The 144179-nt window shown below is 41.2% G+C and overlaps 2 protein-coding genes and 1 non-coding gene across 3 annotated transcripts; 2 read left to right on the forward strand and 1 right to left on the reverse strand.

Annotated features, from left to right (window-relative positions):
- Positions 1–54667: 54667 nt before the first annotated feature.
- On the reverse strand, positions 54668–55588 carry LOC131223705 (serine/arginine-rich SC35-like splicing factor SCL28). The gene is made up of 3 exons (XM_058219208.1): positions 55497–55588; positions 54967–55026; positions 54668–54923 (listed from the first exon to the last, which is right to left on the reverse strand). Exons 1-3 carry the CDS (start codon positions 55586–55588, stop codon positions 54668–54670), a joined length of 408 nt encoding a protein of 135 aa, XP_058075191.1.
- A 5041-nt stretch (positions 55589–60629) lies between these two features.
- Positions 60630–102114, forward strand: LOC131223778 (uncharacterized). Its single transcript, XM_058219313.1, has 27 exons — positions 60630–61973; positions 66233–66343; positions 66977–67188; positions 67294–67507; positions 68061–68298; positions 69127–69277; positions 69374–69679; positions 77700–77969; positions 78090–78174; positions 78324–78671; positions 78780–78871; positions 79020–79103; positions 79156–79317; positions 79375–79515; positions 79694–79833; positions 85711–85764; positions 86027–86078; positions 91209–91305; positions 91390–91755; positions 92092–92258; positions 94288–95605; positions 98479–98589; positions 99223–99434; positions 99540–99753; positions 100308–100545; positions 101374–101524; positions 101621–102114. Exons 1-27 carry the CDS (start codon positions 60665–60667, stop codon positions 101927–101929), a joined length of 7152 nt encoding a protein of 2383 aa, XP_058075296.1. The 5' UTR covers positions 60630–60664; the 3' UTR covers positions 101930–102114.
- Positions 102115–143081: 40967 nt separating this feature from the next.
- On the forward strand, positions 143082–143188 carry LOC131223141 (small nucleolar RNA R71). Its single transcript, XR_009160307.1, has one exon. It is a non-coding gene; the product is annotated as a small nucleolar RNA R71 (small nucleolar RNA).
- The last annotated feature ends 991 nt before the right edge of the window (positions 143189–144179 follow it).

A 144179-nucleotide genomic window follows, 5' to 3' on the forward strand; every position in this document is an offset into this window, starting at 1 on the left:
GCAACTAATGAACAAAAACCCACAACCAGAACAATTACAGAAGAAGAATCAAGAACCAGTTGGGAAGACAAGCTCAAGTCCGTATTCTGTTGTCGCAGATCATAAGCAGCAAAAAAACAGATCTCAGCTGGAATGGAAGGTTGAGAAAACTCAAATGGAGAGGAATGATGGCCGAGCAAGTCAGCAATGGATAATGTAATCATATGGAATGCACAAGGTGTAGGTAACAACCCTACAATCATGACCTTAAGAAGACTAATCAAGCGAAACAAGCCTCCTATCATTGCTATTCTGGAACTAATGCTCTCAGATGGGAAACGTGTGAAGATTGGTCTCAAGTTAGGCTTTCACTCCTCTACAATGAATGCTACACAAGGAGGTAAAATTTGGCTTTTCTTTGCTACTTCTATTTCCATTACCTTTATTGCAGCATCAAATCAAATGCTATCAGTAACAATAGGTATCCGGGGTAATACAGATTTAATTATAGCATCCTTTGTCTACGCAAAATGCTCGAGACCTTTGCATAGGGCACTTTAGGACCAACTTAATTAGCATGTTGGCAACAGGTCTCTCCATTCCATGGCTAGTGGCAGGGGACTTCAACTCGGTTCTTTCTACAATGGAGAGAAGAGGCCCTGGAGATTTCGACTACCACAGCTCCACAAAGCTGAAGCTCTCAACAAGGCAGGCATCTTCGACGCAGGCTACTCAGGGAGCAATTTCACATGGTCCAACAATAGGAGTGGTCCAGCCAGAGTGTGGGCCAGGTTAGATAGGATCTGCTGCAACATATTATGGCTTTCTTCATACCATTTGTTTCAAGTTCAACACTTGGCCAGAATCAACTTAGACCACGCCCCCTTGCTCCTATCCTTTCCTCCCCCTCTAAGGCCCTTCCCTAGGCCTTTCAGATTCCAAAGAATGTCGTTGCTTCATGAGTCCTTCCAGCAGCAGGTTAAAGAGGCCTGGGTATCAAACATTGTGGGAGAGCCGGTGTAGATGCTGCAAAGTAAGCTCATGAATGTCAAGAGGGCATTACACAGTTAGAACAAAAATGTGTTTTGTAATGTCTCTCAAAACCTCTAAAAAGGAGAACAAGACCTCATCATAGCAGAATCTGTAGTGCAAGCTTCGAACAACCAAGCTGCCCATTAGGATATAAAATTGGCTAATCTTCATCTTGCCAAGTGCAAGCTAATCGAGGAGATATTTTGGAAACAAAAGGCCAGAAATCATTGGCTAAGAGAGGGTGACAGAAATATAAAGTTCTTCCATTGTTTAGCGACAGATAGAGTCAGGCGATCGTTGATTAAGAAGATTAGACTGGATGGCAGATCGGTAGTTACTGATCATGATTCCATTAAAGGGGTTGTTATCGATTTCTTCTCTACTCTTATGAAGGAATCCCCTGCCTCCATTCCTGCAAACCTGCTGAATGTCATCCTGCCAATGATAACTGACGAGGACAATGAAGAATTAATGCGAGAACCCTCAATGGAGGAGGTGTTAGAGGCTGTCAAGGGCAAACCACCGGATGGGGCGCCAGGCCTAGATGGGTTTTCAGGAGCATTTTTTGACATAGTTGGCCAGGATATACTCCTAGTTGTCCACTCTTATATATATATGGGAATTCCCTGCCCACGACATTCAACTACCCTCAATTGTCTCATCCCAAAATCCCAAGCACTAGAAAAATTTTCAGACCTCCACCCAATAATCTTATGCAATTGTATATATAAGATCTTTTTGAAAACTAATAGCGAATAAGCTGAGCAAAGTCCTTCCACGAATTATAAGGGCTAGAGTAGGAAGCATTCGTTCAGGGGAGAAGTATAGTGGAAAATTGTGCACTTGCCCAGGAAATATTTAGAGACATTGATAGAAAGGTTAGAGGAAGCAACATCTTCATTAAACTTGATATGAAAAAAGCATATGACAGATTAGACCGAGGCTTCCTCAAGGTAGTTCTTGGCAGTTTGGTTTTGTGGGTTGCTGGATTGATATGTTAGAAAAATGCTGGAGTAATTCCTGGTTTTCTATTTTGGTTAATGGTGAATCGTGTGGGTTTTTCCGCTCCGCTAGAGGTCTCCGTCAGGGGGACCCATCTCGCCAGCGCTCTTCATTCTGGCAGTGGAGGTCCTGAGTAGAGGCTACAAACAGTTGATCAGTATTGGGGAGTGCCTCCCATTTAGAACTCGTTCTAACTGCCCCACGGACAACCACCAGCTTTACGCTGATGACAGAGTCTTACTAGCCAATGGAGGTCGTGCTAAGTTGAATCGGATTAAATCTTTTCTCAACCAATACCAATCTGCCTCAAGCCAGAAATTCAATCCATACAAGAGTTTCTTCATTCTTTCCTCCTACCAATCCGACGCTAGAGCCAGGGCTGTTCAGAGGATACTTGGCTTTAATCGTAGTGAATCCACCTTCATATATCTAGACATCCCCATCTTCAAGGGTAGATCGAAGTGAGCTCATTTTCAATCGATGCTAGACAAGATTAACAATTGCATAACGGGTTGGAAAGCTAAAATCCTTTCACAAGCAGGTCACATCATACTCATCAAGAACGTTATGAGTAGAGCATTCCGGTCCATACCATGGCAGCAATAGATATTCCATGCACTTTGCTCGGGGAAATGGAAAGGGTGTTTACTGATTTTTTTTGGTCTGGGAGAATGGCCGCAAACGCTGTCATTGGGTTAACTGGAAACATCTTTCATTCCTAACCTTGGAAGGTGGGTTGGGCTTCAAAAACTTGGGCAGTGTCATGCAGGCTTTTAGGATGAAAATGGCATGGGTGGTCAAAAGTAGGGGGAAGGATAGTTAATGCGCGAGCTTCATGAGGGGTAAATATGCTGAGGACCTAAGCTCGATGGACATCAGGTCTCGTGGGCCTCACCCATATGGAAACACATCTGTAAAGCTTTTTCAGCTATTGAGGCAGGCTCTCGCTAGTTGATTGGGAATGGGCACTGCAGCTTTTGGGAAGATGATTGGACCGGTCTAGGGTCTCTTGCTGGCTGGAAGCTTCAGTCAGCACCCCCACATCAGCAACATGCCCAACTGAGAGATTTCCTGGGGCCAAAGGGTTGGAGAAACGAGGTGTTAGTCAGGAGTCTCCTGCCACAAGTTGTGATGGACCATGTAGCTGACGAGGGATCCTGCATCTCTGAGGTGGGAGATAAGCAGGTCTGGGTGTCCTGCAACAAGAAGACTACGCATTGAAATGTTCGTCCACCAGAGGGTCATCCCGCTTCCATCTAAAACCGCATGGTTTCCATCTTTGTTGAGATTGAAATGTCCGGAGGAGTCCATGAGCGGGTTATCTCGGTTGGCGACCCAGACAATGGTTGGTGTTAGTGTCTGGAACTTGTTGTACGATATCCCAACATACCAATTAGCAGAATTCCCCATATGGAAGAATCCCAGCGTGAAATCTCCACCATCCGATGATGTTAGGGTTTGCCAGGTCATGATCGATTCCCCTAGAGATAGGGTATTTGTTGCATGGGAAGATAGCACACAAAAGTGGGATATGAGTAAAAGGAAAGAGATACAGGCAACCATACAGGAATCAAACGATCCATTGATGTCCCTGATGGTTTCCATGGCCACTATTTTTCTGTGTAAAAGCACAAAGAGGAGAAATTTCTCAAATATATTCTTTTCTTGGCTTTAGAGTCAACTTTTTTTTTTTTTTTTTTGAATTAGTGGACAAAAATACCCATACTTTGAAACCAGGTGCCAGTACGAACCCGTGTTTCTTCTTCTTCCTTTGTTGTTTTCATGAGACTTTTTTTTTTTTTTTTTTTTTTTTTTTTTTCTTTTCTTCTTTAAAATATCTTCTAGGAATCCACCACCTCTTCCAAATCATTTTTCGACCTACGTTCGCCATCAAATTCTCAAGTATATGGGCACCATTAACAACTTCCAGGGCCCTAAAAAAGTGTCATTTTTGCTCCAATGACCACAATTCTTAAAATAGAAGCCACTTATACATGAAAAATATTTTGAATATTTTTTTGTATATAAACTAACATTTTCTTATAGATGAAAGTCACTTTTGGTTGTGCATAGAGATGAATGGCCATGGTTGTTGTCGTCGGAAGAACTAATTGTTGGAAGAGATTTGATGTAGTGAATGATGGTTGTTGCTGTCATGTGGAAGACAATGTAGGATATAGAATTTGGATTTGTAATGTATTACCTTGGTTGAAGTGACTGTCATGTGTTAACTAGCTGGTCATGTATTAAGGATTTGAGTATGGGTTCTCATTTATTAAGAGTTTCCGTTGTCATGTGTTAAGGCTCTAGGTTATCATGTGTTAAGAGTTTGGGTCGCGGTTGTCATGTATTAAGAGTTTAAGTTATCATGTGTTAAAGGCTTGGGTCATGATTTTCACGTGTCAAAGGTCTAGGTTGTCATGTGGGCCCTTCATACAGGTTTACATGACCTTAAGAATAAGTTAGATGGAAAATAGACATCACGATGGGCCCTAAGAAGTTTTCGATGATACGAGTTCAATCCCCATTATTTCCTGTTGTGTGATCCATTTAAGCCTTCGTTCAGTCTCCTTTTGGGGCTCATGCTCTAAATTATTTTGTCAATATATATATATATATATATATAGAGAGAGAGAGAGAGAGAGAGAGAGAGAGAGAGAGAGAGAGAGAGAGAGAGGCAACATCTCATGCATTCAAACAACATCTCAAATATTTAAGATCACGCATAGAAGCATCGATATATATATATATGACAAACCTCTATAAATGCAAATAAAAACTTCTCATATCATTGGAACTATGCATGCATGAATGTGAAACACCGTTCAAAACCTCTAAAACCTTAACAAACACATTTAATAAACAAAAAGTGTGAAAAAAAAATAAAATCATATGAAACATATCCATAAGTGTAGGTAAAAAACATTAAATACCATTAAAACCATGTATATGAAATCCTAAGGCTAGAACAACACCTGTACTTAGTAAGAAGCTTCTCGAGGAATATATTTAAAAGGTTGGCTTTTCGGTACAATTGGGTATACACATGGCCATTTTGATCAAAATCCACTGCACAGATGAGTACCGAGTAATCACATGAGTTTCATACACATTTCACACGCACCACACTTTCTGCTGACGGAAAAGTCACCCGAACTTGTCAACAGTTCAGACGGGCCTTGGAAAATGGATGGTCTGGAACGACTGGACAGTGGTCAACATTCAATGCACACGCGATAAAATCTTATAGATAATCCAAAAGGCTGGTCAGTGCTTTTATTTATTTACGTTTCATTTTATTTATTAATTTTAACTTTCCCCTTGAATGTGGTCCATTTCACGCTAATAAGGAGGTTCTCATCATGGATCTGTGCTATTCTGGCTATGTTACTCTGCCAGCATAGGGTCCATTGGATAGCCGGTGGGGATCTCTGTCCTTGTGATCACATACGGATACGAAGGTTGCAGTACAATTCAGAGATTCTTACTACAAATTCCGATTTTATCAAATGCGAGAAACTCTCAGGCAGTGCTTTTGCGGAGGAAAAATTACATTCCAGCGCTTTTTTTTTGAGAAATCTACGACTGTGGACCCCACCTTTTATCCATTGGATATTCTTGAAACAATACAAACTTAACATACTCACTTAGACCTCCTCGTACGGACGACAAATTACGGGACGAAAATACCCCTGCTTTTCACAGAAACGGATTGGCTACTCCGCCTGCCAACCGCCAATGGTGGTTCGTTGTGGTCTGTGGGCCCCACCATGATTTATGTTTTTCATCCATGCCGTTCATATAATTTTCCGGATCATTTTATGGTATGAGACAAAAAATGAAGTATATCCAAATCTTAAGTGTACCACATTACAGGAAACCGTGTTGAATGAGCATCAACCATTAGAAATCCTCCCCGTCTAAGTTGGGGCCCATTGTGATGTTTGTGAGAAATCCTCCCTGTCTAAGTTCATTCATAGGGTCACAAAGACCTGGATGAAGATGAAAAACAAATTTCATAATGATCCAAAACTTCATTAACCCCTTAAAGGGTTTCAATGGTAGACGTTCGATTCCCCATTTCATTTTACAGTGTGGTCCACTTGATAGTTAGATCTATCTTTTTTTTTTCCTCAAGCCTTAATATGAGCTCACCAAATAGATGGACGGTTTGGATATAACACAAACATCATGATGGGACCCACGAAAACAACTTAACAAAAAAAAAAAAAAATTTGACACCGCGGCTGTCAGGTAGATTTTTTTTTCTTTTTTTTTTTTTTTTTTTTAAAATTTTAACATAGAGAACTTTTTCTCTCCTACATATATCTCTAATACATAATTATGTAAATATGTATATATAAGTATATAAAAATATTTTTTTATCTTTTAGTTTATTTCTTTGTCTATTTATTAAACAAGTATATCTCTTAAATTAAAATATTTTTTTCTCTTTTTTTTTTTTAAAACCTGCACACACACACCCCCATGCACTCACACTAGTGGAATTTCACCACGTATGGATACTCTAACACATGACCGGGTGTTGAAACTCCTAAGAGTCTACCACCCGAGTAAGAGTAAGAATCTTAAACTAGCGGGGGAAGCATGAAAATTAGTGGGGCAAGCATGTAAATGAGTGGGGCAAGCATGATAATCAGCGAGGCAAATATAAAAATGTGCGGGGGAAACTAGAAAATCAGCGGGGCAAACTGAAATATGAGCGGGGCAAATTAAAAAAACAGCGGGGTAAATTGAAATATGAGTGGGGCAAACTAGAAAAACAGCGGGGGAACATGAAAATCAACGGGGCAAACATGAAAGCAGCGGGGCAAACTAGAAAATCAACGAAGATAACATGAAAAGTAGCGGGGCAAACTGAAATATGAGCGGGGCAAACTAGAAAAACAACGGGGCAAACTAGAAAATCAGCGGGGAAAACATGAAAAGCAGCGGGGCAAACTAAAAATCAGCAGGGGAAACATGAAAAGCAGCGGGGCAAACTAGAAAAACAGCGGGGCAAACTGAAATATGAGCAGGGCAAACTAGAAAAACAGCGGGGCAAACTAAAATATGAGCGGGGCAAAGTAGAAAAACAGCGGGGCAAACTAAAATAGGCCTACACTCATGCTCTATATAACCCACTATGCAGTATGTGTGAAACCACCTCCCTTTATCAGGTCAAAACACTTATTTTCACCATCAGCTATAGGGTCCCACTGACCCTAATTCACTAGCTTCTTTTTCTTTTTCTTTTTTCGTTATAATTCCTACGGCATTTTGTGGGTCCCATTATAAGGTACGTGTTATATCCAAACCGTCCATCTATTTGACGAGCTCGTATTAAGGCTTAAGACGAAAAATAAGATAGATCTAGCTATCACCTAGATCCATAACTCAACTGGCAGACTAAGTGGAAATACCTCGTTTCAACGCTTGAGGTCTTGGTATCGATCCTAAGAGCGGGACATGCATGAAAAAGAGCGGGGCAAACATGAAAATGAGCAAGGTAAGCATGAAATATGAGTGGGGCAAGTTAGAAAAATAGCAGGGCAAACTGAAGTATGAGCGAGGCAAACTAGAAAAGTAACGGGGGAAACGTGAAAAACAGCGGAGAAAACTAGAAAAACAGTGGAGCAAACTAGAAAAACAACGGGGAAAACATGAAAAACAGCGGGGTAAACTAGAAAAACAGAGGGGGAAACATGAAAAACAGCGGGGCAAACTAGAAAAACAGCGGGGGAAACATGAAAAACAGCGGGAGAAATATGAAAAATAGCGGGGCAAACTAGAAAAACAGCGGGGGAAACATGAAAAACAGCGGAAAAAATATGAAAAACAGTGGGGGAAATATGAAAAACAACGGGGAAAACATGAAAAACAGCGGAGCTCATGTTTCCAACTCCTAATAAAAACAAATCTTAGAAACTAGCATTATCAATAATAATAGTCGAACTCTATCGTCTCTTTTCAAAATAATAACATCATTCTTAATAAATTCTTCTCCTAAAACCTAGGACTACAACTACCTACTTTATTGCTAATTAAGTTCTCAAAAAATTAAATTCTAAGCCTTATTTTTATGACTTGCCTAAGGCCCCCAAAAATGTTGAGCTGCACTTGTTTAGACCTGCATCACTTTCGTGTTCATACTCTAAAATGAGCTGGTAAAATGGACAGCCACCTAGCATGGATAAAACACATCTATCATAATGGGCCTATAGAGTTTTTCATGTTTCCCCCGCTGTTTTTCATGTTTCCCTTACTGTTTTTCTAGCTTCTCCTGCTGTTTTTCATATTTCCCCCGCTGTTTTTCTTATTTTTCATGTTTTTCATATTTTTTCCACTGTTTTTCATGTTTCCCCCGCTGTTTTTCTTGTTCTCCCTGCTGTTTTTTATGTTTCTCCCACTGTTTTTTTAGTTTGCCCCGCTGTTTTTCATGTTTCCCCCGTTATTTTTCTAGTTTGCCCCACTGTTTTTCTAGTTTCCCCCGCTGTTTTTCATGTTTCCCCCACTGTTTTTCATGTTTGCCCCGCTGTTTTTCATGTTTCCCCCGCTACTTTTCTAGTTTGCCCCACTGTTTTTTTACTTTACCTCACTCATACTTCAGTTTGCCCTGCTGTTTTTCTAGCTTGCCCCACTCATTTTTCAGTTTGCGCCGCTGTTTTTCACAGAAATACCCCTCCTTTTCACAGAAACGGATTGGGTACTCCTCCTGCCACCCGCCAATGGCGGATCGTCGCTGGTCTGTGAGCCCCATCATGATGTATGATTTTCATCCATGCCGTCCATATATTTTTCCAGATCATTTTATGGTATGATACCAAAAATGAGGTATATCCAAATCTCAACTATACCACATTACAGGAAACAGTGTTGAATGAGCGTCAACCAATAGAAACTCAGGTGGGGCCAACTGTGATGTTTGTGAGAAATCCTCCTCATCTAAGTTCATTCATAAGGTCGCAAAGACCTGACGAAGAGGGAAAACAAATTTCATAATGATACAAAACTTCTGTAACCCCTAAAAGGGTTTCAATGGTAGATGTTCAATTCCCCATTGCATTGGGTTGGGCTTGGGTAGGATATATCGGGTCTGATCTCAAGCTTGGGCTATACAAACACCAACCCAATAAAACTTAGGTTGGGCTTGGGTTGATGTCTCAGGTTATCCAACCTAACCCGAACTCGATCAATATATTAGTTACTTATAAATTATAATTGAGTGTGGATAAGCATGAGATTCAGCAGGGCAAACATGATAACCCATTTAATGGTTGATGCTCAATCTCATGTTCGCCCCATTTAATGGTTGATGCTCATTCAACACTGGCTTATTTGTAATACATCATGTTCATCGGATTATGTAATGTCCATCCGTTTTCATCGCAATATGTATACACCAAAGCCCCATATGTGGAAGGGAACCTAGACATTGAGGGAGGACACCTAGACATTCAGTGGGACAAACATGAAATTGAACGGGGCAAACTAGAAGATCAGCGGGGGAGACTAGAAGATCAGCGGGGCAAACTAGAAGATCAGCGGGGGAGACTAGAAGATCAGCGGGGCAAACTAGAAGATCAGCGGGGGAGACTAGAAGATCAGCGGGGCAAACTAGAAGATCAGCGGGGGAGACTAGAAGATCAGCGGGGCAAACTAAAAGATTAGCGGGGGAGACTAGAAGATCAGTGGGGGAGACTAGAAGATCAGCGGGGGAGACTAGAAGATCAGCGGGGCAAACTAGAAGATCAGTGGGGGAGACTAGAAGATCAACGGGGCAAACTAGAAGATCAGCGAGGGAGACTAGAAGATCATTGTGGCAAACTAAAAGATCAGCAGGGCAAACTTAACAAATAATTTCGTAGCTTGAGCCGAAAAATCTAAACATATCCAATGTTCAAATGGACCACACCACATGAAATTTTGAGTTGAACTTCTAATGTTGATTATTTCTTAGGGGCCACAGAAGTTTTGGTTCAAGCTTACAATTGTGTTTTCTGTTAAACCATATATGTATGATCTTGTGGTAGAAATCATTATGCCCACTGTTTCCCACGGTATGATCCACTTGAACTTTTGATATGCTTCAATTTGGGGGCTAGACCCCTCAAAATAAATGAAAAATCGGATGGACTGTGGATATATTACATACATTCATTGTGGGCCCAACTGAGTTTACATAGTACATTCATTATGCCCATTGTTGGGCCCACTATAGTTTCAATGGTGGAAATCATTATGCCCACTATTTCCCGTGGTATGATCCACTTGATCTTTTGATATGCTTCAATCTGGGGCTAAACCGCTAAAATTAGATGGAAAAATGGATGGACGGTTATAAATAATTCTAAATATAGAAAAAGGGCCGTTGATTTTTTGGTTTGCCCCGCTTCTTTTCATGTTTCCCCCGCTGATTTTCATGTTTTCCTCGCTGATGTTCTAGTTTGCCCCGCTCATATTTCAGTTTACCTCACTGTTTTTCTAGTTTGCCCCGCTGCTTTTCATGTTTCTCCCGCTGATTTTCTAGTTTACCCCGCTGCTTTTCATGTTTCCCCCGCTGATTTTCATGTTTCCCCCGCTAATTTTCTAGTTTGCCCCGCTGCTTTTCTAGTTTGCCCCGCTGCTTTTTATGTTTCCTCCGCTAATTTTCTAGTTTGCCCCGCTGCTTTTCATGTTTACCCCGCTGATTTTCTAGTTTGCCCCGCTGATTTTCTAATTTGCCTCGCTGATTTTCTAGTTTGCCCCACTGATTTTATAGTTTCCTCCGCTCAATTTCATATTTGCCCCTCTGAATTTCTAGTTTGCCCCCCGTAATTTCATGTACGACTGAAAGTTGGGCGGGTTCAACGCGACTGACCTGTGACCGACCCGACATTGGGTTAGGCTCGGGCAGGATATATCAGGTCCGATCTCAAGCTTGGGCTATACAAACACCAACCCGATAAAACTTAGGTTGGGTTTGGGTTGAGGTCTTAGGTTGTCTGACCCAACTCGAACCCAATCAATATATTAGTTACTTATAAATTATAATTGAGTGTGGATTGTATGTGTAGAAGGTACACTAGTGATGTCGGGTCCCATTTGTCCACGTCATTTTCAAGGACTTAAGCTAACAAGATATGTCGAATTTCTCTCTCCCAAATAGACATGTATACACTCGGCCAACCTAATCAACCTGTCAAGCCCTCTTGAGTTGGGTTTGGGTTGAGAATTCCCAACCCAAGATTGGGTTGGGTTAGGTCAAGATTTAGGTATAGGAACCTTGGGTTGAGTTAGGGTTGAGCACCAACCCGAACCAACCGGCCCGACTTTCAGCCCTAATTTCATGTTTGCCCTGCTCAATTTCATGTTTTACCCGCTAAACTTTCAGTTTTCCCCACTCAATTTCAAGTTTTCTTCGCTCAATTTCATGTTTGCCTCGCTGAATTTCCAGTTTGACCGCGAAATGATTGAAATTGACCACGAACTAAATGAAATGGATTTTCGACCATCGACCCAATGGAATTTTGGAAAATAATTGGGTTGATTGGCTTAATTAGCTTCTCCTACCCCAAAATCATATGTGGTATGTTAAGTAAATCATTCTAGTTTAGGAAATATGCTTATTAAATAAATAGACAAAGAAATGAATTGAAAGATAGAAAAATATTTTTATATACTTATATATACATATTTACTTAATTATGTATTAGAGAAAAATGTAAGGAAGAAAAATTTCTCCATGTTATAAAAAAAAAAAAAAAAAAAAAAAAAAAAAAAAAAAGGTCAGATTGCCGCGGCACTGCCGCCGAACCTGCCGCCAAACCGGCGGTAGTGCCGCAGCCCTCTGTGGCTTCTTTTTTTTTTTTTGCATGTTATTTTTGTAGGTCCCATCATGAGGCCTGTGTTATATCTAAACCGTCTATCTATTTGGCAAGCTTATATTAAAGCTTGAGATGAAAAATAAGATAGATCTAACCATCAAGTGGACCACACTGTAAAAGGCAGTGGAGAATTGAACGTCTACCATTGAAACCCTTTTAGGGGTTACAGAATTTTGGATCATTACGAAATTTGCTTTTCCTCTTCATCCAGGCCTTTGTCACCTTGTGAATAGGTTGGATGGAAAACAAATGTCATGGTGGGCCCTACGAATTTTTTAACGGTGAAAATCAATTTTCCCACTGCTGTTTGTGGCGAGGTCTTTGTGGTGAGGTCCAGTTGATATTTGGATGCGATTTTATTTTTTTTGGGATAATGCTCCGAAATGATCTCGAAATATGGATGAACGTCGTGGATATAATAAATACATAGCTGTGGGGCCATGTAACTTTGATCTATTTTGAGCCGTTCCTACAACTCTCGGTTGGAGAAGCATCAGCGCTCGTCTTCGAAAGGAAGATGGGGGTATTTTCGTCCCGATATTCCGACTCCGTACGAGGAGGTCCAACTGCGTATTCTAAGTTTGTATTGCTTCAGAAAAACCGCTGGATAAAAGGTGGGGTCCACAGTCGTTAATTTCTCTTTTTTTTTTTTTATACCACCTGTGGCGAAGGAAATCGGATTGCGTATGCTTTTATCGTACTGAGTAGACTCTGTTGGGCCCACCCTGAAGTCATGTGGTTTATCCACGCCGTCCATCTGCTCTTTTATCTCATTTAACCTGTTGAGCCAAAAACTGAAACATATCCAAAGTTCAAGTGTGCCATACCACAGGAAACAGTGGGAATAATGATTTCCACCGTTGAAACCTTCCTAGGGCTCACAGTGACGTTTATTTGTCATCCAACCCTGTTCATAAGATCACAAGGACATGTATGAAAGGAAAAAAAACAAATATCAGATTGATCCAAAATGTCTGTCCACCCAAAGAAATTTTCAACGTAGATGTTCAAATCACACTGTTCCCTGTGGTGTGGTCCACTTAAGATTTGTTTGCGCTTGATTTTTGTTCAACTTATTAACATTAAATTATAAAATATATGGACGGAGTGGATAGAATAAATACATCATGTTAGGCCCTACATAGTTTACTCACTACCCTTACCGTACTGAGTTACTCGGTACGCAATCCGCTTCCGCGTTGAAGGCACAAGGAAATTCAGAGTCATCACCGATGATAAGAGTGCCGTTCGTTCATTTCTCAACGGAAATTACTCCAGCCTACAAAAGACGCCGAATTTCTCTACCAAATAGATTGCCTGTGTACAACACAATTTTTATTCATGTGGAGCTTTTTTGAGTCCCACCTTCTGATTTTTGTGTTGGATCCACACTGTCCATAAAATTTTTAAAGTATTTCTAGAGAAGTAGCCCAAAAATGAGGTACATCCAAAGCTCAATTGGAGCACACCACATAAAGCAGTTGAGATTGAATAATTACTGTTGAAGCCTTCCTAGGACCAACCCTAAGGTTTATTTTTCATCTAACCTGTTCATAAGGTCACACGTACCCGTATGAAAGTAAAACACAAATATCAGCTTGATTAGAGCCTTAGGTTACACATAAAGTTTTCAACGGTAATCTTAATTCTTATTATTTCATGTGGTTTGAGTGATTTCCAAACCCCTTGGGTGAGTAATTTCTCAATTCTTTGGGTGAGTGAGTTCCCAAGCTATTTCATTTCTTATTATCCTTTAACTTATGCACTCTTGATCCAAATGGTAGCAGCAAAGCTTTTCTTTATTATTATTATTATATATATATATTTTAATTAAATTGCATTTCTTTAGGTTCTACGTCAACTACTCCTGCGTCACATCTATAACAACTTGTTCCAATGAACGCCACGTGATGAGCGGAGAAAAATGACTTTCTGCCCTGGGCATGCTCAAAGGAACGCCAATTTCCTGGAACACCTATTACACTAGTGTTCCCGTGACCCAAATCTGATGTCCATGTGCAGTCACTCTGTCCAGCAATTTACCAGCTCATGTTAGGATGAGAGAAGCTAAAAAGAGGCTGATCCAAGACCCAAGAGTACGGAAGGGGGACAAACCACGAGAAATAGTTGGGATTGAACGCTCACAGATTTTGGATCCGGCTGGTGATTGCATTGTCCTTTCACCCGAGTAGAAATTACCTCTTGAATGGGTTAGATGACATATAAAAGTCACCTTCAAAAAGCGTTCAATACTAGATTTGCCTCATTTTCGGGCTCTAATCCAAACGCGCGAGCCTGGTGAAATGGAGTAGATTAGTATAGACATTATGGTGGGCTCCACAGTACTTTGGGCTACAGGAATTCGCATCCTTTGATCTCCGTGTGTATATACATGTTGGGTATAGTCTGGCTTTTGCGGATGGGGGCGGATTGTACTACCCCGACTGTCCCTGGCTAGGAAGGGACATCTGTATGAGGGGCCACCATAAAGTATTGATTTTATATATCTACACCATCCATCCATTTTGCGGTATCATTTAAGTATACAATCACAAAATTGAGGCAGTTTCAAGACTCAAGTGGACCACATAATGGGGATTAAACACCTATTATTGAAAACCTTTTAAGGGCCACAGAAGTTTCGAAACAGATTAATATTTATATTTTCCATTCACCCAGGTCTATGTGACCTTATAAACAGGTTGGATGGTAATTAACCATCATTGGGTCCTAGGAAGGTTTCAACAATGGAATGATTATCACCTTTGCTTCATGTTGTGTGGTCTACTTGAGCTATGGATCGGCCTAGTTTTAGGGCTTGTACCTAAAATGATTTAAAAATAAATAAAAAATTGAACGGTGTGGATAAAAACCATACATCACGGTGGCTCCATAGAGCCCCTATTTGTTCCCAATTAGTGATAGGTGGGGTAGTATCCAATCCGTATCCTAGGCAGAAAGAGTGCCCTGTCCTGCTACTTGCCATATGGAGTCAGGGCATCTTTTACAGGCATGTCCTAAAATGATAGGAAAAATGGATGAACGGTGTAGATAAACCCATACGTCTCATTCTGGCCCCTCAAATCGCATGTCCGTTCCTTGCCAGGGATGGCCGGGTTCGTACACAATCTGCGTCCGGTGTGGGGAAAAGGGCTGATGTCCTTGTGCTGGTCAACTAGTGTTGGCATCTTTTAAAGTCAAGGTGTTGCTGTGGAAACAGTGCGCGCGTGAATTTTTTGTTCGTCGTATGGGTGGGGTATTACCCAGTCCGTGTTCCACGCGGAAAGAGTGTCTGGTCTGCGTGTGGGCGCGGATTAGGTACTTTCCCTGCCCGTGCATAGCTCGGGGCAGGCTATATATTTATATATGTACTCATTAGTTGGTGGAGAGTGGTTACTTCATAAGGGGAAGGCAGAGGACATGTAAATAAATGGAGGCATTCTTTTTTTTTTTTAACCCAGATTTCTTGCCAAAGCCTTTCACTTAGGAACTCAGGTGGGACCCATTGTGATGTTTGTGAGAAATCCTTCCCGTCCATCAGCTTTGTGATTTCATTTAGGATATGATGCTAAAAATGAACCATATCCAATGCTCGAGTGGATCGAAAACGTGATAATTGAACGTATATAGTTGAAATATTCATGGGGCCATGGGAGTTTTGAATCATGCTAATATTTTTGTTTTCAATTCATCCAGTCGTAATTACGTTATTAACGGTATAAATAACATATAAACATCACTGTCAAACCCAGAGAGGTTTCAATGGTAGGAATTTTCCTAACCATCTTTTACTTTATTACGGCCCACTTGAGCATTGGATACAGTTCATTTTTTACATCATGTCCTAAAATGAAATAAAAAAACGGATGAACGGGAATGATTTCTCAAAAACATCATAGTGGGCTCCACCTAAGTTCCCAGTGTAGGAACTTCCTGTGAAAGGCTTTCGCAGGAAATTGCCGTCCTTTTTTCCCAAACGTGGATTGGATAATGACAGGTTGAATAGCGAGACTCACCACCAAAGTGACGTGACCTAGTTCTATGGGCCCCACAATGATGTATGTTTTGTATCCACACTGTCCATCGATTTGGAGAGATTATATTAGGGCATGATCCAAGCAATGAGTTAGATCCAAATCTCGAGTGGACCTCACCATAGAAAACAATGGGGAGAGTGACACCCTAAACATTTTACGAGGTGAGACTAGAGGTTTAAGTGATCAGGTGGATTAATTGGCTTCATACGGTTGCTTAATCGAATTTGTGCAGTTCTTTACTGGTATAACTTACGTATAGGCTCACCACGAGCGTCAAGGGTCAGTAAGTGATAACGTGGGCTAGTTCTAAAAATAAAATAAAATTAAGCATTGTTGACAATCAAAAATAACAAAAATCCAGGATGTTACACCCGACTTGATTCGGTTTTAAAATAAGCCTGACCTGAACTCGACCTGACTCGGTACCAAGTTCGACATGCCTAACCCAATCCGAGTCCGGGTCTGTCCTAGACTAATCTGGACTGAATTTGACCCGATTACAAGTACCAATTCCAGTCGAGTCTTAAAATAATATGAGAAAATGGATGGATGGAGTAGATATACAATGCATAGATCAAGGTGGGCTCACGATGAGGATTATACAAACATCACTCATCTTAGGTCGTAGATAATTTTCCTCGCTAATCAAGTAGATTTTGTAAATATATTTTTTTAATCTTATAAAGTTGTCGTGAGATGACATGACCTTATTAAATTTTAGAAGAAAGAAATTGGAGGCGGATTAGCTACTGACACGTTGAGTAGCTAGACTCGCTACTGAAGTGATGCCACCAAGTTCTGTGGGGCCCACCATGATGTATGTGTTGTATCCACACTGTACATCCATTTGGAGAGATCATTTTAGGGCATGATCAAAAGAATGAAGTAGATCCAAAGTTGGAGTGAACCCCACCATAGAAAATAGTGAGGAGAGTGACGTCTAGAGCTAGGCATCGGATCGAGTCGAATCGGATTTAGCCCAACTCGACCAGGTCCGAGTTCTGTGTGGCATGACTCGAACTTGGTCAGATCAGGGACCGAGTCTGGGTCATCTGACCCAATCTGATCTGTTGTAACGTTAGACTTACTTGAACCGAGTGCGACTCGGTCAAAAAAACTGAGTCGGATCTGATTGGCTACTGTTCGGATTAAGTTCTTTAAAAATAAAAAAAAATCACTGTTAAAATTTTTGTAGAGCTCACCATAATGTTTTTTTTTCTATCCAATCTATCAATAACGTAACAACTACATGGATGTAGAGGAAAAACAACTTTCATATTGATCCGAAACTTCCGTGACCCTTAAAAAAGTTTCAACGATAGATGTTCAACCCCCACTGCTTTTGAAGTGTAGTCCATTTGATCTTTAGATCTATCTTATTTTTCGGCTCAAGCCTTAATACGAGCCTGCCAAATGGATGGACGGTTTGGATATAACACATACCTCATGATGGGACCCACATAATTTGCTAACGTCAATATGCAAATATACACTGCTGGTGCACGGTACACCTGCCAAACTTCAGGACGTCTCGTCACGTCAACGGGTACGCAGATTTCATGTAAAAGCCTTCCACAGGAAGTTACCACACTTAAAGTTAGGTGGGGCACACTGTGATGTTTGCGAGAAATCCACACCTTCCATCGGTTTTATGAGATCATTTCAGGACTTGAGACCAAAACTGAATAGGATCCAGGACTCAAGTGGGCCATAATAAAGGAAAATGTGTAGGGAAATTCCTGCTGTTGAAACGTTCCTGGCGTCTATGGTGATGTTTCATGCCATCTTTACCGTTTATAACGTTATTCCTATTGGTTGAAATGAAAACACAAATACTAGCATGATTCAAAGCTTTTGTGGCCACACAAATATTTCAACTGTAGACGTTCATTCCTCACATTTTTGACCCACCTGAGTATTGAATCCAGATCAGTTTTTGACTTGTGTCCTAGAATGAGCTCAGAAAACGGATGGATGGAGTGGATTTCTCAAAAAAATCACTGTAGGCCCCTCCTAAGTTATAGGAACTCACTGTGAAAGGCTTTCGCACGACACGAGAGCTTTACACCCGCTACATAGTGGAAACGAATTGGCTACTCCCCCTGCCACCAACCAATGGCTAGTGGTCGGTGATCTGTGGGCCCCACCATGATATATGTATTTCATCAATTCCGTTCATCTATTTTTATAGATTATTTTATGGTATTACAAAAAAAAACGAGATATATCCCAATCTCAAGTGGACCACATTATAGGAAACAGTGTTTAATGAACGTCAACCATTAAAAACTTTTTGCAGCACATAAAAGTATTGGATCAAGCTGATCTTTGTTTTTTCCCTTCATCTGGATCTTTATGACCTAATCAACAGATTGGATGTCAAATAAATAGTATAGTGGGCCTTAGTAGGATTTAAATGATGGATATCCAATCACTATTGTTTTCCTGTGGTGTGGTCCACCTGAGATTTATATCCTTCTCATTTTTGGGATAAAGCCCTAAAATCATATTTAAAAATAGATGAACGGAATGGATGAAATACATACATCATGGTGGGGCCCACAGATCACCGATTACCAGCCACAGGGCTAGTGTTAGGTGGAGTAGCCAATCCGTTCCCCTACATGGCTTCTCGAAGAAGCTTTATAAATGCCCGTCTGTAGCTAGCCTGTAGCTAGTTGGCTGCTCTAGTACATGTTGTGCGAAGATAGCACGGACGCTCCTCAAGCTCTGAGCTGTGAGAACGGTTCAAAGGAGATCAAAGTTACATGGGCCCCACAGTGATGTATTTATTATATCTAACCCCGTTCATCTATTTTTAGAGACCATTTTAGATCATTATCCAAAAAAATAAATCATATCTAAAGATCATCTGGACCACAACATAAATATTGGAGAAGATAATGATTTTCACCGTTAAAAAATTTATAGGGCCCACCATAACGCTTATTTTACATCCAATCTATTCATAAGGTCACGAGTACCTGATTGAAAAGGAAAAATAAATTTGATAAGATCACACATACCTGAATGAAGAGGAAAAACAAATTTGATATTGATCCAAAACTTCTGTGACCCTGAAAAGGGTTTCAATGGTAAACATTTAATCCCTCACTGCTTTCCGTAGTGTGGTCCACTTAATAGTTAAATCTATCTAATTTTTTGTCTCAAGCCTTAATACAATATTGCTAAATGGATGGACGGTTTATATATAACACATACCTCGTGATAAGACCCACGGAACTTGTTAACATTACACCAGCCAATCTGCTTCCTTGGGTATGCCTGTCAAGACGATGATAAAGCTGCAGCTTTATGCCGATGCCTGCTACGGCTATCTCTCTTTCTCTCTTTCGCATACAACAATATACTATTTTTCAATGTATAGCTAGCCTTCTATTTGCCTTCTTCTTCAAGAGACAGGGAGAGAGATTCTTCTTCAACAGACAAGGAGAGACACATATAAATAGAGAGACAAATATAGAGAGATAGAGAGAGATAGAGAGATAGAGTTGGGCGGGATTTTTTGGCACCGAATGTAAAGACAATGCGGTAAAAGTAAAAAACACACACACACACACACACACACACACACACACACACGGGGGGTCCAGATCGGGTCGGTCCGAATCGGATCTAATTGGATCAGGTTCCGAATTGGGTCGGTTCGGAATAGGGCCTATCCGAATTCGATCCGAAAATAGTTTGGATCTGGATTACACTACCCGATCCTAACTGATCCTGACCATCAGTTCTGTTCGAATCAGGTCGGATCGGATTTGATGGGGCCGGATCCACCGGTTCGGGTACGAAATGCCCAGCTCTAGTGACGTCCACCGTTAAAGCCTTTTTAAGGTCCACCGTGATTTTTATTTGAGATCTAACCTGTTCATAAGTTAACACAGATATTAAAGAAGTGGAAACAAAAATATCAGCTTGATCTTAAACTTTTGTGGCCCTTAGAAGTTTTTAATGGTGAGCATACTCTCTTCATTGTTTTCTGTGGTGGGGTCCACTCGAGTTTTGGATCTGATTCATTCTTTGGCTCATGCCCTAAAATGATCTCTCCAAATGGATGGACGGTGTGGATACAAAACATACATCATGGTGGGACCGACATAACTACGTGACCTCACTTTAGTAGAAGCGCTACTCAACCTGTGCACTAAATCCCCATATGAAAACTTAAATAAAAATCAATGTGGAACTTAAGTTAACATAGACATTCGAGAAGGGAAAACACAAATATCAGCTAGATTGAAAACTTTTATGACCTCAGAAGTTTTTAATGGTGGGCGTGACTCTCTCCACTTTTTTTTGTGGTGGGGTCCACTCGAGTTTCGGATTTAATTCATTTTATGGCTCATGCCCTAAAATGATCTCTCCAAATGGATGATAGGTGTGGATACAAAACATACATCATGGTGGGACCTACCTAAGTAGGTGACATTACTTTAGTAGTGAATCTCGCTACTCAACCCGTGCGCTGATTCCCCAATGGAACGAAGCTGATTGCACAGTGAGTAACTCACTACGTTAGCGTACTGAGTAAACTCTGTGGGGTCCATCATAATTTATGTATTTTATCCGCTCCGTCCATCAATTTTACTAGATAATTTTCAGGTTTGAGACTAAAAATGAAACATATATAATGTTCAAATGGACCACACCATAGGAAAGAGTTGAATTGAACATTTACCGTTGAAAATTTCTCGGTCGCTACAAAAGTTTTGGATCAAACTTATATTTGTGTTTTCTCTTCATCCATGCCTGCATGATCTTATGCACAGTTTGGATGACAAATAAACATCACTATAGGGCCTAGGAAGGTTTCAACGGTGGAAATCATTATCCCCACTGTTTATAGTGGTATGATCTACTTGATATTTGGACATACTTCAATTTTGGGCCCAAACCCTTAAATTAGATGGAAAAATGGATGGACGGCCTGGATAGACCACATACATACAAGATGGGCCCAATTGAGTTTACTCATCACCGTATGAGCAAGTGCGCACCGATCGGTATGCAAATATGCAATCCGATTTCCGAACGAAACCGTCTAACGGCGTTAGACCTTTCCTGATATGTAAATTTGTTTAATATATTAAAAAAGCCGGTGATGAGGCATTTGCAGTGACGTGGACCAATAATGATATTGGATTCAGCCGCTCGGTGTTTCCTGGCACTCGTCATGTCTTGTTGCTACTAGCATGGAGTCTAGGAATCCTTTAGTCAAGGATTAGCTGCGACTTTTCTTTTCTTAAATATAGTTTTGTTATTATTTGAACGGAAGTCTTCTTTAGATTTTTCGATAACTTTCCACGATACTGGCCTTCCACTCCATTATTTTAGATAACCTTTTGTTTTAAGTGGGGGTAGAATTCCACACCATCCATTGGGTAAAGTACCCCTTGTTTGCTTTTGATCTCAATAATCAGGCTGATTCAATACTTCTGTGGGGGCACTCTGAGAAAATTATACCTAAAACTGTTAAATTCATGTAACAGGGTCTACCAAGAAGAAGAAAAAAAAAACTACCTAAAACAGTTAAATTCATGTGACGCGCTATGGTGTACAGAGTAAACTCTGTGGGGGCCATCATAAGGTATGTGATTTGTCTACACGCCCATCCATTTTATCAATTCAGTTTAGGACATGAGCCCAAATTGAAACGTGTCCAAAGATCAAGTGGACCACACCACAGGAAACAAACTGGGGATAATGACGTTCACCATTGAAACCTTTCTAAGGCCCACATAGATGTTTATTTGCCATCCCTCCTATTCATAAGGTTGCACATGTTGAAATATGGTGCCTTTAATCTATTCTAAAATATGGGCCATCAATTGATCAATCAGATTGATCGATTGATAAAAAATTCTCAGATTTTCTACTTTGCTTATTGGACACTTTTGAGCATGTTTGATCGATCAAACATGAAGGTTCGATCGACAATCGGTCCAAGCTTAGATACCGTGCGCGTGATTTATTTTCTCTATATATATATATATATATATATATATATATATATATATATATATATATATATATATATATATATATATATAGGCGTAATACGAGATTATGGTAGAATGAGCAAGATTGTTTATAGGGTTTGAAAGGGAAGAAACTAGGATTCTCGCATTTGTAAGTTGATCTAATCTCATGTACTTTTATTTCATTATGGATTGGCTATCGCTTTGTGCCATGTTTTTTTCTCGCAAGGGGTTTTTTCACTTAAAATCATGTATTCTCTTTGTTGCTTTGTTTGTTCGCTTGTGTGATTCTACTTGGGGTTTACTTCTGCAGCTCTCAACAATTGGTATCAGAGATATATGTTAGGATTCGAGTTTGAATATGAGATATGCTGATGAAGTGATCTAACATGAAGTATGAGACAGAGACTGAGAAGCTCACCGGGAAAAATGACTTTGAACTATGGAAGGTGAAGACGAGGGGCCTTCTAGTTCAACAAGGATTGCAATAGGCACTACTTGGTATAGCGAAGCATCCTGTGACTATGAATGATGAAGAGTGTGAAGAACTTAATCAAATGGCGATTACCTCGATTCAATTATATTTGGTGGATGATATTCTTTATAATGTCCTTGATCGGAAGATCACCGCAGGGCTTTAGATGAAGTTAAAAAGCTTATACATAATGAAATCTCTCAGTAGTCGTATTTATCTAAAGAGACAATTTTATAATTTGAATATTTGTAATCATATTTATCTAATAAACACATTAGAATATTCAATTAATTTTAACGAGTGTGTAGGTGAAGATCAACGAAGAAGACCAAGCTTTAATTCCGTTGAATTCTCTTCTTGTGTCTTACGAGAGTCTCGTATGCATTATGAGCCACTATAGTTGTAAGACTTGTGTCCTAATCTGTACTGTTTCGTACGCTTCCGCGGTCCTCTGATCGAATTCCAGCAACCCTCGACCTGTATCTAACGTTTGCGCGCGAACCTAAGCCGAGTCCTGCATACTGAAGTCAACTCGACCCAAAATTTGCACCTTCGCGACCACGCCATCACCGCGATTCTAATGTCGTGACTCGCGCACCGAACCAATACTCAGGCCAGGAGATGTGGGTCCGCGTTCATTCTGAAGAAACGTCGTGCGTTGTGAATTTTGAGGAAATCTGTACAATATGTCCCGTTAATTAATTAATCACTCAAGTCAAGTGCACCCCATACCCTAAGTACAACACCCATCCCTCCTTTTTCCATAAGTCAACTCGCTCTCTCCCTTACCTATTCTTCTTTTACAAAATTTCAAACCAAACCTTTCCCATCCATCTTCTTTCCTTAAAACTACCATTCCACCCATCCCTTTCATCCATTAATTCTCTTTTTTTCTCTCATTTTATCTCTACTCTCCAACTCCATAAGCAACATCCCACGTCTAAACTCCCCAAGTTTCCAAGAGCAACTCAAGTGTAGCCCACCCTCTCATCTCTCATCCCCATCATCAAAACTCCATCAACCACCATCAAAAGTGAAGGTAATGAGCATAGGAGTCCAAGGGATCAAGGAAGAGTGCAATAGGTGGGTGATCCACCGTTAAATTTCTTTTTTTGGGACCACATGTGGTGGGACCCGTTTGAAGCATACATTGTAAGAAATGGAGGGCCCATCGTGGCAGGGTCCCTCCTCTCTCTCTCTCTCTCTCTCTCTCTCTCTCCCTCTCTATCCATTTTGATGAAGTGGGCCCCACTAATTTATGTTCTATCCGCACCTTCCATCATGGACGGTGGGACTCCACTGTGGAGTGCTCACCCAGATCCATAGCTTAACTGGCAGACCGAGTGGAGATACCTCGTTTCAGCACTTGAGGTCTTGGTGATGATCCCTAGCAAGGGCGGCTAGCATGGAGTGTGTGTACTAACGTCACCAAGCTGGTGAATGTGGCCCCACCACATGATGCATGTGTTGCATCAAACCGTCCATATATGTGAGGCCCACCATCAGCCGTCCGTCCAGCGTCCAGAGACGCTGGACGTGAATTGGAAACAAAAAAAATATATTAAAAGAAATATATATTAGCTTGATTCCAAACTTTTGGGTGGGCTGCTCATGCGGGCCCCACCTTGATGCATGTATATAATCCACGCCATCTATCCTATTTCTCAGCTCGTTTTAGGCATTGAGCTGAAGAATGGAGCTAATCTGAGTATCTGGTGGGCCATAACATAGAGAATAGTGGATTTCATCGTTGAAATCCACCTTGATGTTTCTACCCTCCAAAATATATTGCATATTGGGCTCGTTTGATCCTTAATGAGCCATGGGACCCAACCAGTGGGTTAGATCCCCCTAATGCGGGCCCCACTTGGGAAAAACCACAAAGAAAACAATTTTAAAAATAAAATAAAAATACAAACATTGCATACAGCAGGGCTGCTGTCGCTGACACCAAGGGACGCAGCAGCGTCCTGTTGTTGCATGGACGCTGGAGGCAAGGACCCACGGTCCCAGCTGTGGGCCCCACTGTGATGTGTGTAGAACATCTACACTATGCATTTTGTGGGTCCTCCTTCTAGCTGTGGGCTGCTACAAAAATCAGCCATACCTGAAACTCAGGTGGCCCAGACTACAAGAAACAGTGAGGATTGCACGTCTGCCATTGAAACCCTTTTGGGTTAAAAGTTTTGAATCAATATGAAATTTGTTTTTCCTCTTCATTCAGGTCCCTGTGACCTTATTAACAGATTGGATGGTAAGTAAACATTATGGTGGGCCCACATGGGACCCACTGATGTATGTAATCCACACCTTCCATTAGTGTGGACCCCACCATGAGGTATGTACTTTACCCATGCCATCCATCCCTATGGGACCCACCATGATGCACGTGTTGCACCCAAACCGTCCAACCACTTTGAAAGATAATTTTAAGGCTTGATACAAAAATAAGACTAATCTAACTATCAAGTGGACCACACTGCCTTAACAGTGGGGATTGAACGTCTAGCACTAGAGCCTTTTGGGTCACAGAAGTTTTGGACCAATATGAAATTTGTCTTTCCACCTATTCAGGTCTTTATGACCGTATGAATAGTCTGCATAGAAAAGAAAATGTTATGGTGGCCCCTATGGAAATTTCTAAATAGTGAAAATTACTATCTCCACTGCTATTTGTGGTGCGGTCCAAATGATATTTTGATCATTATCACTGCTGTTATTGTGGTATGGTCCAGATGATCTTTGGATATGATTCATTTTATTTATTTATTTATTCATTTATATAATTTCTATTGATGGATGATTGGCGCGGCCCATTCGATCGGCCAATTGATTCGGCCCATTCGACTAGGCCCATTTAACTCGGTCCATTCGACTTGGCCCAGTTGATTTAACCCATTGTCTCAGCCCATGTGATTAGGCCCATCTCGATGTATTTGTGGCTCGTTGTTGAGGCCCACCTTGACATATATAAGGCCCATTTGAGGAGGCCCATCTTAATATAGTTATGGCCCATCCGTTGAGTCCCAATTTGATATATATGAGGCCCATGTCATACGGCCCATTAGGTGCATTTGATGTCATAGGTTGAGGCCCAATAGGATATACGCGAGGTCCATTGCAATGTGTGATTCTACCATGGTTTATGTAATGATGTTTATGGCGGGCTATGCCTTGGGAACAATGATGGTTTGACGTCCACATTGTAAGGATGATGTTGGTTAAATGTTCGCATTGTCACTCTCCCTGAGGCCCATTGATAGATCCATACTTGTAGTGTGTAGGCCATCTAGGCTCACCTTCATTATGAACAGAGCCCATCACCATATAACATGTTTAATATAGATCCATGATTCATGATCATATACATCATATGTATGCCTGATATGAGGAGTGATTGATCATAGTATATGCCTTCGGACAGATTGTTTATGGGCTCCCTGATAGGCGGAGTTGCCCTACATGAGCGTGCGGTATGCGCAGGATTGTTGCATGTCTGGTAGAGTGATTCATGCACTTGCATGTGTGTGATTATGATTATTGTATGCCCTAGCGACATCAGGGCCATAGCCTCCACAGACACATCGTGAATGGCTGAATTGGATACTGAAAATACTGTTTCTAGCATCAGGGCGCCATAGATGTCCCTGTGTGAAAATTTCTAAACCCGATGATACTAGAGGATGATTCCAATGTTGAGACCAAGTGGATATATGAGTGCACGAGGGCCGAATACCAGGAGGCTGCGTCTCCCACTATATCGTAGTTGGTTGAAAAGGGGTGTACTAAACCCCAGTGATTATCCAGAATGAGAACTGTACTAGCCTTACTCGCCCGAGGGTAGGGGCATTACTAGGCTGAATTTGACCAGCTCATGAATGGGTCCGCTATCGACGTGCCAATAGGTATTAGCAGACTATTGGCTAAGCGGATAGTGAGGTTTCTTGCACTCACTTGGATTGTGCAGCTGGGAGAGGGGCTGTGCCATTTAGAGTGTACTAAACCCAAGTGATTATCAAGAATGAGAACTGTACTGACATTTGATGAGTTGTATATGGATTTGGATGTAGACTAGTATGATTGAGTTGCATCATGCATCGTATGGTCTTGATATGGCCGATAGCATTCATATCTTACACTGCATAGCCTTGGTACGGCTACTTGCATTCATGTACTCATTAGCATGATTCTGCATTACTCTGACCTTGCATTTTGAGCACGCTCATATTGCACATACACTTACACCATCCTCTAAGCTTTCTATAAGCTTATGCACGATTGATGTATGTAGGTGATGCCAGGACGCAGCCATGGCCTCGTCGCAGTTGGAGTGTGCAACCAAGCTTCTGGAGTTTTTTTTACTTTCATTATATTATGTTTCCCTTTCATACGTATTGTACTCAAAGTTTTTTATCATAGTGGATTTTGTGATGGTGTTTTTGTGGTTATTGTTCGTGGGTTATACTTATGCTTATGCTCATTACGAATCAAATCGTGTTTGAAATCCTCCTTATAGGATCCCAAGATCGAAACCTGGTGTATGAGTGTCGGGAGCTGAAAATGGGGTACTATGGAAGCTGTCAGTACCAAATTCGGTAATCGAGAATTTTGTGAGCCCGGTTTCCGAGTTTGGGGCGTAACAATAGGGAGACCATTGACATTGAAAATGTTATCTTAATCATTCATTCAAAGTAGTTGAGAAAAAAAGATGATGGCAGGGGTTCCTTTATGAATGCGTTGGTTGATAGGGGAAGAGCTTTTGCATGAGAGAAGAAAAATTCGTGATCTAGTCCAAATCGAAGGGTAAAGGGAAGAAGAAGTGCTGTAATTATGGAAGGTTGGGGCATATGAAGAAGGATGGTCGAAATCCTAAAACTCAGAAAGTAGAGAAGTCAAAGGATTCGTTGATGGAGGCCAATACAGCAAACTCTAGTGAGCAGTCAGGCAGTTGTGACATATTCACAGTATCCAAATTTGGATATCTCAGTAATGCATGTATTTTATATTCAAAGGCTTCATACCGCATGACTTCTCATCAGAGTCGGTTCACTAGTTACAATGAGTATGATGGTGGTAAGGAATTTATAGCAATGACTTTGCCTATAAGGTGGTTGGTATTAGATCAGTGTGCTTTAAGATGTTTGATTGGATGAAGCGTATCCTGACGGGTCGATGTGAGACACATTCCTGATCGAAAGAAGAATCTGTATCTCTGGGGCTCTTGAGGCACTTGGGTGCATGTTCACCAAGTTTGATCGTGTCCTGAAAGTTTCAAAAGGGGCACTCATTTTTATAAAAGTATAGTGGAGCAGTAATATTTACTAGTCGATCAAGGGAGCTACAACATCTATAGTAGAGTCCACATCAACAGGATTGTTGCATGTCCGTCTAGCTAGGCCATATGAGTGAGCACGATATGAGTATACTTTCTGATCATTATTTGATTCGTGCATTTAAAAATATTGATTTTAAAATATGTGAGCATTCTATATATAATAAATAATCATAGTTTTCTTTTAAGTCTAGAAAACATGTAAGTAAATGTGTACTTAATTATGTGCATTCGGATGTTTGGGAGTCGTCGCTCATGGTTTCTAAAAGAGGATCGTCATTCTTTATCACATTCATTAATAATTTTTAAAGAAAGGTGTGTGTTTATTTTCTGAAAAATAAATATGATGTTTATGCCACTTTCAAGATATATGGACAACGATGGTAGAAAAATAGTAGGAACGGAGTTGAAAGTATTGAGGATAGATAACGGTGAAAAATTTACTTTTAGGTAATTTAATCAGTTTTACAAAGATGTAGGGATTGTGAGACACAATATAGTTAGGTATACACCAAAGCATAATAGCGTTGGAGAATGAATGAATTAAACTCTCTTGGAGAGAGGGTGAAGCATGTTCAATAATGTTGTATTGGGTAAGGAACTATGAACTAAGGTGATCAATACATCTTGTTACTTAGTGAATCAGTCTCTATCTACGACCATAAATTGTAAAATTTCAGAAAAGGTGTAAACTAGTCATGATGTAGACTTCTCAGGGCCGTGAGTGCTTGGTTCTGATGCTTACTCTCATGTATTATCAGTTGAGAGATACAAGATAGATCAAATGGCGAGGAAGATATAGGGACTATAGGATATAAATTATTTTAAAGACTAATTATCAAGAAAATTATCAGAAATAAAATTATAAAGCTCTAAAAATCCACTTATATCTTATAACATGTTGAGTTACTCAATGTCTAGAAGAGCTGGGCATTTCTTGTATCACATGCAAAAAGTGACAAGTTGTGTATCCGACAAGACTCCCTATTGAAGCGATGTCACTGGATTCTATGGGACCCACCATGATGTATGTGTTGTATCCACACCGTCCATCAATTTTTAGAAATCATTTTAGGCCATGAGACAAAGAATGAGTTAGATCTAGATTTGGAGTGGACCCCACCACAGAAAACAGTGGCAAGAGTGACTTTACCGTTGAAACCAACGTAAGGTCCACTATGATGTTTATTTGAAATCTAACATGTTCACAAGTTAAGACAGACACGAAAGAAGGGAAAACAAAAACTTTAGTTTGATCGAAAACTTTCGTGGGCCTTAGAAAATTTTAATGGTGGACATCACTCTCTCAACTGTTTTCTATAGTGGGGTCCATTTGAGCCTTGGATCTGACTCATTCCTTGGCTCCTGTATTGAAGGTCTTTAAAGTCCTTTATCTTAAAATTTTGAGAGAGATTTTTCAAAATTTTCACATATCCTACAACACCACCTATGATGATCAAATTATCTATGTCAACAATACAAAGTTTCGTTTATATATTTCTTCACAAAAGTGCATGTATTAGTAAAAGGGAAAATAAAATCACTTGAAGAAAGTACTCTCTAACCTTTGTAACCAAGCTTTAGATGCTTATTTTGGATTATGGAGTGCCTTTTTTGGTTTGCATGCATGCATCAGCTTCATATGATTATAAAATTTCATAGGTTGATCAATATATATGATGAAACCCTACTCTCTCATAACAATGTAAGAATAACAGCACTCTAGATATGCATATCTTTTGTCTTTCTTGTATGTAGTTACATGTCGAATTTCTTCGTTCTTTGATTCATTACACTCAATTCAGGTATGGTTTGCACCAATTTAAGAGACTGTACATTAGACATTCAATATATAAGACTGGAGTGAGACTGATTAGGCATTTAAATGTGTTGCAGGATGTTGTTTGAATTGCTTGTCCTAACAGGTGCACAAGTTGAGATGGATTGGACTTCTATCTTGAGTAAACGCCATGATTTCAAGTAGTTATTATTGTAATGGAAAGTTAAAAAATTAAAAGACAGAGATAATGAATTCATGAATGAAATGTTCTTTATCATTAGGGCTGCTTTCGCCGGGTTTGATGTAGAAATTGTCGCCACCTTCACAAAAGGATAAATAACATCAGTGGCCACATATTGCAACCTGGATTTAAACAAGGTTCGAGGTACCGTCGACAATACTAATAGAATCCTCCAGGTCAGATTGTTGATTGGACTTGATTTTATTTAAATGATCTTAATAATCCATTTTATTTAAATGAGTAGACCCGGATGTGTGTCGGAGCTATCCGGATGTTGAGTGAGGGTTCCTGGAAGGTGAGAATCGCTGTTATGACCATGATGAAGCTGTCCATTTTCTATGGACAGCATTGGAGTGGCCTGGCCATTTGGACAGGCCGTGTTTATATCTGTATTTGCTCGAAATTGATGGAGCAGACCCGGATGTGCGTCGTTGCTATACGGATGTTGAGCGGGGGTCCCTGAAAGGTGGGAACCGCTGTTATGACCATGATGAAGCTGTTCATTTCCCATGGACAGCATTGGAGTGGCCTGGCCATTGGGACAGGCTGTATTTATGTATTAGCTTGAATTTGTTGGAGCAAATCCGGATGTGCGTCGGAGCTATCCGGATGTTGAGCAGGGGTCCCTGAAAGGTGGGAACTGCTGTTATGACCATGATGAAGCTGTCCATTTTCTATGGACAGCATTGGAGTGGCCTGACCATTTGGACAGGCCGTGTTTATATCTATATTTGCTCGAAATTGATGGAGCAGACCCGAATGTTCGTCAGAGCTATCTGGATGTTGAACGGGGGTCCCTAGAAGGTGGGAATCGTTGTTATGTCCATGATGAAGTTGTCCATTTTCTATGGACAATATTTGAGTGACCTGGCCATTGGGATAGACCGTATTTATATCTGTATTTGTAGGGAATCACACCCTTAACCTACAACCTAAACCTATTCTCAAATCCTGAAACCCATAACTACAACCTAAACCTTAACCTAAACCTATAACCTATAACCTAAAATCTAACCTACAACCTAACCTAAACCTATACTTATAACCAAAACCTATTCTCAAATCTCAAAACCTATAACCTAAACCTAAACCTAAAACCTATAACATGAACCTATAACCTAAACTCAATTCCCTAAACCTTAACCTATAACCTAACCTAAATCTATACTTATAACCTAAACCTATTCTCAAATCCCAAAACCTATAACTATAACTTAAACCTTAACCAAAAACCTATAACCTATAATCGAAACCTATAACCTAAACTCAATTTCCTAAACCTTAACCTACACCCTAACCTAAACCAATACTTATAACCTAAACCTATTCTCAAATCCCAAAACCTATGACCTATACCCTAAACCTAAACCTAAAACTCAAACGTAAACCCGATCTCGAACCCGAACCCGATTTCCTAAACTTAAACCTTAACGTATTCTCAAATCCCTAAACCTAAACCTACATCTAATCCTAATCTCAACTCCCCAACCTAAACCTAAACATAAACTTGAAAACCCAAACATAAACCCGATCCCGAACCCGAACCCGAACCCGATTTCCTAAACCTAAACTTATAACCTTAACTTAAACCGATTCTCAAATCCCAAAACCTATAACCTAAACCTAAACCTATAACCTAAACCTAAACCTAAAACTTAACCTATAACTTAAACCTTAACCTATAACTTTAACTTATAACCTAAACCCATAACTTAAACTCAATTTCCTAAACCTTAACCTATAACCTAACTTAAACCTAAACCTATAACCCGAACCTGATTTCCTAAACTTAAACCTTCATGTATTCTTAAATCTCTAAACCTAAACTTACACCTAATCCTAATCTCAACTCCCTAACCTAAACCTAAACCTAAATTTGAAAACCCAAACCTAAACCCGATCCCGAACCCGAACCCGATTTCCTAAACCTAAACTTATAACCTAAACCTAAACCTATTCTCAAATCCCAAAACCTATAGCCTAAACCTAAACCTAAACCTAAACCTAAACCTAAACCCTAACCTATAACTTAAACCTATAACCTAAACTCAATTTCCTAAACCTTAACCTATAACCTAACCTAAACCTAAACATATAACCCAAACCCGATTTCCTAAACCTAAACCTTAACGTATTCTCAAATCCCTAAACCTAAACCTAAGCTTACACCTAATCTTAATCTCAACTCTCTAACCTAAACATAAACCTAAACTTGAAAACCTAAACCTAAACCCGATCCTGAACCCGAACCCGATTTCCTAAACCTAAACTTATAACCTTAACTTAAACCTATTCTCAAATCTCAAAACCTATAACCTAAACCTAAACCTAAACCTTAACCTATAACTTAAACCTATAACATAAACTCAATTCCCTAAACCTTAACCTATTTTTTTTTTTTTTAAAGTAACGAGAGAATCTATTAAAAACAAAGAAAGGAAAAAAAAAAAAACAAACAAAGGACAGCTGTTGAGATAGCAGAAGCAGGAATTAGAAGCCTAGCAAGAGAAAATTAAAGTCCCTATGGTAAGATACATTGGCTGCCCATTCGTTGATAAGACTTTTAACCTAAACCTTAACCTATAACCTAACTTAAACCTAAACCTATAACCTACACTTATAATAAACCTAAACCTATAACCTTAACCTAAACCTAAACCTAGTCTTATAACCTAAACCTATTCTCAAATCCCAAAACCTATAACCTAAACCTAAACCTTAACCTAAACCTAAACCTATAACCTAAACCTATAACCTAACACTTATAACCTAAAACCTAAACATAAACCTACACTTATAACCTATAACCTAAACCTATAGCCTAAACCTAAACCTAAAACCCAAACGTAAACCCGATCTCGAACCCGAACCTGATTTCCTAAACCTAAACTTTAACGTATTCTCAAATCCCTAAACCTAAACTTAAACCTACACCTAATCCTAATCTCAACTCCCTAACCTAAACCTAATCCTAAACTTGAAAATCCAAAGCTAAACCCGATCCCGAACCCGAACCCGATTTCCTAAACCTAAACTTACAACCTTAACCTAAACCTATTCTCAAATCTTAAAACCTATAACCTAAACCTAAACCTTAACCTAAACCTAAACCTTAACCTATAACCTAAACTTATAACCTAAACTTATAACCTAAACTCAATTCCCTAAACTGTAACCTATAACCTAACCTAAACCTAAACCTATAACCTACACTTATAACCTAAACCTTAACCTATAACCTAACACTTATAATCTAAAACCTAAACCTAAACCTACACTTATAACCTATAACCTAAACCTATAGCCTAAATCTAAACCTAAAACCCAAATGTAAACCCGATCTCAAACCTGAACCCGATTTCCTAAACCTAAACCTTAACATATTCTCAAATCCCTAAACCTAAATGTACACCAAATCCTAATCTCAACTCCCTAACATAAACCTAAACCTAAACTTGAAAACTCAAACATAAACCCGATCTCGAACCTGAACCCGAACCCGATTTGCTAAACCTAAACTTATAACCTTAACCTAGACCTATTCTCAAATCCCAAAACCTATAACCTCAACCCAAACCTATAACCTTAACCTAAACCTAAAACTTAACCTATAACCTAAACCTTAACCTATAACCTTAACTTATAACCTAAACCTATAACTTAAACTCAATTTCCTAAACCTTAACCTATAACCTAACCCAAACCTATAACCCAAACCCGATTTCCTAAACCTAAATCTTAACATATTCTCAAATCCCTAAACTTAAACCTACACCTAATCCTAATCTCAACTCCCTAACCTAAACTTGAAAACCCAAACCTAAACCCGAACCCAATTTCCTAAACCTAAACTTATATAACCTTAACCTAAACCTATTCTCAAATCTCAAAACCTATAACCTAAACCTAAACCTATATAACCTTAACCTAAACCTAAAACTTAACCTATAACCTAAACCTTAACTTATAATGTAAACTCAATTTCCTAAACCTTAACCTATAATCTAACCTAAACCTAAACTTATAACCCGAACCCGATTTCCTAAACCTAAACCTTAACATATTCTCAAATCTCTAAACCTAAACCTACACCTAATCCAAATCTCAACCCCTAACCTAAACCTAAACCTAAACTTGAAAACCCAAACCTAAACCCAATCCCGAACCCGAACCCGATTTCCTTAACTTAAACTTATAGGTTATAGGTTAAGTTTAGGTTAAGGTTTAGGTTTTAGGTTTAAGTTATAGGTTTTAGGTTTTAGGTTTTAGGTTTAGGTTAAGGTTTAGGTTTAGGGTATTTTTGTTTATGATGTTAAGCTTATATATATTTATGCGTGAATGAATGTGATGTGGATAAGATTGTTTGTGTTTGGATGGATTTACTAGTTTAGGTTTAGATGGATGTGAATGTGAATATGATGAAATATATTATATAACAGGTGTATATCAGGATGAATATGATGAAATATATTGTAACAGGTGTATATCAGGAATTTTGTGCGGAATTTTGTGCTGGATTTTTTTTTTTAAAAAAGAGACTTTTACCTACGAAAACTTTCGTAGGTAAACATTTTGTAAATATTTTTAGCGACGAAAACTTTCATCGCTAAAAGTTTAATATTTATTTTTTAGCAACAAAAATGTTTGTCGCTAAAAGTTTTGTAATTATTTACAGCGACGAAAACTATCATCGTTAAAAGTTTAACATTTATTTTTTAGCAACGAAAATATTCGTCGCTAAAATTTTTGTAATTATTTTTAGCGACGAAAATTTTTATTGCTAAAAGTTTAACATTTATTTTTTAGCGACGAAAATATTCGTCGCTAAAAGTTTTGTAAAAGTTTTTTAGCGACGAAACAATTTGTTGCTAAAAGTAACTTTTAGCGACGAAAATTTTCGTCGCTAAAAAACTTGCCTTTGCTACGATTGACATTTTTCATCGATAAAAACCTATTGCCACGGTCTTTTGGTGACGAATTTAGCGACAAAAATTTTCGTCGCTAAAACTTTTTAGGTACGAAAATTTGGCTTTTAGAGACAAAAATTTTCGTCGCTAAAGGTGGGATTTCTTGTAGTGTCTCCATCTCTAATTGGTTGAGTCAGGGTTATGGTGTCTGTTGCGAGGGCGCATCTTAGTATTAGTAACAAGAAAATGCAATGCATGAAGAAGACGAAGCTTTTCGTTCTTCCCATTAGCCTGCATTCAACCCATAATCTTTTCTTCTATGATAAAAGAGGGTGGTGTTTTGCTAGCTTTATCCAAAAAAGGAAGCGGATTGCGTCCTACCCCACCCAGTAAAAATGACCCCAGTACCCTATTATATCATTGCGAGCCACTTGCTGGACTTGAGGGATTCTATATTGACCGCCATACTACCAGGCTTGGTGATGGAAAAGTTATGTGGGATGTATGTGTTTTATCCATGCCATCCATCCATTTTCTCATTTTAGGGAACGAGACTAAACAATTTCGCAGATCAAAATCTTAATTGGACTACATTGGGTTTGGATTAAGTTTATATTTGTGTTTTACTTTCATCCGAATCAACAAGTTGGATGGGCTGATGTAGGGAAGAGCATGAAAAGATAATGAGCAAGATCACGGTCTACTTTAAGTGTGCAAGCCTTAAATCTATAAAGGTGTAATGACCCTTGAATTCACAAGAAATAAAGAAAAATTTGAAATAATTTTATTAATATCTCTAAAATGAAATTACAATACTTTAAATGATAAAACGCAAATCCTACTTAAGGGTTCTAATTCGACTAAGCCAAAACTTTTCCGAAACATATAGTAAAATTTACAAAAAATATAAAGTACTAATTTAATTTTGCCTAATGATTCTTGCAATGATAAGAAGTAAATCCTAATAAGATATCATATACTGAAATATTAACATGAAAGAGAAATGTACAACATAAAACTTACTAAAAATATTAAGTTTCTTTTTCATAAAACTATGATTTTCAATAGAAAGGGATCGTTTTCTCACAAAATGAAATGACACCAACCACTTATAGGAGTCAATTGGTTCTAGATGGCCTGTTCCAAACAAAATTCATTGGTTGTGAATCCCTTAATTAATGTAGAGTAGGTCGTAAATACTTTTATGGCAAATATGGACTAGAGAATGCCCGATCAGAAGTGGAAGCATTCCAGACTGTCAAAACCTTAAATTAGTTGTATATCGCAAACCTGGATGAGTTTTTCAACTTATTATATATGATTTTGAGGTAAGAGAGCCTACTTCAACCAACCAACTTGCTATGTTGGGTTGCCCATGCTAGATTTGTGAGATTCCATTGGATCGATTGTCAAAAGTCTCACTTAGTTTCATTTTTAATATAAATAGTAAATTTTAGTTCGAGTATAACTTTTGATCCTTTGAGTTGTAGAAGTCGTGCCGAACATGAAAAGACCTTAAAAAAGTTGGGAGAATAATGTGGTCAGGCCAAATTGGACACATTTTTTTAATTATAAAAAACCATTAAGTCTAGTAGGAATAGATGTCATATATAAATAGTAACTCACGTTTTTAGGGTGTTTGAGTTGGAGTCTAAATCTAAAACTCTTTCTTAGTTTTGAGTTCCTTGTTTAAAGAGTTGTAATTTATTTATTTTTTATCATTAACCAATTTATTTCAAATTTATTAGGAATTATTTATGCTTTTATCCCTCATGGATTCGAGGAAGCTCTATGAGGAGTCCAGAGAGCTCTGTGGATTTGGAGTAGTTATCCCTTGAGGAAGACGGTGATCGACCTTATTATGTCCCTCACTACACTAAGTTGTATCAGAGCGATGACTTGTCTTGGCTGATGGCAACTAACGATGGAATGAACCAAAATCCTATGCATGGTGATACAAGGATTCGTTATCTATCGGAACAAATGGAAGATTTTCACTCGAAGAGTCAATTAATTATGCAAGGGCTGCAGACAACCCTCGATCGTATTACGGATGTACTAATTCCATCTTAAGCCCAAAACAACGCTCGACCGCTCGTGATCGTTGTATAGTATGTTCACCACCCCAAGTATAGGGTTGCGATGTTGTAATAATCTCGGTAAGACTGAGGTTGAATCCACAAGGACTGAACCTTATACGTAATCTAAAAGTAACTAGAACTAGAACTAGAAGAAGATGTAATCTAAATTAGAAAATTTTGAGAGAATAATGGTAAATCACTTTAACTAAAACTTGTAAAATTCAAAGGTGGGAAACTAGGGTGCCAAGGATCCACTTGTAGAGATCAGGGAGATCTATGTTTAATTTACGACCACAATTAGGTTTAGAGTCTCATCTTCATCCAGTTGGAGGATATAACATTAGAAATCAAATTTGAACTTCCTTTGATCTATTTTTAAGAGATGAGAAGAATGCGAATTAGACTTAATTCCATCACAAAACCATGCCCATGAGATAAAGCAAACAATAGAATTTAACCAATCCACAACCAATCTGAGAGATGTATGAACGTTAGGAAGGATTCCATCATCCAACAATGTCCAAGGGGCGATGGTGAACAACAGACCTTTCTAACTTCATAATCATAATAATGAAAAGAACATGCTCAAAGTTATCGTAGATCCATTGTAATTTAAGTCACAACAGACTATTAAAAACTGAAAACATTCCTTATAATCAAACTAGAGTTAAAGATAGTTCAACTAACATAAATCAAAGCATAAAAATCAACCCATCACACTACAAGTTTCACCTCTTAGCCCTAGCTAAGAGGTTTATCTTATCACAGACATGATTAAGCTAAAGATCTCTTAAAAACATAAAGGAAAGAAGAAACTAAAGAAGAAAAGGGAAGAACTCTTTGGCTAGCCCACGTTCTTTCTCTCTCCTTTGCTCCCATGTCCCAGTCTCCACGTCCTCCCTCTCCTTTTATAGAGCATGAAGGCGGTGGAGTGGAGAAGTAGGTGAGAAAGCCCTACATAATGCAATTCGCATCATGTGCAGTGAAACGCATAAACAGCCACGTTCGACGGCTGTTGGAGAGCCCTGCGACCAAAATAAGTGAGATCTGCCTCCCTGGTGATGTTCTTCCCCACCTTGGGCTTCATATGGACGGTCCAAATCATGGAATCGGATCTTACCGTGATCGTGCAATGGCCCACGGAGGAAGTTACGTCCAGACATGTGAAAAAGGAAAGTTCTTGCGCTAAGATGCTCGGTGGGCCCATATTGATGTTTTAGGAGAGATCCACCCTATTAATTGGATTACTGGCACGATTTCAGTCGGAAATGAGTGGTTTTAGTAGAGTTTTGGTGCGGCCCACTGTATCAACTCACCTTGCTGTTCATCCTATGTTTTCCATTTATCTACGTGTATATACATGCATGGGGCCAAAATGCCACCATGTCCTGGGTCCTAGCTACCCTCTGGATGTAATGAACGGTCCTGATCGTCAAAATGAATGATGGGTAGTGCCCACTCAGATCAACTGGTGTACGAACGTCCACCCGCTGGCGTATTTTGATTTTATTGAAGAAGAGAGTCGGTCAGCGTGTGCTAACCGACCTTGTGCATTTCGGTGCACGGCCTGTATACATATGTTGTGCACATGCACACCCTCAGGGTGGGGTCTGCAGTGATTCTTGTGGGAAATCTACTCCGTCCATTCGTTTTTTCACCCCATTTAAGGGGTTGATACCAAAATTGAAGTATATAAAAATATCAGGTAGGCCCCAAATTATAGATTTGGTAGCTGATCTATCCGTTGGGATACATTCACAAGGATCCAATAGCTGAAATTTGATGTGTACGGTTAATTTATGGTCCTTAGGCCAGATATAAATTTTTGAGCCAAACGGATGGTGGAAACCCTATGATCTTGCATTTTGGACGATTTTCAGGCCTCTTTAGCATGAATTGCTTGATTTTCTCAGATCTCTGGCATGTAAAGTCTTCGATCTCAGTCTCCCGGGGTCCGTCCGTTGCCTTGGTGACTTTTGAGTGTTAAACTCATGCTTTTAGTATCCTTTTTCAGTCCAGGTTCCTAAATTCACCTTGCAACACAAACATGATTAAAATAGGTCGTTAAGCATTATCATGTTCGTAAAATCGAGTAATAACTTGGGTCTAATATGCAATATTTGACCCTCAAAATAGTACAACTATTTGTATAGACGCAATGTTCTCTCTCACAACATTATAACGGATTTCATCCGTTAGGCACAACTGGATTAAAATATTGGCCTTCTTATCTAACTTGTTCCATTCTTCTTCTTTCATAGATTCTGATCACTTTTCAAAGAGTGCATCTTCTAATCCTTGCTTAACTAGGATGACATTCATCTTTACTTTCTATAGTTAAAAGTTAATTTTACCGGAACATTTTTCTTTTTAAAGAAGTAGGCTCTTGCCACAATTTCATTAATCACAAAATTTACAGCCCTTCGGGTGGATCCCAACAAAAAGAGACGGGCCACACCTATCATGTATCTTCTAACTAAACTAATTACACCTGTTTTTTGGACAAACGGGCGGCCCCAAACAAAAGAGCGGGAGGGCGCCTATCAAAATGAGCTACCCAAATGGGTAAGGAAGGAACCAACAATCAACCTAAAGGTGGGAAGAAAAAGTCCTAAGGCAGCCCAAACCGATTCTCTCCAGGAAGATCATCCCCCTCACTTCGGGAGGGAGGTCGATCATGTGGTTGTAGAAATAGAAGGATTGGCTTTTGCTCCCTTTACAGGCCAAGCTGCCCGCTGGGTCATTTCCTTCCCTCTTAATGAGCTTGAAGGAGAACGTTCCTCTTCTCACTAGGTTCAGGATCCCAGATACCAATGGTCTCCAACTCCAAGCAATGCTCGACTTCCCCAACACGAGATCCACCATCACTTTAGAATCCGATTCAACCTCAACCTTACTCAGCCCCTTCTCTAGGCACATAGTAATGCCATCATGAATCACACGGAGCTTTGCTCGATTGTTTGAGCTGGCGCTATATCCAATCGAGAAGGCGAAGATAAGGTTACCATTTTCATTTCTACATGCCCCTTCCCTCTCGATGGGCCCAGATTCCCTCTAGCCGAGCCATCCACATTTACTTTAACCTAACCTGTAGCCGGCCTGGCCCATATGATAATTTCAGTCAGGTTTGTATGGCAGGACGATCGCGCGTTACTTAGCCCATCCCTGGGAAGAGTGGGAGAAGGCCATCTGAGCGGCGAAGTGTCAGACAGGATATTGGCACTGGCCTGAACACACGCTAAGACAACCTCGGCATTCATGGGTCTGTCTTCAAACCTAGTTGCATTCCTAGATTTCCAGGTTTCCCACAGAATCAGCATGGAGGAGATTGCGGATTGAAGGAGCCACGCTAGGGGCAGAGGCTCTACGCCATTGCAAAAGCTTGCCTTCGATTGACTGATGCTGCATACAGGGGATGCCAAAGAGGGAGCTGAAGATGCGATCTGCTTCCCAATGTTCTTTCTAATACCACTTTTCGGGGCTTGGGGAAACACAAAGCAGAATCAAGCAAAGTAATCACAATCACACAAACAAACTAATGAGTAGAGAATCTGAATTTTATTTGACAAAAATCACAACACAAAATGAGGATCGAGTAATGCACTATGAAAGCAAAATTACAACCCTCAAATCTCCTTTGAAACCCGAGCTATGCTCTTGAACCCTTTAGAACACCTTAGAAAGCCTCAATCCTCTCTAATCCCTTGCCTTAATCTCGATTACACGCGATATATATACTACCCAATCGAAATATGATACAAATCCCGCACTTACGCAACGTTGCACGTGCACTCAATGGGACTTTCGATGGCATCGACAAACATTAAGGGCCTATTTGATTTTCTAATTACAGAGGTAATTCAAGGTAACTGGGTAATAATTATTTACCTCTCGATGGCATCGACAAACATTAAGGGCCTGTTTGATTTTCTAATTATAGAGGTAATTCAAGGTAAATGGGTAATAATTATTTACCTCTATGTTTCCGGTTTGGATTTCCAAGGTGATTTGATCGCCACCTTTCATTTATAGCACTCCTCACGTCACCAAAGGAGAAAAAAGTTAAATTGTGGGGCCTACATTGATGTTTGTGTATTATCCACACCGTCCATCCCTTTAGCCAACTCATTTTAGGGCATGAGCCAAAAAAAGAGGTAGATCCAAAGATCAAGTGGACCACACTACTGGAAACAATGGGAATTGAACTCCTACCATTGAAAGCTTCTTGAAGACCCTAGAAGTTTTAGATCAAACTGATATTTTTGTTTCCACTTTATCCGTGACTGTGTGACCTTATTAACGGGTTGGATGACAAATAAACATCACTGTAGGCCCTAGGGAGAAAATAACTTTCAACCATTGACGTTTTAATGATCACTGTTTCCTAAGGTGTGGTCCACTTGAGCTTTTTATTTTCCTCATTTTTGGGCTCATGCCTTAAAATGTATTTTTTAAAAGGATGGATGGTGTGGATAACTCATATATATCATGGTGGGGCCCACATATTTAAATCAGTAATAACAACATTTGTATGGACCGATTTTCGAAACGTAATTCCTGGCGACTTTCAAACAGGTGTAGTAAGTAATAATCAGGTAATTCCATGTATTTACCAGGGAAATTAAAAAATCAAACAGCCCCTAAAGCTCCATCAATGACATCGAAGATCCTTCAATGCCATCGAGTAGCAACTTTCAAATTGTCTAGCAATCAAAAAAGATTTTTCTAAATTTTTTTTCTAAATTTTCTCGATTGAATCGAGCGGACTATCGATGGCATCGACATCATCCATATATTCTCGATGAAATTGAGAAGTCTATCGATGGCATTGACAGACTATATTATAGTCAATTTTAAAACATTAGACAATAGTCTCACCATTGAATTGTCTGCATTACATGGCCTTGTTGGGGCCCACTTAACCAAGTCACATGAATCTTGCTCATAAAAAGAATCTTTCTCGTCTCTACCATGTCAAAAGTTGTATCTAATTTAACTTAGATAATCCTCTCCTTTATTGGTCAATTTAGACAAAAGTACTAGATATTTTATGGTCGTCTACCAAAATGGGGCAAGAGTCATTTGGCCACACTGAAAACACATACGCAACATCTTGGGTCTTGTGGAAACACATAGAGTAGAATCAAACAGTGTAATTGCAATTGCACAAACAAACCCAATGAGAAGACAATCTCAATTTACATAGAATGACCATTACAGGAAAAAATCACGGCACAAGGTGATAAGTAATGCACTATAAAAGAAAAATTATAAGAGATAGTAAATCTTACTGATTGGAACAACCCTCTAATCTCCTTTGAAACCCTAGCTATGCATGCACTTGAACCATTTAAAACACCTTATAATGCACCAATTCTCTCTAATCCCTTACCATAATCATGATTACACCTGGTATATATACTACCAAATTAAAATAGGAAACAAATCTTGCACTTATGTAACTTTGTGTGTACATTGAACGGGACCTTTGATGACATTGATAGACATTGAAGCCCGTGATATCAAAAATCCTTCAATGCCATTGAATAGAAACTTCCAAGCAGTCAATCAAATAAGATTTTATTTATTATTTATTATTTATTTTTTAAATTTTCTCGATTGGATCGAACAAACTGTTGCTATCATCAACATCATCCACGTATCCATCCTGGATGGGGCTGAGTGGACAGACCCTCTTACGGTCAGATTTAAGACATTATACAACAGTCACACCATTGGACCGTCTGCAGCACATGGCCTTGAAGGGGCCCACTTAACCAAGTCACGTGAATCTCGGTCTTAACAAGATTCTTTCTCGGCTCTACCACGTCAAAAAGCAAAAACATCATGTATCTAACTTGGAAAATGCTCCCCTTTATTGGTCAAGTCATGCAAAAGTTAAAGTAGTGGATATTTTATGGCGGCAAGAGTCATTGGCCGACACTGAAAACACGTAGGCAGCGTCTTAGGGTCTACAAGCCCCGCATGCACATGAAACAAACCCCATGGCCGCTACATGCAAACCTAGTACGTGTTTGGTCCCATAAGTGTGAGGAACCCGCAACAAAGTCAGGCCACTCTATTCATTGTGTGGGCCGCATGTAACATAGATGTGGACTGTTGATAACATTTTGTGGACTGCCTGCTATTTTCATTCATTTGTGAACACCTGATGAATCTACAAGTTTAATTTTTGGGGCAGTTCATTTACATGGTAGGGCTGGCTTGAGTCTTTGAACAGCCTTATTTTTGGGCTCTCAGCCTATGAAGCTGATTGATGGAGTGGATTCACACTGAAATTATGGTGGACCCAAAAAGCTTGGGGTTTCATGAACTCGTCTCCCGTTAAAGTGTACCAGTTTGATGAATCACTTTGATTTCACACATGTATGCCATATTGGCTTGTGTGGCTTACGCTGAAAGAAGTTGAAGGTAATATGGGCTCCACCTACTTGAGCGTGGAGCCCACCATGACGTATGTATCATATATCGATGCCCTCCATCTGATTTATCGGCTCATTTTAGGGAACGAGCCCAAAAATAATGCAGATTCAAATCTCAGGTAGACCACACCACATGCAACAAGGGTGAGTGAACGTTCACAATTAAATACTTCTTAAGGGCCACAAAAGCTTTGGATCAAGCCGATATTTTTGTGACATCCACCATTAAAAACTTCACGGAGGCAACGAAAGGTTTGGATCAAGCTAATATTTTTGTTTTCCCTTCATCCATGTCTACACGACCTTATCTACGGGTTGGAGGGCAAATGAACATTAAGGTACCCTGCGAAGTTTTCAATGGTAGGCTCTTAATCACCACTCTTTCCTGTGGTGTGGTCCATCTGCGATTAGGATATGCTTAATTTATTACCACTTTCTTTAATATGAAAGGGTAAAATAGATGAACGGCATGGATATAAAAACTACGTCATGCTTGGCCCTAAGGTCACAGATCCACCAGGTCAGTGGTTCCATTCCACCGAATCCGCGTTTGGAAAAGGTGTGGATTGCCGACGCCTTTAAAAGTCAAGGTCTTCGGCGACCTTTGCTTTTCTTAATTGTGGGCTTTTATTTTTATTTTAAACGGGTATCTTTTTTAGCTTTTGGGATAATTTGTCCGACAATACGGGCCCTATGGTTCTTTATACTGCGTGTTTTAGCTATCTTTTTATTTTGAAGGTCGAACAACCTGCAAATGCTTGCTTACCTCGCGCCAGGTACCTTCCCGAATTACTCTCTCTGCTGGAGGAAATTAGTAGACGTGCACGAAATCCATGCAGCCTATTGGGTAAAGCACTCCTTGTTTCCCTTGATCCCAATAATACGACAGATTCAACACTTCTGAAGGCTACTCAGATTTTTAAAAAAAAAAAAACACTTAAAACTGTTAAAGTCTATTGGGTAAAGCACCCCTTGTTTTATGTATTTGATAAATTTATTTCCACTCTCTCTCTCTCTCTCTTTGTTTGTTTATCAAAGAAGATTAAGATTTTTTTTATTAGTTAAGTTTTTTTATTTATTTGTCACTTTTTTTTTAAAGGAAATATGTTAGGAGCCGTGGAAGCAAATCCAAATTTGATTTAAATAAACGAAAGATAATTACAACAAAGCATGCAAAAAAAATATGAAGAGTTGAAGACGGCAACTAAATGTAATGATATTTATTACAAATACTTATACACAACAAGGGTATTCTTTACAACACTCACAAACTATCACTCTTGAATGACAACTCTCACACACAAGGACAAACTCTTTTAAAGTCTTAATACTTGGACACCTTGTTTTCACTCTTGAACTCACTCTTTGTTGTTTATGTTGTTTACATAATGAGAAACTTTCTATATTTATAGAGGACTATGGAAGATTCTAGAATCAGTAGAGTTCTAGAAACTTTCAAATATCATATAAGGTTCTATTATATTTCGGAACATTCTAAGAGAATCCGGAAGGTTTTAGCATTGTCCGGAACATTCCGGAAGAGTCAATAAAACTCTATTAAACTCTAAAAGTTTCCGGAAGATTCTAAAAAATTCTAAAATTTTTGAGAAATGTCTGGAATATTCCAGAAGACTCCGGAATATTCAAGAGAGGTGATGATAACATTTAACACTCCCCCTCAGCACCAACTCTCACAATTCTGCCTTGGTCATCATGCCAAGTTGTTTTCTGAATTTGGTGAACTTAACATTACCAAGTCCTTTTGTGAGTATGTCTGCAACTTGATCGTCAGTCTTCACATGACTCATCTCTATTTCTCTTTGAAGTATCTTCTCTCTTACAAAGTGATAGTGTACCTCTACATGCTTGGTCTTGGCATGAAACACTGGATTTTCAGCCAAGCAGATTACTGATTGATTGTCGTAGCGCAATATCATTGGATAATCATCTGGTTGATGAAGATCCCTCATTAACTGTATAAGTCATGTGCTTTCTTGTGCTGCCATTGCCATTGCTCTGTATTCAGCCTCCGTGGTTGATAAAGATACTGTAGGTTGTCTCTTGCTATACCAAGAGATTGCTCTTGAGCCAAGGTTGAATACGTATCTAGTAGTTGATCGTCGTGTGTCATGATCACCACCATAGTCAGCATCGTAGTACCCAACTATCTTGCATGCTCCACCTTTCTTGTGTAATAAACCAAGGTCTATCGTACCCTTCACATACCTCAGTATTTGACATACTGCTTCAAGATGTGGCTTCTTTGGTGTTTGCATGAACCGGCTAACCACACCAATTGCGTAAGCTATATCTGGTCGCGATAATGTAAGGTAGATTAGACTATCAACTATTTGTCGGTACATAGTTGCATCTTCCAAGTCTTTTCCTCCTTCCGAACATAGCCGGCGTTAGCCTCCATAGGTGTGGCAATTGGCTTGCATTTGAGCATCCCATATTTCTTTAATAGGTCTTTGGCATACTTCTGCTGACAGAGGAATATGCCTTCGTTGCTTCGATCAATCTCCAGTCCAAGAAAATGCTTCAGTTCTCCAAGTTCTTTCATTTGGAATCGCGCGGACAAGTTCTCTCTTGTCCTTTCAATCTCACCGTCATCATCTCCAGTGATGATCAAGTCATCTATGTACACTAGCACTATTGCTAGTTTACCTTCCTAAAATTTTACAAAGAGATTGGAGTCCACAGGTGCCATCGAGAACCCGCTTTGTACTAAGAATTCCTCTATCTTGCCGTACCATGCCTTCAGTGCTTGTTTAAGCCCATACAAGGCCTTCTTTAGTTTACAGACATAATCCTGATGCCTTTTACTCTGGAAACCACTTGGCTGCTCCATGTAGATATCTCGATCAATTTCTCCATGTAGAAAGGCATTCTTCACATCTATCTGCCATAGCTTCCAAGATTTGCTCGCTGCAAGTGCTAGTAGTACTCGCATCATTGTAATTTTTGCTACAAGGCTAAAAGTCTCATCATAGTCCAACCCATATTTTTGTGAGAATGCTTTAGCCACTAGTCGAGCTTTGTACCTTTCTCTTGATCCATCGGGGCGAGTCTTGAATTTGTACACCCATGTAAATGATACTGGCTTCACATCCTTCGGTTTTGGAACTAGTTCCTAAGTCTGATTTTGGTTCAATGCCTTAATCTCTTCTTCCATCGTCTTCTGCCATTTTATGTCTCGAGATGCTTCTTCAAATGTCGTTGGCTCTTTCACGGTCTCTTCTTCGGCTAAGGCAGCATCCACGTATCTCGAGTTAGGCTTTCTCTGTCTAGTCGTCCTCCTAATTGGTGGGTTGTCTACCGCAACATCCTGTTGACTTGGGCGAAGCTCTTCTGGATTACTTTAATGTACTCTAGTTTGCCATGGACTCATTGATTTATCTGGTGTTTTAGACAGATTAGGCACTTGCTCACCATCTCGTCCTGTAGGCGTCAACTCCTTAGTTGAAATAAGAGATTCTTCTCCTTCCCTTGTCTCATCTTCTCATGCAGTTCATCTTCTAAGTCTTGAGAGTTTGACAGCTCGTCCTTTAGTGGCAACCACCATGATGAAGCTTCATCAAAGACAACATTCCTCGATGTGTAGCACCCTGAATCAATGATCCAATCATCACTGTAGTTGATAGCTCATTGATTGGAAACTACGACAAAGGCTATTTCACTAATCTTTGTCACTATTAAGAAAACAGCTACTTCGTCAGTGACTGTGTTAGATTACTTGAGTGGTTCATCAAAATCTATCTCATTCTCTGAACAATCTCCTTTGATGGATTCAGACACTGCTATGGATGCCTAAAAGTCCCAGTCATCTTCACTATCTTCTTGGTGATTTCTGGAAGTCACCAAGTTACTTTTGGCTGATTTTTTCTTGAGCTAACAATTTTTTGCACAGTAACCTTTCTTGCCGCAATTGAAACACTTTATATCATACCTTCGAGATACGGATGATTGTCGTTCATTTTTGTATTGTTGTCGGATTGAACTCCCCCTGTCCAAGGACTTCTTCCTTGCGCTTCTCTCTTCTTGGACTTTTCAAAGTTTTGTTGACTTTGTTCGCCCTTTTTGTTTTGCTGTCAATGTCTGCCTTTTTTATTATTGCAGTAGAGTGCTTCATTTTCCTTGTTTATCGATGCTCTAGCCATTTGTTTGCATAAACTTTCTTGATTGGCCAACAAATTCTCCAACTCTATGAGACTAGGTTGAGTAGGCCAACCTCGTATTGTCGTGATAAAAGCATTATACTCGGGGTTCAACCCATGTATAATGATCCTCCTCATTCTTTGCTCATGAATATTTGTTTTAGGATCTAATTCTGAAATTTAGCGTACACATTGTAGATCCGAGATACAATAGGTGGTTGCCGCCATTTAGAGGCATTGGAAATAAATTAAGGAGATGTGATCATCAAGTGGACTGCACATGTACATTGAATGCGGATCGGTTGGTCAGTTTTCTTCATCCCTCACATCACCTAATGATCAATTAGCATGATTGTTAGACCCACATTATTGTTGAATTAATGTACTTGAAGAGAGATACATGTATGTGTTCCAATACATGTACATGTACTTAATGAGATACATGTATTAATTTGTTCCAATACAATTACCTTTTGGAATACATGTATTTGTTGCAATACATGCATGCATTCATGCTTAGAATTTTGTGAAAAGGTTCATGTCTCTTTGTTGAAGAGTCACATGTCCCTTAGTTTTTTTTATACATCTATTAAATAGCTTTTATTTTTTAAATGTATCCAAAAGCCTATAAATATGTGTATGGATTTCATTTTCAAGTATGAAGAAAGCAATACAACAAAAATTAGTATTCTCCTATTCCCTTCTAAGTTATTTTTTCTAAGTAAAAAGGCTACAATATCCTATAATTATGAGTGGCTTCGATGTTGCACACGTGTGCCAAGTTGCCACCTGCGAAAATGCCAGTGCACTTCGCAGTCCTCATTTTCTGATTGTTTTTGTAATTCTAAACATATAGAGAAAGATCAAATAGAATATTTTAAATGATTTCTACTATCATTATTTGATTTTGAAGGCTGATATTATATAATGGAGTATAACATTTATTAAGTGAACATTTTTTTTTTTGGAAAAAGGTCGAAGCCATGGAAATTCATTAATCAGTTGAATTTATAGACATTCAGGAGGGCCCCACAAAAAGGAAAGGTAGCCACACCTATCGTATACCTCAATAATGAAGAGAAAACAGGACTGAAGGGGAACACAGCAAAAAAACAGCAAGGAGAAGAGGGGAATTGCACAAGAGAAAAACAGAAAAAAAAATAAAAAAAATCAGCGTCTCTATCAGTGGCATCTAAGGGCTCCAATTCCTGCATTATCTAACACTAACGCCCCTTTGACTGGCTTCGGAAGCTTAGCGCGATGGAAGAAAAATCTGTCTGGACACCCTTCACTGGCAATTCTAGCTAGAGCATCAGCCATTGCATTCCCCTCTCTGAAGGTATGGTTGATCACCAGGTTAAGGTCCTGGGATTTATCTCTAATCTTCCCCAAAGTATACCAGATATTCCATAGATTAGAGGAGCCAGTCTCCCTCAGATCATCAGCAATGACTTTAGAGTCAGTTTCGAGGATAATATTCGAAAGGCCTAGGTTGGAGCAGATATTGAGGCCATCCAGCATGGCCCTAGCTTCGGCCTTAGTGTTTGAAGAGATCTCATAATAAGTGTGAAAGACAAAGACGAGTTGGCCAAGGTGGTCTCGGCAAACACCACCTCCACCACTCTCACCTAGGTTGCCTCTCGAGGACCCGTTGGTGTTTAGTTTCAGCCAAAGATCAGGGCTTTGTCCATCTAATTATGGAGGGCATAAAGACAGGGGAGTTGGGGTGGGAAGGGAGCCTTAATAGTTGAATGGTAAGGTGCTCAGCCATGAAATTGCTATCCATAGCTTGAATGAGGGTCCCAATCTCACGCAGCCAATGAGAAACTTTGTAGATGATGGTAGAGGCAGACATTTTTCGACCCTCGAAGCGGGCTACATTACGATCAATCCACAACTCCCAAATTATGAAAAAGGGGAGGAAACTGGTTAGCATCTTGATTCTGGACCTCTCGCTAGCCAAAGTAGACCACTGCTCTATCCGCTGGAGAATGGGGGCGTTGAGGAGGACTGGAACGTCAAAGAGGGCACTGAAATGGGCCCACACCAGAGAAGCAATGCTGCCTAGGCTGAGAAGATGGTCCAGTGTCTCCTCAGCATGGTGATGGTGCAGTGTCGACGGCCTGGATTGATGTCCCCTGTTCTGATGTAGACGGGCAGGTCCCAGTGAGTCCTAAAAGGGCGAGGCAGCGTCGATCGAGGGGAAGCAGCATTCACAACGAGAAATGAAAGGGATCCCATATTTCTAGATCGCAGCGTCAATAGGGACAGTTGCGTGAGCAGTTTTCCAGTAGAAAATTGCAAGATTAGCAAGGAGAAAACGGTTCCATAGCCATCTAGACCATGTAGTCTTTGGGAATTGCTGCCTAATGACGTTCCAGGAGGATTTCAGGGTGAAGGATCCCTTCGAGATTAAATCCCAAATGAATCTATCTTCTCTGTTGGAAAGGCCAACTTCAGTAGCTGAGATGGTATGCATGGCTGAGGGAGAAATGATATCCTGAATATCAGTAAGATTCCATCTACCGCCTAAGGGGTTAAAGTCACTAACCTCGGTCCCTTGCAAATGGGGAGGAATGGCACTTACAATGACACCTGCCAAAATTCCTTTGCCCAACCAATTCTGATTCCAGAAGTTGATATTTCCTTCACCAATCAGCCACCGTGAGTGTTGGAAGGCAAAAGGCAACGCATGAAGAAACTCCTTCCAGCTAGGGGATGTGACTGAGCCAAACCTCCCTTGATTTGAAATAAGTTTTGAAAAATATTTGGTTGTCATGAAATGAGCCCATAGAGACTTTTCTTTGAGCAGATTCCATCCCATTTTGATTCTGAAGACCTACATGACATCTTCAAAGCTTCTAATTCTTAAGCCTCCTTCTTGGAGAGGCGAGCATATTTTGGCCCATTTGACCCAATGCCTTTTATTTCCCTTCTCAGAGCTTCCCTAAAAGAAATTTGCAAACACCTTTTCCAAGGATTTGCAGACAAGCTTTGGAATGTTGATGGCAGATAGCAAATGGATGGGAATGCTGGATAGTACATGCTTAATGAGGACCTGTTTCGCAGCTGGATTGAGGAGATTAGTCTTCCAGCCATCAATCTTGCTTGTAATCGTGTGCACGATCGGCTGCAGAAGCGGGCTAGAAATTCTGCCTTTAGTGAGTGGAATCCCCAAATACACCATGGGAAGGAAGGTTTGGCAGAAGCCTGTGAGAGTGCTGAGTCTCTGAGCTTTGTTCCTGGACGTTTTCGTGGGTAGGAGGAATGAAGTTTTGGAAGCATTCACCCGTTGACCTGAGGCATTCTCGTATTGGAGAATTAAATGGAGGAGGATCAGCACATTAGAGAGCCTGCCATTCAAGAAAAGAATCGCATCATCGGCATAAAAAAGATGGAAAATAGAGAGGCAGTTTTTGGGGAGCTTGAAAGGCTGGCATCGGCCCGAAGAGAAGAGATTGGAAATGGCCCGGCTGAATATATCAATTGCTAGAATGAATATGGCTAGGGATAACAGATCTCCCTGGCGAAGACCTCTACCAGCTCGAAAGAAACCATAGCTCCTATCATTGATGAGAACAGAGAACCAAACATCTCTCCAACATCTTTGAAGTTGGGCTGTCCACTGGGGACTGAACCCAAATCTATCCAAAACTTGCATTATGAAATGCCATTCCAGGCGATCATACGCCTTTTCCATGTCGAGTTTTATAATCATGTTACCTCCAAAAGCTTTCCTATCAATCTCGTGAACCATTTCCCGTGCTATTGATATGTTGTCCATAATGGATCTGTCCTTAACAAAGGCACGAGATCAAAACAGGGAGGATGAGAGCGATCCTAGCTGCCGTAATCTTGGAAAAAATCTTAATAAATAGTTGCAAAGACTGATAGGCCTGAAATCTGTAATGTATTTGAGGTTTCTTTTTTTTTTTTTTTTTGGGAATGAGACAAATCTGTGTGCATTGAAACACCCTAGGAATGTGGTCACCAAGAAGAAAATCTTTTGCTACGTCAAAGAGATCCGGGCCAATCACATCTTAACAAGAAGTGTAAAAAGCACCTTCAAACCCATCCGACCCAGGAGCACTGTCCATCGAAATGGAGGTGGCTACTTCCTTAACTTCTTCCAGTGTGAGGGGCCTCATGAGGCTCAAGTTCATTTGGGGGGTCACCAGCTTCGAGATGCAATTTAGAATGTCGCTGTTAGAATCGCTTCATCCTGAAGAGAACAAGTGTTGGAAGTATCGAACAACTTCTTCACCAATATCGTCATTTGTTTCAAGCATCTCCCTAGAAGGTTTCTTCATATTTTAATTGTCAGACGTCTCCGCTTATCCAAGACTGAATTGTGGAAAAAACGGGTGATCCTGTCTCCCTCTGATAGCCAAGCAATCCGGGATTTTTTTCTTCCAATAGATCTCCTCCTGAAGATAAACACGTTTCAGGTTATCCTGGGCTTGCTGTAAAGAGGAGGAATCCTCATTCATCATGGAGTTGAGAAAGCATAGCTCAGCTCTAGTAAATTCATTCTCATCCTCTTACACATTTCTGAAAACGTTGCCAAACACTTCATGGTTCCATTTTCTTAATGTATTCTTCAAAATCTTCATTTTGATGGAGAACTTAAATATAGGAGAGGCTGTGATCTCAGATTCTCAGCTTCTGGCAACCACATTCTTGAAATCATCACGAGTCGTCCACATTCGTTGAAAGCGAAAAGGGCGAGGGAAATTAGTAACTACTCCTTAGAAAGTGAGAAGAAGTGGCGAGAGATCAGAATGGGTCCTCGGTAAATGGTGGACCTGAAAACCCAGGAGGAAAGACTTCCAATCAAAATCGATAAACATGCAGTCCAACCTAGCCCATCTGCGACTTCTGCCAGCTCTATTGTTGCTCCAAGTAAATGGTGGGCCCGAAAAACCTGTGTCAATTAGGCCTGAATCATTGATTGCATCCTGGAATTCGCGCATAACTCCCGTCATCTATGGTGTGCCACCAATATGATCATTCGGACTGATCGTGGTTTTAAAGTCACCACTGACTAGCCATGGGTTTGATGTCAATTCTGAAAATATCTCTCAGCTCATCCCAGAGCTACTTCCTGCTCTCTCTGTTACAACTAGCATAAACTGCAGTGACAGTGATGGATTGGGGAAAGTGATCTGAGAGGGCAGTGAATGTTATGGTTTGAGGGCTTACCCGGATGATTTGAAATTGGGTACTTGGTCCGAGGTCAAGATCCAAATCTTATTATCCCCCATATTCTGAGCGATTTGGGAGGAGAAACCCAGTCTGGAGGCCACTAAAGCACGCTGAGATTCTCTGATCATCGGTTCCTGTAACAGAAGAATTGCCACTTTGTGTTTCTTAACCAGCCTTTTCAGAAAACGGGTAGTAGGAGCATTACCTACCCCACGCACATTCCATGAAAGGATGCTACACATCAGAAACACAGCCTCTATTCTTAGCCCAACGCACCTTTCAGTCTTGAACTCTTCCTGTAGATGATGCTTAGCTTGGACAAGTTTTTCTTTTTCTTTTTGTTCTCCCTCCTAATTCTCACCTCTTGATTAGAATCAATGCTGGAGTCAGAAATGGGTGCCTTGAATATCCACCCATAATTTTAGCCCCTTAAAAGATTTAGGAGCTGATTGATTTCCTGGCTCATATACTTCATTGCACGTTGGTTCATTTCTAACTTCTTCTTGGACAAATGTTGTATCCTTCTGGGCCTGCAGTTCCTCACTGACTGTCCTGATTGGAGGGGGGGATCAGACCCTGCAGACCCTCACTAGCTATCCTGGCTAGGGGAGCATATAGGGTGGAGTTATTTCGATCAACAGTTTGAGTTAGAGTGGGGCAAGGAGGGTTAAAAAATAGTCTTTCTAGGCTGTCCTTGAATAGATCTTTAACACCAGAAAGCCACCTGTCCCATGCTTCTAGAGTTTCATGGGGAGGTTGAATCCATGGGGTGGAGTGTTGTGGCTGACTAGGTTGGGACAAGATGGGCCGGCTGGCAGGGGAGGAGTGCAGATTCTCATTTGAAGGTCTGTTATTAAAAAATCGGCCTTCCTAAATTGGGCTAGCGGTTAGATAACATTGCTGTCAATTGTCTGATTACTCATCCTGGGGATTTCTAGACGAGGAAGGACATCCAAAATCTGGTGGTTGAGGGTTGGGGAGGGATGTGGTTGGGGATGTCACCGTCGTTGGTGGCTTGGAGGGTTGGCATAAATCTGTCTCTCATTTGTAGCTTATATAAACTTTGAGGCCTTTTGTTGAACAGGTTGAGATGTATCCCTTAGTCGATGATCGTCGGGCCTGGCCCAAATCTGTCTCTCATCAGTAGCTTGTATAGTCTCCGAGGCCTTCTGTCGAATGGGTTGAGCTGTATCCGTTAGTCAATGATCTTCAAGATCTACTGCCTCCATCAGCCCTGGCTGGTCATCAGTATTGCCTTGGATTTACTGGGATTCATCATCAGGTGACCTGTGGTGTGATGGCCCAAAGGCTCGGGCTACCCATTCTCTTGTTCCTTCATTGGTTGGGTGAGCAGTACACTGGGTTTGAGAATGCAAAAACTCCCGATTCGAATGACAATAACAATAAAAAAAGACAGAATCTGGTATGATCTTCCTTATATAAGGAGTTTGGAGACCGTGAAAGGTTGATCATTCCGGTGTGGTATAATTTTAGCTCGGGCAAACCAGCGATTTGTTTCGTCTAGAGAACCCCTGTCCAGCTCAATGACGGTCCCCATCTGTTAAGTAACCTGCTCGATAGTATGTTCACTCCAGGCGTGTAAGGGAATACCCCCAATCAGAATCTAGATTCCCCTGCCCGGTATCAGCATCGTTGGGCCCCATATTATGGTATTTTTGAAATTCATTTTCTAGTGGAGGAGGCGGTACTTGGAGAAAGCTAAAACTCCTTCTCTTGATTTGAAGCTGATAGCATAGCCATATTCAAAAATCTTTTGGATATGAGGGTGGGAAGATTTGAATGGGGAAGATTTCAGAATGTCTGTCAAGCTGTTAGAAGCATCTATCGGACTGTGAACCTCTCTCACGATGGCATTGGCCATGTCTGCCCTACCCTTGTCAGATATCCATTTGGGAACAATAATGGAGGAATAGGTAGTTGGAAGATTGGGAGGGTGTAGAACGTCCGCATAGGACATGTGGTTGTGGTCATTGGATGTGGCTTGGACAAGGACCCTACCTGCGGTGTTGGATGAAAGAGATGGATTGTCAGGCGGAGGGTCATAAGCAGTCTTAGGCCTAGGATTTTGGATGCTAATGGGGGGGGGGGGTTGGGGTTTGGGGGCCGCTCTCTACGATGCATCGTTAACAACCATTCGGCGCCTACCAATGAAGCGGTCGTTGAGCATTTCCTTCGCCTTCTGAGCATCCTCCTTGTTTCGAAATCTAACAAAAGCATATCCCTTCTTTCTTCCAGACCGAACGAAGGTCGGGATGTAAATGTCATTGATATCCCCAAACTGACTGAACCTTTTGTTGAGATCGTCCTCCTTGATGTCAAAAGCAAGATTGCCCACGAAGAGGCTCCATTCGCTTCCTTTAGATCGCCTAGGAGGAATCGTTCGCCATTCGTTTCATTTTGATAGCGTACCTGTACCTGAATCTCCTCTCGTGGCGTGATTCATGACCTACATTCGAATCCCCCTCCCCTCTGGGGAGAGACAAAGAATCAAGCACTGCAGAGCAGGTGACGAGTGCTGCAGAGAGAGAGAGAGAGAGAGAGAGAGAGAGAGAGAGAGAGAGAGAGAGAGAGAGTTATTAGGTGAAAATATAAGTTGGAATTAATCAAATGATTCTCCAATCGGTGCTTAGGCTATTCATCTAGTAGTTCCCATCATGGGTGGGCCATGAAACATTCCCAAGAATGGTGATCTTGACCGTCAATGCAAAGAATGGCGAGAAACAACAGTTCACATTTCAATACCTGTAAGGTTCTTTGACGGATAGGATTTTTTACCTGTATCAAATTCACCGTGGGGATAGTCGACCAACCCACTCTTAACTATAGGAAAGCTAGTGATCAAACCGTCTCTGTTAGCCAATCCTTTTGTCATTTGAACTTTCCAGCATGTTTGGTCCCACTGGGACCACTCGAAGAGGCAATAGGACCATCACAGCCACCTTTCTTCTGTGAGATCCTGTAGATGGGCCACGAAGACTGCCCGTATTCCACTATAAATATCAGCGGCCAATATTTCTTGTTCAGGGTGCATTTCAGATTATGGCCCCACTAGCCTTTCGAGAGGGGAAACAGATTGGTTGCTCCCCCCGCCATCGGCCAATGGCTGGTGGTTGGTGCTCTATGGGCCCCACCATGATGTATGTGTTTCATCCATGCCGTCCATTTATTTTTTTAGATCATTTTATGGTATGAGACTAAAAGTTAGGTATATCCCAATCTCAAGTGGACCACATTACAGGAAACATGGTTAAATGAACGTAGATCATTAAAAACTTTTTGGGGGCCATAAAACTTTTGGATTTAGCTGATATTTCTTTTTTCTCGAGAATGCGAAAATGAGGTCCCAAGCTTCCCTCTGCAAACTCCTCTGCCTTTTGAGATCCCCAGGTTTCCCCTAACTGATCCATCCATGTTCAATTTTACTAAACCCTGCCTGGTTTTATCCGCTTAACAGCAGTGAACTCTTCTTTTAGAAGGGTAGGGAGCGTTACCCCCAACTCCCTAAGGGACAGTCATCGAAGGACTTTTAGGCAAGGCCAACCCCTTGCTAAGCCATGCATGCCATCCACCACTTGGTACTCGCACTAGGTGCCCTAGGCAGCACCTGTTTGCCATCAAATTTGATGGCATTTCTGGTCTTCCAGATTTCCCACAGGATTATACATGGGCCAGCCCACTCAATACAACATTGCTAATCTTCGGAAGAGGAGAGAGCCACCACCGGCTCAGCCTCTCGTGGAGTTGCTTGTTCGCTGCGAGGGATACCCTGAAAATTGCACGGAAGTGACTCCAACCCTTCACCACTAGGCTCTCGTTGATGAATAAACGATTCAACAACTCCGTGGTTGGTTGCTGATCCAAACCTTTGCCACAACAAATGCACTTCAATGATAGGTGGACTCCTCTCACCCTGTTACCCCCCACCGTAACATTTACTTTCCATCCAAATCTGTTCATAAGGTCACACGGACCCGAATGAAGAGAAAAAACAAATATAATATTGATCCAAAATCTCTGTAACCCCAAAAGGGTTTTAATAGCAGGGGTTCAATCCCCTATTACTTTTTTACAATGTGGTCCAATTGATTTTTAGATCTGTCTTATTTTCAAGATGAAGCCTTATGATGAGCTCACCAAGTAAACAGACGATTTAAATATAATTTGGATATAATTCACACCTCATGATGGGACCTATAGAATTTGGTGACTACAACACACCAACCGCATTAGTGGTGTGTGGTCACCAGCCAACCCGCTTCCGGGGGCAAGGGAAGTCGGTGGAATACGGATTGGCTACTCCCCCTGCCATCGGCCAATGGCGGGTGGTCAGTGCTCTGTGGGACCCATCATGATGTATGTGTTTCATCCATGCCATCAATATATTTTTCTAGATCATTTTATGGTATGAGATAAAAAATGAGTTATATCCCAGTCTCAAGTGGACCACATTATGGGAAACAGTGTTGAATGAATGCCGACCATTAAAAACTTTTTGGGGGCCATAAAAGTTTTGGATTAAGCTGATCTTTGTTTGTTCCCTTCATCTGGGTCTGTATGACCTAACCAACAGATTTGATGTCAAATAAACATTACAGTGGACCTTAAGAGGATTTTAATGGTGGACATCCAATCACTATTATTTTCCTATGGTGTGGTCCACTTGAGATTTATATCCCTCTCATTTTTGGGATCAAGCCCTAAAATTATCTTAAAAAATGGATGAACGAAATGGATGAAACACATACGTCATGGTTGGGCCCACAGAGCACAGACCACTAGCCGCTGGGCTGGTGGCAGGGGGAGTAGCCAATCTGTTTCCAAGCCGGTGGGTATATACAACACAGATTGGCTAGTGTACGACACACCACTGACCTTGCTGGTGTGGGTACGTTTCATGCACGAGCGCTGAGAGCTCCGCGTTGTAGTAACAGTTCAAAGGAGATTAAATTACATGGTCCCCACAGTAATGTATTTATTATATCCATATGGTTCATATGCTTGGTGAGAAAATTTTAGAGTATGATCCAAAAAATGAGTCATATCCAAAGCACAAGTGAACCACATCACAAATCACAATGGCAATAATGATTCTCATCATTAAAACATTATTAGGGCTATCATAACATTTATTTTCCATCCAATCCGTTCATAAGGTCACACAGATATGAATGAAGAGGGAAAATAAATATCATATTACTCCAAAACTTTTGTGATCCCGAGAGGGTTGCAACCGTCCCACGTTGCTTTTTGTAATCGGGTTCACTTGATCGTTGGATTTGTCTTATTTTTCGTTTCAAGCCTTATGACATACAATCTCTAAAAATGGATGAATGGTTTAGATATTACACACATATATGTCATGATGGGAACTCAGAACTTGACAACTCAACAAACCAGCCAGGTCAGTGGTGTGTGGTACACTAGCCAATTCGCTTCCTTAACACATACATCAAGGTGGGCCCCACAGCTAGAGCAACACCCACTAAAGTGTTACGCGAGTAACACCTGATCCGCTCCCAATATTAACAAGGCTGTGTGGGGCCTATTGTGATGTTTTGATGGGAAGAGAGTGACTAGTTTAGCAGGCACCAGCTATATAGCTGGTGTATTGACGTCAACAAGTTTTATGGGTCCCATCATGAGATATGTATTATGTCTAAACCGTCCATTCATTTTGGCGAGCCTGTCTTAAGGCTTGAGATGAAAAGCAAGACAGATCTAAAGATCAATTGGACCACGCTGCAAAAAGCAATGAGGGATTGAATGTCTACCACTGCGACCCTTTTGGGGTCACACAAGTTTCGGAATAATATGAAATTTTTTTTTCCTCTTTGTCTATGTATTTGTGACCTTATTAACAAATTGGATGGAAAATAAACGTTACAGCGGGCTTACAAATTTTTTAACGGTGAAAATTATTATTAACATATTGAAAGTCATCATTCACGCTGCTACTTTTGGTGTGGTCCATTTGAGCTTTGGATGTGAATCATTTATTGTCTAATGCTCTATAATGACCTGAAAAAAATGGATAAAGGTGCGGATATAATAAATACATATTGTGGTGTTACGTGATCTTCTTTGAACCGTTTGTACAACTCGAAGCTCGAGGAGCGTCGGCGCTCCCCTTGGCACCTCAGGTATCTACGCATATATAGCTGATGTGTGGTATACCAGCCAATCCGATTCCGTTAAGATCACATCCAATCCGTATCCATCAGTGATGAGAAACCCCTTGTGTTCTCTCTGAATATCAGCCCAATCCAAAACAATAATCGCCACATCATGTAAAATCACTTCTAAAACCTCTAAAATTACTTGGTGTGGTCCACCTTAATTTTAGGGCCTGTTTGTTTTTTCAAAGAAATGGAAAATACTGGAAATGGTAATTATTACGATTTTAATGTGTTTGAAAATTCATAGGGCTTTGTGCATGTGAAATTGGTTTAAAAGATATAATTTTATTTTTTGAACTGCAAAGTAATGCATATGATATATCCATTCCGTCGGTCTATTTTATTACAATATTTTAGAGTATTAGACGAAAAATGAAGTGGATCAAACACTCAAGTGGCCCACACCAAAAGAAACAATAGCCTTACAAAGTTTTTAACGGTAAGTATTCGATAACTTTTTTTGTATGACGTGGTCCCACTGAGTATTGGATATGCCTCAATTTTTTACTCATCCTATGAATTCAACTAGAATAATGGATGAACGGTGTAGATAAGAGAAATACATCACAGTGGGACCCACAGATATTTTATAATATTTTCGATTTTCGTGTAAAAAGTAAGTGGCCAAATCAGGAAAGTTGTAAATGCACGGGGAAGTAATTATTACTTTTCTACACGGCATTTACCATACCACCGAAAAGTCAAACACGCTGGATTTTTGGGCGTCCGTTCGGCCTGATTAGATGGCTTGTCCAAAACAAGTAAAGTGCTGTACACAATCTAGAAAGTTCTAATAGCGCAGCAGCTCCCAACCGTTCGGTTTTGTGACCCGAGTGTGTTTTTTGGATCGTCCAATTTGGCACAGGTTGAGGGGAACACCTTATGATCGGGTTGGCCTTAGTCCGTATCTCACGGTGGGCCCACGCATTCTGAAAAAAGCATTCTCCATCATTAATATAGAGGAATCGGCCTCGAAGTCAATTCCTTGCCGCGGGGTCAATACCTGAAAATAATAATAATAAATAAATAAATAAAATAAGTGTAAGTACGCGGCAAACTCATGGTCAGCCCCACGTTCACTATTGACCATTATTCTGGGCGCGGATTAGACACTGACAAGGTCAAGAGACAAATCACTCCCGAGGTGACGTCACCAAGCTATGTGGACCCTACCATGATGCGTGTGTTGTATCCATACCGTCCATCCATTTGGAGAGATCATTTTATGTTATGAGAAAAATAACGACATAGATCTAAAGTTAAAGTGGACCCCACCATAGAAAAAAGTGGGGACAGTGACATCCACCGTTCAAAACTTCCTAGGGGCCACAGAAGTTTCCGATGAAGCTTATATTTTTGTTTTCACGTCATCTATCTCTATGTTTACTTATGAATAAGTTGGATCTAAAAAAAAAACCATGGTAGGCCCTATAAATGTTTCAACGGTGGGTGTGACTATCCCACGGTTTTCTGTAGTGGGTCCACTTGAACCTTAGATCTATCTCTTTCTTTTTCTCATGCCATAAAATGATCTCTACAAATGGTTGGACGGTATGGATACAACACACGCATCATGGTGGGGTCCACAGAGCTTGGTGACGTCACTTCAGTAGCGATTTGGTTACTGACCTTGTCAGTATCTAATCCGCGCCCCATTTTTCTCTTGTAGCCGCCCAGTGCGACCCCCCAATTTGACGGAGAGGATTCTAAGATATACGTGACGTCTGTCTGTTGAATCTTTGATGGTTGTGGATGGCTTGGATGAAAAAAGCTACATGAACAGTTGAGATTTGTTGACGAAATGTTTCCAAGTACGGCAGCGGTCTTTCATGGAAACTACTCGCTAACACATGAAGAAATGATAAATAACAGATATAACGCCATAAGCGTACACTCCAAACAACATAATCTGTGCAAGAATTTCGATCGTTATGAGTAGTAAAACAGGAAAAATGAGGTTTCTTGTTTCTTCTCTCTTTATCTTTCTCTTCTCCTTATTTCTCTCCCCATCTTGCACTTCACTTGACTTCCTATCCCCAAACCAATCTCTCAAAGATGGCCAAACGCTAGTTTCGGAAGGTGGAAACTTTGAATTAGGGTTCTTCAGCCCAGGCACCTCAAAAAACCGTTACGTTGGGATATGGTACACAAATGTTCAGAGCCCAACGGTCGTATGGGTGGCTAATAGAGAAAACCCACTCACTGATTCTTCTGGCATCCTATCGATTGGTGGCGATGGAAATCTTGTGATTCTTGATGGAAGCAGAAACACTCTATGGTCATCAAGCATTTCTACTACCTCGAAGAATTTGACTGCAATGCTCTTAGGTTCAAGTAACCTCATTTTGACTGAAGGAGCTTCAGCTAATGGCCGACGAAGAACCTTATGGCAAAGCTTTGATCATCCTACGGACACCTTTATGGCAAAGATGAAGGTTGGTGTTTATCTAGAGACGGGCAAGCAACGGTCCATAACATCATGGAAGAGTGAAGACGATCCGGCCCCGGGGAAGTTTTCTTTCGGCCTTGAACGGCAGAAAGTACCACAACTTTTTCTCTACAATGGGTCTCGTCGAATTTGGAGAAGTGGGCAATGGAATGGACGGATGTTCGTGGGGTTACCTCACATGACTTCTGACTACCTGAAAGGATTCGCCCTTGAAACTGATACAGATGAAGGAATGATGTACTTAACTTATGATTTCCCATCTCTCATTGCAAGGTATGTGGTAGATTGGTCAGGAATGTTGAGGGAACTGATATTAAGAGAAGATACAAAGGACTGGTTCCTTAACTGGTGGCAATCCAATAATCAGTGCGATGTTTATGGAATGTGTGGGTCCTTCGGAAGCTGCAATCCCTCAAATTTGCCAATTTGTGCATGTTTGAGAGGATTCCAACCCAAGTCAGCTGAAGAATGGGGGAAAGGGAACTGGTCAGGTGGGTGCGTGAGGAGAACTCAATTACAATGTGAGAAACCTGGAAATATTAGTATGATGGATGGGGAGGGAGAGGGGTTTCTAAAGATGGAAATGGTGAAATTGCCAGATTTTGCCGATTGGTTGGACGTTCCTGATGCCGAAGGATGTGAAGCTGAGTGTTTGAAGAACTGCTCCTGTGTCGCCTATGCACATGTTAGCGAGATTGGATGCATGATATGGGCCGATGGTATGATTGATATACAGGAATTTTCTTCAGGAGGGGAGGAGCTTTACATTCGTCTTGACAACTCTGAACTTGGTGAGCCTGTTTTCTTGCTTCTCTGCATCTTCACAAGTAAAATTAATTTTATTTTATTTTATTTTCATTTTAAAGAACTCATCATCAGAACGTTTTAGATTGAAATGCTAACAGCTGAAGTCTGTCATGAGAATTTAGGTTATGTTTGATAGATAAGAACCCATGTTTTAATTTTCCAGAATTGAACAAGTTCATCATCTACTTTCAATATCTTATTGAACAAAAATGGTAGGAAGAAAGGACTTATGACCTATATATGGCCTTGCTAAATCATGGCTGTTGATAGAGTGGACAGGAGAAATAGAATTCATGCGATTGAACAGAATTAGTTGCTACTATGGTTCAATGGTGATACTGTTCCTTTGATCTACCAATTATCTAATTAATAGCTGGTAAGTATCATTAATATTCCATACCAGTTTTTTAAATCTTCAAATGAATGATTTAAACATGCGTTTGATCCTAAAGTGGTTGCAAAATTGATCATTCCAACCATTCACAATTAATAATAATTAAAAAAAATAAAATGACAATGATCTTATGGCCTTATAAAAGGTTAAAGGAAGTGTCCCACTTAACCCCACTTTTCCAATTTCAATCATCCAAACCTTTTATTATGAACTTCCTTTGATTGGAAGAACGCAGATGATCCGGCACCAGGGAAGTTCTCTGTAGGCCTTGAACAGCAGAAAATACCACAAGTTTTTCTCTACAATGGGTCTCATCCAATTTGGAGAAGTGGGCAATGGAATGGGCAGATGTTCGTGGGGATACCCAACATGAATTCTGTATACCTTAACGGATTTTCCCTTGAACCTGATAGGGATATTGAAGGAGTAATGTACTTAAGTTTTGATTCCCCGTCTACCATTCTAAGGTATGTGGTAGATCGGTCAGGAATATTCAAGGAAGTGGTGTTAAGAGAAGATAGGAAGGACTGGTTAGATGGTTGGTCGCAATCCGTTAGTCAGTGTGATGTTTATGGAATGTGTGGGTTTTTCGGAAGCTGCAATCCCTCAAATTCGCCGATTTGTGAATGTTTGAGAGGGTTCCGACCCAAGTCGGCTGAAGAATGGGGCAAGGGGAACTGGTCAGGTGGGTGCGTGAGGAAAACTCAATTACAATGTGAGAGAGATGGAAATAGTAGTATGATGGTCGGGGAAGGAGACGGGTTTTTAAAGATGGGAAGGATGAAATTGCCAGATTTTGCCCATTGGTTGGACGTTCATGATGCCAAAGGATGCGAAGCTGAGTGTTTGAAGAACTGCTCCTGTGTTGCCTATGCATACGTTAGCGGGATTGCTTGCATGATATAGGTCGACAGTTTGATTGATATACAGGAATTTTCTTCCAAAGGGGAGGAGCTTTGCATTCGTCTTGCCAATTCTGAACTTGGTGAGTCTGTTTTCCTACTTCTTTACATTTTCCCAAGTAAAATCGATTATTTATTTATTAATTTTAATTTTAATTTTTTAAATCATCAGCAGAATAACAACTGAAGTCTATCATGATTGTTTAAGTTATATATGATAGATAAGAATCCATGTTTTACAACGATTCCTGCAATTTTCTAGAGTTGAACAATTCGACCAACTGCTTCTGGTGGGAAGAAAAGACTTGATGACCCATGGACTAACTAAAGTCATGGACCTTGATAGAGCAAAATTACGAAAAGGATTCATGTAATTGACCCCAATTAATTGCTCTTTGATGATGTGATGATGATGATTGAATAAAAATGGTGATACAATTCCTTCCATTCACCAATTATTCCAATGGTTGGGAAGTATCATCATCATTTCATAAGAGCTTTTAATTCTTCAATTGAATTATTTAAGTACCTATTGATCATTCCAACCGCTGACAATTGATAAAAAACGATGGTGATATTATGGCGTTTGGTAAAGTTAAAGTGCCCCAATTAACCTTGCTTTTCAATTTCAATCATCTGAGCCTTTTACTATGATCTTTCTTCGAACAAACGCCAAGTAAAGACAAGAAAAGCTTACTATTGATATGTCCACATGCATAACAGTTTCTTTATTTCTTATTTTTATTTTTAACTATTAATCTTCAAGCGTCTTTCATATTTCACGTGTGTTTATTTTGTCAATATTTCACGCTCCACAAACACTACATGTGCCTTTATCCATTTTAAGTTCCTCAGATATGTTACATGCCATACTCCCTTTTACTCCATGTTCTGACAGCATAACTTAAATAACGTATCCAAACAGCATACATCGGAACACATCTTCGTGGAACAAAATTTCTCTTATATCATAAATTTTCTTAGGTGTAGATGGCGACTTGTTTCAATACCCCCAGGTATACGGCACATGTTTTGGAGACCCGTTCCTACAAGACTTTTCTTTTGTTTCAATACCCCCAGGTAGACAGCACATGTTTTGCCAAACAAGTAAAACATCGACATTATGTAGGGCTCGTCGTGCTGTATATGTAAATCCACTCCATCCATCAGGTGAGAACCCTTATCTGAGCCATATATACAAAATCATCAGCCCTACAGAAAATTCCAATGACACCTACCAACGAGAACAATGTAAATCTCAGTGTGGCCCCCAAAAAAAAGTGGAAAGAGGACCACGCCCTCTATCGTGGATTTTGGAGACCCGTTCCTGCAAGACTTTTCTTTTGTTTCAATACCCCAGGTAGACAGCACATGTTTTGCCTAACGAGTAAAACACCGACACTATGTAGGGCTCATCATGTTGTGTATGTAAATCCACTCCATCCATCAGATGAGAACCCTTTTTTGAACTACAAATCATCAGCACTATAGAAAATTCCAACGACACCCAACAATGTAAAACTGCTCATAAAACCTCTAAGATCATGCAGTGTGCCCACCTGAACTTGGATCAGTCTAAGTTTTGAATCTTCTCTTCATCATGCTGAGTTACACCTGATTATCAGGTTTGATAAATTTTACACACCATGATGGCCCCACACACAAACCTATGGTTGGAGTCCCATCCTCGTTGCTCCTGTGGTGTAGCCCACACTAGTTGTGGATCTGGATGATTTTACCCTCTTGTATCTAGAATGAAGTATGGAATCTGATGGACGGAGTGGATGTTATATATACAATACAGTGGGTCCCGCGGAGATTTGGTCAACAAGTTTGGAGAGAGCAGAAGGCTCTGCAGACCATCCAGAACGCTCCCCATCTTTCAAAACTCACCCCAAACGACCCCACACTCAAGCAAACAAAAGAAAAGACAACCAAAAGATCCCACCGTCAAACAAAGACTTTTCCAATTTGATACGCCTTCCTCGAAGAAGGCCAATGTGCCATACACCTTGCTCACCCACAGAGGGTTGATCGTACGCATCCACAAGCTGCATACGTGGCATGTAAATAATATAATTCAAACTATACAGACCGTAGATTCTAGTCTAGGTTCCATATGACCCATAATTTACACTGATTGATGGTTCTGATTGTCTATTTCCTAGCCATGACTTTGATGGTTAAAAATAAAATTCTCAATATGGTTTAAACTCATTGCACGGATGTCCATTGATCAGCTAGTTAGAATTGTGAATTAAATCTTATTTTGGGATAAGACCCAAGAACAGTGGGATCCTTGATTTGGACGGTCTTGATTGATTACATATTTGCTCGATGTACAATGGTTCTATACACATGTTTGAACCTCCATACTCTTGCTTTGAATTTAGAGACATGCCAAAAATCAGACTGATCGTGTTTCCTTTTGAATTTAGTGGTTTAGTTGTGACTTTACATTGTCCACGTGGTGTGGCCCACCTGAGCTTTGCAAACTTTTACAGTTGTTATAATTATCACCTCTTATAGAGTCATCCCTTGCAACGACCATATAAAAAATTTACAATTTTGGGGAAGATCCGGTCACACCCAAGTTTACAGGTGGCAGTGTTTGCTGATCTGAACCATTGTTTCATTACCAGGCTTTACAATTGGGCCATTGATAAAAGATCATTATGATCAGACAATTCTAGCCATCCAAAATGTTATGCAAGATCACCGATCTGATTTGACTAATTATTCCATAAAGTTTTAGATGGTTAGGATTAATTTCGTACCTGGTAGACTGGATCTCATGCATGAACTGATTGGGCCTCTCATTGAGTATTTTATACCCATCTTAGTTTCTTATTAAATCAGAGGGACCCCCTTATCCATTCTTCTTACATTTTTAACCATTTGAAGAAAATAATTTTATATGAGATTTCTTTTAATTCTCCGAATGCAGGTGACAAAGAAAAACTTCCACGGTCAATCATCATTGTAATAACAATTATAGGGATTGCAGTTTTGCTTGGCTCCGCTTACCTTCTTTGGATGTGGACGGTTAAAAACAGAGGTACATATTCCTAAAAAAGTGTGCTAGGCCCACGTTCACGTATAAGGTATTCCATCAAGAGGCCATCACATGCATGCTCAGCTCAGCACAGGGGTGCAAGATCCCAGTCATCTATCAGGTGGGTTTGACCTGTTAGATGCTCTGGACCAAAATCATGTTGGTCCACTCATAATAGCCGCTGAAATATTACAAACAGACAAATGGCCTGAGCCAGAATTTTTGGCCTAAAAAAAGGAGTGGTAGAGATCATTTACACGTGTTGGTTCCCTAACGAAAACTTCACAACTCTCACTCGAACTTCCACCAAGCGTATTGGTCCGAAACTAAGTTCCTTTCTTTGGAAATATATATGTGAAAGTTTGAAGCTGAAAGACTTGGAAGTTTCTTTTCGTATTCCAGCCACCAATACCAAAACCAAGTAAACAATGGATGATGGTTGGAGGATTCAAAGCTAACGGCTTGCATCTAGTACCCATATGCCATGCTGGCACGTGTGTTGGCATGTATTGTGGGATGCTTTATATATGTGTGTGGGATATCGATTAGAAAATCTCTAAGCTTATTATTTCTTCATTTAAGAACATTTCCCTGTAATTATTATTTATTATGATTTATTGTCCACTCCAAAACCAGAGAAGAAAAAGAACTTCTGGAGACGCTCTACTATAAAGAATGATGTCGAAGAACCAAAAGATCTTTCAGTTGCAAATGTGCATAGAGATGGAGGGAATCATGGAAAAGGTTTTGAATTACCATTATTCCACTTTGCTGGAATTAGAATTGCTACAGATAACTTCAGTGATGAAAATAAGATTGGGAAGGGGGGTTTTGGCCCTGTATACAAGGTACTGTTTTATAAGGATGGCCATTTCTATTGTACAATATGGACTTAAAATAAGGTCATTCCTTTCTTTCCCAAGTGTTTTTTCAGCATCTGGTGCTTGTTTCAGGGCAAGTTGCTGGGTGGAGAACAAGTAGTAGCTGTTAAAAGACTTTCCGAAAGGTCTAATCAAGGCGTAGAAGAGTTCAAGAATGAGATTTTATTGATATCAAAACTTCAGCACAGGAATCTTGTTAGGCTGTTGGGGTATTGCGTTGAAGGAGATGAAAAAATACTCATATATGAGTACATGCTAAACAAAAGCTTGGATGCCTTTCTCTTCGGTTCGTTCATGCTTTAACTCAATTATCTTTGCTACGCTATTGAGAATTTATTTAGGGAAAGGGGAATGCATTTGAAGAATAGGTATTACACAGTGCAATATTTACCTATCTTTTTTTTCTTTTTTTTTACCAAAACAGACCTCAATTGAATAAGTAATAAAATGTGACAACCAAGAAGCATATCAATATTTACCTATCTGACACAACAGTGGCACACCTCTAAATAATGAGCATGCCATAATCTCTCTCCTGTCTGATGATCCCAGCCATCTGATTAAAATTGCTAATTAGATCAGGTCCTGAATATAACAAACCTAATGGTTAAGTTCATTTGATGAGGAAGCTACTGTGGTTATCTTCATTTCACCATGGGCTCACCATGGGCCAAATCAGACGTCCTATTTGTTGCACAAACTAAAGCTTGGTTGGATTGTCTATACTTCACGTTCTATAAATTACATTTAAAGCATGGTATCATATTCAATTGGTGAAAGTCATTTGCATTCCAAATATAGAATTGAGTCCATAAGCATGTTTATCTCTCTATCTTCAGATCCAAGCAAACAGCCACAGCTTGATTGGGCGAAACGCTTTAAAATCATTGAAGGGATTGCTCGAGGGCTTCTTTATCTTCACCGAGATTCTAGATTAAGGGTTATTCACAGGGATCTCAAGGCTAGTAACATTCTATTGGATGGAGAAATGAACCCTAAAATTTCAGACTTCGGCATGGCGAAGATTTTTGGAGGCAATCAAAATCTTGCAAATACTAATAGGGTGGTTGGTACCTAGTAAGTGCAGCTGTTTCACTAAAATAACTGTTTCATTTCTGTTGTAGTCAGTAGTTGGAAATACATTTCTCTGCAAATCATTTCACCCTTCTGTTTTGATTTTTGTTTTAACTATGTTAGAAAATTGGTTCTGCTTTGATTGGGGCCTCAAACATTCCCACATTGGATAATGGCAAGATCCAGGCCATTCATCGAGGTCTTGCCAGCCATAAACATGGACAGGCCAGAATTTTTATTTTTATTTTTATTTTTTTAAAGATCAGTCCAGTCTATTTATCTAGTCGGTCAGCACTTGTGTATGAGAAAATGGAAAGCTGAAGAAAACAACTGATCAGTAGTTGATATTCAATGTAGACTAATGGCCCACATGACTAGCGGACCAGCATGATTTTTGTGTGAGGGCACGTTGTGCTGAGCCCTAACTGATGAATGTCACAGATCAGACATTCTGGTACAATGTTGGGATGTTTTCTGTGGAGAAAGCCCGTTAATCATTTTTGTCAAGACCTCCTTTCCATTTCTTATCTTGTTTTTGAAAAAGAAGTTCACAACTAACCATTCAATCAGTAGTGATTAGTTCTAAAATCCTCAGTAAAGTTAGTAAATATATACGATTTTCATACAGCTGTATCGATCCTAATACCCTCCCTCAAACTCAAGGTGCTATATGAAAGAGTAGCTTGAGTTTGAAATGCAACGGGAAAGAAAGAGGTAATAAAAGAAACACATGGAACCACCCAATCTATGCCTTCAATTAGTCATTTGATTGGTTTCAATTATTGTAAACTTCATTCTTCTAAGTACAATATGCAAAATGGTGAAATGCAGCGGGTACATGGCCCCAGAATATGCAATGGAAGGGCGATTTTCAGAGAAATCCGATGTCTTTAGCTTTGGTGTCTTGCTTTTAGAGATTGTGAGTGGTAAAAAGAACAACAGCTTTTATTATCATGAGCACTTTCTAAACCTTCTGGGATATGTAAGTGAATCTAAACACTCTTTTCCTTTCTTTCTTTTGAATGGTGATAGTCAATCTATCTTCATTGGAAATTGGTTGACCATGATGTTGTTCTAGGCATGGAGATTGTGGAAAGAAGACAAGATTCTGGAGCTGATGGATCCATCGATGGGTGATCCATGTTCAATGTCCGAAGTGTTACGTTGCATCCATGTGGGGCTCCTATGTGTGCAAGAATGCGAAACGGACCGTCCATCCATGTCTTCTGTAGTTCTCATGCTGGGTCAGTCAACATCTCTTCCAACACCGAACCAACCTGCATTTAGTCTAGGGAGAAGTCATGTAGAATCACACTTATCTCCGGTCAGCAATGGAATATTCTCGGTGAATCAAGTTACCATGACGATGATCGTTGATGGAAGGTAGAGATGAAAGCTGCAATCGCTTCCAGGTTTCCTGATGCACTCACATGAATGAGACATTCTCGGCGCTCACTTTTCGGATGTGGAAACTGGAATAAATGTGCATGATCCAATATATCATCAGGGGGTGGCTCTGCCAACAATAGTAATCTTTATAGTACATGCTGAATGTCTTGGATGGGTGGGCTCGTAAGATCTGATAGGTTTTTTTAATTTATTTATTTAAATAAAATAAAAAATAAAAAAAATTAAAAAACAAGAAATTAATTATTCGTTAGAGTCGAGTGTACGGTAGCAGTAAAATTTTGGCTGGAGGAATATTTTTATGCTCACTGTAATATTTGTGTATCATCCAAACCATGAATCCATTGAGACACGCCTAAAATCATGCTGATTCAAAACTCACAAGGCCCACACCATATGAGTCGATGGGAGAGCATGCCTAGCATTGAGAATTCTTGTCCAAATCTTACCGATGGCCCATAACCTCTGATTGATCTGATCTGCTAAACAAGTCATTAAGTCCATCGGACTCTACTAGCCTGAATATATATATATATATATATATATATATATATATATATATATATATATATATATATATATATATATAAACAGGACATTTTTTATTTTTTATTTTTGAATTCCAAAAGGTCGCACAAGGCTGTACTAGTGCTAGAACTATTTCCAGCAGGGCCAGCAACAAAAAAGAGGGGCGGCCCGCCTATCCTGTATGTGAAAGGAAAGCAAAGACCCTGAGATGATTAGACCTCACGAAGGTAGCCTAGACCTACTCTGCCCAGCAACATATGCCCCTTGATGATGGAAAGAAGGGATTCCGTAGATGGGAAGATCGGCCCCAATCGGGATTCGATCACTACCCAATCGGGCTAGCCCGTCCGCAACCGCGCTGGCTTCCCTTGGAGTATGAGAGATTCGTACTTCCATGGTGTGTCTAAGAGCATCTATCCTCTTCCTCCCATACCACAAGGAGCAGGACCCATGGGTCTTATTGGCGAGGGCCGCCACAGCCGAATTAGAGTCGCTGGTAATCTCCACTCTCGAGATCCCAAATTACGCACACTAAGCCATGCCGTCCAGAATCACCCTAAATTCCACCCTTATGTTTGAACTGCAACCATACCCAAAGGCAAATGCAAATAGGAATTCCCTATTACAGTCTCTTCCCACTCCTCCCCCTCCAGAAGGACGCGGGTTTCCTCTCGTAGAGCCATCTACGTTCACCTTGACCCAGCCCCGCTGGGGCCTAGACCACCATAAGATGAACTAATAATCTACCTAAATGTCACCCATTTGATCCATATATAGTTTGGATGACAACTGGATGTTAAACGCTTAAATCGTGTGGGGAGACCCTAATGAACAATCGGGTATTCTCTCATATTCTTTTTGGGTTTTTTCTCTCAAGCATGGTGGGTTATGCTAGATGCTTTTTGCTTTTTATTTTATTTTCTCTTCTTGAGATAGAAGGAAGAATTACTGGCTTTTGTTTTTTGTTATTCTTCTTAGCTTTATTGTGAGCGTTGAACCCTCTCTCTCTTTTTTTTTTTTTTTTTTTTTTTTTTCAGCAAAAGAAGTCTACTTATATATTCATTCAGGGCCAAAATTCACAAAGCTTCGGGTCTTCCTTTGAAAAAAAAGCCCAACGAAGACCTATCGTAAAGGCCGTACAAAAGAAAGAAAAGGAAAGAAAGGGGAGGGAACCAGGGAGGGGCACGCATTAAGACTTCCTCTCTCTAATCGCTCCGAGCCCCACCTTGTCAAGGAAAAGGACGCCCTGCACATGCCGAGGAAGATCAGCAGTGCAAGAGAAAAAAGATGTGGATTGGGACACACTTCCCACTCGAGCAAGGCCGTCCGCCGAGCTATTGCCCTCCCTATAAACGTGTTTGAAAATTAACGAGGCGAGCCCACGGAGCCTGTTAGTAATGGTTTTCCAACCTTTCCATGTCCACACAATCTTGGCCCCTTCATTGAAAACCTTAATCACCATATCCGAATTCGATTCCACTATAATTTGGGAGAAACCTTTCTCCAAGCACAAAAGGATTCCATCATGAACTGCCCTGAACTCGGCACCAATGTTTGTCATAATTCCATAACCTGAAGCAAAACCAAAGAGAAAATCTCCCTTGTCATTTCTACAGACACCTCCTCCCCCAGCCGGGCCCGAGTTTCCTCTAGAAGAACCGTCCACATTGATTTTGACCCAACAAGTGGGTGGTTTTTGCCAATGGATGACTATAGGCGCCGAATGGTTCTGACCAGAAAAGCGGACCGACTGAAGGCAATCCACAGGTAGGGGATGCTGGGCGAGCCTGAGATTAGCAACTCCCTCCCTGATGGTAGATAGCCACCAAAGGACTTTAGCAATGATCAAATGATGATTCATCAGCCTGTCATCGAAAAAGGCCCCATTCCTAGATTTCCATAACTCCCACAGAATGAACGCGGGGGTGAGAAGGTGACACTGCCCCTGGTATTCCCTGCTGGCACAGGCGCTTCTCCATTGGCCTATCCTGGATTCCACTAACATAAAGCCTGCATGATGGAGATCCCCGCCTGTAGACCAAAGAAGTTCCAAACCGTTTTAGCAATTTGGCCGTGTAGTAGGAGATGAGCAGAAGACTGTACGTTTGGGCTCTACTCGACTCTGTCTCTGCAACATAAACATTTAGAAGCCAGGGAAACACCTCTAGCTTGGACTGATAGCTGAAGAGGAAGCGCCTTATGAAGAAGTCTCCAAAGGAAAAGAGAGATTTTAGGCGGAAGCTGATCGTGCCATAACCATTTCGCCCATTCATTTGAGGGGCCATGAAGTCTGCCGATGTTCCAAGCGGTCTTGACTGAGAAGGAACCTGAAGAGGTGAAAGGCCACAGTGGATAACCTCTCTTGAAAACCTTCCACTTGTGAGATTCTGCTCAAAGGCCTTGACATAACTGGGCTGAATAGTATTCATTTCAATCTCACATATGAAGTGGCCACATAAGTCTTTGAATGTTATGATAGAAATCATTATGGTTCATAATCCTTTTGATTGTGGCTTATGACTTGAACAGGGAACGGTGTATGACAATGATCTTTTGATTTTTTATCAATGCACACTCGACATTCTTAAGATCGTCTATTATTTACTCTATTTTTCAGATATGGTCATTAATGGAGCAATCAATAGCATCCTATACTCTTGGAATTCAAGTTTAATCACCCCTTATGCATCCAACTTTTATGGATAGGCATGAGCTAGTGCATTCCTAACTCTCTTAGCGGTTTTATACACCTTGTGCATGGGCATAAGCTCCTCATGTATGGTCATTATCAAGACATGCATTAAGAGTTGTGCTCAATTATAGGGGCAAGACCCCTTCCTTAAAATTAAAAAATAAAATAAATTAAAATAAATTTTTTAAAAAAAGACATTAAGAGTTGTGCCACTTATCATGATGCTTTATCACAGCCCTATACTAAGTTGTCATTCTTAGCTAATAGTAATTCCTCTTGGTCCTTATCTAGAGTGTATAAAATGCCATCTTTTTTTTTTTTGGAAAGCTGCATTTCATTTCAAAAGGAAAGCATATACAAGATCTTTACGCTTTCAGGCTTCCCCAGGAAAAAGGACCTAGGGAGGCCTATCAAAGAGGCAGAGTTATATATATATATATATAAGGAAGATTGCACAACAACTATACAGAAATGGAGCCAGATGAGATAACCGCAGGCTTGGTGCTAGAAGCCATCATCCGATGCAAGCCTAATAGCTTATAGGCCCACCTTGTTTAGGAAGAGCCGACCGCAAACAAGGGATGGAAGCTTCGAGGAGTTTCGAAATAGGGAGCAATGTTGAGATTCGCTGCCTAGACGGGCCATCCCATCCGCCGGAGTGTTGCCTTCCCTGAAGATGTGGACAAATTCCACCTGCCCTCTAAGCTTGAACCTCTTGATTCTGGCAAGCTAGGACTCCCATTTCCAGCAGAATGAGCATTCTCGTTCAAGAACAAAACCACCAACCGAGACTCGGATTCCACCACCACTTTCGAATAGCCCAAATTGAAACTAATCATATAAAATGCTGTCTTTATCTAAAAGATATCTCATGACACAAAATACTCTTCATAGTTGTTGTAATAAAATATTTGACCCTTAAGTTGTTCAATGATTAATGTTCTCATAATCATTTTTGCATTACAAAAATTATCACTTCTTAGTTATGACACAAGGTATTAGTACTAATCATCATCATTTTTGCATATTATGAATATCTTAAATGTGTTAGATAAGATGATTCTATGATAATTTATTTGTGTAATCTATGCAACCCTTTCTCATTGATCCATGCATTATTTAGTGATTGATATGAGTTCTTACTAATGTTTGGCACAACCTTAATTATAGAGAATAACTAGAATTAACCATCTAGTGTTCAAATGATAACATAAGCATTAATCTAAGTACAATAATAACAACACATAATTGTCTAGCGAAGAATCAATGAAAAAGTAATGCTAATCAAACATGTCAAACCAAACATGGCAATTGATCATCACTATCGATGATGGCTCCAATCATCATTGATGTTTAGTGTTGATAATGGATCTGATCATTAATGTTGATCATCAGTGTTGATCATAGATCCAATCACTTATGGATCAGCAATCAATAGTGATTAAATGGTTATCAATAGGGATATTCACATATATGCAGGCACATGCATTTTATTTCAATTAAAGGATGCGTAAGATCACACATTTTGATCATCTACTCTAAAAATGTGTTGCCTACCTCATATAATCATATTATAAGATGTGATCACAAAAGATCCATAAACATGCAAATTATTGAATTCAAAATTTTATTATTATATGTCTTTTATTTTAATACATATATTGATCATTTCATTTTAGGGCATGGAAAAAAATAACATATCCAAATCTCAAGTGGACCACATCACAAGAAACCGCAGTGATTGACCATTATAAACTTCTTGTGGGCCACAAAAGTTTTAGATCTGTATGTTTTTTTTTTCCCTACACCCAAGTCTACATGACCTTATCAACAGGTTGGATGACAAATAAACATTACGTAGGCCCTATAGAATTTTTAATGGTGGGTATTCAATCACCACAAGTGGGCAGCAACAATCTCCCCTGACCACTTCTTTGAATGCTATCCCTCAGCACTCGCCTCAGGTGACAGCGTCCCTTGTGCCGAGTCCAAGGGCCCAGCCCCCTCCCAATGCAAATATTGCATATCAGACCCATTTATTGCATGGATTTACAAGCATGGCACCGTTTAATAGCCTAATTTAATTGAATTTGTGATGCGGGGCGTCTTATGAGCTTTGACTGGGAAAGGACACTAAAAGCATGGATTTACCGATCCGATGACACTAAAGCATGGGACGGACGACCAAGAGCGACGAAATTATACACCAGGGTCCGCGGAAATCGAGGAATCGAAGCTCAAGTGGCACGAAAAGTGTCCAGAATGCAAGATTATAGGGTTCCCACCATCCGATCAGTTCGAAACTTCATACGTGGCCCGAGGACCATAAATGAACCGTACACGTAAAATTTCAGCTCCTGGATCACCGTGAAAGTGGCCCAACGGACAGATCAGCCCATAAATTTCTGATCCGGGGCCCACCTGATCTCTGGATACACCTCATATTCAGTATCAATGCCTTAAATCGTGTGAAAAACCAGATGGACGGAGTAGATTTCTCACAAACATCTCTGTGGGACCCATATAGTAGTGCACGTACATGTTGTGCAGGTGCACCGGGCGCGCACCAAAAATCCAAACCTCGGTCAGCAAGCGCTGACCGAGCTCTCCTTCTCCGATTCAAATTCCTCCCTGCGGAAGGAAGAAAATCTTGCGCTCTTTCCTGTGGGCCCCACCCATTGGCCAAATAAAGAATCCAAGCCATTCATCGAGTCCATAACGGCCTGCTCACTAAGTCCTAGGCGACAGAATTTGACGATACAATGGATACTGATCTCTAGCTGCTCCAAAAGAGCGACGGACGGCTGAATGAAATCGTCCCTGGACCGCACCGATTTTTATCCAAAAACAGTGCATCCTACCTGTTTTTTGGAGCTGATATGAATGGACGGTGTGGATTTCCAAAAACGAAAGCCATGTGGGCCCCACCATCAGCCAGCGTAAGTACGTAACGTACTCTGGAAGGAAAGCAAAGAAGAAGAGTAGGGGAAGACTCCGATCTAGCTGTTGTGCGTAAACGGCGTCTCCGCAGCCAAGTCGTCCGCGGACTCCGGCCTTCCTGCACACCCTCCTGCTCTATATAAGGGAAGAAGAGGATTCGGAGAGGGGGATGGGAGAGTTTTGGAAGGCTTGAACGGGGCATCTGGGGTTGGAAGAAAAAAAAAAAGAAAAGAAAAAGCTTAGTTTTTGGAAAGGGAGGCAGCGTTTGAAGGAAGAGGAGTCCCGGCTGCTGATGCACGTTTTGAGCATTAGTTTTTGGAAACTCTGGCAACGTGAGGAGAGAAAGGAAGGAAGGTGCTGGAGTGCACGGCTGGGAAGAGCTTTGGGTTTTGTTTTCTTGAGGAAAGGAGCTGAAGGTGGAGTGCAGGGTGATCGGTTTTTGGGTTGTAGACAGAGAGCAGAGGATGGCTTGGCTGGAACATGATGCTGGAACGGGAGAGAGTGAAGAAAGAATAAGTGTTTTCTTCTTTTCTTTTCTTTTCCATTTTATTTTTATTTTGTTGTTTAATCATCCCATCAATGTGTTGCTAATCCTCTTAGCTAGGGCTAAGAGGTGAAGCTGTAGCGAGATGGGAAACACTATTTCTGCTTTCCATTTAAATTTATGAAGAACTTGGTTTTGAGTTGATTATTAAAAGAATATTTTCTCAATCTTTTATTGTGATTAAAATTACAATGGGTTTGCTGGCTTTGAATATCTCTTTTTCTCTCTTGATGTTTATGACGTCGGGAAGCCTTAATCACCATCGTCTCCTGGGCATGGTTGGATGATAGTACTCTTCCTAACTTTCATGTACTTTTGATTGGTTGGTAATTAGTTTAATCCTGTTGTTTGCTTTGTCTCTTGGGCATGGTTAGATGATGGAATCCATTCTAATTCATATACCTTTCATCTCTTGAAACCCAGATCAAGTAGTTCAGTTTGAATTCCATAATCCTTGATGCAGGCATAAGATCTCCTTGATCTCTACAAGTGGATCCTCTGAATCCCTAGTTTCCTTCCTTTGAATTCCTTAGAGTTTTACATTAATCTCTCACCATTATTCATCAAATTCTATTTGGTTTAGGTCACATCTTAGTCTAGTTCTATTTCTAGTACAGATATCAGTTCCTGTGGATTCGACCTCGGTCTTACCGAGTTTATTACTACATCACAACCCTATACTTGGGAGTGAACACCAATGCCTCGACCCCGCCTTTCAAAGGTGCTACTGGTAGAAGAAGCAAGCACCAGATGAAGAAGGTTTCCAGCTTGCAAGAAGAAGAGTGCTCATTTGGAACGCCTGTGGTGTAGGCAATTCGACCACTATCAAAACTTTGAAGCGACTGATTAGAAATTTCAAGCCTTGCTTGGTGGCGATTCTTGAACCCATGTTAAGTGACGCGAGAAGGGTGGCTATCGGCTTGAAGATTGGATTTCATTCCTCCTTCTTGAATGACGAAGCGGGGGGGAAAATATGGGTATTTTACCATGCCAACTTAAATGCTATGGTCATCTCTTCCTCTAACCAAATGCTCTCTCTTAGTATGTGTTTTCAAAACTCCAGCAGTCCTATCCATCTTTCCATTGTCTACGCCCGCTGCAGTTTTGTTCTCAGGAGATCTCTTTGGCAGGAGATGGAATCTATGAGTAATCTCCTCCCAGGGTCATGGGCGATAGGGGACGACTTCAATGCAGTTTTGGAATCGGACGATAGATCAGCAAGATAGTCGCAAGGCAATAATAGCAGGGCAGAATTTGCAGATGCAGTGCAGAATTCTAGTCTTATTGATGCAGGCTTTACTGGCAATCGGTTCACCTGGAGTAACAACAGATCTGAGCTCGCCCGCGTGTGGGCATGGTTGGACAGGGTTCTCATTAATGAGCAATGGAGCTCCTCCTTCCCGTCCTTCCAAGTCCAACATCTCCCTCGCTGCAACTCGGACCACTCCCCTCTTCTTCTATCTTGTCCTATCCTCGACCATCCTAAGGTTAGACCTTTTCGATTCCTCAGAATGTGAACTTTACATGATACTTTCAGGCAGGTTATCAGTAAAGTGTGGGAAGGTACTTGCTCAGATCAGCCTTTATTGAATGTCCAACTCAAGTTGAAGAAAGTCAAGAAGCTGCTTAAGGTGTGGAATAAGGAAGTTTGTGGCAATATTTTCACTAGGGTGAAAATTGCAGAAGAAGACCTTCAAACCATTGAGCATAGACTACAGGAAAACCCATGCGATCTCCTCTTTTGGGAAAGTGCAGCGGCTAGGAGAAGGTTGGCAATCCTGGAATAGATGGATGAGGTCTTTTGGAAGCAGAAAGCCAGGAATTCCTGGCTTCAAGAAGGAGATCGTAACACAAGATTCTTTCATGCCTCCACAACTCAGAAGTTAAGGTGCACTGTAATTTCTTCCATCAAACTAGCTGATGGATCAGTTACTTCCAACCTCAGTGATATCCGATCAGCGGCCGTCGATTTCTTTGAGCAGCTTTTTCGTGAAGAACCCACCTCCCTAGCCCCTGACCTGCTTTCAGCCATCCCTTCCCTCATTTTGCAACACGATAATGAATCCTTCTTGTCCCTCCCTTCCAAGGAAGAAGTTCATGCAGCAATCTTATCCATTCCTCAAGACGGTGCCCCGGGCCCTGATGGGTTCACTGCTGCATTTTTCTCTGCTTGCTGGGAGATTGTCGGAAATGACATTCATACCACTGCCCACTCCTTCTTTCTTGGGGACCCTCTTCCTAGGGCTTTCACCTCAACACTCATCTGTCTAATCCCCAAATGCCCCTTAACCTCCTCTTTTGTTGATTTCCATCCCATCAGTTTGTGTAACATCATTTAGAAGATTTTTTCTAAAATTCTGGCCGCCAAATTAGGGGCTTTTCTTTCCAAGCTGATCTCTGCTGAACAAGCGGCATTCGTCAAAGGTCGAGCTATTACTGAGAACATTGTGTTGGCCAATGAAGCTGTGAGTGAACTTGGCAGGAAAGTTAGAGGGAACAATTTAATAGTTAAATTGGATTTGGAGAAAGCTTACGACTGAGTTAACTGGAAGTTCCTCACTCAAGTGCTGTCCAAATTTGGATTCAATGATTCTTCATTCCGTTTGATGGAAGCTTGTTGGAAAAATTGCTGGTTCTCTGTTCTTATTAACAGCGAGGCGACGAGTTTCTTCCAATCTTCTAGAGGTATCCGCCAAGGTGATCCGCTGTCCCTGGCCTGTTTATTTTAGCGTCCGAGGTTTTCTTTCAGAGCTTTAATACCCTCGTAGCTAGAGGCTGGGTCCCACCATTCAAGCTTCACTGCGGAAGCCCGCTGATTTCCCATTTGCTGTTCGTGAATGACACCTTGCTTTTCCTCAACGGCAGTCGCTCATCCCTCCTCTCCATCAAGCATTTCCTTCAAGTCTTCCAGGTAGCTTCTGGCTAGAAAATTAACCTGAACAAGAGCTGTTTCCTATGTGATGACAAGATGCCAGCTGGGAGAGTGAGATCTATCCAACGCCTCTTGGGTATCTCAAAAGCCAACTCCGGGATCCCATATCTGGGAGTACCTCTCTCCAAAGGTAGATTGAAGCAAGTAAATTACTTCTCTGGTGGAAGAAGGAGGCCTGTGAGTCAGAAAATTAAAGGAAGTAATGACTGCCCTGTGTCTTAGGTTGGCCTGGTCAGCGAAACATGCTTCCTTAGCCGAGCCCTAAGTCCATTTTATTCACAGCAAGTACGTTAATGATCTTATCCCGTCGGAGGAAGGTTGTTGTTGCAACAATGTCTCCCCTCTCTGGAAGAAGATCAGGATCCTTTTCCCTGTCATAGACGAGAATGCACAGTGGGAAGTTGGGGACAGCGAGCTGAATCTTTGGGAGGTTAATTGGACTGGACAGGGACCTCTCCACCGTCTGGCCACCGATCCCATTCCTGCTGATCTACTGTAATGCCCCGATTTCCAAAACTCGAGTACGAGGCTCATTTTCAGAAATTCGTGAGTTTATAAATCAGAGAAACAGCGGAATATAAACTCAGAGTGCGATAGCCAAAATAAGCATGTATATTCATGAGAGCTCAAAATTTGACCCGCTCAGCTGGGGGACTTAATTACAAAATTTCATAAGTCCAAAATACCAACTACTGAAGTTAAAGTATCAAACTACTGATTAACACCAAAATACGCCGCTGCGCCCTGAGGCGGCTCGTCATCATAGAGTTCTCCCTCGTGTTCCATGGTGGCATCATCAAGGCCGACACTGACGCCCTCTATATCCGTCCCTGCATGTTCTGTACGGTTGGATAGTTGATGGATGAGTGGCCAGCTCAGTGTGAATTCCCCTCAAGATTACACATCTCTGCCTTAACAAACATAGTTAAAGGAAAAACAAGTAGTAATCTAAAACAGGCAATATGCAGTCTTATTAGATGGATGCATGAATGCACATCGGCCTGGGAATGCACATCCAGCCGGACTTGGGCTCGTCACCCATGCAAATCATCGACCTGGGAAAATCATCTAGTCGGATAGGGGTCGATAATCGATGGTCTGGGAGCTAGCGAAACGATACCCCATCAACTCTGGGGTAAGTGCTACAACATCCAGAATTAGTCATTCGTCATCGCCAGTATGCTATGAATGCATGATTAGCCAGCCGTTATTAATCCAATTACAATCAGCCAATTTAAGCAACTCATTGGTTACTACGGGGGGCTCAACACCTAGTGTAGGCCGACAGCTCGAGTATAGTGTCCCATTACCACCATCTCTGACTCATGAGGTCCTCCACCTTGGGATGTTCCAATAGGGTACCTTGACCAAAATGACACCAGTTCAAGGTCTCTATTTCCCCCACACATTTTGTCTAAGTGCATCCCAAGTGTGGCTTGCATACAATCATGGAATCTTTCACGTGTAGCATTATGAGATTATGTACAGAGGCAATCAAAATAACATGTGACAACATATGACTTCGAATAAAACGTGAAAGGAGGCATCAGAATTTCAAATAATGATTTCCGACAATGTATCAACAAGACAGGCGAATAGTAATCATTTTCATGGGTTAGGTAACATGTGAGAAAGTATCACAATAGTGGTAATCTACTGTAAACTATGTTTAACTAATTTAGAAATGGAAAGCCCAAGAGAAAAGTCATCACCTGTATGGTAGTGTTCTCGAACTCGCCCTGAGTCTTCTTGAGGTCCGGGGTCACTCAAAGATTCTCCTAAAAATTATAGCTTACATTTGTCAAGAATTTCTATGGCTTTGTACTAAAGTTCAAAGGAATGTAACACAAGGCCCTTTAGGCTTGTGTTAGGCCCACTATGCATTTATTTAGTCAAGGTGGTCCAATAGTGCTTCAAGCTCATCCTTACCAGTGGTTTGGACAGTCCTACCATATGGACCTCACATGCATCAGGTGGCCCCTATGAATGGGATGCACTCACCCACATCCTTAGCTATTCTTAAGGGCTCACCATTAGTGTTTACCTAAGGGATTAATTTTTGGCCTAAAAAGGTTATCTGGGCATATCAATAGGCCATGATTTCTACTGTTGGAATTTCCGCAGGGCCGATCCCGGGGTTTTCTTTTCTATCAAGCTACTCATAGGGTCACCAGGCCCCGCTTTAAGAGGTCAGACAAATGCCCAGCTACTCCAGAACCCTGGTGCTCAAAAGGGTTTCAATAGAGGGTGTTTAACTCGCCACTGTATATGGCAGTGTGGCCCACTAGGTAGGGGGGGTCCATCTTATTTTCTCCTCAGCCTTTAGGACAAATCCACTGGATGTGTGGATGGCTTGGATAAGACACCACCATAAGGGTGGGGCTGAAAGTAGATGGTTTGGGTGCAATCCCCAGATCAGGCCCATGGCAGGTGGACGGAGTGGAGAAATAATGCATTAAGGTGGCTATGTCCAGATCTTGGACGGTCTGGATACAACACATGCACTTAGTGGGTTTCACAAGCTCGGTTCAAAGGGATGGTGCAGATGTGATTGCCCACCACATGTGTCTAATATGTATATAAATACTATATCAACACCACCTGCTCCCGATATATATTTAAATATTATATATCACATGTATCTGACATATATTTAAATATTATATATCATACGCATCTGATATATATATATATATAATATATATATATATATATATATATATATATATATATATATATATATATATATATATAATATCAACGCGGGTCCCACATGCTGACTACTGGGTACAGCATGGCACGTGGGGCCCATCCCATTATTTATAGTGTTATATACATATGTGTGTATATAGGCTACGTTATACTTATTATTATATTATTATATGTATAGCTATTTTCCTTTTCAATGCATGTGTCAAACGTTCATCACTGGATGCCCATAGATGGACGGCCTGGAATGAACGGCCAGGATGAAATATGGAGGTCTGGATGGACGGACAGAACTCGGCATGGCCCTCCACTTGCCAACGGCCCACCCACAAATTTGGTGAGGCGCAGTTAAAATTTGGTAAGGCTCAGCGCAGTGCAGCCCACCTGGTTTTCTCATCATTTTGGTGAGGCCCACCTGCATTTGTGCTGGGCTCATGGTGGCGTGGTGTGGCCCACAATGATTTATATGGTGTGGTCCACTGCACAGACCGTGCAGATGAAATACTCATATCATGGTGGGGCCCACGTACGTGGCCTACTGTTAGGACGAGCTCGTCGCATGGATAGACGGCTAGAATAGAACATGCTCATTAGTGGTGGATTCCTCACGTGCTGAGGCCTACATAGGATATATACATATATATGTTACATACGTAGTTTATATGCTGGTGGGTCCCACGTGGATGTAGGGCCCATATAATATTTTATTATGCTTACACGTACTGGAGAGTACTCCAGTTATTACACAATAGGTGGGTCCACACGTGTGGGACCCACAGGCTACATGCATAGCTTTATCTTATAATATAAGATCATTTATTATTATAAAATTCATATCCATGCATATATATATATATATATATATATAATTTTTTCTTTTTTGTTTTTGCATGCAGTGGTGTTCAGGGCCGTTGAAATGGATGGACGATCTGAACCCAAAATGGGTGGACGGCGTTAATGAAACAGATGATCTCAGTGGGTCCCACGGATTACATGTATGCACAATATAATATTAAGTATATCCATACAGATATCTACATATTAAAAACGTCCAGGCCGTAGTCCAGGCCTGACGTCCTTTGCTGGACGGCCTGGATGTGCCACGTCATCAAAGTGGGGCCATATACACAGCCCACCAACTGTAGTAAGGTGGGTCCACCTGCTGATGCAGGCGGCCCACCTGCACTTGTGCAGGGCCCAAAACTCGGGCATTCCATCAGTTTTGGGTGAGGCCCACCTGCATTCGTGTAGGGCTCACTTGCATTTGGTGAAGCCCACATGCCTTTCACCCCTGGTTTTCAACTTGCACAGTGCCCTACTCCTGACGTGAAAATGGCCACTTCTTCAGCCGTTTTGGAGACCATTTTCGGCCCTATTTTTCAGTCCAAACACAGCTCATTTCTGTGTTCAGCGAGGGCACGGTGGCTGCCATTTCTTTCAGCCAAGGAATAGTCCGATCAGGGTCGTTTTTATGCTGAAAAACGGCCGTTTTCTCAGCCCGTTTTTTTTGAGTCGTGCCGCAGCTCAACAGCGCCTGTTTGTAAGCTATCCCAGAACCAAGTTTCAGTCCCTTAAACAGGTTATCCCCACGCCATTGTTTGGCTCCAAACAAGGCCTGCACTCAGGGCCGTTTCGGTCTTAAAATGGTGTCCGAACACATGGCATATTTATCTTCAAAACAGAGGCTATTTTTGGCTCCATGAACGGTCCCTGCTGATGGGTGTTTTTCAGCCAAGGTGAGGTGTGATGGGGTTTAGTTTTGGTTTTAATTTTAGAAAGAACAAGAATGGAAAAGGAGGTCTCACCTTCCACAGTTGGTTTCAACCCGAACCTGGGGCTGACACGCACACAACCACCTCCTTCTTTCTCTCTTTTCATTCTCCCTCCCACTTAGGTGGTGTTTCTATGGTCCCACACTGACTCGGTTCGGTCCGGAATTCCCTGATATAGAGATGGTGATGCATTGCCTACTTGCGGTGATGGTTTGAATCTGGAGGTGGCTTTTGGCAGGGATCCAAATCTTGCCTTCGATGACTGCCTCAGTAATCTGATTGTCAAATCCTAGTCTGGCAGTGACCACTGCGCGACTAGACTCCCTGATCATCGACTACTGAAGAAGAAGTAGCTTGATGTTATGTTTGCGAATCAAACGTTTCAAGAAACGAATGGATGGCGCGTTGCCCACCCCTCTCACATTCCACGAAAGAAGGCTAATCATCAGTTACCTAGCCTTTGCGCCCAGCCCGAGTCTTCAAACTCCTCAGCCTCTGACTTTTGTGTTTGTAACATTTGATTTTCGATGTGGTCTTTCGCTTTGGCTTGGAGATGGGGGAATTTAGATCTTCTCGCTGAAGGCTATCACTAAAGACAAGTATCTGAATCAAGTTGCGATAACTTCCCCTGTAGGTCCACCCATAAACTGATAGCCTCTTTGGCATGGCTCTTTCCTGGAGGATCCATAGGAGGTTGCTGTGTAGCAGCTGAATTCAGAATATCAGGTTGTTGTTGGTGGCTGTCCTGTACTATGTTCAGCTTAGAGCCCCTCATTGTACCAACTTGACTTGGGGTAGGTAATCCTACTGAGTAGAATGTATGAGTGTCGCATATGGTTCCTGAATTAGGGATCGTAGTCTCCATAGAGTAATCGTGGAGTCTAATGGAGTTTGCTCTGGTTATTTCACGGGTAGCAGAAATTTCCTGGAACATATCCTTAATGCCGGATAGCCAACCTTCCCAAGCCACCATCATGTCAGGCGTCGACAATTTCCACTGTAAGGGGGGTGGTACACTCGGTGCACTGATTTGGCTGATTGGAGATCCGGTTTGGAGCGTGTTCTTTACTCAGATGTGGGATCAACTTATCAGTTGGGAGGGGCTGTTGTTGCTCACCGCTAACTGTGGTTCCAGCTACATCGCTACTGACGGTTTGTTGCTGATTGCAGGTGAACCGACTATCCATGGGAGGCATATGATCAGGGAGTTGGAGACTGGCAGGCGCTTGGAGATCCAAGGTTGCAATTAGTTGGATATATCCTAAGCTGATATTAGCGTCTAAAGAAGGATGTGGAATCTGTATGAAAGACTGGTCTAGATGGGCTGCTTCACAATTCCCAGAGTGGTGGTGGGAGTTCGCTATCAACACTTCCAGTGGGGCATTTTGTCGAACAGGGAGGGAGCAGATGTTGGGATTGGCTTGTAAGGCATGTATAGGTTCAGAGTTTCACTCCCCTGTTGCGTGTTCCGTAGTCCCAGAGTTGTGTTGGTTGGCAAAGGATCTAACTACCCATTGTTTCGTCGTTTCCTTAATTTGCGGTCGAAATCGGGGTAGCTCCCTGGGCGTATAACTCGCCAGAAGGATAGGCAGCTTCCAAATAGGCGTAGACAGGGAATGGTTTACCGTCAATAAGCAGGTTTATAGTGCTGAAGAGATCGACTGTCAGGGTGAGGGATGATCTTGGCTCGGGCGAACCAGCGGTTATGGCCTTCCATCTACTTGTGATCCAAAGCTACGACCGATCCTAAGCGATCTGCAATGCTGCCTACTGTGTGCTCGTTCCATGCATGGATGGGAATGCCTTCAATCCGTATCCAGAGGCCTCTTCCTGGTGAGGTCAATGTGGGACTCCAGGCTCTGACATCGTGGAATCCCATTTTCTGGTGCAGAGTTCTGTTCCTTGAGAAGGAAATGACTTCTTCCCTGGAGCTGAAATTAAGAAGGTAAGATGAAATGGAGATTCGATAAATTTCTACCTGGCAGAGACGGAAGGTAGAGGAGGTTAGATGTTCCTTAATGGTTGGTGTAATGTCCGCTGCCCCGATGGCCTTGCCGATAATGACATTGGATAGGGAGGCCCTCCCCTGATCTGAGATCCATTTTGGTACGATGACAGAGTGGTGGGGCATGGGAGGGCTTGACAGTCACATAACGTCTTTAAAGGAAGCTTGGTTGGTTGGCAGTTGTTGTTGCTGTGCTATCCAGGTCGGAGGGCATTGGTTCTCAGATGAGGGTTTTTGGGGCTGAGGGCGAGCAGGTGCATTTCCCTGGAGATGGGATGTTCCCCTTTGATGGAGTCCCGTGGTGTTAGATATAGGATGAGTGGACAGAGGTCTTTGTTCAGCATCCTTCACTACCATTCAACGTCTGACGAGAAAACGATCATTGAGCATTTGCTTTGCCGTTGTTGCTTCATCCGTTCGTTGGAATCTGATGAATGCATATCCTCTGCTACGGCCAGATGTCTTGAACCTAGGAATGTAGATGTCTGTAATTTCCCCATATTGGCCAAATCTCGTTTTAAGGGCATCGTCAGTGGCGTTGTAAATGTTGTTACCTACAACAATTTTTGTAGGTAAAAGTCCGACAACTTTAAAAGTATCGTGAAATATTTTACCTATCGAAAAAAGTGTCGTTAGAAGTTTTTGACTCATTATTTACTGACGAAACAATTCGGTAAAAGTTTTGTAAATATTTTTGCCTGCAAAACGTTTCGTAGGTAAAAGTATTGTGAAAGTTTTCTACCTACAAAAACAATCGTCGGTAAAAGTTCACATGTAATATTTTTACCTACGAAACAAATCGTTGGTAAAAGTGAAATTAGGCGGTAGAAGTTTTGTAAATATTTTTACCTACAAAAAACTTCGTCGATAAAAGTTTTTTACTTATTTTTTTCCGATTAAAAAATTCGTTGGTAAAAATTTTGTAAATATTTTTACCTACCAAAAATATCGTTGGTAAAAGTTTTTTTTAACTTATTTTTTATCAACGAAAAAATTCGTCGGTAAAAGTCTTTTTGCCGACGAAAACTTTTTCGTCAGTAAAAGCCTTTACCTTCGGTCTTTTACCGATGAAAAAATTTGTCGGTAAAACTTTTTACCTACGAAAAATGTGGATTTAGTGGTGAAAATTTTCATCAGTAAAAGTGAGTTTTCTTGTAGTGTCTGGATGTGAACTGCTTGTAACCATTACAAGAGCCTAATGAAAAGCTTCATGTGTATATTTTATGTGAGCCTTGTAGCAAGAGGACAGCATTATTATTTCATGAGGAGTTTTCTTTGCTTTTAATTGTCTCCATGTCTAATGTGCATGGTGCCTTTTCATTAAGTCAGGTCATGGTTTATAGGAACTCATGTCTAGATTTGCCCTACATGAAATGATGATTTTGCCCTTTTCAATCCAGGGCATGCATCTCAACATTCTTGCAACTTGTCTCCAATCTGTCATCTTGAGTAGTGACATTTGCTTTACTATTTCCCCTGAAATTGATGCATGTTGCCTAGAGTTGCTGAATGCTTAGTTCTCATCTGCATTATCTCAAACACGATGTGGGTGCCGTCCAACCTTAGTTCTGAAGGTGCCATTCCCCTCTTTCTTAATTTCCTTTTTAGATTCAAGTTCTCTACACACTCCCTTAACAGTCTCAATTTACAAAATGCTTTCTTTTTCAAGCCTAAGCTATACCTGGTCATGTCCTCCATAAGAAGGAATCAGCTCAACTGCCCCTCAACCACTGGTTCCTTAAGCCTGCAAATTATCGGTGCTTCTCACCAACAGTAAGTTCCTATATGTAGAAGCTATGTGAGGACCACTACTATATCCATGTGACATCCACTTTTTCCATCACCCAAAAATGAGGCGAATATAAAATAGCAGTGCGCCAAACTCTAAGAAACAGCAAACATGGAAACACCCACTCTTGGAAGCTTCTCAAGGCCCATTGTAATTATCAATATATATATATATATATATATATATATATATATATATATATATATATATATATATATATATATATATATATATATATATATATAGTGCTGAAATCATGAATTTGCAATGGACCAGGTTCATCACAAAAAGCAATTAATGACGGACTTAGACCGTCGTAGTTTTCTGCGTCACAAAATTTAGACACGAGATCTGCCGGGAATCTACGACAATGTCAATCCATTGCAAATGAACGACGGATCCTATCCGTCACAAAAACTAAAATTCGTCGCTTAACTACAATCCCACCTGTAGTGCGATTATAAAACTTGGTGACGGATACGGTTTGTCACTGTTCTTAGGAGAAGCGACGGACTTTCTGAAATTGGCGACGGATTTGGTTCGTTGCTAAAATTTCTGCAAAAATAAAAAATAAAAAAATTACAAAAAGATCTAGCATTATGCTTGTTTTTTTAATCCGTTGCACTTGATAGTCGTGCAAAAAATATACACAAGATTCTTTAATAGCCAAAGGACCTGAGCACCAATATGATGCAATGGCACATGGCATCAAAAAATTCCTCAAATTAAGAAAACATTTATTACTTGAAATTCTTTTGTTCTATTTATTTGAAAATGAAAAAGTGTAGCATCTTTTATTCAACCTCATTTTGCTGACAGCCGCAACATTTGCACCTCAACTGCCTAGCGCATGAAGCTTAACCACATCCTGTATTCTTATCCATAGCCAAATAGGCTTATTCAGAACAAGTCATTCATCCCTTACTCTCAAATTTACAGATTGTAATTGTCTGAGAAACAAAACTTATCTAAAACTTCTATGGTCCCACGAAGGTTTTAACGGTGGTCATTGCTATGTCCACTTTTTCCTATCCTGTGGTTGTGGGTTAGTTGAGTTTTGGGCCTACCTCATTTTTGAACTCATGTAATGGTGGTCAATGCTATGTCCTCTTTTTCCTATCATGTTGTTTAGTTGAGTTTTAGGTCTACCTCATTTTTAGGCTTATGTCGTCACATGAGTAATGAAAATGATGGACAACGAATGTCACATAGGCATCATGGTGGGTTTCAAATACGTTACACGCAAAAATTTCCCGTCTGCAGGAACTACCTGTTATATAGCGTGAGCAGTGTCATAATAGATCCCATATGCCTTTCATGAATGTGTTGTAGAGATGAAAGATAAGGTAAAGCTTAAATCTAGCGTTGCATTCATTAGATAAATGTAGAGATGAATATAAGATCAATGCAATGCTAGATTTACCTAAGGTATTTAACATATGGAGAACACATGGTCATCAAGATCAATGGTTGAGATAGACCATATCACATCCACATGATTAGTAGATTCGGGCACACTTTGGTTTTCTAGGGCACCAACTTTAATAGCAAGTACACAACCTATTTGATAGTAGCAAATGTGTGTAGTTTGTTACGAAGGCAGGAGTGCGCAATCCTCATAATAGGGCGTGAGTGTGCAACTTAATGGCAACAGAACGGCATGAGGCTCGAGCTGGAAATGCATATTGTGAAATTCAAAGGAGGCATGAAGCCTAAGGGAAATGTCTTTTTATCCATTGCAGAGTGCATGAACACTCAAGTGGAAGGGAGAGAGTATCGCAGGTTTGAGACCACTCAACCCCTCTTTCTTTAGGAATAGTTTGGGTGAATCCTCGGACCAACCAAGGCCAGTGTAGGTGGATACCTAACAGTGAGGCTCATTGATGCGGGGATGAACATGATGAGGTCGATTATCGTCTTCCTCAATGATAACTACTTCGAATTCACGGAGCTTCTCTGGACTTCTCACAAAGACTTCTCGAATTCACAAGGAAAGAAAGCAAGAAAGTAGAAATAAATTCTAATAAATTCGTAACTTGATTGATCGAAAATTAAAAATGAATTTACAACCCATTAGCCAGGGATAAAAAGCCTTGGAAGAAATTTCAGAATTAAACTACAACTAAAACTCCCTAAAATTCATAACTTACCATAACTAGTAAATTTTCTATTTATAGTAAGTGTCCTATGTGGGTTAACACGTTATTCTCCTAATTTTTCTAAACACTTTTCATGTTGGGCGCGACTCCTAAAGCCTAAAGGATGAAGAGTTATAATCAAAGTAAAACTTATAATTTATAGTAAAAACGGAATTAAACATGGAATTCGACCGTTGATATGATGGAATCTGGCAAATTTGGCGTGGGCAACCCTGGTTGGCTAAAGTAGCTCGTCCTACCCCAAAATCATATATGGCACATCAAGTAAGTCATTCCAGTTTGCAAGATATGCCTGTTTTAAGGTTCTGACGGTCTTGATGACTTCTGCATCTGATCGGGCTTTCTCTGATCCATCTTGGACATGAAAGTGTCCGCGCCACTCTACATCACTCATTGTGATGTATCTACCTTACGTCCATGTTATCCATCCATTTTGGAAGATCACTCCATGACATCATCTCAAAAATGAAGCAAATCTAAATCTTAGGTAGACTATACCACAACCATTAAAAACTCCATGCGGTCACCAAAATGTTTATTTGCCATCCAACTTTTTGACAGGGTCATGAAGAGCTGAATGAAGAGACCACACAAATAACGGCTTGCTCCAACACTTTTGTGGCCCATTAGAAGTTTTTAATGCTTGACTATCACTGTTTCCTTTATCATGGCCCACCAGAGACTTGGATTTGCTTAATTTTGGGATCAAAACCTAAAATGAGTTTTCAAAATGGATGGATAACAATGATATAAGACATACGTGCATCACAGTGGAGCCCATGGTCAGCTATCCACCCACCTAAATCGATACGGAAATCCACCGAACCCATGCACTTTTTCTTCCCACAAGTGTTGAGGCAAGTGGCCTCACTAAGGGTTACCATCTGGCACATTACCAACACCACGAAGTTAAGCATGAGCTCTTGAAAGTTTTATTCTGGACGGCCCATATTCCGCTGAAATATCAATGACAATATTTTCTTCTCAGCGTGCATTTTGGATTATGGCTCTACCATAATAGCATTTCAGAAGATGGAAGGTCCAGAGATTTACTAGAACAAATAACAAGGTCAAAGACAAGAGGTCAGTTCACGTTCCTAAAATAAGCTATTTCAACAATGCTATGTGTGGGGTCCATTGTGATTTTTTGTTGACATTCAATAAGCCTTATAATGTGAAACCCCTTGTGTTTCTCCTTGAATACCAAAACCAGGCAATCCAAAACTATAATAGCAACATCATATCTTAAACCTCTAAAAATATTACTTAGTGTGGCCCACCTTAGTTTAAAAATGGCCTGATTTTTGGGTGTTCGTTCATCTTGAATAGATGGGTTGTTCAAAACAAGTTGAGTGTTACATAAAATCCAGAATGTTTTAATAGGGCGCGACTACTCCCACTGAACACGTTCAGGTTGTGAATTGTGTTTGGTACAGGTTAACTTGAAGAGGATTAGCTTTCAACTGGACAGGGCTGGGCCCGCTGTCACAGCTGGCCACGCATCCAGTCCCCCAGCATCTCCTCTCCACCCCGGTAAACCAAGTTCTTGGCTTTTTTGCACCCCCAACTTTCTGCCGCAACAGATTGTTGACTTCCTATTCTAGGCTTATCTGACAGTCCGGATTGTCGTGTCTGGCTGCTCACCCGCCGTGGTAATTTTACTGTGTTCTGCCTGGAATCTCTGTCGTTCGTCACAAATGCGTAAGGATTGGTCCCGTTGGATTTGGCATTCTACCCTTCCCCCCAGAATTTCTGTTTTCGTCTGGCGGCTTCTTCCCAGGGTCATCCCACTTGATGAGGACATCCAGAAACGTGGCATGTCACTGGCGTCCTGTTGTGATTGCAGCATGAACTCCCCCTCCAGCTGCAGATCAGTGGAGTCCTGTAGGCATGTTTTCATCAACAGCCCAGCTGCGGCTGCCACATGGGCCTTCTTTGGGAGCATTTTTACAATTTTCAGTAACACCACTCTCTCCATAGAAGGTATGCTCGCTCTCTAGTGGAATGTTGCAAATTCTACAGGGAGGACTTCTCACCTCCAGAAGATCACACCGTGCGTTATCCTATGGGAGCTTTGGAAGGCCCGGAATTCGGCCAGATTTGAGGGGGTCAGAATTCTTGTGTCGATCATTAGGGAGAAAGTGAAAAGATGGTTGGCATCTCTAATCTCCCTTCACCCTGACGTCCTGCATCCTCCTGTTAGCAGATTCACAGTGGCAGACTTAGGTATGTCAACCTTCCACCAGATCTCTACACCTATCATTGTCAAATGGACGAAACCACTGTCTGGGTGGTTCAAACTAAATGTTGACAGTTCAGCGAGAGGGAACCTGGGCCCCTCGGGCGGCAGGGGCATCTGTAGAAATGAAGTAGGTGATTTTATCTTTGGTTTCTCTGCTGGGTATGGGCCTGGCTCAAACGTTTTTGCTGAACTGAGAGCAATTCATGATGGGCTCTCCTACTATGCTACTCTTGGCCATCAGAAGGTTATCGTCGAATCGGACTCCAAACTAGTTGTGGATTTCCTAAATGGGGTAGTACATCCTAGCTGGAAATGGGCGTACTGGGTAGCCCATATCAAGAGACTCGGATCCACCTCTCAACTGGTTTTCTCCCATATCTTTAGAGAGGGTAATTAATGACCTGGCGGACGGGATGGCCCGTCTTGGTAGTAGCTCTCAAGAATCGACATTCATCAGGCGTTCTTCTCTCCTCCCTCGCCTTGTCAGAGGCAGCCTACTCCTAGACAAAATGGGTATTGGAGCTGTTCAGCTGGGACCTGATAGGACTTCCACTGCCTAACTTGGCTCGGCTGCCGGGCTGACCCATTTAGGCTGAGTTGAGTCCCTTTCTTCTAGTGTACATGTCAGTGGTATTTTCTCTTACGATAGGCCCTGACAGATCTTTTTCCTGTTAGGGCCCGAAAACTTCCTTGTAATTTTTGCAAATGAGAATGAAAGGATCCTTTAAAAGAAAAAAAAAGAAAAAAAAGGAGGATTAGCTGTGGCCAGGGTTCACCCAATCCAGTGTGGCCCTTACGGTGGGACTCACCTTGATGAGTATATTTTAAATCCATGCCGACCATTTTTTTAAAGATCATTTTAGAGCATGAACTAAAAATGAAGCAGCTCCAATTCTCAGGTGGACCACACCATAGGAAACAGTGGAGATTGAACGGCCCACTATTAAAAACTTCCTAGGGCCCACTAATGTTTCTGTAATGTTTATTTGATATCCAACCTGTTGATAAGGTCACTTCAACCTGGATGAAGGGGATAAGACAAATATCAGCTTGATTCAAAATTTTTGTGGCTCGTTAATGATCATCACCACTGTTTCCTGTGGTATGGTCCACCTGAGAATTGGATCTGATTCATTTTTGGGCTTATGCTATAAAATGGTCTGTCAAAACGGATGGATGGCATGGATATAGAATATATGCATCAAGGTGGGCCCCACAGTAAGGACCGCACTGTCTTGGGTGAAGCCGGGGCGCAGCTAATCGGATCCCTGGAATATTAGACCGATTGGACTTGGTCCGTACCTCACGGTGGGCCTTTACCATTCTAGTCGACGAATGGGCCTAAAAGTCAATTCCTAATTCATGCGGAATAGGTTATGCCTCAAAGGTCGTGTAGAACACAACGTTGGTACCGTGTATACGTGGAAGAGCTCGGTGGGCCCTACGATTATGTATTTGTTTTGTCCATGCCGTTCATTCGTTTTCCCACATAATTTTAGTGAATGGTTCCAAAAATGAGGCAGATCCAAAGCTCAAATGGACTACACAGCAGGAAGCAGTGGGGATTTAATGCTTATCATTGAAAACATTTTGAGGGCTGCAAAAGTTTCGGAACAAGCTGATATTCGTATTTTCCCTGCATCCAGGTCTATGTGGACTTATGAACAGGTTGGATGGCAAAGAAACATCATGGTGGGACCTAAGAAGGTTTCAATGGTGGGCGTCACTATCCCCACTGCTTGCTGTGGTGTGGTCCACTTGAGCTTTGCATTTGCTTCATTTATGGGCTCATGAAGTAAAATGTCGCGAAAAAATGAACGGGCGACATGGATAAAACACATTCATCATGGTGGGGCCCACCGAGCTTTCCCACGTATGGACAGCGCTGACATCGGTGCTTGTTCTACATTGCATTCGTAGTCCCTGAAAGGGATTTTTCATCCAATCTCCACCATTATTTTTTTCTGTGATGGTAGTCGGGCCCACATTGACTACTGCCCATTTTCTTTTACAGCCGCCACAGGGACCCACCAATTTGATTTAGAGGGTTCTATGATTTATGCGATCTCTGTCTATTGAATCATTCATGGTTGTGGATAGCTTAGTTGAAAAAACAGTCACATGAACAGTTGAAGTTTGTGGATACAATGTTTCCACGAAAGTGGTCCTTCGGAAAAACTCCTCTCAATTTGGTATAACATCATAAATGAAGGAGAGGATGAATAACAGATACAACCCCATGAGCGTACCCTTCAAACACCGATTTGTGTTAGAATTGTAGTATGAGGATCAAAACAGGAAAACTGAGATTTCTTCTTTTTTCTTACTTAATTTTTCTGTTCTCCTTATCCCTCTCTCCATCTTGCACTTCACTTAACTTCCTATCCCTAAACCAATCTCTCAAAGATGGCCAAACGCTAGTTTCGGAAGGTGGAAACTTTGAATTAGGATTCTTCAGCCCAGGCACCTCAAAAAGCCGCTATGTTGGGATATGGTATGTGAATGTTCCGGTCCAGACGGTCGTATGGGTGGCTAACAGAGAAAACCCACTTATAGATTCCTCTGGTGTCCTATCGATTGGTGATGATGGAAACCTTGTGGTTATTGATGGAAGTAGAAACACTCTATGGTCATCAAACATTTCCACCACCTCGAAGAATTCCACTGCTATGCTCTTAGATTCAAGTAACTTCATTTTGACCGAAGGTGTTTCAGCTAACAGTCGAGGAAGAACCTTATGGCAAAGCTTTGATCATCCTACAGATACAATCATGCCGAAGATGAAGATTGGTGTTTATCTAGAGACAGGCAAGAAACAGTTCTTAACATCATGGAAGAACGCAGATGATCCGGCACCAGGGAAGTTCTCTGTAGGCCTTGAACAGAAAATACCACAAGTTTTTCTCTACAATGGGTCTCGTCCAATTTGGAGAAGTGGGCAATGGAATGGGCAGGTGTTCGTGGGGATACCCAACATGAATTCTGTATACCTTAACGGATTTTCCCTTGAACCTGATAGGGATATTGAAGGAGTAATGTACTTAAGTTTTGATTCCCCGTCTACCATTCTAAGGTATATGGTAGATCGGTCAGGAATATTCAAGGAAGTGGTGTTAAGAGAAGATAGGAAGGACTGGTTAGATGGTTGGTCGCAATCCGTTAGTCAGTGTGATTTTTATGGAATGTGTGGGTTTTTCGGAAGCTGCAATCCCTCAAATTCGCCGATTTGTGAATGTTTGAGAGGGTTCCGACCCAAGTCGGCTGAAGAATGGGGGAAGGGGAACTGGTCAGGTGGGTGCGTGAGGAAAACTCAATTACAATGTGAGAGAGATGGAAATAGTAGTATGATGGTCGGGGAAGGAGACGGGTTTTTAAAGATGGGAAGGATGAAATTGCCAGATTTTGCCCATTGGTTGGACGTTCATGATGCCAAAGGATGCGAAGCTGAGTGTTTGAAGAACTGCTCCTGTGTTGCCTATGCATACGTTAGCGGGATTGACTGCATGATATGGGTCGACAGTTTGATTGATATACAGGAATTTTCTTCCAAAGGGGAGGAGCTTTGCATTCGTCTTGCCAATTCTGAACTTGGTGAGTCTGTTTTCCTACTTCTTTACATTTTCCCAAGTAAAATCGATTTTTTTTTTTAATTTTTTTTTTTTTTAAATCATCAGCAGAATAACAACTGAAGTCTATCATGATTGTTTAAGTTATATATGATAGATAAGAATCCATGTTTTACAAAGATTCCTGCAATTTTTTAGAGTTGAACAATTCCACCAACTGCTTCTAGTGGGAAGAAAAGACTTGATGACCCATGGACTAACTAAAGTCATGGACCTTGATAGAGCAAAATTACGAACAGGATTCATGTAATTGACCCCAATTAATTGCTCTTTGAAGATGTGATGATGATGATTGAATAAAAATGGTGATACAATTCCTTCCATTCACCAATTATTCCAATGGTTGGGAAGTATCATCATCATTTCATAAGAGCTTTTAATTCTTCAATTGAATTATTTAAATACCTATTGATCATTCCAACCGCTGACAATTGATAAAAAAACGATGATGATATTATGGCGTTTGGTAAAGTTAAAGTGCCCCAATTAACCTTGCTTTTCAATTTCAATCATCTGAGCCTTTTACTATGATCTTTCTTCGAACAAACGCCAAGTAAAGACAAGAGAAGCTTACTATTGATATGTGCACATGCATAACAGTTTCTTTATTTCTTATTTTTATTTTTGTTTTTTATTTTTAACTATTAATCTTCAAGCGTCTTTCATATTTCACGTGTGTTTATTTTGTCAATATTTCACGCTCCACAAACACTACATGTGCCTTTATCCATTTTAAGTTCCTCGGATATGTTACATGCCACACTCCCTTTTACTCCATGTTCTGACAGCATAACTTAAATAACGTATCCAAACAGCATACATCGGAACACATATTCGTGGAACAAAATTTCTCTTATATCATAAATTTTCTTAGGTGTAGATGGCGACTGGTTTCAATACCCCCAGGTATACAGCACATGTTTTGGAGACCCGTTCCTACAAGACTTTTCTTTTGTTTCAATACCCTCAGGTAGACAGCACATGTTTTGCCAAACAAGTAAAACATCGACATTATGTAGGGCTCGTCATGTTGTATATGTAAATCCACTCCATCCATCAGGTGAGAACCCTTATCTGAGCCATATATACAAATCATCAGCCCTACAGAAAATTCCAATGACACCTACCAACGAGAACAATGTAAATCTCAGTGTGGCCCCCTAAAAAAAGTGGAAAGAGGACCACGCCCTCTGTCATGGATTTTGGAGACCCGTTCCTGCAAGACTTTTCTTTTGTTTCAATACCCCCAGGTAGACAGCACATGTTTTGCCTAACGAGTAAAACACCGTCACTATGTAGGGCTCATCATGTTGTGTATGTAAATCCACTCCATCCATCAGATGAGAACCCTTATTTGAACTACAAATCATCAGCACTATAGAAAATTCCAACGACACCCAACAATGTAAAACTGCTCATAAAACCTCTAAGATCATGCAGTGTGCCCACCTGAACTTGGATCAGGCTAAGTTTTGAATCTTCCTTCATCATGCTGAGTTACACCTGATTATCAGATTTGATAAATTTTACACACCATGATGGCCCCACACACAAACCTATGGTTGGAGTCCCATCCTCGTTGCTCCTGTGGTGTAGCCCACACTAGTTGTGGATCTGGATGATTTTACCCTCTTGTATCTAGAATGAAGTATGGAATCTGATGGACGGAGTGGATGTTATATATACAATACAGTGGGTCCCGCGGAGATTTGGTCAACAAGTTTGGAGAGAGCAGGAGGCTCTGCAGACCATCCAGAACGCTCCCCATCTTTCAAAACCCACCCCAAACGACCCCACACTCAAGCAAACAAAAGAAAAGACAACCAAAAGATCCCACCGTCAAACAAAGACTTTTCCAATTTGATACGCCTTCCTCGAAGAAGGCCAATGTGCCATACACCTTGCTCACCCACATAGGGTTGGTCGTACGCATCCACAAGCTGCATACGTGGCATGTAAATAATATAATTCAAACTGTACAGACCGTAGATTCTAGTCTAGGTTCCATATGACCCATAATTTACACTGATTGATGGTTCTGATTGTCTATTTCCTAGCCATGACTTTGATGGTTAAAAATAAAATTCTCAATATGGTTTAAACTCATTGCACGGATGTCCATTAATCAGCTAGTTAGAATTGTGAATTAAATCTTATTTTGGGATAAGACCCATGAACAGTGGGATCCTTGATTTGGACGGTCTTGATTGATTACATATTTGCTCGATGTACAATGGTTCTATACACATGTTTGAACCTCCATACTCTTGCTTTGAATTTAGAGACATGCCAAAAATCAGACTGATCGTGATACCTTTTGAATTTAGAGGTTTAGTTGTGACTTTACATTGTCCACGTGGTGTGGCCCACCTGAACATTGCAAACTTTTACAGTTGTTAAAATTATCACCTCTTATAGAGTCATCCCCTGCAACGACCATATAAAAAATTTACAGTTTTGGGGAAGATCCGGTCACACCCAAGTTTACAGGTGGCAGTGTTTGCTGATCTGAACCATTGGTTCATTACCAGGCTTTACAATTGGGCCATTGATAAAAGATCATTATGATCAGACAATTCTAGCCATCCAAAATGTTATGCAAGATCACCGATCTGATTTGACTGATTATTCCATAAAGTTTTAGATGGTTAGGATTAATTTCGTACCTGGTAGACTGGATCTCATGCATGAACTGATGGGGCCTTTCATTGAGTATTTTATACCCATCTTAGTTTCTTATTAAATCAGAAGGGACCCCCTCTATCCATTCTTCTTACATTTTTAACCATTTGAAGAAAATAATTTTATATGAGATTTCTTTTAATTCTCGGAATGCAGGTGACAAAGAAAAACTTCCACGGTCAATCATCATTGTAATAACAATTATAGGGATTGCAGTCTTGCTTGGCTCCGCTTACCTTCTTTGGATGTGGACGGATAAAAACAGAGGTACATATTCCTAAAAATGTGTGCTAGGCCCACGTTCACGTATAAGGTATTCCATCAAGAGGCCATCACATGCATGCTCAGCTCAGCACAGGGGTGCAAGATCCCAGTCATCTATCAGGTGGGTTTGACCTGTTAGATGCTCTGGACCAAAATCATGTTGGTCCACTCATAATAGCCGCTGAAATATTACAAACAGACAAACGGCCTGAGCCAGAATTTTTGGCCTAAAAAAAGAAGTGGTAGAGATCATTTACACGTGTTGGTTCCCTAACGAAAACTTCACAACTCTCCCTCGAACTTCCACCAAGCGTATTGGTCCGAAACTAAGTTCCTTTCTTTGGAAATATATATGTGAAAGTTTGAAGCTGAAAGACTTGGAAGTTTCTTTTCGTATTCCAGCCACCAATACCAAAACCAAGTAAACAATGGATGATGGTTGGAGGATTCAAAGCTAACGGCTTGCATCTAGTACCCATATGCCATGCTGGCACGTGTGTTGGCATGTATTGTGGGATGCTTTATATATGTGTGTGGGATATCGATTAGAAAATCTCTAAGCTTATTATTTCTTCATTTAAGAACATTTCCCTGTAATTATTATTTATTATGATTTATTGTCCACTCCAAAACCAGAGAAGAAAAAGAACTTCTGGAGACGCTTTACTATAAAGAATGATGTCGAAGAACCAAAAGATCTTTCAGTTGCAAATGTGCATAGAGATGGAGGGAATCATGGAAAAGGTTTTGAATTACCATTATTCCACTTTGCTGGAATTAGAATTGCTACAGATAACTTCAGTGATGAAAATAAGATTGGGAAGGGGGGTTTTGGCCCTGTATACAAGGTACTGTTTTATAAGGATGGCCATTTCTATTGTACAATATGGACCTAAAATAAGGTCATTCCTTTCTTTCCCAAGTGTTTTTTCATCATCTGGTGCTTGTTTCAGGGCAAGTTGCTGGGTGGAGAACAAGTAGTAGCTGTTAAAAGACTTTCCGAAAGGTCTAATCAAGGCGTAGAAGAGTTCAAGAATGAGATTTTATTGATATCAAAACTTCAGCACAGGAATCTTGTTAGGCTGTTGGGGTATTGCGTTGAAGGAGATGAAAAAATACTCATATATGAGTACATGCCAAACAAAAGCTTGGATGCCTTTCTCTTCGGTTCGTTCATGCTTTAACTCAATTATCTTTGCTACGCTATTGAGAATTTATTTAGGGAAAGGGAAATGCATTTGAAGAATAGGTATTACACAGTGCAATATTTACCTTTCTTTTTTTTTTTTTTTTTTTACCAAAACAGACCTCAATTGAATAAGTAATAAAATGTGACAATCAAGAAGCATATCAATATTTACCTATCTGACACAACAGTGGCACACCTCTAAATAATGAGCATGCCATAATCTCTCTCCTGTCTGATGATCCCAGCCATCTGATTAAAATTGCTAATTAGATCAGGTCCTGAATATGACAAACCTAATGGTTAAGATCATTTGATGAGGAAGCTACTGTGGTTATCTTCATTTCACCATGGGCTCACCATGGGCCAAATCAGACGTCCTATTTGTTGCACAAACTAAAGCTTGGTTGGATTGTCTATACTTCACGTTCTATAAATTACATTTAAAGCATGGTATCATATTCAATTGGTGAAAGTCATTTGCATTCCAAATATAGAATTGAGTCCATAAGCATGTTTATCTCTCTATCTTCAGATCCAAGCAAACAGCCACAGCTTGATTGGGCGAAACGCTTTAAAATCATTGAAGGGATTGCTCGAGGGCTTCTTTATCTTCACCGAGATTCTAGATTAAGGGTTATTCACAGAGATCTCAAGGCTAGTAACATTCTATTGGATGGAGATATGAACCCTAAAATTTCAGACTTTGGCATGGCGAAGATTTTTGGAGGCAATCAAAATCTTGCAAATACTAATAGGGTGGTTGGTACCTAGTAAGTGCAGCTGTTTCACTAAAATAACTGTTTCATTTCTGTTGTAGTCAGTAGTTGGAAATACATTTCTCTACAAATCATTTCACCCTTCTGTTTTGATTTTTGTTTTAACTATGTTAGAAAATTGGTTCTTCTTTGATTGGGGCCTCAAACATTCCCACATTGGATAATGGCAAGATCCAGGCCATTCATCGAGGTCTTGCTAGCCATAAACATGGACAGGCCAGAATTTTTATTTTTATTTTTATTTTTTTAAAGATCAGTCCAGTCTATTTATCTAGTCGGTCAGTACTTGTGTATGAGAAAATGGAAAGCTGAAGAAAACAACTGATCAGTAGTTGATATTCAATGTAGACTAATGGCCCACATGACTAGCGGACCAGCATGATTTTTGTGTGAGGGCACGTTGTGCTGAGCCCTAACTGATGAATGTCACAGATCAGACATTCTGGTACAATGTTGGGATGTTTTCTGTGGAGAAAACCCGTTAATCATTTTTGTCAAGACCTCCTTTCCATTTCGTATCTTGTTTTTGAAAAAGAAGTTCACAACTAACCATTCAATCAGTAGTGATTAGTTCTAAAATTCTCAATAAATTTAGTAAAGATATACGATTTTCATACAGCTGTATCGGTCCTAATACCCTCCCTCAAACTCAAGGTGCTATATGAAAGAGTAGCTTGAGTTTGAAATGCAACGGGAAAGAAAAAGGTAATAAAAGAAACACATGGAACCACCCAATCTATACCTTCAACTAGTCATTTGATTGGTTTCAATTATTGTAAACTTCATTCTTCTAAGTACAATATGCAAAATGGTGAAATGCAGCGGGTACATGGCCCCAGAATATGCAATGGAAGGGCGATTTTCAGAGAAATCCGATGTATTTAGCTTTGGTGTCTTGCTTTTAGAGATTGTGACTGGTAAAAAGAACAACAGCTTTTATTACCATGAGCACTTTCTAAACCTTCTAGGATATGTAAGTGAATCTAAACACTTTTTTCCTTTCTTTCTTTTGAATGGTAATATTCAATCTATCTTCATTGGAAATTGGTTGACCATTATGTTGTTCTAGGCATGGAGATTGTGGAAAGAAGACAAGATTCTGGAGCTGATGGATCCATCGATGGGTGATCCATGTTCAATGTCCGAAGTGTTACGTTGCATCCATGTGGGGCTCCTATGTGTGCAAGAATGCGAAACGGACCGTCCATCCATGTCTTCTGTAGTTCTCATGCTGGGTCAGTCAACATCTCTTCCAACACCGAACCAACCTGCATTTAGTCTAGGAAGAAGTCATGTAGAATCACACTTATCTCCGGTCAGCAATGGAATATTCTCGGTGAATCAAGTTACCATGACGATGATCGTTGATGGAAGGTAGAGATGAAAGCTGCAATCGCTTCCAGGTTTCCTGATGCACTCACATGAATGAGACATTCTCGGCACTCACTTTTCGGATGTGGAAACTGGAATAAATGTGCATGATCCAATATATCATCAGGGGGTGGTTCTGCCAACAATAGTAATCTTTATAGTACATGCTGAATGTCTTGGATGGGTGGGCTCGTAATATCTGATAGGTTTTAATTTATTTATCTATTTATTTAAATAAAAATTAAAAAAAATTAAAAAAATTTAAAAAAAAAAAACAGGAAATTAATTATTCGTTAGAGTCGAGTGTATGGTCGCAGTAAAATTTTGGCTGGAGGAATATTTTTATGCTCACTGTAATATTTGTGTATCATCCAAACTATGAATCCATTGAGACACGCCTAAAATCATGCTGATCTAAAGCTCACAAGGCCCACACCATATGAGTCAATGGGAGAGCATGCCCAGCATTGAGAATTCTTGCCCAAATCTTACCGATGGCCCATAGCCTCTGATTGATCTGATCTGCTAAACAATTCATTAAGTCCATTGGACTCTACTAGCCTGAATATATATATATATATAAACAGGACATTTTTTATTTTTGAATTCCAAAAGGTCGCACAAGGCTGTACTAGTGCTAGAACTATTTCCAGCAGGGCCAGCAACAAAAAAGAGGGGCGGCCCGCCTACCCGGTATGTGAAAGGAAAGCAAAGACCCTGAGATGATTAGACCTCACGAAGGTAGCCTAGACCTACTCTGCCCAGCAACATATGCCCCTTGATGATGGAAGGAAGGGATTCCTTAGATGGGAAGATCAGCCCCAATTGGGATTCGATCACTACCCAATCGGGCTAGCCCGTCCGCAACCGCGCTGGCTTCCCTTGGAGTATGAGAGATTCGTACTTCCATGGTGTGTCTAAGAGCATCTATTCTCTTCCTCCCATACCACAAGGAGCAGGACCCATGGGTCTCCTTGGCCAGGGCCGCCACAGCCGAATTAGAGTCGCTGGTAATCTCCACTCTCGAGAACCCAAATTATGCACACTAAGCCATGCCGTCCAGAATCACCCTAAATTCCACCCTTATGTTTGAACTGCAACCATACCCAAAGGCAAATGCAAATAGGAATTCCCTATTACAGTCTCTTCCTACTCCTCCCCCTCCAGAAGGACCCAGGTTCCCTCTCATAGAGTCATCTACGTTCACCTTGACCCAGCCCTGCTGGGGCCTAGATCACCATAAGATGACCTAATAATCTACCTAAATATCACCCATTTGATCCATACATAGTTTGGATGACAACTGGATGTTAAACGCTTAAATCTTGTGGGGAGACCCTAATGAACAATCGGGTATTCTCTCATATTCTTTTTGGGTTTTTTCTCCCAAGCATGGTGGGTTATGCTAGATGCTTTTTGTTTTTTATTTTATTTTCTCTTCTTGAGATAGAAGGAAGAATTACTGGCTTTTGTTTTTTGTTATTCTTCTTAGCTTTATTGTGAGCGTTGAACCCTCTCTTTTTCTTTTTTTTCTTTTTTCCAGCAAAAGAAGTCTACTTATATATTCATTCAGGGCCAAAATTTACAAAGCTTCGGGTCTTCCTTCGAAAAAAAAGCCCAAGGAAGACCTATCATAAAGGCCGTACAAAAGAAAGAAAAGGAAAGAAAGGGTAGGGAACCAGGGCACGCATTAAGACTTCCTCTCTCTAATCGCTCTGAGCCCCACCTTGTCATGGAAAAGGATGCCCTGCACATGTCGAGGAAGATCAACAGTGCAAGAGAAAAAAGATGTGGATTGGGACACACTTCCCACTCGAGCAAGGCCGTTTGTCGAGCTATTGCCCACCTTATAAACGTGTTTGAAAATTACCAAGGCGAGCCCACGGAGCCTGTTAGTAATGGTTTTCCAACCTTTCCATGTCCACGCAATCTTGGCCCCCTCATTGAAAACCTTAATCACCATATCCGAATCCTATTCCACTATGATTTGGGAGAAACCTTTCTCCAAGCACAAAAGGATTCCATCATAAACTGTCCTAAACTTGGCACCAATGTTTGTCATAATTCCATAACCTGAAGCAAAATCAAAGAGAAAATCTCCGTTGTCATTTCTACGACACCTCCTCCCCTAACCGGGCCCGGGTTTCCTCTAGAAGAACCGTCCACATTGATTTTTGACCCAACCAGTGGGTGGTTTTTGCCAACGGATGACTATAGGCGCCGAATGGTTCTGACCAGAAAAGCGGACCGACTGAAGGCAATCCACAGGTAGGGGATGCTGGGCGAGCCTGAGATTAGCAACTCCCTCCCTGATGGTAGATAGCCACCAGAGGACTTTAGCAATGATCGAAAGATGATTCATCAGCCTGTCATCGAAAAAGGCCCCATTCCTAGATTTCCATAACTCCCACAGAATGAATGCGAGGGTGAGAAGGTGACACTGCCCCTGGTATTCCCTGCTGGCACAGGCACTTCTCCATTGGCCTATCCTGGATTCCACTGACAAAGCCTGCATGATGGAGATCCCCGCCTGCAGACCAAAGAAGTTCCAAACCATTTTAGCAATTTGGCTGTGTAGAAAGAGATGAGCAGAAGACTCTGCGTCTGGGCCCTGCTCGGCTTCGTCTCTGCAGCATAAACATTTAGAAGCCAGGGAAACACCTCTAGCTTGGACTGATAGCTGAAGAGGAAGCGCCTTATGTAGAAGTCTCCAAAGGAAAAGAGAGATTTTAGGCGGAAGCTGATCGTGCCATAACCATTTCGCCCATTCATTTGAGGGGCCATGAAGTCTGCCGACGTTCCAAGCGGTCTTGACTAAGAAGGAACCTAAAGAGGTGAAAGGCCACAGTGGATGACCTCTCTTGAAAACCTTCCACCTGTGAGATTCTGTTTAAAGGCCTTGACATAACTGGGCTGAATAACATTCATTTCAATCTCACATATGAAGTGGCCACATAAGTCTTTGAATGTTACGATAGAAATCATTATGGTTAATTCATAATCCTTTTGATTGTGGCCTACGACTTGAACAAGGAATGGTGTATGACAATGATCTTTTACTTTTTTGTCAATGCACACTCGACATTCTTAAGATCGTCTATTATTTACTCTATTTTTCAGATATCGTCATTAATGGAGCAATCAACAGCATCCTATATTCTTGGAATTCAAGTTTAATCATCCCTTATGCATCCAACTTTTATGGATAGGCATGAGCCAGTGCATTCCTAACTCTCTTAGCGGTTTTATACACCTTGTGCATGGGCATAAGCTCCTCATGTATGGTCATTATCAAGACATGCATTAAGAGTTGTGCTCAATTATAGGGGCAAGACCCCTTCCTTAAAATTAAAAAATAAATTAAATTAAAATAAATTTTTTTTTAAAAAAAGACATTAAGAGTTGTGCCACTTATCATGATGCTTTATCACAGCCCTATACTAAGTTGTCATTCTTAGCTAATATTAATTCCTCTTGGTCCTTATCTAGAGTGTATAAAATGCCATCTTTTTTTTATTTTTATTTTTTTGGAAAGCTGCATTTCATTTCAAAAGGAAAGCATATACAAGATCTTTACGCTCTCGGGCTTCCCCAGGAAAAAGGACCCGGGGAGGCCTATCAAAGAGGCAGAGTTATATATATATATATATATATATATAAGGAAGATTGCACAACAACTATACAGAAACGGAGCCAGATGAGAAAACCGCGGGCTTGGCGCTAGAAGCCATCATCCGATGCAAGCCTAATAGCTCCTAGGCCCACCTTGTCTAGGAAGAGCCGACCGCAAACAAGGGATGGAAGCTTCGAGGAGTTTCGAAATAGGGAGCAATGTTGAGACTCGCTGCCTAGACGGGCCATCCCATCCACCGGAGTGTTGCCTTCCCTGAAGATGCGGACAAATTCCACCTGCCCTCTAAGCTTGAACCTCTTGATTCTGGCAAGCCAGGACTCCCATTTCCAGCAGCATGAGCATTCTCATTCAAGAACAAAACCACCAACCGAGACTCAGATTCCACCACCACTTTCGAATAGCCCAAATTGAAACTAATCATATAAAATGCTGTCTTTATCTAAAAGGCATCTCATGACACAAAATACTCTTCATAGTTGTTGTAATAAAATATTTGACCCTTAAGCTGTTCAATGATTAATGTTCTAATAATCATTCTTGCATTACAAAAATTATCACTTCTTAGTTATGACACAAGGTATTAGTACTAATCATCATCATTTTTGCATATTATGAATATCTTAAATGTGTTAGATAAGATGATTCTATGATAATTTATTTGTGTAATCTATGCAACCCTTTCTCATTGATCCATGCATTATTTAGTGATTGATTTAGTGATTGATATGAGTTCTTACTAATGTTTGGCACAACCTTAATTATAGAGAATAACTAGAATTAACCATCTAGTGTTCGAATGATAACATAAGCATTAATCTAAGTACAATAATAACAACACATAATTGTCTAGCGAAGAATCAATGAAAAAGTAATGCTAATCAAACATGTCAAACCAAACATGGCAATTGATCATCACTATCGATGATGGCTCCAATCATCATTGATGTTTAGTGTTGATAATGGATCTGATCATTAATGTTGATCATAGATCCAATCACTTATGGATCCGCAATCAATAGTGATTAAATGGTTATCAATAGGGATATTCACATATATGCAGGCACATGCATTTTATTTCAATTAAAGGACGCGTAAGATCACACATTTTGATCATCTACTCTAAAAATGTGTTGCCTACCTCATATAATCATATTATAAGATGTGATCACAAAATCAAGATCCATAAACATGTAAATTATTGAATTCAAAATTTTATTATTATATGTCTTTTATTTTAATACATATATTGATCATTTCAATTTAGGGCATGTAAAAAAATAACAGATCCAAATCTCAAGTGGACCACATCACAAGAAACCGCAGTGATTGACCATTATAAACTTCTTGTGGGCCACAAAAGTTTTAGATCTGTATGTTTTTTTTTCCCTACACCCAAGTCTACATGACCTTATCAACAGGTTGGATGACAAATAAACATTATGTAGGCCCTATATAATTTTTAATTGTGGGTATTCAATCACCACAAGTGGGGCGGCAACAATCTCCCCTGACCACTTCTTTGAATGCTATCCCTCAGCACTAGCCTCAGGTGACAGCGTCCCTGGTGCCGAGTCCAAGGGCCCAGCCCCTTCCTAATGCCTCGACCCCGCCTTTCAAAGGCACTACCGGTAGAAGAAGTAAGCACCAGATGAAGAGGTTTCCAACTTGCAAGAAGAAGGCAAGTGGAACTACAGATTACGTCAGCTGAAACGCAGGAATTCTGGATGTTTAACCGATGGATAGAGTGCTCATTTGGAATGCCCATGGTGTGGGCAATTCGGCCACTATCAAAACTTTGAAGCGACTGATTAGAAATTTCAAGCCTTGCCTGGTGGCGATTCTTGAACCCATGTTAAGTGAGACGAGAAGGGTGGCTATCGGCTTGAAGATCGGATTTCATTCCTCCTTGAATGACGAAGCGGGGGGCAAAATATGGGTATTTTACCATGCCAACTTAAATGCTATAGTCATCTCTTCTTCTAACCAAATGCTCTCTCTTAGTATGTGTTTTCAAAACTCCAGCAGTCCTATCCATCTTTCCATTGTCTACGCCCGTTGCAGTTTGGTTCTTAGGAGATCTCTTTGGTAGGAGATGGAATCTATGAGTAATCTCCCCCCAGGGTCATGGGCGATAGGGGGCGACTTCAATGCAGTTTTGGAATCGGACGATAGATCAGCAAGACAGTCGCAAGGCAACAATAGCAGGGCAGAATTTGCAGATGCAGTGCAGAATTCTAGTCTTATTGATGCAGGCTTTACTGGCAATCGGTTCACCTGGAGTAACAACAGATCTGAGCTCGCCCGCTTGTGGGCGTGGTTGGACAGGGTTCTCATTAATGAGCAATGGAGCTCCTCCTTCCCATCCTTCCAAGTCCAACATCTCCCTCGCTGCAACTCGGACCACTCCCCTCTTCTTCTATCTTGTCTTATCCACGACCATCCTAAGGTTAGACCTTTTTGATTCCTCAGAATGTGAACTTTACATGATACTTTGAGGCAGGTTATCAGTTAAGCGTGGGAAGGTACTTGCTCAGATCAGCCTTTGTTGAATGTCCAACACAAGTTGAAGAAAGTCAAGCAGCTGCTTGTTGAGGGTCAAATATTGCATATCAAACCCAGTTATTGCATGGATTTATAAGCATGATACCGTTTAATAGCCTGATTTAATCGTGTTTGTGATGCAGAGTATATTTACAAGCATGAACTGAAAAAGGGTGCTTAAACCATGGATTTAACACTTTGATGACACCCAAGGCAAGGGACGGACTCCAAGGGACTAAGATCGATGGAATTACACACCAGGGATCCGAGGAAATCAAGCCATTCACGTTAAAGAGGCCCGAAATTGGTGAAAAATGCAAGATCACATAGTTCTCGCCATCTGATTGGCTCAAAACTTCACATATGGCCTGAGGGCCATAAATCAACCGTACATATTAAATTTTAGCCCTCGGATCACTATGGAAGTACCCCAACTGATAGATCAGCCCATAAACCATTGATTCTGGGCCCATCTGATATCTGGAACTGTCTCAACTTTGGTCTCGGCGGTTTAAATAAGATGAGGAAATAAATGGATGGTTTGGATTTTAATAGAACATCACAGTGGGCCCCGTATATACAGCGTGTGTACATGAGGTACACACGTGCCGAGCTGCACCGAACCACGTAAGGCGGGTCAGCGCTGCTAACCCGCGTCTTTTTCCTAATACAGCAACTGCCATTTTAGCATTGAAACGGATGGACACTGTCTGTTTTTACAGATGCTAGTGGGCCCCACACATTGTCCCAGTGGACAATCCAAACTGTCCATCGTGTAGAGGGCCTCGACTACTACAAACTTTGCTAAACTTTTGGACCCATGCAAGTACACGTGCGCGATACAGAGGCCACAAACAGGCGGTCCTGCGACGTTCAAAATGATTTTTGGGGTGATTTCTTCTCTGGACCGCGTTAATGGATGTTCAAAACTACCCATTCTTGACTGAAATTTCGTCCTGAATCTAATGGATGGGGTGGATTTTCTCAAAAATATCTCTGTGGGGCCCACCGATCACGTCAGCGCCAGACGTGCGAAAGGCTACGCACGTCCGCGAAATCTGACTTTCCAGGCAGTTGTGGCCCACCATCTTTAATCATATGGCAGATCTGAATCGTCAATCGTGTAGGCCAGCCAAAATACTTCTAAGAGACGCTGATTTTACAGAAATAATGCAAGGAACGCGAGAGTTATGAAGCCCCGAACTTGGCTGCGAAAAGGCTTTCGCTGCGCGTGCGATAGCTTCCCAAATCCGATTTCCACCACTCCAAAAGTTATAAAAAGAGTTTCAAATGCGGAGAAGAGGGTATGCTTGAATAGGGGACGTCAGATAGAGAAAGAGAGGCGGAGAGAGAAGTTTTAGAATTTTTTTTATGTATTTTTTCTTTATTTTTCTTCTTTTTCCTATGATTATGTTAGGCTAAACCTCTTAGCTAGGGCTAAGAGGTGAAGCTTGTGGCGTGATGAGAGCTTCTATAGGTTTGATTTGAACTAAACTGATTGACTTTGTTTTGATTTAAGAAATTCTTTTAGTCATTAATGGTTTGTTGTGATTTAAATTATAGTAGATCTGTGATGGCTTGAATAATTTCTTTCCTTTTATTTTGATATTCGGAAACCCTGTTGTTCGCCATCGTCTCATAGACATGGTTGGATGATGGAATCCTTCCTAACACTCATACATCTTTTAGTTGGTTATGGATTGGTCTAAGTTCTGTTGTTTACCTTGTCTCTTAGGCATAGATTTGTGATGGAATCATACCTAATTCGTATACAGTTCATCTCTTGAAAACTATATCAAGTAAGTTCAGTATAATATCCATGAAGCAGGCATAAGATTTCCCTGATCTCTACAAGTGGATCCTCTGAATCCCTAGTTCCCTTTCTCTAAATTTTTTAAGTTTAGATTAATATTTTACCATTATTCCTCAAATCACAATTGGTTTATATTTCATCTTAGCCTAGTTCTAGATCTAGTTATTTTCAGATAACGTACAGGTTTCAGTCCTTGTGGATTCGACCTCGGTCTTACCGAGTTTATTACTACATCACAACCCTGCACTTGGGGTGTGAACAAGTTTTTGGCGCCGTTGCTGGGGATTGATGGTTACGTTTTCTGAGATTAATTAGTTTTAGAATTAAGTTAAGATTAGGATTTTACTAACTTTAGCTTAAAGGTTTTTATTTTATTTTATTTTTAGGAACTAACTTGTTTTCCTGTTTTGTAGGATCCTGAAATAACTTCTAAATTAGTAATCCCTTTCTAATTCCTCTACTTTTTCTATTTTTAGAATTAGGGTTGAGTTTTGGAAATTTTCTAATTTTAGTATTTTTCTATTTTTAGGAACTAGTTTATTTTTAGAAACTTTCCTCTTTTATTTTTTTAGAAACTAGGTTAGTTATTTCCCTTTTTAGAAATTCTTTCTAATTTTAGAAACTAACTCATCTTTCCTTTATTTTATTTTTGGAAACTTTCTTTTTTAAGAATTAGTTTATTTTTAGAAACTTTTTAATTTTAGGGTTAGATTTTCTATTTTAGAAACTTTCTAATTCTGGGTCTTTTTTTTTTTTAGAAATTAACTTAGCTTAGAGTTTAGGGAACTTCACTTTTAAAAAAAAAAAAAAAAAAAAAAAAAACTAACTTTCTATTTCAATTATAGGAACTTTCTAACTTTAGATTTTCTATTTTAGAGACTAATCTCTTTTGTTTTCTTTTGCAGGATCTTAACATATGAACTTCTCATTTGGTAACATCCTTCTAACTTCTCCTCTTGCTTTCTGTACTGCTATAGGAATTTTTTATTTTCTTCTAGGATTAGAATCAGAATTAAAGTTCACCATGGAAGCTTGGGTACGTGTCTATGCTGAGATGGATAAGCAATTTTGGGGAATGCCTGAGGGTTTTGGAATTCAACGTATACATCAAGATTCTTCTCTATCGAGAACCTACATTGAGAACCGACTAGAACGTTATGCTCCATCGGCTAATAGGTCTGTATACGATCATAATTATGGGAATGAGGATTATTATCAACTATCATGTTCTCTCATGTATGATCAGTATGACTATAACCAGTGGAACCATCAAAACTGGGAAGATGAACCAACAACATGTCATAATGATTATTCTCTTGGATACCCTACCTTTGAGAACCAACCAAAAACGATCCAAGAGAATTCATTTTAGTATAACATGCAGTGTCTTGCTGAAATTAGAAAAGCAATGGAAGCACTCAATTCGCGCTTCGATAGGATAGAGGAAGCTCGCTCATCCCAACTACAATCCAATCCAGAAATACAATGCGAGGAAAGTAATCCTCACTCGCTTTTGAAGGAATCTGGAATTTGGAATGAGGAGTTGGATTCCATTAATAAGCATGCGGTTCAACCTCCTGATGAGAAGATCTCAATGACTGTTAAAAGGAATGGTGAAGATACATGGGTGTCTTTTAAATATAGTGATGATGACACACCTTCCTTACATGACACACAAGATTTCAATGATAAGGGAGAGGTTGGTTTATGTGAACCTCAACCCAATCTGGGAATAGAATGCGAGGAAAGTGATCTCATCCCAAATGTGCACTGCACTGAACTAGAATATGATGAGTATTGGGATGACGATCATGAATGTGCAGCCCCAGTTCCCTTGGAATTAATCTCAAGTTTGGTCCAGGTCAATGATCAAGAAGTGCACGAAGTGAGTGGTCATAATGAGCTACTCCACTCACCTGACATATCTAATTTAAAAGTGGATGAGCTCATTACAACCAACCCTTCTATCTCTTGTGAGACATGTTTGGACCACTCCTTTGAATTACATGATGATATGATTCGGGAGATGGACGAGTCACTCGATACGACTCTGGAATTTAAAACCACCCAGTTGAGGCCACCATCTGAACTATTGGATTTTGACGATTCACTTTCTCTTCAATAGAGTCCGCACATCAATACTTCGTCTACTGACCCTCTATATGTCTGTGTAGGGCTGGAGCAAGAGAGCATGCGTCCATCCACTTCAAAAGACGATGGAATCCTTGGGCTCATCATCACAGATTTCGATGCAGGAGACGAGTCACTCCCAGCTGACTTTCCCACATCTTTGAACTCATGCTTGGCACACCTTGTGGATTCCAATGACCTCATGATACAAGAAAAGGTGGACTCCTTACATGACACTATCTCGGTGGTTGTCACGGACCAAGCGAACCCTTACTCTGAAGCCCCTTCCTCCACAGATCCTAAATGTTTACCATTAAGGGAGGAGGAACTGAAAATTGAACCGAAGACTGACACTTCGGAATATGTAGAGACTACATTACTTCTTGCGAAGTTTTCTAAACTTTATCTACCTGTAGTTTCTGATTCACTATGGGATACTAACGATGAAACTTCTTCTGTCATAGGTGAATCGTATATGCTATGGATACCTCAAGCACTTCAACGGAAAATTTCTTATGAGGTACATAAGTTTCTCTGGAAGGTCATGCTCCAAGGCGTCCAAGCCTATTGCAAAAAGGGCTTTTGGATGATCCTGTTGAGAAACTTACTGAGAAACTTATCAAGATCTCGGCCGAAAGAGGAACCTTGCGGCTTGACTCAGTAATTTTTCCTTGTTTTCTTAGGACTAGGGTAGTTTCCTTTATACTGTTTTAGGATAGACGGTAAACTTAGCGCTCATGGGAGCTAATCTAACTTTTCATTCCATTTCATTTTCCTAGTTAGTTAGTTCAATGTTTGTGGGTAACATTGCTGTAAACCCTCACGAGACTACAACTCGTCCACTAGGGGCAACCTAGGGGTTTAAAGGCTTGTTGCATACGCTAAATGCAATCGAGAGCACCTGCGAAAGTGGTGTAGGTAGGATTTTATTTTTGTTATTTTTATTTTTCTTCTGTTGGTTTCTCTCTTGTGCTGACCCGCTCTTACGTAGATATCTTTGGAAAGCCTTTTGATTATTTCGTCCAGGTACTATCTTTTCATCACTCCTCTTATATTTTTGTTGTCCCATGTGCATTGCATGCTTATTTCTTTTACATTGAGGGTAATGTAGATTTTCAGGTTGGAGGTGGGAGATTAGGTCTCTTAATCAGCATTTTCTTGGTCTTGAGCAAAAATTGTGAAAATTTTTAAATTTTTCTGAAATTTCGTATGAATTCGAAGTGATTTTGACGGCCATCTTGGATTTAGAATTACAAGATAAGTGATGTTGGTAATTTATGACTCTTGAATTCAGTATCTTTTAGATTTCACAGTTAAGTTTGAATTGTTAATCCATGATTAGAGGTTTTAAACATTGATTGAGTCATGATTTCACAAGACACATCTTGCTTTCACATAAAGGTTTCAGTTTAATATGGAAGGGTTAATTTGGTAATCACTAAGCTTGAAAGGAACCAACCTGAGAAATTGAAAGGATTGGGCGAATGGTCTACACCATAGGTTTGCTCCCTATAGGTGTAGATTTAATTCCCTATGAGATATGTGAAAATTTTAGGTGTACAGTCTTCATCATAGGTTTGCTCCCTGTAGGTGAGGATTTGATTCCCCTTCTTGGCGTCACTTTTAATGGAAAAATCAAAAGCTGAAGGAATGAAAAGATGATCTGTGAGGCAAGTTTTGGTTATCATGAATCTCCTTATTGGTTACCAATGATATCCTGAAATAGAGAAGTGAATTTTAATGATGATAAGCTGAGATTACACTGTATGCTCATAAATCTCAATGATTAGAAATTTTCTAATTAATGGAATAATACTTTGAACTTGATTATGAAGTTTACTGTACGCTTGAGTCTAGGAGAAAGTAATATCCAACATTCATGAATCTGAGAATTCTCATATCTGGATTATTCTACAAAAATCACTCGAGTTTATAGAAATTGTTCTGTAATTCTCAACTTACTTTTCGCATATTTTGCTCGGGACTAGTAAAATGCTGGTTGGGGTTGTGTTGAGGGTCAAATATTGCATATCAGACCCAGTTATTGCATGGATTTACAAGCATGATACCGTTTAATAGCCTGATTTAATCGTGTTTGTGATGCAGAGTGTATTTACAAGCATGAACTGAAAAAGAGTGCTTAAACCATAGATTTAACGCTTTGATGACACACAAGGCAAGGGACGGACTCCAGGGGACCAAGATCGATGGAATTACACACCAGGGATCCGAAGAAATCAAGCCATTCACGTTAAAGAGGCCCGAAATTGGTAAAAAATGCAAGATCACATAGTTCTCGCCATCTGATTGGCTCAAAACTTCACATATGGCCTGAGGGCCATAAATCAACCGTACATATTAAATTTCAGCCCTCGGATCACTATGAAAGTACCCTAACTGATAGATCAGCCCATAAACCGTTGATTCTGGGCCCACCTGATATCTGGAACTGTCTCAACTTTGGTCTCGGCGGTTTAAATAAGATGAGGAAACAAATGGATGGTTTGGATTTTAATAGAACATCACAATGGGCCCCGTATATACAGCGTGTGTACATGAGGTACACACGTGCCGAGCCGCACCGAACCACGTAAGGCGGGTCAGCGCTGCTAACCCGCGTCTTTTTCCTAATACGGCAACTGCCATTTAGCGTTGAAACGGATGGACGCTGTTCATTTTTGCAGACGTTAGTGGGCCCCACACATTGTCCCAGTGGACAATCCAAACCGTCCATCGTGTAGAGGGCCTCGACTACTACAAAACCTTGCTGAACTTTTGGACCCATGCAAGCACACTTGCGCGATACAGAGGCCACAAACAGGCGGTCCTGCGACGTTCAAAACAATTTTTGGGGTGATTTCTTCTTTGGACCGCGTCAATGGACGTTCAAAACTACCCATTCTTGACTGAAATTTCATCCTGAATCTAATGGACGGGGTGGATTTTCCTAAAAATACCTCTGTGGGGCCCACCGATCACGTCAGCGCCGGACGTGCGAAAGGCTACGCACGTCCGCGAAATCTGACTTTCCAGGCAGTTGTGGCCCACCATCTTTAATCATATGGCAGATCTAAACCATCCATCGTGTAGGCCAGCCAAAATACTTCCAAGAGACGTTGATTTTACAGAAATACTGCAAGGAACGCGAGAGTTATGAAGCCCCGAACTTGGCTGCGAAAAGGCTTTCGCTGCGCGTGCGATAGCTTCCCAAATCCGATTTCCACCACTCTAAAAGTTATAAAAAGAGTTTCAAATGTGGAGAAGAGGGTATGCTTGAATAGGGGACGTTAGATAGAGAGAGAGAGGCGGAGAGAGAAGTTTTGGAATTTTTTTATGTATTTTTTCTTTATTTTTCTTCTTTTTCCTATGATTATGTTAGGTTAAATCTCTTAGCTAGGGCTAAGAGGTGAAGCTTGTGGCGTGATGGGAGCTTCTACAGGTTTGATTTGAATTGAACTGATTGACTTTGTTTTGATTTAAGAAATTCTTTTAGTCATTAACGGTTTGTTGTGATTTAAATTACAGTAGATCTGTGATGGCTTGAATAATTTCTTTCCTTTTATTTTGATGTTCGGAAACCCTGTTGTTCGCCATCGTCTCATAGACATGGTTGGATGATGGAATCCTTCCTAACACTCATACATCTTTTAGTTGGTTATGGATTGGTTTAAGTTCTGTTGTTTACCTTGTCTCTTAGGCATGGATTTGTGATGGAATCATACCTAATTCGTATACAGTTCATCTCTTGAAAACTATATCAAGTAAGTTCAGTATAATATCCATGAAGCAGGTATAAGATCTCCCTGATCTCTACAAGTGGATCCTCTGAATCCCTAGTTCCCTTTCTCTGAATTTTTTAAGTTTAGATTAATATTTCACCATTATTCCTCAAATCACAATTGGTTTAGATTTCATCTTAGCCTAGTTCTAGATCTGGTTATTTTCAGATAACGTACAGGTTTCAGTCCCTGTGGATTCGACCTCGGTCTTACCGAGTTTATTACTACATCACAACCCTGCACTTGGGGTGTGAACACTGCTTAAGGTGTGGAATAAGGAAGTTTGTAGCAACATTTTCACTAGGGTGAAAATTGCAGAAGAAGACCTTCAAACCATTGAGCGTAGACTATAGGAAAACCCATGTGATCTCCTCTTCTGGGAAAGTGTAGCGACCAGGAGAAGGTTGGCAATCCTGGAATAGATGGAGGAGGTCTTTTAGAAGCAGAAAGCCAGGAATTCCTGGCTTCAGGAAGGAGATCGTAACACAAGATTCTTTCATGCCTCCACAACTCAGAAGTTAAGGCGCACTGTAATTTCTTCCATCAAACTAGCTGATGGATCAGTTACTTCCAACCTCAGTGATATCCGATCAGCGGCCGTCGATTTCTTTGAGCAGCTTTTTTGTGAAGAACCCACCTCCCTAGCCCCTGACCTGCTTTCAGCCATCCCTTCCCTCATTTTGCAACACGATAATGAATCCTTCTCGTCCCTCCCTTCCAGGGAGGAAGTTCATGCGGCAATCTTATCCATTCCTCAAGACTGCTGCATTTTTCTTTGCTTGCTGGTAGATTGTCGAAAATGGCATTCATGCCACTGCCCACTCCTTCGTTCTTAGGGACCCTCTTCTAGGGCTTTCACCTCAACACTCATTTGTCTAATCCCCAAATGCCCCTCAGCCTCCTCTTTTGTTGATTTCCATCCCATCAGTTTGTGTAACATCATTTACAAGATTTTTTCTAAAATTCTGGCCGCCAAATTAGGAGCTTTTCTTCCCAAGTTGATCTCTGCTAAACAAGCGACATTCGTCAAAGGTCGAGCTATTACCGAGAACATTGTGTTGGCCAATGAAGCTGTGAGTGAACTTGGTAGGAAAGTTAGAGGGAACAATTTAATAGTTAAATTGGATTTGGAGAAAGCTTATGACTGAGTTAACTGGAAGTTCCTCACTCAAGTGCTGTCCAAATTTGGATTTAATGATTCTTCAATCCGTTTGATGGAAGCTTGTTAGAAAAATTGCTGGTTCTCTGTTCTTATTAAGAGCGAGGCGACGGGTTTCTTCCAATCTTCTAGAGGCATCCGCCAAGGTGATCCGCTGTCCCCTAGCCTGTTTATTTTAGCGTCCGAGGTTTTCTTTCAGAGCTTTAATACCCTCGTAGCCAGAGGCTGGGTCCCGCCATTCAAGCTTCACTGCAGAAGCACGCTGATTTCCCATTTGCTGTTCGTGGATGACACCTTGCTTTTCCTCAATGGCAGCCGCTCATCCCTCCTCTCCATCAAGCATTTTCTTCAGGTCTTCTAGGCAGCTTCTGGCCAGAAAATTCACCTGAACAAGAGCTATTTCCTATGCGATGACAAGATGCCAGCTGGGAGAGTGAGATTTATCCAATGCTTCTTGGGTATCTCAAAAGCCAACTCCGGGATCCCATATTTGGGAGTACCTCTCTCCAAAGGTAGATTGAAGCAGGTAAATTACTTCTCTGGTGGAAGAAGGAGGCCTGGGAGTCAGAAAATTAAAGAAAGTAATGACTGCCCTGCATCTCAGGTTGGCCTGGTCAGCGAAACATGCTTCCTTAGCCGGGCCTTAAGTCTATTTTATTTGCAGCAGGTACGTTAATGATCTTATCCCGTCGGAGGAAGGTCGCTGTTGCAGCAATGTCTCCCCTCTCTAGAAGAAGATCAGGATCATTTTCCCTGTCATAGACAAGAATGCGCAGTGGGAAGTTGGGGACGACGAGCTGAATCTTTGGGATGTTAATTGGACTGGATAGGGACCTCTCCACCGTCTGGCCACCGATCCCATTCCTGCTGATCTACTGTAACGCCCTAATTTCTAAAACCCGAGTACGAGGCTCGTTTTCAGAAATCCGGGAGTTTATAAATTAGAGAAACAACGGAATATAAACTCAGAGTGTGATAGCCAAAAGAAGCATGTATATTCATGAGAGCTCAAAATTTGACCCGCTCAGCTGGGGGTCTTAGTTACAAAATTTCATAAGTCCAAAATACCAACTACTGAAGTTAAAGTATCAAACTACTGATTAACACCAAAATACGCCACTACACCCTGAGGCGGCTCGTCATCATAGAGTTCTCCCTCGTGTTCCATGGTGGCATCATCAAGGCCGACACCGACGCCCTCTACATTTGTCCCTGCATGTTCTGTATGGTTGGATAGTTGATGGATGAGTGGCCTGCTCAGTGTGAATTTTTCTTAAGATTACACATCTCCGCCTTAGTAAACATAGTTAAAGGAAAAACAAGCAGTAATCTAAAACAGGCAATATGCAGTCTTATTAGATGGATGCATGAATGCACATCTTCCTGAGGATGCACATCCAGCCGGACTTGGGCTCGTCACCCATGCAAATCATCGACCTGGGAAAATCATCCAGTCGGACAGGGGTCGATAGTCGATGGTCTGGGAGCTAGTGAAACGATACCCCATCAACTCTGGGGTACGTGCTACAGCATCCAGAATTAGTCATCCGTCATCGCCAGTATGCTATGAATGCATGATTAGCCAGCTATTATTAATCCAATTACAATCAGCCAATTTAAGCAACTCAATGGTCACTACCGAAGGGGCTCAACACCCAGCGAAGGCCGACAGCTCGAGAATAGTGTCCCATTACCACCATCCTCGGCTCATGAGGTCCTCCACCTTGGGATGTTCCAATAGGGTACCTTGACCAAAATGACACCAGTTCAAGGTCTCTATTTCCCCCACACATTTTGTCTAAGTGCATCCCAAGTGTGGCTTGCATACAATCATGGAATCTTCCACGTGTAGCATTATGAGATTATGAACAGAGGCAATCAAAATAACATGTGACAACATATGACTTCGAATAAAACATGAAAGGAGGCATCAGAATTTTAAATAATGATTTCCGACAATCTATCAACAAGACAGGCGAATAGTAATCATTTTCATGGGTTAGGTAGCATGTGCGAAAGTATCACAATAGTGGTAATCTACTGTAAACTATGTTTAACTAATTTAGAAATGGAAAGCCCAAGGGAAAAGTCATCACCTGTATGGTAGTGTTCTTGAACTCGCCCTGAGTCTTCTTAAGGTCCGAGGTCACTCAAAGATTCTCCTAAAGATTATAGCTTACATTTGTCAGGAATTTTTATGGCTTTGTACTAAAGTTCAAAGGAATGTAACACAAGGCCCTTTAGGCTTGTGTTAGGCCCACCATGCATTTATTTACTCAAGGTGGTCCAATAGTGTTTCAAGCTCATCCTTACCAGTGGTTTGGACACTCCTACCATATGGACCTCACATGCATCGGGTGGCCCTTATGAATGGGATGCACTCACCCACACCCTTAGTTATTCTTAAGGGATCACCATTAGAGTGTTTCCCCAAGGGATTAATTTTTGGCCTGAGAAGGTTATCTGGGCATATCAATAGGCCATGATTTCTACTGTTGGAATTTCTGCTGGGCCCATCCCGGGGTTTTCTTTTCTATCAAGCTGCTCATAGGGTCACCAGGCCCCCCTTTAAGAGGTCAGACAAATGCCCTGCTATTCCAGGACCCTGGTGCTCAAAAGGGTTTCAATAGAGGGTGTTTAACTCGCCACTGTATATGGCAGTGTGGCCCACTAGGTAGGGGGGGTCCGTCTTATTTTCTCCTCAGCCTTTAGGACAAATCCACTGGATGGGTGGATGGCCTGGATAAGACACCACCATAAGGGTGGGGCTGAAAGTAGATGGTTTGGGTGCAATCCCCATATCAGGCCCATGGCAGGTGGACGGAGTGGATAAATAATGCATTAAGGAGGCTATGTCCAGATCTTTGACGGTCTGGATACAACACATGCACTTGGTGGGTTTCACAAGCACGGTTCAAAGGGATGGTACAGATGTGATTGCCCACCACATGTGTCTAATATGTATATAAATACTATATCAACACCACCTGCTCCCCATATATATTTAAATATTATATATCACGTGTATCTGACATATATTTAAATATTATATATCATACGCATTTGATATATATATATATATATATATATATATATCAATATTATATCAACGTGTGTCCCACATGCTGACTACTGGGTACAGCATGGCACGTGGGGCCCATCCCATTATTTATAGTGTTATATACATATGTGTGTATATAGGCTACGTTATACTTATTATTATATTATTATATGTATATCTATTTTCCTTTTCAATGCATGTGTCAAACGTTCATCACTGGACGCTCATAGATGGACGGCCTGGAATGAACGGCCAGGATGAAATATGGAGGTCCGGATGGACGGACAGAACTCGGCATGGCCCTCCACTTGCCAACGGCCCGCCCACAAATTTGGTGAGGCCCAGTTAAAATTTGGTAAGGGTCAGCGCAGTGCAGCCCACCTGGTTTTCTCATCATTTTGGTGAGGCCCACCTGCATTTGTGCTGGGCTCATGGTGGAGTGGTGTGGCCCACAATGATTTATATGGTGTGGTCCACTGCACAGACCGTGCAGATGAAATACTCATATCATGGTGGGGCCCACGTACGTGGCCTACTGTTAGGACGAGCTCGTCGCATGGATAGACGGCTAGAATAGAACATGCTCATTAGTGGTGGATTCCTCACGTGCTGAGGCCTACATAGGATATATACATATATATGTTACATATGCAGCTTATATGCCTGGTGGGTCCCACGTGGATGTGTGTCCCATATAATATTTTATTATGCTTACACGTACTGGAGAGTACTCCAGTTATTACACAATAGGTGGGTCCACACTTGTGGGACCCACAGGCTATATGCATAGCTTTATCTTATAATATAAGATCATTTATTATTATAAAATTCATATGCATTATATATATATATATATATATATATTTCTTTTTATTTTTGCATGCAGTGGTGTTCAGGGCCGTTGAAATGGATGGACGGTCTGAACCCAAAATGGGTGGATGGCGTCGATGAAACACATGATCTCAGTGGGTCCCACGGATTACATGCATGCACAATATAATATTAAGTATATCCATACAGATATCTACATATTAAAAATGTCCAGGCCTGATGTCCTTTGCTGGACGGCCTGGATGTGCCACGTCATCAAAGTGGGGCCATATACATGGCCGACCAACTATAGTAAGGTGGGGTCCACCTGCTGATGCAGGGTGCGGCCCACCTGCACTTGTGCAGGGCCCAAAACTCCATCAGTTTTGGGTGGGGCCCACCTGCATTCGTACAGGGCTCACTTGCATTTGGTGAAGCCCACATGCCTTTCACCCCTGGTTTTCAACTTGCACAGTGCCCTACTCCTGACGTGAAAACGGCCCCTTCTTCAGCCGTTTTGGAGACCATTTTCAGCCCTATTTTTCAGTCCAAACACAGCCCATTTCTGTGTTCAGCGAGGGCACGGTGGCTGCCATTTCTTTCAGCCACGGAACAGTCCGATCAGGATCGTTTTTATGCTGAAAAACGGCCGTTTTCTCAGCCCGATTTTTTTTTTTTTCTTTTGAGTCGTGCCGCAGCTCAACAGAGCCTGTTTGTAAGCTATCCCAGAACCGAGTTTCAACCCCTTAAACAGGTTATCCCCACGCCATTGTTTGGCTCCAAACAAGGCCTGCACTCAGGTCCGTTTCAGTCTTTAAATGGTGTCCCAACACAGGGCATATTTATCTTCAAAACAGAGGCTATTTTTGGCTCCATGAACGGTCCCTGCTGATGGGTGTTTTTCAGCCAAGGTGAGGTGTGATGGGGTTTAGTTTTGGTTTTATTTTCAGAGAGAAAAAGAATGGAAAAGTAGGTCTCACCTTCCACAGTTGGGTTTGACCCGAACCTGGGGCTGACACGCACACAACCACCTCCTTCTTTCTCTCTTTTCTTTCTCCCTCCCACTTATGTGGTGTTGCTATGGTCCCGCACTGACTCGGTTCGGTCCGGTTTTCAAGGACTGAGTTGGGGTAGTGCGCTCCAAACTCACCAGAAACATCACTCTCCCTTTCTGTTTTCTCCCTCTCTCAGTTTTCTCTCTCTGTTTCCTTCCTTTCTCACCTCTCTTCTTGTGTGGAGTCTGTGAGAGCTGGGCTCCCCATTTATAGGCAGGGAGAGGGAAGGTCCAGTGGCTGGGATGGGTTCTGCGAATCCCTATGCCATGGCCGCCGTTGTCAGGCCCTAATTTCCTTAAATGGCAAATTCGGCGTACAATTCCTCTCTACCTAACCATTTTTGGTTTGAGAGAGATCCTCTGGGATGGCGTGCGCATGCCTGTAACCTCCCAGGTAAAATGGCGTAGTTCACCTCTTCACGCCAACGGTCCGAACACGCCTCACGGATCCAGTTGTCCATGACAAGGGGAATGGACAGCTAGTAGTGATTTCTTTTGTTTGTTTTCAGGGGGCCCCATCCTTATATGGTTTGGTTGGGGTGGACCCCACCGATAGAATGGACGGTCTGGATTGTTCGGAAAGTGGCCAAGGTGGCCCACTTTGGAGCTCGAAGGTCCTTGTTTTCAGACAGGGCGTTGGCGGAAACGTTCCTGAGAATTTTTGTAATTTGGTTCGGTCAACTATGATTTGACCTCAAGCATTTGTTCAGTGCACATTGTGCACTAGAGTTTGGGTTGGGAATATCACGGCTCCGGTGTTCGATCTATTCTGATCAACTGTCTTGGAGTTCAGTTATAAAAGGTCCCAGCTTATTTTGGGGCGGGGCTAAGGCCCAGGTGGGCCGCATGCATGCCTTTCAGGGTTGAATTTGGCCCGAATGACATGATCCAATGGTCAAGAGAGTTTGATGCTTGCTTTCAACGGTTAAATGCCCGTCTGAGACATAGGGGTGCTTCATTGGTTATCTTCTGACTTCGTAGGTTGACTTTTCCAGAGTACTGCTAACACATATGTCCTAGAAACTGATTGAGTTTAGGTGATTCAGTCCCGCTTACCTCTTTGATTGGGGTGGAGCGTAAGTTGAATCTTCAAAGTTGCGGCAGATTGTCTCATTACTACTTGGAAAATCCTAACCTGTGCGTGTTAAGTCATTAGGTTGATGGGTCTCGAGGTTTAAAAGGGTAACACCCGAGTACTGAAAGTACGGGGTGTTACAATCTACCCCCCTAAAAAATAAATTTCGTCCTCGAAATTACCTGTGGTGTGTCATTGAATAGGTGTGGATATTTCTCCCTAACTTCAGCTTCTCGCTCCCACGTCGCCTCTTCTTCTCCATGGTGTGACCAAAGGACCTTGACTAATGGTATCGTCTTTGTACGTAGGACCCGCTCCTTGTGGTCCAAGATACGGATGGGTTCTTCACTATAAGAAGCGTCGTCGGTAAGTTCAATTTGCTCCCAGCTAACAATGTAAGATTTGTCTGGCGTGTATTTTTTTAACATGGACACGTGGAAGACATTGTGGATACTAGTCAATGCAGTTGGTAGCGTAAGGCGATATGCCACGGTACCCACACGATCTAAGATCTCGAAAGGTTCAATGAAACGGGTGCAAGCTTCCCTTTCTGTCCGAACCTCATCAAACCCTTCATAGGGGAGACCTTCAAAAATACGTGATCGCCAACTGTAAATTCCGGATCGCGTCGTCGATTGTCTGCATAACTTTTCTGCCTGCTTTGTGCGGTGCGTAAACGCTTCCGAATAACATCAATTACCTGAGTGGTGACTTGGACGAGTTCTGGTCCCAACAAACTTCGCTCTCCCATTTCTGCCCAACACTGCGGGGCTCGACAAGGACGACCATATAGAGTTTCATATGGTGTCATGCCTATGCTAGATTGGAAGCTGTTATTGTAAGCAAACTCGGCGAGGGCCAAATGGTCGTCCCAGTTTCCCTTGAAGTCAAGGGCACAAGCTCTCAACATGTCCTTCAGGACCTGATTCACTCTTTCTGTCTGTCCACCTGTCTGGGGGTGAAATGCCGTGCTGAACTTAAGCTCCGTGCCGAGTTCCTCTTGCAACCTTCTCCAAAAGGTGGATGTAAAGTGGGAGTCACGATCTGATATGATCTCCTAAGGAACTCCATATGACCGAACGACTTCACGGACATAGAGTCTTGCCAGATTGTCAGTCGAATCTGTCGTCCGAATAGGAAGAAATCGAGCAGACTTTGTCAGCCTATCCATAATGACCCAGATCGAATCGTGTTTTTTCTGTTTCTTGGGAAGTCCAACAATGAAGTCCATAGATATGTTGTCCCACTTCCACTTTGCTATGGGTAGGGGCTAAAGAAGGCCTATGGGTTGGCAGTGCTCGGCCTTTATCTTTTAGCACACCATGCACCTTGCTACGAAACTGGCTATGTCCCTCCTCATATTATTCCACTAGTATTGCCTCTTTATGTTGTTGTACATCTTTGTACTCCCCGGATGTATGGCCTTCCTGAAGTGGTGTGCTTCCGTCATCACTTCCTTCCTTAAATCTGCATTGTTGGGTACGCATATCTGTCCTTGATACCGAAGGCCACCATCACTACTAACCCTCCAGCCTCGTATCTCCTCGCTCTTGCATCTTTCTTTCATCTTGATAAGCCATACATCTTGATCCTGAGCGGAGATCACATGTCTAAACAGGGTCGGCTCTGCAATTAACAGAGCCACATACGCATTGGGTTCATCGAGGGTAAGCCGGATATCGAAGTCCTGCACGAACTCCATCATCTCCCACTCCTTGATCATCAAAGTGGCCACCAGCTCATGCTTCTTCTTCCGACTCAGCACATCAGCTACGGAGTTTGCTTTGCCAGGGTGGTACGAGATATCAAAATAGAAGTCCTTAAGTGTCTCCATCCACCGGCGCTGGTGCATATTCATATCTTTTTGCGTAAATATGTATTTCAGGCTCTTGTGATCGCAGAATAGCTGAAAATCCTCATCGTATAGGTAGTGCCTCCATATTTTTAAGGCAAAGACTACCGCTGCCAACTCCAGGTCATGAGTTGGGCAGTTCTCTTCGTGCTTCTTCAGTTGGCGGGAGGCATAAGCAATCACTTTATCGTTCTGCATCAGAACACAACCAAGGCCTTTCTTCGAGGCGTCGCTATACACCACAAACTGTTCTCCTTCTTGTGGGAGGGTGAGTACTGGTGCAGATGTCAGCCTCATTTTCAGCTCATGGAAGACTGCCTTCGTGTTCTCGTCCCATGTGAATCGAGCGTTCTTCTTCGTTAGTTAGGTGAGTGGTCGCGCGATCCTGGAGAACTCCTTGATGAAGCGCCTATAGTATCCTGCCATGCCTAAAAAGCTTTGAACTTCGGTGACTGTGGTGGGCTGGTCCCACTTGGACACTGCTTCAACTTTAGTGGGATCGACCGCGATGCCTTCTTCTTTCACTACATGCCCTATGAACTTTACTTCCCTTTCCCAGAACTCACATTTTGATAGCTTGGCATACAGCTGATTTTCCTTTAGCGTATTCAGGACCGTGGGCAAATGTTGTTCGTGTTCCTCCTGGCTTTTGGAGTAAACCAAGATGTCATCGATGAACACGATCACAAACCGATCTAGGTATGGCATGAAGACTCGGTTCATGAGGTCCATGAATACCGCCGGAACATTTTTAAGTCCAAAGGACATTACTAGGAACTCGTAGTGCCCATAACGAGTCCTGAATGCGGTTTTAGGGATATCCTCATCCCTGATTCTTAGCTGGTGATATCCTGATCGTAGGTCAATCTTCGAGAAATATCTGGTGCCCTTGAGCTGATCGAACAAGTCATCGATACGCAGGAGAGGATATCTATTCGTTATCGTCATTTCATTCAACCGCCGGTAATCTATGTAGAGGCGCATCGATCCGTCCTTCTTTTTCATGAAAAGGACCGGTGCCCCCTAAGGAGAGACGCTGGGGTGAATGAAACCCTGGGTCAGCAACTCATCTATCTGCTTCCTAAGCTCTTCCATTTCACACGGGGGCATTCAGAACGGTGGTAATGATATAGGGGCAGTTCCTGGTTTGAGGTCGATGCAGAAATCTACTACTCGCCTTGGGGGTAGTCCTGGTATCTCTTGAAATACTTCAGGAAATTTCCGCACCACTGGGATTTGGCTCACAGCGGATTCGACTGATTTTGATTCTTCTAGGGCTTGTAAACTTTCTAGCGTACCATGCTTACTTTTCCCTTTTACGATGAAGGAGGCCTGCCCAGGGACGGTTATGGTGACCGTTCTGTTGCTGCAGTCCATTACTGCCCGGACTCGAGAAAGCCAATCCATCCCGAGGATGATGTCGAATTGTTTCATAGGCATGAAGATTAGGTCCACAACCACTTCATGGTGTGCGAGAGTTAGGGGACAATCTTTACATATCTTGTCTGTTTCGAGGAATTTACCCATGGGGAATGCTACGACTAAGGGAGCATGTATGCAAGTTATGTTCAGCCCTAGTCTATTTGCAATAGTAGAGTCCATGAAAGATAAGGTTGCACCGGAAAATAAGAGAAAGACAGGGGTACCATGTATGTGAGCGGTACCGTGAATGGTCTGATGGAGGTCTTCCTCGGTGTCTACCGTGGTTACAACGAATACGGGAGCAGGGGCCCTCTGGTGGACTGGAGGTCCCAATCTCTGCATCTGCGGCCTTGGTGCTGGCCTGGCAGCTACTGGTCCTGTTTAAGGCCGACTTGCTGGTGGAACGATGCCTTCGTCTCTCATCTTTTTTAAACAACTTCGTACAGAATGCCCGGTCTTGTGATAGTACTTGCAGCCTTTTACGGGAGGCATGGGGGGTTGCACCTGCAGGCATGACCTTGGCCCTCCTTTCCGATACAGATGGGGCCGGAGGCGCCTGTCTGGGCCTGACTGGGGCTTCTCTAGCTGAGGAACTGGTCCTTAGGGTGCGTTTAAAATCCTTTTCGACTCTCATAGCCTTATCCACCAGCTTGGCAAAGTCTTCGAAGTCCCAGGCACATAGTCATGACTGGATTCTCTGCCTGAGTCCTTCCTTGAATTTCTGTAATTTGTACTCAGCATCTTCCAGGGCTTTCGGCACATATCGAGAAAGTTCATCGAACCGGGCTTCATATTGGGCGACGGTTAGACTGCCCTGCTCCAACTTTAAGAACTGAGCTATCTTCTCATTCCTACATGACTGGGGGAAGTATTTTTTGAGGAACTTCGTCTTAAACCCAGCCCATGTCCATGCATATGTGGGCGGGACGCCCCATTGTAGGCCCTACCACCAGTTCTCCGCCTTGCCTTCCAACAAGTACGTGGCCAAGTTTACCATTTGGGAGTCAGTGCACTCCAGGGGCCGCATAATCTTGTAAATCCTTGCTAGCCAACATTCTGCTTGTACGGGATTCGGCGCTCCTTCAAACATTGCTGGAGCTTTAAGAACCTTTCAAAGATGTCCGTACCTCGACTATATCTTTCTCGGGATGCTTCCCCGCGATCTCTGTTCCCCAAAGATTCCATCATGAGGGCATGCATGTCTCATTGCTGGCGCATGAATACGTCTTGTTGCTGCTGCATAGCTGCAGGCATTTGCTCAACGGCCTTAAAGGCTGTAGCCCCAGTCTGATCTCTTGTAGATGCTTCAGCGGTTGGCGTCTCTTCTGCGAAGTATTGTGGTAGCAGCCCGGTGGTGAAGTCCTGCGGGGAAGGAGAATCCCCCACCGTTTTTAATGCGTTGTCCGTATTTGCGATGCCCAGTGGAAGGCCTAGAGTATACTCTGGACTGCGCTCTCTTTGGCGCTCACTTGAGGGGATAGGGTGGATATCTACCGTGTCAGTACAGTGTGATCGCAACACTGGTAGCATGATTCCCTGAGAAGTCAAAATTCGTGGTTCAGTTGTTTGGGGATGTCCCTAATCTTCCACGAAGTAGTGCCAAGGTCAGTTATCTCATTACTTGACTAAGGGATGTCCCTGGTTGAATTTTCTGAGGGGAGGCTAAGATTTCTGTTTCTAAGTTCACATGACTATCTTGATGTTTCTCAAGGGGTCCTGTGTGTTTTGTTTTCTACATTTGTTCACCCTAGCTACTTTCCAAGGGAAATCTTTATGTTTATCCTAGGTTATTTTCCTAAGGGTTTTGTATACTTAGATCCCACAGTCAGGCTATCTCAGACTCCGCTCTGATACCAACTTGTAATGCTCCAATTTCTAAAACCCGAGTACGAGGCTCGTTTTCAGAAATCCGGGAGTTTATAAATCAGAGAAACAGCGGAATATAAACTCAGAGTGCGATAGCCAAACGAAGCATGTATATTCATGAGAGCTCAAAATTTGACCCGCTCAACTGGGGGTCTTAGTTACAAAATTTCATAAGTCCAAAATACCAACTACTGAAGTTAAAGTATCAAACTACTAATTAACACCAAAATACACTGCTGCACCCTGAGGCGGCTCGTCATCATAGAGTTCTCCCTCATGTTCCATAGTGGCATCATCAAGGCTGACACCGACGCCCTCTACATCCATCCCTGCATGTTTTGTACAGTTGGATAGTTGATGGATGAGTGGCCACTCAGTGTGAATTCCCCTCAAGATTATACATCTCCGCCTTAGCAAACATAGTTAAAGAAAAAACAAACAGTAATCCAAAACAGACAATATGCAGTCTTATTAGATGGATGCATGAATGCACATCAGCCTGGGGATGCACATCCAGCCGGACTTAGGCTCGTCACCCAAGCAAATCATCGACTTGGAAAAATCATCCAGTCAGACAGGGGTTGATAGTTAATGGTCTGGTAGCGAAACGATACCCCATCAACTCTGGGGTACGTGCTATAGCATCCAGAATTAGTCATCCGTCATCGCCAGTATGCTATGAATGCATGATTAGCCAGCCGTTATTAATCCAATTACAATCAGCCAATTTAAGCAACTCAATGGTCACTACGGGGGGGGGGGGCATTTAACACCTAGCGTAGGCTGACAGCTCGAGCATAGTGTCCCATTACCACCATCCCCGGCTCATGAGGTCCTCCACCTTGGGATGTTCCAACAAGGTACCTTGACCAAAATGACACTAGTTCAAGGTCTCTATTTCCCCCACACATTTTGTCTAAGTGCATCCCAAGTGTGGCTTGCATACAATCATGGAATCTTCCACGTGTAGCATTATGAGATTATGAACAGAGGCAATCAAAATAACATGTGACAACATATGACTTCGAATAAAACATGAAAGGAGGCATCAGAATTTAAATAATGATTTTCGACAATGTATCAACAAGACAGGCGAATAGTAATCATTTTCATGGGTTAGGTAGCATGTGCGAAAGTATCAGCATGAAAGGAGGCATCAGATCTACGCTCGCTGAAAATCAAAGATTTCTTAGGGCCGGTTGGCCCTCTTTCGCCGTCCTCAGTCTGTTTGTATCTGCCGTAAGAGATTTTTGATCACATTGTCCATAGCGGCTTTGCCACATCGATAGGTCCCGTGAGCTATTATTGGCCCCATGATGTTGCGCAGCACGCCAACAACGCAGTGAACCGAGATCCAATCTTAAGTCTCACCCACAAACGATAAACAAGAAGAAATATAAACTAGAAACAAATCAAAGTAATCCAAACAAACCACAAGACAAGATATATGTGAAAAAACCCCAAACTAGGGTAAAAAAACCACGGATGCAAATTTCCACTATGAAGAATAACAAAGATTACAAGGTAATATACTAACCTCTCCCTTGGAAATATAGAGAAAACTCTTTGCTTACACCTTAGAATAACTCCCTAATATTCACCTTAACCCTAGAATAGCCCTAGGGACACCTATTTATAGTTTAGGCAACTTCCCTTTCGCACCCTTACGAAAGGTGACTCAAAAATCCGCAGTCCGCATCAAATTCGAAAACGAATCTACGTAACCACGACCGATCGAGCAGACTGCATGATCGGTTGAGCGGACCCCACGACCGGTCGAGCATGGGCCGGGTTGAGCACCTCGGAACCAAAAATCTTATGCTCGCTGGACTTTGAGTCGTACCAGTCCATGACTGGTTGAGCAAGGGGCCACGACTGGTCGATCAGGGTCCACGACCAGTCGTGCGGCCCCCAAATGTGGCTCCACATCTCAACTTGGAGACACATCACCATAAACTTTCGTCTTCTACATTCGGAGTGCACCATCTCCTCGTCTTCAAGCCTGATAACTTATAAAAGTTGAACAGAGCTTCAGCTTCTCTCCTGTGACCACCTTGGTCAACATATCTGCAAGATTCTCACTTGTATGAATCTTCTCCAGAGCAATTGATCCATCTTCTAGTAACGAACGTATGAAGTGATATCTGATTGCAATATGCTTGGTCCTTGAATGGAAGGCTGAATTCTTAGCCAAGTGTATTGCACTCTGACTGTCACTGTACAGCTTGCAATATGCTTGCTTCTTACCTAACTCTTCCATGAAACCTTGCATCCACACCATCTCCTTGCATGCTTCTGTAACCGTAATATATTCAGCTTTTGTCATACTGATAGATATTATCTTCTATAATTGAGAGACCCAACTGATTGCAGCACTACCCAGAGTAAAGACATAACCTGTAGTGCTTCTTCTGCTATCGATGTCTCTTGTCAAATCTGAATCCACGTAGCCTTGTAGCTTGATTTTCGATCCACCATAGCATAGCCCTACATCCTTAGTACCTACCACGTATCTAAGGATCTACTTCACAGCTTCCCAATGTTCCTTCCCGGATTTGTTCATGAACCTACTAACAACTCCTACTACTTAAGTAATGTCTGGCCTCGTGCTCACCATAGCATATATGAGACTCCCAATAGTTGACGCATATGAGACTTTAGCCATATAGTCTTATTCCTCCTATGTCGTTACACCTTGTTCCTTAGATAACTTGAAGTGGTTGGCTAATGGAGTACTAACCGGCTTAGCACCTCTCATACTGAATCAATCAAGTACCTTGGCTATGTACTCTGCCTGTGACAAAATTAATTTCTTATTTTTTCTGTCACGCTTTATCCTCATGCGTAGGATTTGTTTTGCAGCTCCTAAATCCTTCATGGTAAATTCTCTAGACAGTTGTCTTTTGAGATCTAAGATGTCCTTCATGCTTAAACCGACCACAAGCATATCATCAATATACAGAAGAAGAATGATGTACGTCGTATCAAACTTCTTCAAATAACAACAGTGGTCTACATGACATTTTCTAAAACCGTTTCCCAACATGCTGTCGAACTTCTTGTACCACTGCCTCAGGGCCTGCTTCAGGCCATATAGACTCTTTTTCAGTCTATACACCTTGTTCTCCTTTCCTGGTGCCACGTATCCTGTTGGTTGATGTATATATATCTCTTCTTCAAGGTCTCCATGAAGGAAGGTTGTCTTAACATCTAGCTGCTTTAGATGTAAGTCCTCTATAGCCACTATACTCAAGACCATACGAATCGTAAACATTTTCACCATAGGTGAAAATATTTCAGTGAAATCGATACCTACTTTTTGTTGAAACCCTTTTACAACCAATCTAGCCTTGTACCATTTTGAACCATTGTGTTCCTCCTTCAGTCTGTAAACCCACTTGTTATGAAGAGCTTTCTTACCCTTAGGTAGATTAATTAGCTCCCATGTACCATTAGACTCAAGAGAGTCCATCTCATCATCCATAGCCTGCTCCCACTTAACCCGTGTATCTGACTGTAATGCCTCTTCAAAACACTCTGGCTCACCATTATCTGTCAGCAGTAAATAATGTAAGGTGGGTGAGTATCAGACGGTGGGTCTCCTCTCCCGAGTAGACCTTCTCACAACCGGTGTATGCGGGTCTGCCTCATAATGCTCATGTGCATGATCATCCTATGACGCTGTAACACCCGTGTCCGATAACTCTTCTATCTCTACGAATTCCTTTTTTTCGGCCTTATTTTCCTGCACACTATCCTTATGCATCACTTTTTTTATTGAAGACTACGTCCTTGCTTCTGATGATTTTCCTATTTTCTGCATCCCAAGACCTGTACCCAAAATCATGCTGCCCATAACCTATAAACGTGCACCTCCTGAACTTCGCATCCAGCTTGTTTCTGTGTTCTGCATCAATGCGAACATATGAAATGTAACCAAACACTCTGAGATGTGTAAGGTTCACTTCTTTTTCAGTCCACGTTTCTTCTAGTAACCCACCATCCAATGGTGCTGAGGGACTTCTATTGATGAAATATGCGGCAATATTCACAGCATCTCCCCAAAGGGTCTTGAACAACCCTACATATAACTTCATGCTCCTGGCGCGCTCAAGAATGGTCCTGTTAATGCACTCAGCCACACCATTCTGTTGTGGTGTCCCTGGAATCATTTTTTAATGTTTGATTCTATTTACTGCATAAAACTCCTCAAATCTCTTATCACAGTACTGTCCCCCATGATCAGATCTGAGATATTTTACTGTTCTACCTGTCTCGTTTTCTACCATAACTTTTCACTTCTTAAATACATCAAATACATTATATTTGTGATTTAAGAAATAAATCCATAATTTTCTACTAGCATTATCAATAAGAGAAACAAAATAATGTGAGCCACTAAGAGATGATACCTGTGCCAGTCCTTACACATCAGTGTGTATAAGCTCCAACAGATGTGTCTTTGGAGCGCATCCTGTCTTCTTGAAACTTATCCACTTCTGCTTGTCATACACGCAGTCCTCGCAGAATTCTAAGTCAATAGACTTCATCCCTGGTAGCTTTCCTTTTGACAATAGCACATTCATCCCCTTTTCACTCATATGTCCCAACCTTTGATGCCATAACTGCCCATTCACTCCAGTTGATGCGACTGCGAGTGAACTATACGATCCTTAAGTCACGTACAAAGTACCTTCCTTTTTACCTCGAGATATCTTCAAGGCACCTTTTGTGATCTTTCAGGAATCACTGGTGAATGTCGTCACATAACCGGTATCGGCCAACTGCCCCACTGAGATTAGATTCCTTCTCAAACTCGGTACATGTCTAACATCATTCAGTTTCAAAGTCGTTCCATCTCTTTAACTGATATATATGAACATCTCCATTTCCAACGATATTACACGGCTCATCATCACCCAGGTAAACTCTCCTAAAGTCACCTGATACATAATTACACAGAACTTTCTTAGATAAAGTGGCATGAAACGAAGCACCCGAGTCTATAACTCAAGACTCATTCCTTGCATCAAGAGATAAGATCAACACCTCTGTGTCACTTTCCTCAGATAGATTCACTAAATCCTTCCCGCCTTGAAAGTTTCCTTCTTGTTTCTTGAGCGCCCTGCAATCACGTTTCATGTGCCCCTTCTTGCCCAATGCCAACACTCGTCTTTGTCTTTCGATCCCTTGGACTTCTTCCTCGACTTAGAACGCCCGTGTTTATTGCCTCCTTTGTTTAGCGATCTTTCTCTACCTTCAACATTTAGAGCATTCCCTGAATCTCTTGAAACTCCTGATGCCTTTCTTCTAGATTCTTTGCTGAGAATTAAACCGGTCACATCATCAAATTTTAACTTTGTCGACCATGAGGAATTGCTCACAGCAATTACCAAACCATCTCAACTATCTGGCAAACTGGACAAGATCAATAATGCCTTGACCTCATCCTCAAAAACAATGCCAACGGATTCCAACTGGCTCGTGACTGTATTGAACTCGTTTAGATGTTCAGGCACGCTCCCACCATCTGACATCTTCATGTTGAATAGTTGTTTCATAAGATGAACCTTGTTAGACGTTGAAGGTTTTTTATATATGGTGGCTAGGGCTTCCATTAATTCTTTTGTAGTTTTCATCTTGGATATGTTGAAGGCGACGCTCTTAGACAAAGAGAGTCAGATTGTTCCTAAAGCTTTCCTATCTAGTAAAAACCATTCATCATCGGTCATCTTTTCTAGTTTCTTCTCTTTTCTTCCTAGAAGAATATAAAGGTCCTTCTGATACAGATAATTCTCCATCTGTATCTTTAAGAAGGCAAAGTTTGAACCATCAAACTTCTCAATTCTAGTTTTCCCTTCTTCTGTCATCGCTCCCAATAGAACTAAACTAATAGCTCTAATACTAGTTGTTGCACAGCACGCCAACAACGCAGTGAACTGAGATCCAATCTCAAGTCTCACCCACAAACGATAAACAAGAAGAAATATAAATTAAAAACAAATCAAAGTAATTCAAACAAACCACAAGACAAGATATACGTGGAAAAACTCTAAACTAGGGTAAAAAAACTACGGATACAAACTTCCACTATGAAGAATAACGAAGATTACAAGGCAATATATTAACCTCTCCCTTGGAGATACAGAGAAAATCCTTTACCCACACCTTAGAATAACTCTCCAATATTCACCTTAACCCCTAGAATAGACCTAAGGACACCTATTTATAGTTTAGGCAACTTCCCTTTCACACCCTTGCGAAAGGCGACTCAAAAATCCGCAGTCAGTATCAAATTCGAAAACGAATCTGCGTAACCACGACTGGTCGAGCAGACTGCACGACCGATCAAGCGGATCCCATGACCGGTCGAGCGGATCCCACGATCGGTCGATCATGGACCACGACCAGTCAAGCACCTCGAAATCAAAAATCTTATGCTTGCTGGACTTTGAGTCGTGCCAGTCCATGACTGGTCGAGCAGGGTCCACGAATGGTCATGCGGGCCCCAGATGTGGCTCCACATCTCAACACATGAGCCCTCTGGTTCCATTTCCATCAAGTTGACTTGGTCTATTTCGAGGTTGTTCACTCCCCAAGTATAGGGTTGTGATGTAGTAATAAACTCGGTGAGACCGAGGTCGAATCCCAAGAGACTGATACTTGTACGTTACCTGAAACTAGGTAGAAATAGAACTAACCAAAGATAGAATCTAAATCGAATATAAAGTGATGAATAATGGTGAAATATTAATGTAAAACTTAAGAAGTTTAGAGGCAGGAAACTAGGGATTCATAGGATCCACTTGTAGAGATCAGGGAGATCTTATGCCTGCATCAAGAATCATGGAAATTAAACTGAACTTACTTGATCTAGTTTTCACGAGATGAAAGGTATATGAATTAGAATGGATTCCATCACCAAACCATGCCCAGGAGACACAGTAAACAACAGAATTGAACTAATTACCAACCAACCAATAATGTATGAAGATTAGGAAGAGTACTGTCATCCGACCATGCCCATGAGATAATAATGAACAACAGGGCTTCCTGACATCATAAACATAAAAAGGAAAAAGAAATACTCAAAGCCATCATAGATCTATTGTAATTTCAGTCACAATAAACCATTAAAAACTAAAAGTATTCCCTTAATTTAACCGTAATCAAGGTAGTTCAACAATATAAATTAAATCAAAGGCATAAGGTAAAGTCTCTGATCATGTTACAAGCTTCACCTCTTAGCCCTAGCTAAGAGGTTTAGCCCAACATGATTGGGCTTGATCTCTCAAATAATAATAAATGAATAAAAATAATAAAAAAAATTAAAACTTTAAGGAACAAACTCTCTATCTTCGCTCTCTCTCTCTCTCTCTCTCTCTCTCTCTCTCTCCTGCAATTGTCCAAGCCCCAAACCGAGATTGTTTTTCCTCCCGTTCTCTCCCTCTTTCTTATAGCTGTCAAGGGCCCTAAAGAAGTCGACTGGAAGGATGTTGACGTTGCTGCTGTTGGTGGGGTTCTTACGCAGCAGCGTGCGCAAGCAAGGCCTGCGGACCGAGCTTCATTGTTGGTGGGGCCCATGATCAGTGTTGCATGAAGAATCAACACTGTCCATCAGCTTCATGACGGGATTTTGGTCTGAGATTGACCGTTTTGGCTGGCAGCTGAGGCGGTCCACCAAGTGGATTGCGTGGAGATTGTCCCAACGTCGAGCAAGATGGAGGCGATCCCTGTCGTGTCACTGACCGATCTCACCTATATCTTGGTCTAGATCATTGCCTAGATATATTGGACTGTTTGGATCATGCTTTCGGATCGAAATGATGGCCCACCGACGTTAGTTCGTAGCTCCCTGTTCAAGCCTTCGCAGCAGAGATCGAAACGGAAAGCTCTGTTCTTTTGAATGAGAGTCGGTGGGGTCCACATACTTAGTATCTTAGAAATCCACTACGTCCATTAGTTGCGTGACGAAAAAATGGTTGGAAATCGACGGTTTTTAATGTCTGTTGACGTGGCCCGCCTGATTGATTTTGCAGCAAAACATTTGTCGTTCAACTCCTTTACATCCTCTATCTGGTAGGTTTTAGACCAAGATTAAGTAGATCTTGGTCAATACCCTCTCCTGATTCGAATGAACGGTGTGGATCGAGAAGATGGGTCGAGACGGTGGCCCATAAGGATCACCCGGCGAGTCCCTACTTCTGTTTCGCAGCAACAGGGAATGGAAGTTGCCATTTTTGAAAGAAGGAGACGGGTCAAAGTCGGTCTGACCCGTCTTGAATTACAGCGCACCTCCAGTGCACTTACACGCTGTGCACATGCCATGACAGGTGGGGTCCTCTGTAATGTTTATGAGAAATCCAATCCATCCATTCATTTTGTCTCCCCATTTAAGGGGTTGAGACCAAAATTGAAGTAAATCCAGATATCAGGTAAGCCTGAAATCATCGGTTTATGGGATGATTTGCTATTGGGCCACTTTTGCAGGGATCCAATGGCTGAAATATGATGTGTACGGTTATTTTGTGGTCCTCAGGCCAAATATAGAGTTTTGAGCCAATCAGATGGCGGGAACTATGTGATCTTGCATTCTTCACCAATTTCGGGTCTCCTTAACGTGAATGACTTGATTTCCTCGGATCCCTGGCATGTAAATTCTTCAGTCTTGGTTCTCTGGAATGCGTCCCTTGCTCTGGTGACTTTGGAGTGTCAAATCCATGCTTTTAGTGCTATTTTTCAGTCCACGCTCCTAATTACATTCTGCAATAAAAACACAATTAAAATATGACGTTAAGCTTTATCATATACGTAAAATCAGGCAATAACTGGGGTCTGATATGTAATATTTGACCCTCAACACAACTCCCAACCAGCATTTTGCTAGTCCCAAGCAAAGTATGTGAAAAATAAGTTGAGAATTACATGACAATTTATATAAATTCGAGTGATTTTTGAAAAAAAACAAATCAAATACTAGAATTTTAAGATTCATGAATGTTGGGCATTACTCTCTCCTCGCCTTACGTGCATGATAAATTTCATAGTTAAGATCAAAGTATTAATCCACTAATTAGAAAAAAAATTCTAAACATTAGGATCCATGAGTATATAGTCTAATCTCGGCTTATCATCATTAAAATTCACTTCTCTATTTCAGGATATCATTGATAACCAACAAGAGAATTCATGACAACCAAACCTAAACCCAAACTTACTTCACAAATCATCCTTTATCTTCTTTTTTTATTTTTTATTTTTATAAGCTTTTGAAATTTCTAGTAAAAGTAACGCCAAGAAGGGGAATCGAATCCTCACATATAGGGAGCAAACCTATGGTGAAGACTGCACACCCAACTTTTTCCACATATCATCCATGAGGGATTGAATCTACACCTATAGGGAGCAAACCTATGGTGTAGACCATTCGCCCAATCCTTTCAATTTCTCAGGTTGGTTCCATTCAAGCTTAGTGATCACCAAATTAATCCTTCAATATCGAATGAAACCTTAATGTGTTAGTGAGATATGACATGTAAAATTATGATTCAATCAATGTTCAAAACTTCTAATCATGGATTAATAGTTCTAACTTAACTGTGAAATCTAACAAATAATTGAATCCAAGAGTCATAGATTCCAACATCACTTATCTTGTAATTCTAAATCCAAGATGGCCGTCAAAATCTCTTCGAATTCATACGAAATTCTAGAAAAATTTAAAAATTTTCATAATTTCTGCTCAAGACTAAGAAAACACTGATTAGGAAACTTAATCTCCCACCCCCAACCTAAAATCTACATTGTCCTCAATGTAAAAGAAATAAGCATGCAATGCATATGGGACAACGAAAATATAAGAGGAGTGATGGAAAGATAGTACCTGGATGAAAGAATCAAGAGGCTTTTCCAAAGATATCTACATAAGAGCGAGTCAGCACAAGAGAGAAACCAACAGAAGTAAAATAAAATAACAAAAATAAAATCCTACTTACACCACTTTAGTAGGTGCTCTTGATTGCATTTAGCGTATGCAACAAGCCTTTAAACCCCTAGGTTGCCCCTAGGGGACAAGTTGTAGTCTCGTGAGGGTTTGCAGCAATGTTACCCACAAACATTGAACTAACTAACTAGGAAAATGAAACAAAATGAAAAGCTGGGTTGGCTCCCAGGAGCGCTAAGTTTACCGTCTATCTTAAAACAGCATAAAGGAAACTATCCTAGTCCTATGAAAACAGGAAACCTACCTATACCTCCATCAGACTAGGAGATCAATCCTGGTAAACATGATCAGTCAGAGGTATGGACATGTCCTCTGAATCAAATTTCTCGACAAATGGCTTTAAGCGATGTCCATTTACTTTAAACTTCTTGCCATTGTCAAGATCTCTTATCTCGACGACCTCATGAGAATACGCAGTAACCACAATGTAAGGGCCGGTCCAACGAGATCGAAGCTTCCCTGGAAAGAGATGTAATCGAGAATTATATAAAAGGACTTTCTGACCAGGTGTGAATGATTTCCGTAGAATATGTTGGTCATGAAACGCCTTCATTCTATCTTTGTAAATTCTCGAGTTCTCGTACGCATCGTTCCGGATTTCTTTAAGTTCATTTAATTGAAGTTTACGTAACGAGCCAACGTTGTCCAAATTGAAATTCAGATTTTTGATCGCCCAGTACGCTTTATGTTCTAATTCCACAGGCAAGTGACAAGCTTTCCCATAGACAAGTCTAAAGGGAGTCGTTCCAATAGGGGTTTTCAGTATGCCTATAAGGCATCGGTCAATCGGATTGACCAATCCTTACGATCAGGGTTAACCGTTTTCTCTAGGATATGTTTGATCTCCCTATTAAAAATCTCAGCTTGTCCACTTGTTTGTGGATGGTATGGGGTGCTCACCTTATGAGAGATACCATATTTCTTTCTTAAACTCTCGAATGGTCTATTACAAAAGTGTGAGCCCTCATCACTAATGATGGCTCGAGGCGTACCGAACTGCGAAAGGATGTTCTCTTTTAAGAATTTAATGACCGTGCGATGGTCATTATTTCGGCACGGGATTACTTCGACCCATTTAGTGACATAATCTACGGCGAGCAAAATATATAAATTTCCAAATGATTGGGGGAATGGTCCCATGAAAGCAATGCCCCAGCAATCAAATGCTTCGATGATAAGAATGAGATTCAAGGGCATCATATTTTGATGAGACAATGCTCCCAATTTCTGACAATGCTCACAAGCTTTGCAAAACTCATGAGTGTCCCTGAACATAGTGGGCCAGTAAAAGCCACACTGTAAAATCTTGGCCATGGTTATTTTAGCAGAAAAGTGACCACCACAGGCCTGTGAGTGACAAAAGGAGATGACACTCTGATGCTCATCGTCTGGCACACATCTCCTCAGGATTTGGTCTGGGCAATATTTAAACAAATATGGATAATCCCAGAAAAAGTTGCGTACCTTGGTGAAAAATTTCTTCTTATCTTGCGCAGTCCAATGTGTTGGTATGGAACCTGTGACAAGATAATTAGCAATATCAGCGAACCAAGGTGAATGAGAGACTCTGAACAATTGTTCATCAGGGAACATGTCATTGATATGTGTCATTTAAAGGGAATCAGAGAGATTAAGGCGAGAAAGATGGTCAGCCACTACGTTCTCTACTCCCTTTTTATCTTTTATTTCTAGGTCGAATTCCTGGAGTAGGAGGATCCATCGTATCAGGCGGGGCTTAGCATCATTCTTAGACAGAAGATACTTGAGCGCCGCGTGATCAGTGTAAATAATGATCTTGGATCCAATCAAGTAGGACCGAAATTTGTCCAAAGCGAATACTACGGCCAAGAGTTCCTTTTCCGTAGTCGAGTAGTTCACTTGGGCAGGATTTAGAGTCTTACTCGCATAATGAATAACGTAGGGTTTCTTATCTTTTCTCTGGCCTAAAACTGCCCCAAGAGCATAATCAGACGCGTCGCACATAAGTTCAAAAAGAATGCCCCAGTCGGGTGGTTGTATGATGGGTGCACTAGTCAACATGCCCTTAAGCTTAGTGAAAGCTTCCTGACATGGCTCAGTCCACTCGTATGGTGCATCCTTTTGAAGTAGATTACATAAAGGATGAGAGATCAGACTAAAATCCTTTATGAATCGCCTATAAAATCCTGCGTGTCCCAAGATAGATCGCACGTCTCTAATGTTCTTGGGGGGAGGTAAGTTAGAGATAAGATCGATTTTTGCCTTATCCACCTTGATTCCTTTGGACGAGATAATATGTCCAAGGTCAGTTCCTTTATGAACCATGAAATGGCATTTCTCCCAATTAAGTACTAAGTTCTTTTCTTCACATCTTTTCAGCACACATTTAAGACTCTCTAAGCACTCGCTGAAAGATGAACCGAAAACAGAGAAATCGTCCATGAAGACCTCTAATATTTCCCCACCATGTCAGAAAAGATACTCATCATACAACGCTGAAAGGTGGCAGGGGCATTACATAATCCGAATGACATCCTTCTGTAGGCAAAGGTGCCATAGGGACATGTAAATGTGGTCTTTTCCTGATCCTCAGGAGTGATTTCAATCTGATTGTAGCCCGAATACCCGTCAAGGAAACAGTAATAGGAATGACCAGCTAGCCTTTCCAAGATTTGATCAATGAAGGGCAAAGGAAAGTGGTCCTTCCTTGTGACGGTATTCAGCTTCCTGTAGTCAATGCACATTCTCCAACCAGTAGTAACTCTAGTTGGCACGAGTTCATATTGGCATTGGCTACGATGGTGATCCCGGACTTCTTAGGAACCACCTGAGTTGGACTCACCCATTGACTATCAGATATGGGGTATATGATACCCACATCTAATAGTTTAAGAACTTCGGCCTTAACCACTTCCCTCATGTTTGGATTTAGTATACGTTGTGATTGCTGAGCGGTCTTAGCATTATCCTCAAGATAAATGTGGTGAGTACAAATCGAGGGGTTGATTCCCTTGAGGTCCGCTATTGTCCATCCAAGGGCTCCCTTATGCTCAATGAGAGTAGATATGAGCATACTCTCCTGTTCTTTGACCAGGTGGGCAGAGATCACCACTGGGTATGTCTCATCCTGACCTAAATAGACATATTTCAAATCAGAGGACAAAGGTTTTAGGCCAAGCTTTGGTGGCTTGAGGTTAGACGGTAGAAACACTACATCAGTTTGGGGTAACTCTTTAAATTGTGGCCTCCACCGGTTAACTTCAAGTACCAGTGCATCATCAAGCAAGGCACACGTCTCCCTAATCATGTCATCATCAAAATCATGGGAGTGGGCCAGGCACGTCTCTAGAGGGTCAGAGGATAAGGTCAGAGGTGTCGTATCTTCCACTAAAGAGTCAATCATGTTAATGTCGTGAAAATCGTCATCATCCTCTAAGTTTCTGCCGTTATTGAAAAAGATGTTTGACTCCAATGTCATATTTCCAAAAGACATAGTCATGACACCATTCTTGCAATTGATAATTGCATTTGAAGTGGCAAGGAATGGGCGACCAAGAATGACGAGGATCTGAATGCTCATGCTATTGATGGGTCCGTGTCTAGGATGATAAAATCTACAGGGTAGTAAAATCTATCAACTTGGACCAACACATCTTCAATTATCCCTCTGGGTACACGAACAGAGCGATCAGCAAGTTGTAGTGTGGTTAGGGTGGGTTTTAATTCACCTAAACCTAACTATTTATATATCGAGTAGGGAATCAGATTGACGCTCTCTCCTAAGTCAAGAAGTGCATGATCAATTCGGTGGTCCCCAATTACACATGATATGGTTGGGCTACTGGGATCTTTGAATTTCTGTGGCACGTCTTGCTTTAGGATGGCACTCACTTTCTCGGTTAAGAAAATCTTCTTTTGAATACTCTGTCATCGTTTGGTCGTGTATAAGTCTTTCAGGAATTTAGCATACGAAGGTATTTGTTTTACGACATTAAGTAGAGGAATGTTGACTTTCACTTGTTTCAATACCTCTAGGATATCCTGAGAGTTAGAGAGAGGTTTTGGTGCGACCAACCGTTGGAGAAATAGAGCAACTGGCTTTTCTAAAAGTTCTGGTTCTAATTTTTGTGGGGCCTCACTAGATCCATCATTATTGTCCTCTTCTGGTTCTTGAGGCTTTTCGGGCCTAACCAGAAGGGTTTTATCAATGATCTTCCCGCTCCTAAGAGTGGTGATGGATTTAGCGTGCCCCATTTGATTTGAGGAGCTGGGATCACTTCTCTCGTATTGCGGTTTAAGATTGGGGAGCGGTTGTGCAGAAAGCATCCCCTTTTCTATAACCGTCATATGTGAATCCATCTTTTGCATAAAGTCTCGTATTGCCTGGGTCAGCTCTTGCATGGAATTTTATACCGGTTCTTCTTGAGGTTTTCCCTGATTTGGATTTTGATAGAAGAAACTTTGAGGGGTAGCAGTTTGTCCATTTCTCCAACTAAAGTTTGGATGATTTTTTCAACCATGATTGTACGTATTAGAGGTTGGTCCATTGAAAGGTCTTTGATAATTATTTACGGCATTGGATTGTTCATTCAACACTTCTCGAAAGGTAGGTATCGTAGGATAATTTTCAGTTGTATGAATGTTGCAATCACAGATGCCGCAAACACTTTCATTAACCTTATCCTTTTTTCCTTCCATGGCCTCAACTTTCCTTATGAGCGTAGTCACTTTACACTTGAGATCATCCTCTTCTTTCAAGAGATACAATCCACCTTTCTCCTTTAATTGAGTCGGCCTAGACGTGGTGTTCAATTTTAGGTAATAATCTCATGATTGTGTTTTTTCAGCAAGACTATCGAGGTAATCACATACCTCGTCGACATTTTTATTAGTGAATTCTCCATTACATATTGTCTCGACCATTTGGCGCATGGAAGATGTCAGTCCATCGTAGAAAAAATTTGTAATGCACCACGTTTCAAAGCCGTGTTGTGGGCATGAACTGACCGAATCCTTGAACATTTCCCAACATTGGTAAAATGTTTCATCCTCCTTTTGGGTGAAGTTCATGATTGCTTTTCTAAGGGTAATCGTTTTATGATGGGACAAAATTTCTTTATAAATTCTCTTTGCATATCATTTCATGTGCCAATGGATCTAGGATGCAGTGAATGTAACCACGTCTTAGCCTCTCTTTTAAGGAAAAAGGAAAGAGTCTCAGCCTGACTATATCCTCAGACACATTTTGAAAATATAAAGTGGCTCTGATCTCATTAAACTCTTTCAAATGTAGGTATGGTTCTTCAGATTCAAGCCCATGGAACTTAGGAAGGAGTTGGATAACCCCTGGCTTGATGTCCATATGTCCTGTATTTTCAGGAAAAATCATGCATGAGGGCGTACTCACCCCCGCTGCTTGATACACCTCATTCTCATCCTGAATGTCCTCCACCCTATGTTGGGGTAGAAGAGGTTGGTTTTCAGCCATCACTTCAATTAACTCAGCGGATTTCGAGTAGTGTCTAGTCCTGCGATGGATAGTTAACCCCTCAACCAATCCTCCTTCAGTCAAGAGACGTCGAGTGTTGTCATGGGCCCACTTGGGCATGAAACACTCGCAGCCCTCAATCAAATTCAAAACTTACTCCTAAGAAAGGAAAAGAAAATCTAGAAAAAAAGAGAGAGTTGGAAAGAAATTACCAAATTGAAAGCCCTAAGTAACAACACCTACAAAACAAAACAAGTCAGTTTCTAAAGAGAAGGTCTAGAATTAGAAAATCCTTAAGAAGGAAGATAGAAACAAACCAGTTTCTAAAAGAAGAAATTCCTTAAAAAAAATGAAAATTTCTAAAATAAATTAGGAACGTTCTAAACTAGAAAGTAAGTTACTAAAAGAGATCTGAAAAATTGAAAGTAGAGAAAGGACTCACCGAAGTAGAAATTTCTATCTTAAAGGCCTACAAAATAGGAAAGTTAGTTTCTAAACAAAAATTCTATAAGTAGAAAATTAGGAAACAAAATTAGATTATAAAAGAGTTAGAATTAGAAAGTCACTAAAAAACAAAAATAGAAAGTTAAT

The sequence above is a fragment of the Magnolia sinica genome, chromosome 1 (genome assembly GCF_029962835.1).
Source record: "Magnolia sinica isolate HGM2019 chromosome 1, MsV1, whole genome shotgun sequence".
NCBI classification, from domain to species: domain Eukaryota; kingdom Viridiplantae; phylum Streptophyta; class Magnoliopsida; order Magnoliales; family Magnoliaceae; genus Magnolia; species Magnolia sinica.

Bases quoted from the DNA above. Each gene is read 5' to 3' on its own strand.
- LOC131223705 (XM_058219208.1), bottom strand. From the start codon at position 55,588: ATGCACCCTGAACAAGAAATATTGGCCGCTGATATTTATAGTGGAATA. The intron at 55,027-55,496 runs GTGGCTGTGATG...GTCTCTCCCCAG, and splicing joins CAGGATCTCACAGAAGAAAG to AGGGGAGGGGGATTCGAATG. The intron at 54,924-54,966 runs GTACGCTATCAA...GATTCCTCCTAG, and splicing joins GAGAGGAGATTCAGGTACAG to GCGATCTAAAGGAAGCGAAT.
- LOC131223778 (XM_058219313.1), top strand. From the start codon at position 60,665: ATGAGTAGTAAAACAGGAAAAATGAGGTTTCTTGTTTCTTCTCTCTTT. The intron at 61,974-66,232 runs GTGAGCCTGTTT...CTCCGAATGCAG, and splicing joins TCTTGACAACTCTGAACTTG to GTGACAAAGAAAAACTTCCA. The intron at 99,435-99,539 runs GTACTGTTTTAT...TGCTTGTTTCAG, and splicing joins GTTTTGGCCCTGTATACAAG to GGCAAGTTGCTGGGTGGAGA.